This window comes from Aptenodytes patagonicus, chromosome 6 (assembly GCF_965638725.1).
Source record: "Aptenodytes patagonicus chromosome 6, bAptPat1.pri.cur, whole genome shotgun sequence".
Lineage (NCBI taxonomy): Eukaryota > Metazoa > Chordata > Aves > Sphenisciformes > Spheniscidae > Aptenodytes > Aptenodytes patagonicus.
In genome coordinates, this window is record NC_134954.1 from 47,671,587 (window position 1) to 47,798,509 (window position 126,923).

Genomic DNA, 126,923 nt, shown 5'->3' on the forward strand with positions numbered 1-126,923 from the left:
GAAGATTTTCCAGTAATTCCTGCTTTGGACAAGTGGAAAGTTTTCCTTCTCATTAGAAGCCTTTTCTCCCCTTCCCTGTCACTCTTGATAAAAGGGGTAGGGAAGTGGGTGAAGTCCTGTATGCTCAAAGTGCTTTCATGAAGGTACTGCTCTACCCCATTCCTTTTGCCCCAAAGCTATAAGAGGATCCGAGCACAGAAAGGAAGCCAATAAATTGTAGACTTCACTCTGCTGATCAGGATATATCTATATCCAAGTGTCAATGTCAGGGAGCCCCTTCTGTAGCATTAACAGAAACCTTGGGAAGGTCATACATGGCCCTATTGAGGGGTGAGACTCTACAGATCTGCTGCTGTCAGTGAGAACGTGTGCACAGTACCCGAGACAGAAAGAGTGAGAAGGCAATGCTACTTACCTGTGAGTTAAACAGTACCAAAATGTTCACGAACAAACCATGCAGGTGAGATGGATATATTGTTTTCCCAGTTTGGATTGCCAGCAGCCCCAGGTTCATGTAACTGCACAGCTAATGGGGGAGCTGGCATGAGAGCTGCCCAAGGTATTTTAAATCAGCAAATGTCTACTCTACCCAACAACCAACATTTACTTTTGCAGCAAGTAGGACAGAAGTTGCCAAGACCATCCTTTCCATTTAACGATGGAAAATATAAAACATACAGCCCTCAACTCTGTGCTGCATGCCACAGCCATCACCAGTAAGTCTTTAAACTGCTGGGAACAGAAGGATATTACTAATTTCCAATAATAGCTCTATATGAAGCCCAGGTTAATTAAAATCTAAAGGTAACACCATTCATGGATATTTTGGAGGTAGTGGGAGGCTAGCTCAATAAGCTGTCTGCTCTGCTCAAAGTTATGTTAACAACTGTCTCACCAGTTGCCACCAGTACAAGGGGTAAAAGTATAAGGTTTTGTCAGCCAGAAACAGCCACGACAATCAATTAGCGATGGCCTGACTGTTCCCAGCACCTGTGCTGGCTGCCTACTTCTGAGAGCAGCAGGTTGCATAGGCACAGAGATATATTTAGCCTCTTACCTTCCATGAGCTTGTAGCCCTCTGTAGAAGCTTGTTCTACAGTAAGAGTCTAAGGAATGAAATGGCAGCTTTTCTGTATGCTTTTCAAAACCATCCTATGGAATTTGTGAAGCAGCTTTCTGGTGCAGAGCAGGAATATGAAGCATAAAAAGCAGTAATTCCCTGTATTATAGAAGCAACCTCCCCCTCTTGGCTTTGTTCCTAGACTAAGGCATTTTTTTTCCACAGGTTGCAACGCTTGCCCACGTCCCCATGTTACAGCCAGAAGGGATCTCTGGGCCTTAGATGTGTCCTTAGTGCATGGGTCTGAGCAGGACTGACAGAACCCTATTCTCTATTGACTGGACTCCTGAGATTGGCTATCTGCTACAGTGCAGGTGCTGACTCAGGCTTTTCCCCAGGCTGGCATCTAACAACGCTTCGGCTTTGGCTGCAATCTTGTGACACATCTAGTATAGACTCCCTATGCCTAGTCATCTTTTTTTTTCACAAAATTTATAGGAACATAACAGTGTTGAGATTTCAAACGCCGATCCCTGTCAAATGCAGTTGATTTGGCCCAAGGGCTCAGAAGTTACTTCTCGTGAGAAGAGAAAGGGGAAAATGGCCAAACATAAGTGGGGAGGGAGGCACGCTCTACGAATACAAGTCTTCCTTAGGAAACCAGGCCAAACAAGAACCAGCTGATGGTGCATGCCAGACAAGGGGTGAGAGGAGAAATGGGGCAAAACCGGTATTTCAAGTTTCCAATCAAAATAGATTAAAACTTCACGAGAAAGCTCTGATCCATGAACATTCCCATACAAAAAAGGGGGTTTGCTGCACAAGAAAAGGATCCACAGCTGGGCTGATGAGTGTTGCACTAAATCTTGATAGGCTGTTTGAAATGACCAACACACATAGCGTGAGGAATGGAAACTTACAGACTTCAGCAAACAATGTGGCTGTGACCTCAGTGTCACTCCAAGCAGTGCATAACAAATGCTTGAGAGCACCTTACCCCCCTCCTTTCCCTCCATGCTCAACACATTTCCTTAACTGATGAGTCAGGGTGGTTTTTTGACAGCAGTTTCGAGCAAACACAAACTAATCATTGGCTTTCTCCAGCACTTTGGGCCACATTCTTCTCTTGTATCAGTCACAGACTCCTGTAGCATGCTCAGTTAGTGGCCTGGACTGAGAGCACAGTCTTATGGGATGCAATACCTGTGCAGGCTGACGGAAAATTTGTAACAAATTATATGGAATTACTCCCATTTTTGATTCCTGTAACTGGGGAAGGGCTGTTGCAAGGCAGTTGGTCCAGCAAGGCAGAGAAATGCTGTAACAGAGGTCCGGACAATTACACTTGGGAAGCTCTTCTGGTGTCTGAAAGCTTCACTCCTACGACACAGCTACAAGAAAGCAGATCTTCACCACTCAATTATATGACAGTCAGATATTCCTTGCCCGGTTCCTAGCACAGACAGTGCTATCCTACCATTTTTTCCCAAGAAGGCAGTAACTTAGCCTCCCTTATGCCTCCTCTGCACACCAGGGATGCTTTAAAGTAAAATCCTTTACCACGCTGATTTCTCCAGAAGGTTTAGGAAACATCTGCAACCTTCAAGAAAAACAGGCCTTTTTGCATAAGCAGTGAAGCAAAGCCCAACATGAATTGCCATCTGGGGACATGACCAACCTTCAGTTAAATGGAGGTCAGATTAGCAAGAGCTTTCTTGCAGTTCATTATAAAAATCAATGCGAGAGGCAACAAGCTGAACTGCACAACCCTCCTTTTTCTGCCCAGCAGACAAAAAACAGTAGAACAGCATCTCTGTCTCACCTCTCCCCCCAACACAAACTGCACTGGGGGGGATCTGAATCTCTACAGCCCCACTGAAAGCAGAGCTGACACATTAAACCCAAGAGCAGAATTTTCATTGGTGCCCACAGAGGCTGGCATCAGATGTTAACCCCATAAGAGCTGAAAGGACTGCATTCAGGCTGGCACTTGGCAGCAATACAAGAGCCAAAACATTTTTATAAGGGCAGCAGATTTGCTGACCTGGAAGGTGCCAGTGAAAGGAACAATGTCTATAGAAAGGGGAATTGCAGCTACCAGGTTTGTGTCCCTATGTAAAGTGTGCCCTGCCTGCAGAGGCAGTAGAAAGTAGCTCTAATGGGAGCCACACACTCCTGGACTGCTCTGTGGTGCATCGGTAGCTGTGTATAAAAGCAGCTTGGGCATACACAGCTGCAGACTGAGCAATGCCTCACCTACCACCGCACAGCTTTTGGGTGGGAAGGGGGCTAGGAACTGCAGCTAACAGAGAAGTAAGGTTTATGGGGAAAAGACTTATGAAGATCAGGTAAAGGGTGATCCTATGTAAGAGGGGGAAGGAAAAAAAAAGGGAGAAACACAACCTGAAAAGAAAGTCAGATGGCAATTACTCCAATGAGACAAGAGGGTAAGAGGTTCCTGCCCTGCAAGCCGTTCAGTGGGGCTCTGAAAAATCTTTCAGGAGCTGGCCTACAATGGCCAAAAGAGAAAGAAAGAAGCAGGGAAAAGCATGTGAACACGTGGCACGCGATGCTGCTTTGGCTGGCACCCATTTTGGAGGAGGAAAAGGATTCTTTGAATGGCTTTTAAGTTATTAATCCAGAGCCCTATAAAATCAGCACTCTCCCTTTCCAGTATTTGCATGACCAATCTCATGCTGACCCAGTGCTGAATGAATTGCAAGCATCTGTCAATTTCTGATGCTGATTAGATTAGACACTGCCCTCAGAACTGTGAGGATAGAGAATCCCTTTCTCAGGGCTTTGTTCTGTGGTTTTATTTCATTTCATTGTATTATTACTGATGCTTCTGTTTTCTCAAGGGCCAAACCAATTTTATTCCTCTTGGTTTACTAGCATTTCTCAGTCATCCTTTCTCTTGCAACCTCACAGCATGGCAAGATTACACAGCAAGAGAACTGGTGGTGCAATTCCCGCCCCACTTTATTTCTCTCTTTCTCTCTCTCTCACACACACTCACACATACTTCTCACAAGATATATCTGCTCTTCTTGACAGTTATAGCTATAGCTCAAGGGAAGGAAAGACACTTTGAATAAAAATACCTATATAGAGAGAAAGGCTTTGTCCTTGTGTCTCCAAGGTCTTATCTAGCTAGGATACATGAAGAAGCATTCCACTGGATTAAAGAGGCACTGTTATCCAGCTCTGGCTGCTGTTGGAAAGGTGCTGGATTAACTAGAGGTCTGGTCTTTGACTAGCTGGCACCCAACACTTCATACATACACCACTGCAAGGTTTTGTTGCTTCCTTTGCAATGGTTTGGCCAGAGATCCAAAAGCAAATGTAAAAAAGGCGTACAGATTAAATCTACTTTAATATGACTACTAGTTGAGTTAGAAAAAGTACCCAAGAGAGGTATGTGGTTAAGAACGTGGAAGGTAACAAAATCTGGATGTAAAATTCCTTGGCTGAGTCAGCATGGTGCCAGCATGATTCCCCCTAAGACCCTTGCTCAGAACTTCACTGCTGGCACTTTTAGCCTCTTGTTTTGCTTGCTCTTAGCTTCTCTTAGACACCATTATCCAGGCTTCCTCCTTTGGTGAGGTTACCAGCTCATATTTGGTCTCCATGACTTGTCCTTTCACTGGGTGAAGGTACAGTTTCCTTACCAGGACACTCAGCAGAACTGTAGCCACCATATAGGCAAACCTGAGGGAAGAGGCAGGAGAAAAGAATAAAAACCTTGCTATGATGAAAATCTGCCAAAGGACAACTGCCAGCGTGGACAGATTGTCTCAGCGGTAACAGGAAGAGGCTGAAAGCACCTTCTCTCCCTATGCTCACCTCACAAAGACCTCCTTCCCTATGCTCACCTCAACTCCGGGCACTCCTGGCTTCCTGAAAAACCCAACAAGGAGAGGTTTTTCATGGCCGATTCCTCACTGAATCTCTCTGGGTCAAACCTATGAAAGACAAAATACAGTGAGGCTTTCCGTGTGGGCACAGGTTCCTTTCCCCAGACACGTGTGCACACACACAAGAAACTGGCAATGAAATACAGAATCTCACTAATTTGCTCTCTCTAAATCATGCTGGGTAATTCCACATAGATATACGAAGGCAATTGTGCATCCACTCCATCTATGCTCCCAGCTGGTCAGCTGTGTCCCAGCTTGGTCAAAATGCTGATAAACTGAGTTAGTGTGACACAGGGCTGGAACTAATATACATTACCTCTCAGCAGCGGGTATTTAGCTTGAGTACACAGCTGAGCTGATGCTGCTACCTGCCCCCTATTCCCCTCCAGGGCACACACAATCTGATTTGTCTCCCTCTCTCTCTCCCCCTGTGTCCCTTCCTCTCTCACTTCCAAAAATATTTCCCTTTTCTCCTTGCCCCTCACCCTTCTCTTCAAGCAGCTGGTGTGTGTATGTGTATGTGCTGGGGGAGGGAAGCTGGTGACTCATTCAAGTGAGAAAAGTGGTTTCCAGCACTAGGATGGTAGAGGCTGTGAGAAAACTATTATCCAGGGCTGGCATGAGTTAAAACAAGATTCCCATAATCAACTAACCACAGGGAGACTAATAAAATATCATTCAATTTAAATATTAAAAAAAAAAAACAAACAGGAAATTTGATGGATGGAAGGCAGTTCTCTTTCACTTTCTGCTAAATATTTCTGCTTATACTTCAAGCTTTTGGCTCCCTGCCTAAACATCCAAGCTCCGCTTCTACCAAGGTGAAAAGGCATGTGGGTGCTGATCCTCAGTAAAAGCAGCATCAAACTTGCATTCCCCCTGAACTGAAGTGGCAAATTACAAATGTTCTAATAGGAAAGAAAATGCAGCTGCCTAGCAAAAAAATAGGGAGGGCAAACAGCCATGCACAGTGGTTTCGTACAGTAGGTAGGTGAAAGGATCACAAAGATCTGATCTCCTATCTCCGTCACAGAAGTACACATCTACATCAGGCTAAACCTCAACCTCCTTCTCCTTGGAATAAACACTGTGTTCACAGCAGTCCTCACAGCCCTTCCCACGAGGCCTCAGCAAACCCTTCCTAAACAGTGTGTGTCCTATCCTAGGTAGGCAAGCCCTGCCAACATGCTCATAGATCGGTGCATCAATGCCTGAGCCTTTCGTAAGAGCTACACTTGCAGGAGAGGACAAGTGCTGTTCTAAAGGCTCTGTTCCTTCTCCTAAATCTCAGCTGTCTGTTCTCTCTGTCTAGAATAACTGACCCACATTTTTTTCCCAGCCCAAGTGAAGCAAGTCAGATACATGTTAATATTTGCCACCTGGAGGCCACAGGAAGCTACAGCAATTTTTATTCTTTAACCTCCGAAATGCTGGCCTGGATCCAGTTTTGTTTGCACAGATAGAAGTAATGAGGTAGCATTTTCCTTCCCCCTGAAAAAACAAAACTTCAGACTGACATTTCCTCCCTTGCATCATTGTTTCATGATGACAAGCAGTGATTCCAAAGCAATTCAAATCACTGTTTCCCTCTCACAGAAAACCTTAAAAAGAATTTACCAGCATTTTCCAGGGAAGCTCTGTGTGTGTATGTGTGCGCGCATGCAAAAAAAATTGTTATTAAACTCTAACACATACACACACGCAGACTGGAGCATGGGAGGATCATGACTTGAATTGCCCCAAAATCCCATCCATGGAGACAAACAAACCAAGACCTTCATAAATGGATTTTCTTACAGGCTCCCTTTCAGCTCCAAAATCTGCTTAAGGCAGGCCCTGCAGCCAAACAGGCTGTGCTGTAAGATCTAAAGAATGTTAATTAAAAAAAGGAAAGGAATTAGTTGCAATAAAAGTCTTGCTTCTACATACTTGTATGGTGATGGCCACGATGAACTACCCTGCAGCATCACACCAAGAGCATAAAGCACAAGTGTCTGCAAAGAAAATCAGATGTATGTCAGAGCAGAAAGAAATGCACAATTAAAGACACCTCTGGATGGCCCTGCTGGATGACGATTATTCTGTAGATTACTCATATTTATTAGGTGGATTAAAAAGACAATATGCTATATTCATCTACAGATCTCCATAATCCATGCCCAGATGTTAGGATTTTAACTTCTAAGGCCCATGCTGCAACTGTTGGTGGTTAGAGAAGGTCTGATCCTGTTCCTCTACTCTTGCTGGCATATATCTATGGACTGCTTTATTCTCTGCAATGGAAGGTACCACTCTGTGTGGGAAATATGGGGGATATGATCAGGCCTGAAATTGTGCTCTTTTATGCACAACTGAGCCCATAAGCCCCTTCAAAAGATGATTCGTCCCTGGTGGACCCAGAACCGGAAGCAAATCTGCTCAGCAAGAGAACATTAATTCCCAGAGCCTCTCCCACAGAGGAACCGCAGGGCAAACTTTGAGCTAAATTGTACTTTCAGATGACAGAGCAGCTGCTCAGGTTCAACAGTGTCAGAAGAAATGGTCTTCCTGCCTCACCCCTCTGTGGGAAGAAGAGGAAACAGCAAATTCCCCTCCAGGAAAGCAGAGTGGCCTAAGTGCTCCCAGTACTGCCCTACCTCTTTGGGGATAGTATGTTGGTCAACTCTCCCCTCCAGCTCCTGCAGCTGTGCAGCAATGGGAGTAAGCTTTGCTGTTCGCACTGTCTCACACAGGACTTGACGACAGTATCTGCAACCAGTAAGACTTGGTTAGTTTAACCCTCCCAGAGAGAAGCTTGTCCATGTCCTTGTGGCAGCAAGGAGAGCTGAGTCACCTGCTGCATTTAGGGTCACAGTCTGTTCCTGGAGCTGTCTCAAGCCACACTGAGCCACTTCATTTTTTTTTCTGGCAAGGAGTCCCAGCATCTTTGCAAGAAGCATTAAATCTCATTATCAGCTTTTAGGGAAGGTTATTGAAATCTCTCTTCACCACACTTTTTTCAGATTTTAAACCAAACTAACTCTGCTAAAAAGCATAAACACACCAGACCTTTTCCTGGACCTCTCACCCACACAAGAAGCAGCAAGAAACCCACATACTCAATACTCCCTTACTGAAACTCTAACACTAGTCCAAATACAAAATGCATCCAGTTGCACCAACAGATGCACGAAAAATAAAGGCACACTGCTGACCAGTCATCATCCTAGTTCTGTGGCCCTTTGAAAAGATTATTATTCCATGCTTTCTCTCTAAATATGTCTAATGTGAATCCAACCATTAAAATGACCGATTACCTCTACTTTTGGAAAACTAGGACAGAAACCAAACAAGACAGTAAGCAAACAAATTTTGGCCTGGCAGCCAGGGCACTGATTCTGTGCTCTCCTCTGCTGATGAACCTAAAGGGTTTCCTATAGACACCCTGAAGAGAGCAGCTTGGTCCCCATGTCTGGAGCTCTACAGCAGATTCTCTCTGTGCTGCAAGTCATCCTGTGGTTCGATCACTTCCAGAAAAAAGAAGGAAGTAGCTTTTGGATGCCTTTTCCTGGCCCAGTATAGGCTGGGCATCAGGCTCCAGCACATGAAGCCCCTGTCCCCACCACGTGAGATAACCTTCCTCTGCAGTTCCTTCCATGGGACCCACCTGAGCTGCTCGATTTTCTCATGTGTAATTGGTCCCTTCCCCAGAACGCAGTCCATCTCCTTGTAGAGATTCTGCTGAACATCTTCTGAGGTTGTCAGGAAATAGACTGCCCAGGTACACACTGGGGAAGAAATCAAGACAAGAGTGGACCCAGAAAATTCAATCCTTTACAAACTGCATTCAGTTTTCTTACCTCCTGTATTTGCAACATTACTTTTTGACCCAGAAAAGGGTGACCTCTCTTAACAGCAGGTTGTACCAATTCTGTGTTCAGTGGCAGGAGTAGAGGCTGAACTCCTGTGTAACAAGAGACCCTGCAAGCTAAAATTCTCTTTCCAATGCTATGAGGAGCTCAGGGAGCTGTGCAGGAGACTGAGCCGTTTAGCCTCACAGCTCTGGGGAAGGTACCACACAGCCCAACAAACCCTGGGGAACCAGGGTTATTAGACCAACCATGCAAACGAAAGGCTGGTTTGCCCAAAGCATCAGAAAATTCCCTTATTTAGGGGGCTTCCCCAGCACATCTCAGGTGAGTGCTCCAGACAGCCAATGTCTGGGGCTCCTGACAGGGACTGACAAGAACAGTACAGCTCTCTACAGCAGGCTGGCTAGCCCTTGTCTCCCCTACATCTATTTTGTGAGTGTCCTGGTTTCGGCAGGGATAGAGTTAATTTCCTTTCTAGTAGCTGGTACAGTGCTGTGTTTTGGGATTTAGGATGAGAACAAAGTTGATAAGGCACCGATGTTTTAGTTGTTGCTAGGTAATGCTTACACTAGTCAAGGACTGTTTAGTTTCCCATGCTCTGCCTACTGAGAAGGCTGCAGGTGCACAAGAAGCTGGGAGGGGGCACAGCCAAATTGGCCAAAGAAACATTCCATACCATGTGACGTCATACTCAGTACATAAACTGGGAGAAAGCTGGCCGGGGGACCGCTGCTCGGGGACTGGCTGGGCACCGGTTGGAGGGTGGTGAGCAATTGCACTGTGCATCACTTGCTTTGTGTATTATTATTATTATTACATTATTATTATTTTATTTCAATTATTGAACTGTTTTTATCTCAACCCATGAGTTTTTCTCACTTGTGCTCTTCCAATTCTCTCCCCCATCCCACCGGGGGGCGGGGGGAGTGAGCAAGCGGCTGTGTGGTGCTTAGTTGCCAACTGAGGTTAAACCACGACAGTGAGGTACTCAACGAATATCTTCAATAACAGAGTGAAAAAGAAACCTTGCATAAGAAATAAGTGTGTAGGATGCAGTTTCCCTTAAGCTACAAGGAAATGTTTCTACCACTCCAAACTGTCTATTCATGAGAACTATCTGGAACTCCTGAGGAGTCGAGCCCCTTAAAATGACAGTCTTCCTGGATTCCTTGGAGAGGATATTCTCTGGGGAGAGTATTATCATAGTTGCCAAATTTACTCTCCACATTCTTCAACACCCAGCTGCACCTGGGAGGTTTTCTTTGGAGTCCCAGCCCTGCTGGCTAAGATACAGGGCCTGATAATCATCCTGCTATCATAAGAGATTTTACACAGCTCCGGTTTGTATTTTTATTTTGGTTTTTTTCCCCTAATCTTTGCACATATCTCAAAGTAGCTCCTTTGAAAGTCTTCCATACATGGAACACACCTATCCTCCAGAAAGCGGCCAGCCAGATTCCAGCACTCAGCTCTAATTTCCTTCCCGTGTGCCAGAACCAATTTTACAACACGATCTTTGTGGCTTACATCTTTTGGTGCTTTTTCATCAAATTTAGCATCAGTTGGCTGGGGTTAGAGTGCAAGCAAAAAGCAATGGGAAGAAATTCTGAGGTTCACCAAAAGACTGGGAAGGTTGTCAAACACAACTTAGTTTAAACTCACTAGCTGTGAGGCTGTGTCGAGAGTCTGTTGTAAAATTAGCTGCTTCTATACACCCGTAGCTCAGGAGAAACAGAATGATCAATATAATTTTTTATTAGCCTAGAATAAGTCTCATGTCATCACACGCAGTTTTAGACAGCTGAGTGTAAGGATGGAAAGTTACCTACAATCTGTACTTACAGTTAGCAGTGATTATGCATCCTGCCAAGGAGAAAATCATTGTATCTTCCAGAATCTAGGAAATAAAATCTGCTTCAGAGAATGAAGTTCATAAGACTGTAAAGATAAAAAAGAAGTGGCACATTCTCCATTCAAGTGCATGAAATCCCTTTAGTGCAGAGAGCAGGAAATACAGTTTTTAAGGTTTCTTTTGTGACAGAGGGAACAAGAGAGGAGGACAGGGCTGCCTTGTTGGGGGAAAACCTTGGTAAGAGGCAGAAGACACAGACTGAACTCTCTACAGAACTTCCACTGGAATGGCACGAGACGTGCTTAATACTAACATATTTCTGGTTTATAGAAATAGCAACGAAGCAGTGGCAAGGAAAACTACCAAAGTCTAATGCAATTAAACATTGTAGGAATGGAAGAAGAAGGAGAAACCCTGCTTTAGTAAGGAATCTGACCTAAGATGCAAAAAAATTAATCAAAGGCTACAATGTAATGAGCTTGTAATAGCAGAAGTCCATTACTATGTAATGACATAACAGCTGCACAGACCTGCTGGTCACTCAGGTTCCCCTGCAGCAAGGTGTCTATAAAGACGTGCCTGTTGAATGACCTGCCTCGGCGCTCCTTTGTAACTTTCCTTAAGGTGGATTCCATCTCTGTCAGAGCTTGGGAAGCAAAAAGAAATGTTTATTTTGAAACCTGATCATCCTGAGTGCTGCAGAGAAGCAAATCCATCTCCCCAAGCAGATTTTCAGACCAGCTTTCCCTGCTGGGCTCACTTACAGAAGCAGCCTCTGTTACGTGTTACTGTCAATTTGGAAGGCGGTATCTCCAATTTAGTCGAAAATGTAGGAACCAAATCAGACAGGTTGCCTATAAAAAGCCACCCTTACAAGTGTAACTGAGATATGTACTCTACGAATTGAAATCACGTAAGGGGAAGTCAAATAACAGTTAGTGTTGAACCATCAGAGAACATGTTTAATCAGCCCCCATAAAAACCACTGAGCCAGATAACACTAGTTGCATGGCCTGTAGAGTTATAATTACTGATGTGTTGCAGCACCTCCAGCCACTGATGGTCTCCCTTTTGCTAGGGGCTCTACAAGCATGGTGCAAGAGGATGGCTCTGTGCTAAAGAGTCCGCATAGACAGAGCGAGGAAGGTGGGGAAAACGTGTGAGGGTTTTGGCACAGAGAGTCCACAAATCTGAAGGTAATTGGGTGTCTAACTCCTGGTGGCTGTTGTGGGAACTGGGGGGAGTTAGGGACCTAGATGCCATTGGCTGTCTGATTTAAATGACCTATTCAAGACTATCCAGGAAACATGGAGCAGAAGTTGGATCCGAAACTCGATTTACTAAGGCCCAATTCAGCCCCTTCGTCTTAGAACTACACTTCCTCCCTCCTCTCCACATAGGAAGGCCAGCAACACTTAAACACCAAGCCTCACTATCTGGAGTTTGTTAAATTGTGTCCTAATGCATCATCCTACTACAACTCAGGAACAGTCCTGAACAAGTGCCCACGGGAGAAGCCCATTTTAATGGGGTGGTAGTTGTCCTCAGGTTCTGAAACCCACAGAACCAGCAACATAAAGAAGGAAACACTGGGTTTGGAGGATTTACAAGCAAATCCTTAGTTCTAGATACAAGCTACTTTTGTTTAACATCTTATCAATCAATACTGAAAAGCTTTAACTATTAACAACAAAAAAGACAGGACAACTGAAAAATAACTAACTTACTGTGAAATACATGAGAAATAAAAGCACTGCCATAACAGACCTGAAAATCATGTTACCTTGTAATAGCACATCAGAGGCTATCACGTGGAAGGTATCCATCAAAGCAGCACCTCTGTACTTGTGCCTTCTAGCCTGTCAGTGACTGGCAGCACATTCACCAAATGGTGCATCATAAGAATGACCATACAGGCCAAACCAAGTGGCTCCATCTGTCTCCACCTAGCACAATTGCCTGCCTCCAGGAGAGGCCAAAAGTGGACACTAGGGAACAGAACAGGAAGGGAGCAAGCACAAGATACTTCCCAGGATCCTCTATCAGCCTCCAGACTGGACAGACCATAGAACTAGACCTGGAACTAGAGTTCTAGTCCTACAAACTTCTTGCACAATGGTAGGCTTGTCACTCAACTCCAAAACAATGATCTTACGCGAGAGTAAGGCAGACACACCTGGTAGCTTATGGCACGATGATCAACTCTGCAGAAAAGCCAAGACAGCTGGACAAATTAAGTGCTTCCATACACTAGCTAACTCTAAGTATTAATGAGAGTGGGAAGACTGTGATTTTGGGAGGAACCTACCATCTTCGTAGAGCTTCTTCCTAGTCATGTTTTTGTCAAGGGACCCATCCAAGAAACCCTTCCCAATCTCCGACCAGATCTGAAAGAAGGACAGAGAGAAGAGCACCATCACTCACCACAGGCTGAGACTGCTGAGGCTCTTCTATTTTTCCCTATTCAGGAAAATGAAAACACCAAATAAAATGAAGACTTCCTGTGAATACGGAACTGGTCTCTTTAGGGCACCATGTCCCATTCCAGATATTACATCTATGATAGCTGAAATTGAGATGAAATGAAACAACTGTAGGAGAAAAAACATGGGAATCTTGAATGGGAGATGGAACTGTTTCTTTCCCACCCTATCACCAGCAGATTTAACATCCCCAGATGTGGACACAGCTTGCGACCTCCTCAGATTTTCCTTTCTCCACAATGTCACAGAGTCTTCAGCAGATCTTTGAAAAGGAGAAGTTCCACTGGCATTTCCAGTAGAGTTTAACTGACTTAGGTACCAAACACCTCTCAACTGCCATTGGATCTGGGTTCCCAATCCCCACAGATCCTTTAGAAACACCTTAGACTAATGACAGCAGGATCAGCAGTAGGATCTTTCTGATAGTTTCAGCGTGGGACAATTGAGGCAGAGCCCTCAAGCTCTTAAGCTTAATGTTAGCTTAATGTTGAAGTCTCAGCAGTAGCTTGTACTAAACTGCACACAGACACAAGCTGTGTGCTGTTGGCATGGAAAAATATAATAGGAGATGTCCTGGCTCTTCGTGACACTTACTGCATCATGGTGCCTGCGGAATCGGATGACTTCCCGGTCATCTTCAAAGCTGCTGCCCATAGCTGTCTGCGTGACAGACTTCATGGCAAAGCCCAGCATGTGCTGGCAGAGTGGCACATGTTGTGCCTCAGGGAGGGAGAGCCATTTGGCTAGCAACTCTTCTGACAGCTTGAGAGGGAAGGAACCATTAGTTGGCAGTAATATTAGCAGCCTATTTACCAAACATAGCGTGGAGACATTCCCACCCAGTTCCTAAGGCAGACCACACTTTCATGGCTATGGCATGAAGCTACACTCTTTCCAGGGTTTCCTTTCATTGTTAACTGAAACAGTAACATTTTAGCCTCAAATCTTCTGCCTCTTACCAAGGTTTTCCCCCAACAAGGCAGCCCTGTCCTCCTCTCTTGTTCCCTCTGTCACAAAAGAAACCTTAAAAACTTTAATACTAGTAGCTCCGGACCGGGAGATCATATTCTGGCTGCTGGGCTGAGCCAACAGAACAGTTCTTCACCTGTTTGTGGTCCCAATAGCTGGTTCCTTACTCCTCCCTCCTGTCCTGGGAAATAAATTTAGAATCCAGATGCTCCAGTATCTTTTAACTGCATCTGGTATCTTGGCATAAAAAGTCACCAAGCTCAGCCCTTCCCCCTAACTCACTGGAGCTAAGAGAAACCAAATATTCACACCGTGCTTGAGCGGGCAGAGGCTGTTCACTGTCTCAGATGCTTATAGTTCCAGCACCAATTTGAATGCAGCTCTGTTATCCTAGTGATCATTCTCACTAAAGTTTCCCCTGTGAGCCACACAGGGCTTCTCTGCTGTACAAAGGCAGTCACGCACCTTCTGGATGAGAGCAAAGTTACTTTGCAAGGACTTGGTCACACCATTTTCATACAGCTTTCTCCTCATGTGGCTCTCTCCTGTATCCCCATTCAGGCTGGACTGGTACCTCAAGAGAGACTTCAGCATTGTCTCAAAGGGATCCACTGAAAGCAAATAAAGGAAACACCATTTGAAAGTCAGGCAGTCACACCACACAGGGATGATGAAAACAGCAATCTTTTTAATCGGGCGCTGCTACTTCTGGGCAGTGACAAGGCATGGCTCCTTCCCGCAGGAACAGTCTCTTTGGGGTGTCAAGCTTCTCTTGCTCAGTGTGGGCTGGGACCTCATAAGGCCTCTTCTCTGTGGCAGGGTACCATCCTGTGATCAGCTCCCACTGCAGAGATTGCCTGCTGGCTCTACCAAGTAACTCTTTAGTAACGACACCTTGGAAGCTTGTTCCCAGCTTGCCAGTTCCCAGCTGGCTGCGCCACTGACTTGGTGACAACAGTGAGCGTGACATGTTCCTTGCCCTTCTCCGCCAGCCTGATCTGCAGCTGCTCTAGCACATTCCCCCTTGACATCTGGTGCGCCCTCCTGCCCTGACCATGGCTATGCACTCAAGACATATCAGCTCGCATGAGAGACTTAGCCAGAGGTTGCCCTCCGCACTCCTTACCTTGCTTCACAGCCCCAGCAAATCTCATTTGACACCCTACTGCTCCTGCATGACTTCTCTTGCATGCACTGAGTTTCCTGCTGATGAGCTCTTCCCAAAATAACACCTACCTCTCTCAGTCAGGGCTGCCTCCAGCAGAGAAGCTCTTACAGAAAACAGTACCCCACTAAGCTACAGAATGCCTTCTACTTCTAATCGCTTTACTTTCCTTCTTCCTTCCGCACAGACACTTGCAACAGTATACAAACTAGAAAAAACCACATATCCTCCATCTTCCATATCCATGGCTCACTTCAGTTAGATTTTTAACTCTGAATTTCACCACCAGGGGCCTCTACTTAATAAATTTGTTAAAGTATATTAGATGTCAATACAAAACTGTGCAATAAAACATGGCATATGCTTCTCCCTTTCTGTAAACTTTTCTGTGGGTCTTGCAGAACTGGCAGAATCTTTAAGGAACTATTTGGAAGCAGCAATTGGGGTTTTCAGAAGGGATATTTTCGCTGTTTATCACAGTCTGTTATTTCTCCCAGATGGAGAGTGAAACTTCTGAGGCATCAGAAAACATCAAGGCTGGGCTAGACACATATGACTCTACCAATTGTGGATGTACCTAGGATTCCCAGCAGAGATCAGGGCCTCATTACGCTACTAGACAAACACACAAGAAAAGACAATTCCCACCTGCAGAGGACTTACTACCTAATGACACAAAAGCAGCTAATGAGGCCAAAGGCATAAATATGGTAGACTTTCCTAAATGCTTTTCTCTCACATCATTTCCCTTCCAATGTTTTTAAGCTCTGCATCTCACCCTCTTTCCCACTTTGAATGACAAGGAGTGTGTGCATGTGTCTTTTGGCACAGCAGATGGTACCTGCAGCTCTCCATGTGGAGCAGGCTGTTATGTGACTCTAGCTGCTGCTGACAATTCCTCCTCCAAGGTACTTTGCCATGGAGTGGCTGCTGCTATTCATGCCACGATTCCCTGCTGACTGGCCCTGGCAGAACTAGGCACAGTACTGGGGTAGCCAGAAAGACACATGGCTGGAGGTAAAGCCCACACAGCAAATCTGGCAAGCAGAGGCATTTGGAGAGGCCAGAGGATGCTTAGCACCATCACCTGCAGAAACTGCGAAGTTCTCCTGGTGCATATGAAAGAAAACTGCTGGATCAGCCACGGGCTCCATTTTTTTATCCCATCCCTAGTGCAAAGCAGTCCCATGCCACTGATACACTCACTGTTGTGAACTCAGGACTGCAGACCCCACACTGCCCTTTGCTGAGGGCTGACCCTGCCTCGCAGTATTTGAGAAACAGCTATTTCTCCACAGCTACAGGAGGCTAGTGACTCCACAAGGCACAAACCACCTCTCAGAGACAGAGCTCTGCCCTGCCAGCACTTCCTCGGACTTCTTCCTTTGTCCTTGTCTTGAAAACATCTTAAGGGTTACATTTTCAGTCCTCTTAGTGAAGCATATCAAAATTTCAACTGTTCCTTCCACTTACAAGGAAATCTTCTCCCGCATCCCAAGAACCTCAGAGTGCTGTCCTGGACACCACTGTAAATAAATATGGAGAAAAGATCTAACTCTGGATAGTCAAGACAGATGCCAAGTAGAACTGAACATCAGAGATGGAAAGGACCTCTGAAGCTGCACAGTACAAATGCTCACAGAACAGCAATGAAGCTGTCCTGCTCAAACACGCCAAGACCCATAGCTCCATCTCCAGCATTCAATGTGCTTCAGGTTCACTGTCCCAACCCAAAAGGCAACATTGACTCATGGGAGTTTTCCAAGTGGGTCTCTGAACCCACTGCTCCTAGCAATCCTGAACTAGTCCACCCTCTTCACATCCACACCCTTTGCAGGTCTGGACTGCTTCCCCAGAGCCTCTCATGGGAACCACCAGTATCAGCAGTAAAGTTTTACTTCCTTTGAATTCTCCTTGCAAATTAATCTCAACCAAGCTTTAAGAAGCCATGAAAACGTACCAACTTCAAGCACTGCTTTAAGCATGAGGAAAAACAGCCTCCTGGCATTGGGAACCTGTTAATAACTATGAATGCAAGTAGTCCAACTTCAAGGCTCTCATGATAGATGCGCTATCAGGACCTCTCTCTCTCCAAGAAGTTTGGCCATACCTGTGACACACACATGAGACGAGAGGAACCTTTCTATGCTACTTGGAGCCAAACCCTATACCTCAAACTTGGAAACCAACAAGCAGGCATCTATGAAGAGCAGCTCTGGCCTCAGGTACCCCAGCAGACTGAGGAGGAGTCACATGGCAAGGGTTTTCAGGTGGAGCTGAAGAGTCAGGAGTTGGATATAACACAGTCCACAGTGGGCTGCCTCCTGCCCCACAGCACTGTGGGCACAGAAGAGATACAGGCAAGGCCAGGTCTCCAACAAAACTGCAAGCTGCCCAGAGCCAGTTGGTGGCTGAGACCTACCACAACACCTACTCCTACTCACCAGGAAATGATACAGGAACTGTTTTGCTACAGCCACTCAGCTGCTACGTGTTGTTTATACTCAAAGCTCCAGGAAAATCAATCATTAAGATTCCTTACTGCTAATAACGTTTGAGCACTTCTGACAAGCACCGGTGCTAAAAGGAAAGCACTGATACAACTAACATCACTGCTTTTTCAGGTCTGAGTTCAGTACAGATCACGAGAACCCTCCTTCTTAAGCCTGCTGCTGCTGCCTTTACGAGGATCCCCCCAGAAGCTCTTCCTTCTGTTGGGCTGAACACACTTTCCCTGGCTCCTCCTGCACAACAGGCTCCCCACTCCTCTGAGAGCCTTTCTTTGCACTTGCTTTATTCAAAATCATGCTTGAGTACAGAGGTCAGAGCCGTACACAGGATTCTGTCTGGCTCACGTTCATCTTGTGCAATAGCCTAGATGCTTTCCTCTCTACAGAAAATACATGACTCAGTGCACCCTTTTCTTTTTTTCCATGGCCATGTCATCCTGCAAGCAATTAATACAGCCTGCTCTTGCTCCTCCCCTTCCTGTTTCTGCTACCCCAGCCCTCAGGGGTACCCATCTCCTTGCTCGGGAGGACACTCTGCTCCACTGTGTTGACAAGGAGTCCCAGCGTGACACCATCAGGGCAGGCTGTTAACATAAGTGGGGGTATTTCACCTCCCCAACCCAGCATTTCTCTTTCCCAACACAATCCAGCCTCACTCCCTCTTTCACTTCTCATATCCCATCACCTCCAGCTTCAGTGATGACCCAAGCAGTGTCCAAGCAAATGCTGAACTGAAACCCTGACAGAAACACAGTTCTACCACTTTCCTTGTCTAGAAGTCTAATTATCAAAGAAGTATGGTGTGCGTTTCCTATTTATCCCCATCCTTAAAAAATACGTTTAGCCCTTAGCATAGCAGGACGCCAGACTAGTCTGTAACTGCCTGGGTCACATTTCTTGCACTGAAGTCCAGGCACTGTATTTGTTTTTCTCCAGTATTTGGGTACTCCCAAATTCATTCCACCTTCTGGAATGCCATTGCTATTGACTGTGTCTTGCTGATCTTCGTTAATTCCCACTCCTTTCCCAAATCATCACCAATTTTTTTGAGTCTGTCATGCAAGTGTACAAGAAGCTTACCCATCATGACCCCAGCATAAAGTGATGCTGAGATATCTGCCTGTGCCTAAAATCAGCTTACAGTATCAGGTCAGAGGTGTGCAACCAGCACCTCATTCAACCTTATAAGATGAAAACTGGAAAAACAAGAGGTTAAACCCAAACATCAACTGAGTTAACTTATTGTCTGTGATCACCTTAGGAAGCAAAACACCTACCTAAGAGACTTACACCATAAATTAAATATTCCTCCCAGGACTAAGAGGGTCAACTCAGCTACCAGCACCACTGACCACTTCCAAGTCTGGAAGATCACTAGAGGTTTTCAGCACAAAATTCTACATGCCAAAGAAAACCAAAAGTTAAATAACTTCTTCAAATAATACTCTAAAAACCTCCACACCAAACCACACAAGGAAGCTATCACAAACTAGCACAGTTCCTTTCAGCAAATTTTCCCCTCTTAAATTGTATTTCAGTTTAAGCAGCATAAGCTGCTTTTAAAATGTATGTCAAGTTGCTACAGGATCTTTGCCTTGCTGTTTCAAGTGACTAACAAGCATGATGCTTTCCATAAACATTTGCCTGTAGGGAGATGGTAAAAGACACAAGCGTACTAATTTCTTGATGGTCACTGGACAGCAGCAACTCTTGGTCACTGATATTCGAGGCCAATAAGCAGGACCAAAGACACACCTCAACCACCACCACGTCAGCTGCAAACTAAGTCTTATTTTCTTTCTACTTGGAATGAAACCCCAGCTTCCTTTGACATAGGATGCCCAGCAAGGCCAGAAGGAACAAACGGATTCAAAGACAAAGCAAAGGACACTTACACAACCGGTTGGGGTTAATATGTTGTTTCAGGAGATCAATTGAGCCAAGGCTGACAACAAGACGCCTTCCAAACCAGAAAGACACCAGTGGGCCATATTTCTCATGAAGGTTCACCAGGAACTCATGCAAACTGCTGCTGGCAATGATATCTGGCAGGTTGCCATCCCTGAGGAACACAAAGAAAGTATTTGGTCACGAACAGCATCCACTGGCAAGGCTGAACTTGACTGATGTGAAGATGGAAAGGACTTACTTTTCATCAGTTGGAGCCAGCCCAGGGATACCTGCTGCTTGCCTAGATGCCTAGAGAGTAAAAGGAAATGCATCAGCCTCCTTGAACTTAGATTTTACACAAGCCCCACAGCTTTCCAGCAAGAGAGCTGGATTTTCCACATCAATACTGCTGCACGACTTACAAACACTAAACAAGAGCTGGATAAGCCACATCTTCAGGCCTCAAACCTGTGAAAGCTTATGAAGCCAATCAACTGTAAGCGTGTGTGTGCCCAGTCCCACTGGCTAAGCCAGGATTATTCATCTGGTTAGCTGAAAGATCCCTGCGTAAAGATTTAAAGGGTCAGGTTTGCAATGTAGATCTTGTACCCAGATTTTGCCCTGGAGATCTGCACACGAGCAAAACTGCAAGGTGAGCAGATAAAGCCTTTCTAAGAGGGATTCACCGGGGCATGTAAAACGTGAGGTGTGCCACAGCGTGCAGGCAGGGCTGCCTCGCTGGCTCGGGAGGGCCGGCCGGGAACGCCCTGCACAGCAAGCGCTCCCGCAGGCATCAGCCACGTCCCCGGCAGGACCCGGGCCCCGGGGCACCCGCGTGGGGCACCGCCAGGGCGGGCCCGAAACCCCGCCCAAGCCCAGGGGACGTGGGAAGGGGCCGGGGCCGCCCGGGGCGCGGCGGCGGCTCGGCCCCGCGGCCACTCGCTCCCTGCCCGCCTGCACCGGGGGCCGTGCCGTGCCGTGCCGTGCCGTTCCCCCCCCCCGCTGCCGACGGCATTACCGGGTAGAGGTAGAGCACGGCGCCCACCAGGATGAGCAGAAAAGTGACGGCGAAGATGGCGAAGTCCAGCATGGCCGGGCCGGGGCGGCGGGAGCGGCGGCGGCTCGGCCCCACCCCGCGGCCCGCCGGCGGGGCAGGAAGGGGCGGGCCGGGCCGGGCCGGGCTGGGCTGCGCGCACCGCCCGCGGGCACAGCACGGGGCGCCATGGGGGGCCCGCGGCGCCTGCTGCTGGTCTCCAACTCTACCCTGCACGGAGGGGGGTACCTGGGCCACTGCCAGCAGCACATCAAGAGCTTCCTCGGGGAGTAAGCGCTGCGCAGGGGCTGCGGGAGCCTGCCCCGGGCCGTCCCCCGCCTCCGCGGCTCTAAGCGCTCTTTCCCTCTCTTCCAGGAAAGTGAAGCGGGTGCTGTTCGTTCCCTACGCCCTGCACGACCGAGACGCCTACGCCCGGACCGCGAGGGAGAAGTTTGAAAGCTTGGGTAAGGCTGGCCCGCCCCGGGCGCCGAGTCCCTCGGACAGCTGCTGCGGAAACGTCGCCTTTGCCGTGGGGCAGCCGCGCCGCAGGGGCTGGCCAGCACCCGGGCGGGCACTCGCAAACCGCTGCTCTAAGAGGGGATGAGGCGGTCAACGCCTCTGGGCAAGCAACTCTGCAACAGTCCGTTTTACTGGGGTCCGAACGGGGGTAGTGCTGCAGGGAGCGGTAGAGAGGGGTTTGGCTAGCTCTGCTGCACCCTGTTAAGTTACAGTCAGCAATGGGAGTGAGAGCAGCAGGGAGTTGTTTGCTAACTTCTACCTAGAAGTAGATGCTTTAGAGGCCTCCGGAAGGAATCTTGTTGCAAACACTTCTAACCACTTCAGGGAGGAACTTTTTGTTCCTGAATACTAAGTGGCATCTTTTTATCCTCCTTAATCACACCGGGGAACATTTCTTCCCATACATCTTAAACCTCTGCTCAAGCCGTGCAACTACTGGTGTTAAGTGAGGACCATTACTATAATGCATTTCAACCAGCCAGATATTTCCAGGATGGACAGCAACTGAGCTTTGCTTCAAGCAAAGGTCTTTCCAGAGCAGCCTACAGCAACACCTCCACCTAACATCTATCACCGTTCAGGATAACTTTGGACCTGTTACTGTAGTAATAATCGGTACTCACTTCCCTGGGCAGCACACTTTGCTCCTTGTCTTGCAGAAAGATTGCTGCTATGAAATGTCCATGTTCTTCTGGCTCTCCTGGCACTTCCTGTACTCAGTGAACCCCAGCAAGGCAAATCTGTCAAAGCCAGACATTTTAACCATTACAAAAAAAATACTCAGATCAGATATTTGCACTAGTAATGCTAGACCAATGATGGCACATCCTGTTCAGACTCACAGGCAAGCTGAAGACTGACAGCTTTTTCCTTCTCTTATTTTCTAGTTAGCCAGTAATGCTCAGCAGCACTTTTGTGCCTCAGCCTGCACCTGCTGAGTGAAGTGCTCTGCTCTTAGACACTAAGCACATCTATCCATAAAGCAAACATTTCCTTTGGTACAGCTGGATGCAGAAGCCCTGCACTAATGTAGGACGTATACTGCGTTTTATGTTGTAGAGTTCTCTGAAATTTCCCTGGTTGTCTGGTGAGACATTTGGCTCGGGGTCGGGGGGGGGCAGGGAGGGATTGAACATGCCACATTCTTCTGCCAAACTGAAGTGGCAAAGGTAAATACTTTTTCATTGAAGGTTATGGGCTGGACAGCATTCATGAATCTTGTGATCCAGTGGAAGCTGTAAGGAAATCTGAAGCAATATTTATCGGTAAGTTTTACTTCATGCTCCCTGACGAGGGTTTATATAGGGCACTGGATTAGTCCTGCTCAGAGCTGGCACTGTAGAGACAACAATGAAAAAGTTGGGCCTAGCAATTATTAGAAACTACAGAAAACAGTACTTTAATTGGGAACAGTAAGACCCTAAATTTAGTGGTGAGGAGGGAAGTAGGAGAGATTTATTAATGGAACTTTGTCTCCAGTAAGTTTCGAATTATTCATTTGAACAGTACTTCAGCGTTAAAAACATGATCATCACAGCTGTATCATCACTGTATTAAGTCTAAGAAGATTCAGGGGTACCGTGCTCAAACTGAGTGTAGTCCTAATACCATGCTCCTGGGTATTAGAACAGTGTCCGCTGTCAAACAGCCAGTGCCAGAGTTACAAGAAGGACTCGGGGCATAAGCCCGTGGCCTGCCCAATGACCATTCTTCTGAAGCTCCCGGTTTTCTGCTGCTCAAAGCAGGATACTACCCTGAATAGAGCATAGAAATCATTGAGCCTGCCAAGTTTGTAAAGGCTTCAATTAAAACTAGTGGTGAAAGCATGTTAAATAAGCTGGACTCTCTTTCTGCAGGAGGTGGGAACACGTTCCGTCTCCTGAAAGCTCTCTACGACAACAGTCTGATACAGGAGATCAGGAAAAGAGTTCTTGAGGTAAAAACTACAGGACTCAGGCCAAGTCTGAATGGCAGGATCTCATGCATAAGCTTTTGTTCAGACAAATCCAAGTTGATTCTACATCTTTGTTTTTAATATACTTCAAATATTGAGCCATCTCATGCAACCTGGTGAACTGAAATCTGTGGCCAAATAAGGCTGTCATTACTCACTGAAGCCTGAAAAGACTAAGGTCAGCAATCTTTCTAGGGCAGTTTCCCAGATGTGGGACTGCAAGACCTTGGGATATACCTTAGAAGTAAGCCCCTCAACTTAAAATACCAATGAAGAAGAGTGCAGGATTTAATCTATGTCCAGAAACCCTGTCTTTCAGCTTGAGATGTCCACTTTGTATCTTGTTAATAGATACCGGTATGTTCAAGCTGCAGGTTGTCTGCTAATAAACCGACAATAGAGTTGGATCCACACATGCCTTTTAGACAATGTCCTGTTGACGTTGAAAATGGTGTAATTACCTTGAGTACCTCCTTGACCTGGAATTGAGAGGTATGAGTGCCATTGAGCTCTTCCAGTCAGCAGCCCCATTGTGGCTGGTGAATCTCATAAGGCACAGCAAAGATATGCCATCCATGGAGGAGAACAGAAGCAAGGTGTTCCCCTAGCAATGTGGAACTGCAAACGACTTCAGGCAGATTTATGCAAGCAGAGTATGTTTGAAAAGGCTGACTGCCAAGAAGAAAGGTTAGCTAGGCTGTCTTAATATACAGAAATTCAATGCCTGTTGTGGGCAGAAAATCCAGAAAATGTTCGCGTCCCAGTGAAGTCTAGCTAGCTATGTGATTATATTAGCACCAGTTCTCTCAAGATAGCTTATTTTTACAAATTGTTCAGCATTATCCATATACTTGCATGTTTGTGTAGAATCCTTCCACGTACGGCATAGTACATAGTACTGTGTACATAGTAGTAATACCTAAACTAGCACTAAACTAGCTGGTCATAGTACTGGTAAGCTAATGCTGTGGCAACATCGTACTCAGCTTCAGATAGTCTACTCTCCTCAGAAGCTAGTTAAGAACTAGTTCAGATATTTCCTGTTAACTGCAATGTAGAGAAGTCCCTCTTATCTTAATAGCAAAGTCCAATATATGCACTGACAACCTTACCAGTTCTCTCTTGTGATGGGGTCACAGAGTTGTGAGTACAGGACATTCAACAGCTAGTTCTCTGACAACCATGACATATACAGACTATTGCCCACCTCAAAACCTGAATTCTTGTTCTTCTGCTTTTCACCTGTAAAGCTAGCAGTGAGATGAGCTAGAAGGACTGTCTGATCTGATTGCTGAGTCTCTTGAGATTGATAGAAGATGCTATAAAATGCAGTTCCTAGTTATGATACTGCATACTAATCATTGCTTTTGTCTTTCAGGATGGGATTCCTTACATGGGGTCCAGCGCAGGAACTAATGTTGCTACCATCAGCATCAATACTACCAATGACATGCCAATTGTTTATCCACCCTCCCTGCAGGCCCTAGGTTTAGTTCCTTTTAATATTAACCCCCACTACCTGGACCCAGATGTTAAAAGCACTCACATGGGTGTAAGTAAAGCATGCCAGAGCTAACACAGTAACCAGGATGCAGAGGTGTAACAATAGTGTGCATTTGCAAGGCCTTACAAAGCTATAGAATGTCTAACAGCTGCTCCCTAGAGCAGTTGGAAATGCCAGTGAGGCAATAACATTTTACTCCCTCCTAAAGCTTTTCTTTGAGTGGGAAGAGGAGTTGGCAACAGTACTACCGAGGTGGAACAAAGTGTTTTTCACAAACAGAAGCTGTGCAATGTCTGAAATATTGTTGCTTCATACCTGGCATGGAATTGGGGGGAGGGGGGAGAAACTTGAAATGTTACGATGCAATGCACGGTGTTTCTGGAAAGTCCTGCCATAGTCTGTCTTGCCTGCTGTTTGAGAAGACCTAACTTAAACATACGTTAAGAGGCTTAAATATCTAAAGGTCCGAAAGAACTATCAGAACAGGGAGATCTTTAGATTGCATGCAAACTTGTTGTATAAGAAAATACCTAGGCACTAGCGTCCCTGCAGAGAGCACACCCTGTAATGCCCAGTACTGAGCAAGCACATGTACTAGTGTAGCTGAAAGAAAAACACTTCAACCATCAAGCATAAAGACTGACGTCTCCACTATGGAGGAGCTGATTCTTGAATAACCTGTCAGGAGCTAACTCCTCAGGGAACAGTTCTATGGTGCATCTTTTAACAGCCCAAATACTTTCCTCCTTGTAATCAAAATTTCTTCATGGTTAGAGGAAGTGTTAAGAATTAGGGGACACCGAAGAGATGGAGGATCAGGGTGTGCTTCTAGAATTTAGATGAAGTTGTAGGTACTCATTTAATCAGCTTGTCACTAGATAAGCAGGCAGTCTTTTCCCTATAAATAACTTTTGCTGTTTCTCCAAGAGGCTGGAAGCTCTGCGCTGTATCAAGTCCCTGCTGTGTTCCTGTGTTTCCTTACCAACAAATGCTTCTGGTTTGATTTCTTTAACTACTGTTGCTCAGTTCAGCAGCAAACCCTCAGGAAACATGGCAGAGCTGTTCAGAGAATGAAATTATTCCGTGTAATACCTATTTGAGGACAAACAAGCAGATATTCAATCAGTGGAAATCCCTGATTCACTGCCCTCTTTCATGAAGGTGGCATCTAAGGCATTTGCTTCCACCACCTTCCTCGCTGCTTTTGTTCTGAGAGTGAGCACATAGAGATAGCATTTAAAAAAATTAAAAAAAGCTGGATGAATTGAGTGGAAGTAAGTTTTAAGGCTTTTCAGGGTTGGAATTGTGAGAGTTCTGTTTTATTAACCTACAGCAATTGCTGCTAGTGATGAAGGGTAAAATACATATCTATTAAAGTCAATCCTGCCACTTCCTTCAGTACATTAGTCTAATGAAAGCATTCTGCTTGAGGGGAAGTGCCTGCTTTGTTTAATGTTATGAAATTGCTCAGTGTCCTGCTACTTGGATAGCTCCAAGTTCTACCTTACTGCCTGGGCAGCTAAATCTATGCTCATTATTGCAGGAGACAAGAGAGGAAAGAATTCATCAATATCATGAAGAACCAAACACCCCTCCAGTTCTGGTGAGTAGTAGTTCCCAGTTAGGAAGCTCATGGCTGTAGCATGGTAGACATTTTAAATGCATTCTTGCTAGCTTTCAGTGTGGGTTCCCCTGCTTGACAAGCCTTACAGAACTCGCATGGAAGGCCAGTTATATTCTTGCTAAGAGCTTCAACCTTGGATTTTGCTCACTTGCAGAAAATCGTTTAGAACAAATGAAATGCATTCTGCCCATTAGATGCTTGGAGTCCTGTTACCAAACACTGTATTTCAGGCAGCTCTGATCTTTCCAGTCACTGGCCACCAGTCGTATGTTGTATGCTGGGGGTGGTGTGCATGCAGATGGTAAGATACCTCCCCTTAATCTTTTCGCAGGTGGTATTAACTTTACATTTTGTTTTAATCTCTGTAGGTTTCTGAATTTGCTCATTCAGTAGTATATTCGTAATTACAGTATGTCTATCTGGGGAAGTGGGACCTTGGGTGTCCTGTGCCTGTGCTTGAGCTTGGGAGTATGAAGTTTGTGCTCTAACAAACCCAGCTGGCTGTTGCTTGGCCCAAACCGGAGCTAAGAATGGTGATAGTGGAAGTAATTGTGGAAAAAACACATTTTCCTTTTCTCCTTAATGGTTTCTCCTTCTTTAAAAGGGAAAAATAAAATAAACAAGAACACCAGCTTCTAAAACAAGATAGCTCACCTAATTTGATCTTTGCATCTTTGTTCGAAATAGGTGAGCGAGAAAGTCTTGTTTGTAGTCATGGCGAGCTGCACTGACTGGCCTGCTTGTGACAAGCATTCTAGCCTTTCAGATAGCTGGAAAATAATGTTAAATGTTTCCACCTACATTAGGGCTTGCGGGAAGGTGCGATGCTGCTAGTGGAAGGAGACAAAGCCACTTTGCAAGGAGTGACAGGAGCACGTCTGTTTTTGAGGTAAATGCTTCATTTGAATGGCTATCCTCCTTCAGATAGAAAGGAAGGGAGACTTCTGTTAGACCCCTGACACATGCTGCCTGTCCCCCACGTCAGAAGTTATTTAATCACTTGCTTCCATTTCTCTTTGGGGAAAACATGAGTATTGCTTTACGCTCCAAAGGAGCGGGCAATATGACAGCACTCTAAAGGATGTCTAACTTACCCAGTTAAGTGCTATGGCATTATATCTGTTGATGCTTGTGTTTCTGAACTGTAGTTACCGTTCACAGAAAGAGCCCCAGTAGTCAGTCAGTTCTGTTATTGAAGGCCAGGGGAATGCCAGTTTGGCCCTAATGCATTGAACTCTAGAACAAGGATGTCTTTAGTCATATGAACATTACTAAGAAATCTAATATATATGTCCCGTGGTGCAGGTAAGGCAGGGAGTCAAAACTCTGCTTGTTATGAATAAGGATGTCTTGTTCTATACCTAGTAACAGATGGAAGCACAGTAGTCCTAGCTCCTGTTAAAGCTCACAGCATGGTTTGTCTTGTTTACAGGGGTAAGAAACCAACTGAACATGAGCCTGGAACAGATTTCAGTTTCCTCCTGATTGACAGTAATCTCCAGAATTTGTAGCCTTGCATATTCTACAGCAAAAGTCACTATATGGGAAGACAATGAGGAGGAAGGAAAGAGATGCTTCTAGTCCCAGGGTGGGTGGAGAACCTTATCTTTATAAATAAAGATAAATATGCGTTAGTGGGCTCTTTTCCCCACCCTAATTCACGTCTCGGACATCTCTCCTTCCCTGCAAAAAGACAATTTTTATTGCAATACTTGGGTAATCATAGCTATTCATAGTCTGAAAGGGTCTGTACATTCATGTTATCCACTTTGATTCCTTCCCCACCAAAAAAAAGTTACTTTAACACAATTAAGACAGGACACTGAGTCAGCTGTTCCTGCTACCTAGCTTAACCTGCTAAATGGAAGAATTGTTTTAGTGTACTCCCACACTATTAGTTTAATTTTTGCGCTAGTAATAAAGGGAGAAGTTATGCATTCAATTACTTTTATTTGCTTCAGACTCATGTTAAATATATACAATGCTAATTATGTACAAAAGTGTGCACGTTAAAAATTGTCAGGTTACAAACTTGCAAATCCTAGAAAAGTGCAAAATTTTAAAACATCTTCCACCATGCTGTACAGAAAAAAATCCACCATTAGCCAATATACACACTCTTAAGACATACTGATCAAAACAAACTAAGACATACAGTATACCTCTTAAAGCACCCAGAAGGGAAAAAGATATTGCACAGAAGACTGACAGCAAGTTCATTACAGTGCCTGAAGGCTCATTTTTGAAAGTAGGTATTCCCAACACTCCTCAGACCTAACATTTAAGTCTTAAAAAAGGCATTTTTTGGCATTTAAAAATCCATTTGTAATCACACAATTGCACAATCTGTAAGAATTATCAGAAGATATGGTTAACTCTTGCTGTAAGGCCTTTGTTTCCACTCCCTCATTAGCTTCAGTAAAAGTTCATCAAGCAAACGGAGTAGCATCACAGCTTCCATCCAAACACTGACGAAAGGGAGGTAAGTCTTACAAGCAGCATTTCTCTAATCTTATATTAAGCTGCTCCTGCATAGTGAAGGGTTGAATCAGAACACGTTATCACAAGTTTTCCTTGAATTTTTTTTTCCCTCATGGCTTTAAGCAACAGCTCACAGCTACCTATGACTAAAGCAGTACTGTCAGGTGCAAGACTAAGTTTATTTTAAAAAGTTACTTCAAGGCAAAAAATATGGCTCCCTCCAGAAGAAAATACTGACTAGATAGGAAGCTAAATAAACAAGTGGCCTCTAAGTTCAGTTAGATCTATGGCTGGATGTTTTATATTTCAATCTCAAACCACCTTAGCAGCTTTAAACCATAATCTATACTGACAATCATGCTTCTGGGACAGAAGACATGTTACGAAATTGTGTCTGTGCCGAGTATAATCACAGACCTAAGCTCTGGAAATACTTGCCAAATTTCCCAAGTCCAGTAGATGAAAACAAAGAACACACAACTAGAGGAACTCTCCTGAAGAAAAGAAGTGAAACACCTATTTTATCTGGGCCATTTGGGTAAATGGTAACTAAAAAAAGACACACTGGTTTTCTTACACAGATGCACAGCAAAAAGGTGAATTAAAACCGAACAAAGGGTACCTATGATTAAACACTACAAGCAGTTCCTCGTGTATGGAGTGTTCAAGACTGCAGTAAGATGAATAGCACTCGACTCAAATTGCAGAGCATGCTGTGCTGCCACTCAGAGGCATTTCTGCATTCAGGCATCTGATGACTATAATAGTGAAGAAGGGGACAATAGTATTTTACCAATTTTTTTTTTTTTTTTTTTTTTTTTTTAAACTGCAGTAGCTTTTCAGAAACCCCTTGCTTCCTTTAAAAGTATGTGCTAACAAGGGCAATTAGTAATAACAAGGAGAATTTGGCTCCTTGGGATGGAAGGAAAGACATCTTCCAAACACTTCAGTTGAGTCTAACATTGGTATACAATGAACCACAGGCATATGACTGCACAAAAACTGTTACTCTCCCCAAAAGGAGACTACTAACAAGTATCATGTTTACAGCTGAAACCAACATAGCTTTTAAACCAAAAAGCATGAAAAGCCCATTCTAGAAAGCACTGAAGCACATGCTTGAATTTCCACCCAATTAAATATAACCCTATGTAGTGCTTTCATCTAACGGTATTTATTAGATCAGGCCTTAGGTTCACATTAGGATATGCATTTATATGCATGTGGGTTTGTTTTTTTTTTTAATTCTTTGAAAGGAAAAAAAAAAAATATTCACAGCACCTAGCCTCAGCATCTAACCTAGCCAGCAAGGTGCCTTTAACAGTGGAAGAGAGGAGTGCCTTCAGGGGACAATACAGAGCAAGTGCCTACACAGACTCTCAATGTAGGAGTGGAAGGAGGCTGACACCTCCTCTACTCCCCTCCCTAGCTCTAAAGCTCCCTACCATACCATAATCCATATATAGATACACATTTTCAACTAAATACACATACACGGTAAAAGCTTTGTGAAGCATGTGGTTGCTGTACGTGTATTTTCTAATGATTTTTTTTAATTGAGATTGGGAAAGACTTGCAGAGGGAACAGGGAGAAGGGAGACATGGTCTAGGGAAGTGAGGTATACAGCTCCCATTGACTAAGGCAAGAGTTAAAAGACCTGCCTAATTATTGTGCATTACAAATAAAAATAAATTTATCATTCCTGCAGGACTATCTTAAAGCAGACTGATGTAGGACTGTTACCACTCCCATACAGAATCTTTACAGTGCAGAAACTTAGTTCTTTGCGCTTCATTTAAAGGACACAGAAATACAACTTCAAAGAGGGTCCTTATAAAGCAGCCAATTGACTAGACTATTTAAAGCCTGTAAAGACTTTGATAAACCTGTTTTGTGATAATATTCATAATCTAAGGTATACCAGGGGAAAAAAGCTTGTTTATATCAATGTTGCAGATTAGCAAAACAACTGTAATGTGTGTGTGGGGATGTTACTTTTTTTTTTCCCTTTTTAAATCAAACCGTCTTCCTGAAACCTAATTTCCACAATGTGTATTAACCATCAGGAGAAGTGCAGTTAGTTTAAGATTGGGATTATTATTTTGTGCTGGTGTTGGTAAGGTATATGGATGATAGAAGACATGGTTTCTAGATATCCTATGAGCAAGTATTAGACAACAAGTATGTTGATACAGAATAATTTACGTAAGTCAGATGCTAACTTGAACAGCAAACATTTCACTTTCTGAATGCTCGTATAGTACAAAAACTGCACAGACTAGGTAAGATTCTTCACTACAGACAAAAAGACAACTAAGAATACTATCAAGAATTATAAGTAAATTGATAAAGAGAAATTTAACAAACGTTTTACTTGAAATAAAGGAGAGATGTCTTCTAAATATCATCCTTTGGTATGCAAGTTCAAAACTGTGCTAGGGAGAAGTTACTCAATATTGCTAACTACTTGATCTCACTTATATACAGGTATGAAAAGAGAGTCAGTTTTCAGTTTTTTAGATATATGTATTTACACTCCTATTTACTTACTCAGCTTCAAAGGTAAGTATATGTTAAACTTTGATAAACATCATTAGGGTTGTACCAAAAATTAAATGTAAGAAGATACCACCAAGATGATCTTGACAAATGTAGTGTTATGAACCAACTGTCGCTTAAGACTTGTTTATTCCGAATTCCTAATCAGAATTCTCTCATCTCACAGCTTTACTTTTTACACTTAAATAAATCTTCGTTCAAAAACAAAGGAGAATCTTATTTCACCAATACTACATGAAAAACAAAATGTGATGCTAAGCTTTATTGACTTGAGGAAATCAAAGAATTATGAAAGTCAGTTCACTAATTCACAGTGCACTGCATAACAGACTGCAATTCAACCAATCTAAACAGCTGATCAGAAAAATTATTTTCTAAAGAGACTTATACAAATAAGTTAAAACCGAAAGAAACAACATACCAGCTAATGCTCACACTTACCACCTGTATCTTTTATTTAAAGCTGGTTTTAGATAAAGGCAAAGTGCAGACCTTCAAACCTATGCGGGTCTTTCCAGAGGACCTCTGGCAAGAACGCTAAGCGTGTGATGGTATATACCCTCCCATCCTCAAGGACCAGATAAAAGATCAAAAGGCAACGGTTGCCATTCTGCGTAGAGCATGAAGCAGCTCAGAGCTCACCTGTCCCCCTCCTCATTTTGCTGCTGCTGCTTTGTGCAGAGCACAAACTAGCCTCAAGTTTGAGAGCCCAAGAACTGTCTACATTTAAACCTGTCCCAGATATTTGTGAGGATCACCTAATGCTTGCGATGCACTGAAATGATGGTATTCAAATGTCAAAGCGCTTCACCATAAACTCTTTCATCCCCAATTATTGCAACTACATTATATTTTACTTAAACTGGCACAGTGTATTCAGTATTCTTTAATATTAAACTACTAAAAACATTAATTCAACTGTTGTATAAACATACCTAATCCACAGTAGGACATTTTCAAACCCTTATGCGAACCCCTCTGTGCAACTGACAAGAAGAAAACTATGCTCTCACCAAACACTACAAAAGACCTAGCTCCTCAATTTTTCCACTTGATTCTGCCCGAAACATAATTTCCTGCCCCCTTCCCCTGCAAGTAAACACTTAACCTCATATATGCATTTAAACAGAACATATATGCATACTTACAAAAAACATCAACTCAATGCCCCAAATGAGTTCTTTTTTTCCAACTTCCCATAACACAGAAAAATCACACATTCTGAGCTGAAATTCTTCTAAACTACTCTCAAAAGCGCTCCCCTGAAATCCTTTCTTCATGAAATCATAATGGACAAACATACTTCACATTCTCCTATACACACTTAATACTTCCAGAGTATCCTTAGTATTCTTACTGGATAGGTAATTGATTAAAAATAGTATTTTTCACTTCTCTATAGCTTATTTGAAAATACAGGATGTGTTTTCTTCACATACATGGAGTCTGAAAAAACCACACCGCTCTACTCTTGGAAATTTAATGCTTTCTTGGCAAGTGACTCAGGAAAATAATTCTTATTTTCTCCTAACTTTCCAGACGATCCAGTCTGTCACAGTGATTAGTTAGAATACTGCAGCTATGCATAGACCCACTTGTTCACTAGTCTGATTTATTATTTCATTTACAAAAGTTAAGAAAAAGCAACGCAACTTTCTTTACACAGCACGCGAATCAGTCATTAAGAGGGATTTTTTTTTTCCAGTAAAGAAATTGAGGAGGAGAAAACAGTTTTAATGAGACTAACAGAACTTGTAAAGATGATCCTTTTGCGGGGTAAGGAGGTATTACTAGTTCTACAAAGTTAATAAATATTGTGCTAAAAGTTAATGAAATGAGATTATACATTATGGAGTTCCTCAGGTAGGTCAACAGCTCCCCAGCCACAGGGAATATCTGATAACATTTATAGGAGATACAACACACATTCATTTCCATAAATAAATAAAAATAACAAGAAAAGTGATGGTAGAGGGAAGAAAGGGGTAGCCAAAAGGGAACATACTAGCTAACAATCACTTATAGCTCTGCCGCATATCTATACTCCCCTTACCCCATGGTATTTTGTCCTTTTAATAGACATACATACAGGTATATACATATATATACACACGCACAAACATACACACATATATACACATGCACACATACCTTTGCACGCTGATCCAAAAATTCATATTTTTCCCTCAGCACCAGGCTTCTCCAACAGTATGGGGTTTATCATTTAAATCGTTAACATTATAAAAATGTCAGAAAGATAGGAAAACACACACCCTTCTGTCACCATCACCTATCCCTAAACCAAAAAAATTCAGTAATGGCTTCTCCAAAATACAGCATACAATCCATAACTATTTCGTTGGATATAGCGCACATAAGGATCTGGTATTTTCTTTTCCCAGGTCTTAAACACATCTTGAAAATTGATACGTTATCTGTTTCCCTGCTTGTTTTTACAGAAAAAAAAATATGGCTAACTGGTTTGGTGAACACCAAGCCAAGAAACAAACAGGTGCTATTTAATTAAATTGTGCTGCAATGTTGTTTAAATGATTTTGCAGTGGAAATTTATCTTTTGTTTGTAGGAGTTGCCTTATTAATGAAGCAGATTGATCTTTGACCAATATAGATACTGAGTCTTCCTCTGTATTTCTTCAAGACATTAAATATATTATGGGATTTCTTGGTGTGTGTCTTAGTCTACTTAACAATATAAATAATTTTCAGCAGCAAGTATTTCCTACCTCCTTCAGCTCCTTCACCACCTTCAACTCCTTTGAAGTTATTCATGCCTGTACTTTAAACAATTTCTGATAATCAAGTAGTGCAACACAGATGTTCCTTGCAGAACAGCCTAAAACTGAAACTACACAAAAGAAGATAGCAATAGCCATTTACAGGAACAAATTGCAATAAATTGTTCATTGGCCTAAAAACCATATAGAAAAGGTCATTACTATCAGCTATCCCAATTTTGAATCTGACCATTATAACTGCCAGATTTTAATTTACTGCTGGGGAATTACAATGCTGTCAAAGCGAAGCCAAATACCTTCTTTGTGATCAAGGAGCATCTGGCCATACACAGCTTTAAATCAAATGCTACTTATCTTAAATTCAATTAGCAAGCTTGGGTTTGGAGGTTTGGGGGGGTTTGGGGTTTTTCTTTTTTGTTTTTTTTGGGTTTTTTTTCCCATCTCTTTTCTTTTTTCCTGAAGCACAGTTTTAGCAGCTAGTTAGAGAGGGATTCTGCTGTGACCAAGTCAACACAGTTAAGGAAAAATATGCAAGCAAGCTAACTTGCATGAGTACATATGCTTATTACTATACCTCTACCATAGGTTCATCTTCAACAGACTTAAGAATCAAGCCCCTGAAAGTTGAGCTATACATTTAAAGTGACCAAAAGATTAAATATGTTTCTGGAATCCATGAGAGAAGGTAGAAGCAGCAATCACTTGGAATCTTGAGTGTTATATTCAGTCTCTCCTGATGAAATCTGGCTGAGCCGTTTGCTTGATCCCCACAGCTTTCGGGAAAGCTGACCTGAGCGCATCTGTTTAAAAGTAATTCAGAGAAACAAAAGGAGGGGGAAGGGATAAGGTGGATAAATTAAAAAGGAATTCAGACACTGATTCTGGTGAAATGCAGACACTACAATGTACTGCATAAACAAAACTACACCAACAAAAATTATTTTAAAACAAACCAAAAGTTACACATAAGGGATGGTTCTTGGGACTGACAAAAAACAACAGACAAAACACTAATCACAGTCTTCTCTGATTTTGAACAGTTAAAGGGATATTGCCAAGTAATGCATATTTAATACTTAACCTATTTCAAACGGCTTAGAAACAGTGTTTAGATTGCTATTTTGATAGGAAGGAAAAAAGAGGTGAGTGTCAAGCAAAAATGAACCAAATTAGAAGAAAGGACATTTTATTTTAGATATTGCAAACAGAAATTGCTAGAAGTGAAAAGGAAAAGATAACCAAAATGCAGAGCAGTGATGGCAGAATGAAGGAAAGAGAGAAAGGTTATCTCCTGGTGTCAAATTTATACAGTCTTCTAAAGATCCTGGGTGAAGTGCTCAGAGTAAAATTTAAACCAGAAATAATTCATACTGAATATTCCATAAGTAAAGACAGATAACAAGCAACCAGAGGCCATATTAAATCCAGCATCTGGTAGGTCTGCAATCTGACAACACTTTGGAAGAAACTGTTTTAATTTACTCCTTAAGTACAAGGCTTATGATTGGCCAGTAGTGATCAGCCTAGCAGCTGATTAGTTTATGAAATCCCTTGCAGTTTAATAAACAAGATGCACACCTTAACTGCACAAGTTTGAGAACAGTTCTCAGCAGTTAGTACTACAAATTAAGCATGCTTAAGAACTGTATCATCACAGCAGCAGTGTTCTAGAAAAGGCACAGTGCTGACAGGGATTAACACTAACGGGTGATAATACCCCAGACTTCTGCAACATCCCAAACAGCTACGTAATTGTTAAAAATACAAAAACATTTATTATACTTCACTTCATACTGGATACTGTCAATGCAGAAACACTAAAGGCCAATCTTAATACCAAGCAGCATTTCACTTTACACACAATAAAGGTCGGTCTCTCCCTTTATCCTAAGGATCAGTATCACCACCAAAAGCCAGGACTACAACATTGTCTTCTGTATAAGGATAAAATTCTAGTAATGAATATATTCCTTCCAAACTACAAATAAATCAATCAACAAATAAATACCCCACATACATATGCTTTTGAAATATATTGATTGACGCCATTATAGAAAACTAGAAAATCTGGGACAATGTTGTTCCTTATACGTTTGTGGGTTTTGGGTTTTTTTTTTTTTTAAATCTCTTTACATGGATATTAAGCTTGCAGATCATCTGAATTATAAACAGAAAATATTGGAAAAAACCCCGTCATTGGAAAGCCTCTACATTCATAAAAGGAATCCAGTCTTTGAAACAACACTTTCTCCATAGTTAGAAAAATAGATGTGATTAAGAACTGAAAAAAAGAAAACAAGCCTTCAGTCTAATGAGATACATAATTTTCAGCCTACAAAAGATCTTTCCTATGGAACAGGAAGCTTAGAAGTGACAGTGACTTTAAAACTGCTGTTACAAACATATGTTTAACCACATCATAAGCAGCTCTTGGACAGCTTTTTCCTGCTGTAGAATTGACAAACTGGAAGTGGAAACCTCCCTTCCCCATCCGCTGCAAGCAAGATCAGACTAACATTGTGTGAAGCCTGTTTCAAATATTAAACTGTGTATTTCCTAGCTAAAACATTTTAAAATACTGGCAAATAAAGTCACTTTGTTTTCACAATTAAAATATAAAATTAAATTAAGACACACTTTTCTGCCATGTACTAAAGGTCATGCAGAAGTGATAATCACATTTTCAGATAAACACACTACAGCACAGCGGAGATTGGGTTATAAAGAGAAGCAGGTTTAAGCTAACTCGAGTAAGTTGAAAGTCATGACAAGAAGTACCTAAAGCAAAATCTATGTTTTGCACAAGAAAAATTGGGCATAGCTATTTGGCAGATGGATGCTCTGTATTTGATATTGCATATGCAGTACCAACAAGTTTATATTCACCGTATGGAGCAGAGAGCATATTGGGAACCTACACAAGTGCTTCTCTGTGCATTGCAATTAGAGACTCTTAACAGAAAGTAGTAGTATTTTTTTTTCCGCAATGTCAGTCAATGCATATTAAAAGATATCTGACAGAAACCATAAAAAAATAAAGTAGCTTGCTCTCTTTCATTTCCAATTTTCTTCTGGAAAATTATTTCATCAAGAAGTGGCTGACAACACTATCACGTTCAGAAAAGGTTAGCTACTATGACTTTGCTTATTCAGATGTGAGTGATAAAGTCTGGGAGTTAGTCCAGCTGAGCTTCCCATCTGCAATCCCTATATACCTTTGATTCTTAATGAGAAATTTCAGTAGAGCAGTCTCAAAAGTTATTTCTTTCCCACTGAAAACTGAAACTTGCTCTTAAATTTACCCTGCCATAGAGGAGACCTCTTGCTCAACTGGAAAGCAGAAATAAGTGAACTTCCCACTGTTCGGTAGAAAAAGTTCTTGATGGTGGGTTTTACCTCTGCTGGCTTGCCAACACCAACGATAATCAACTTGCCGTCCTCCAAGCCAACAAGGATGTGGCTATACTCTTTCGTGACAGAAATGCAGTGAATTGGCAGTCGCATGGCTAAGGGGGAGATGCTGAGACTCAGGCTGAAATGAACAAAAACCACATAGAGAAAGCACATCATCTATTTGTTTGCACATACTGCAAAGAATCACACTGCAGTTGAAATTGCTGTCTACAGGATGCACTATAAAACACAGTTTCTCAAGGATCCAGTTTGCAATTTCAACTATTGTAAACTCCTAAGGAACGATCTAATTGTACCCCAGAATAGAGGTCCAATAACAAGAAAAGGCATGGCTGGGTAAGTCAGTAAATTAAGACAAATCACAGCTTGCAGATGTCAGACACAGCTCTTCCTAAATTCTGTCAGTTCTAGGTGTAGAATTGGGATAAATGCCTAGGAAGAAAGGGGTCTGGTGCAACATCTCATTTTTCTTTTCTCCCTATCTTAGTTCCCCCCAAAAGAGTTTTTTCAGGGACACAGAAAAAGAGCAATGGCTACCACCTACAGCACCAAGCAAAGTCCATGTTACACAGCCATTTCTCAATAAGCCTTTATATTTGCACATCAATAATAAACTACTGATGGTGGTACATTACCTGTAGAGATCCCGTATGGAAAGAAATCCCTGTAAGCTGCCCATCACGATATACTCGCCAGTCACACACATATCTGACACTTCCTCCTTCAGAGTCTCAGAACCCAGATATTTTCCATTGACAGAATAGAGATGTAATGCATTCTTATCCTGAATAGATCAAAAATAAATCCGTCACAGAGGACTGACTGGATTAAGAGTGTATTATTTGTATCTTTAGCTCACTAACAGGAGCTAACTTGGGCAATAACCCACAGATAATATTACTGACAACAGTTTCCTTGTTGAATGATAGAAGAGTACCTAGCCTATACGCAATATGCATGTATACCAGGTCCTGTATGGAAATTTTTGAAGTTACTCCCGTTACCTCTTGATGTAACATGGTAACGTCTTACCTATCCATCTAATCAATTCCAAGTTTTCTGGAAACATCCAAGGATTTAATGGATAGGTCCCTATTTTATAAGCGTTTTTGTCAAGGAAGAAGAAAGGAAGAGAGCACTCTTATCTTCAGCCCTGCTGCCACGCTCCCTCTCCCCCACCCCAAATTGAAAAGCAGAAGGAAATAGGTATATTTCCACAGAGCTAGATCTAGAAGCATTTTCTGGACAAGGCGATGAATTCTTGATGGATTAAAGATGCAGCTAACGCAACTATTTTAAGTTCTTCCAGCCTGACAGTACCTTGGTCTCTTCTCTCCCCATCTTCCAGCTAGCGTGCCTACATCCAATAAATTTGTCTTCCAAGAAATCTCCCATGCTCATAGAAATCGTAACAGCTCTACCCTTATTAAAGCAACTACACAGCTACTCAATAGACAGAATAAGCTACACTGTGAACCTTATAGCTATCTCTCCAATCTAAAACTAAGAAACATCAGTGTAGTCACTGGGCATCTTGCACCCAGAACCTACTGTTCCCCTTATAAGCCTCTGTTTCTGTGCACAGTGGAACTTGCTTCTCCTAGTTTTCCATTTCAAAGCGGCTCTCCCAGGAAGATTCATTAGCATGTGCTTGGGCATCTTCCTTGCAGGTGTTTGGAGATTTTCAGGACACTTACAGGAGCACAGTATGTCAGTGATACATCTTTTAATCAAATTTCACTCAAATTGGCTAGCAAAATAAAAAATATAAGGAAACAGACATAGCATGCTCAAAAAGCCTCATTACTTTAGAAAATAAGGATAAAGTTTAGTACATTTATGATTAAAGTCTTCAGCGAAAGAAACAGAGGTATTCCATGAACCTAAGTACCTTAAGAGTAGTCTTTCCTTCTATGCTGGTGTGGACAACTATATGGCCTTCCCAGGACACAGCCAGATTGGGAATAGTCAGCAGGAGAGAACTCTCACAAGGTGGTCGCAAAGTCCTCACGTACTGACCTTTCCGAATAGTGTGGACAATAACAGTCCCATCCTACAGTGACCAAATTTAGGTAAGTTGTTACTCAGCAGGTAAGTTACCGCAACACACAGAAAGAGTATTTAAATACAGAGGGAATATTTTGAAAGCACTTAAATTCTTAACTGGAGACCAAGACTCCTGAGCATTAGGAACTCTACACAAAGAAGCCTTCCCCTCAAGGCCATGTACTATAGGCATATGAAAAAACAAATGCAAACAGGGCAAGAGAGGAAGGAGAGGCAGCAAATCGGCCATTTCATAGGTCACATTTATGAGTAGGCATTATGTGCAGTACAAAGTCAGAGTTCAGAAGCCTGCCAGTGTAGTACAGTAAGGTAGAGCATGAGTAAGCTGCACAGAACATTCAAGGTTAAGGAAGCAGGGAAGAAACTGTCACAGAATGGTTTCTATGAGAAGATTAAGCTCTCCAAATAAGTCCACACATGTTAAAGCTCATCTGTGCAGAATAACACAACATGGTGGCTGAGGCCTATGCTGTGCAGAGCAGTTTGAGACAGCCTGATTTAAGCAGGCAGCAAGGGAGATGGAACATATCTTCTTGATGCGCAAGACTGAAGAAAAAAAATCGTGAAATAGTCACATTTTTTGTATTATTCTTAATCAACTTCAAACTCTATGGTGTGAGTAGAGAAGCGGCAAAGAAGGGAAAAGTATGACAACGCTTACCCTGGATCCTGACACTGCCATATCCAGTTCAGTGCTGATGCCAACACTCGAAACTTCGTCAGTATGCCCATAAAGGATCTGTAATGGCTTAGGTGCCAGGCCTACAGGCACTCCTCCCTGAGAGTAACAAAAAGTGCAATGACACATTCTCTTGCAGCTGAAGGACAAACAAAAAATAAATTTCTGGTATCTTCAGTATCAGTTGTGAGAGATGTATATTTGACATAGGCCAAAACCAAAGGCATAACTCACCCATTCCAATTTCAATTTATTGCCTTTTATGTCAGCAGCCCTATTTACTGAAATCACAAGAATGAACGAACATAGTTACTATGTGGATGTGAAAGACAGAGTTACTTAGCTGACTTGTTTCTATCTCTTCAGATGTCCAGGTGTGCAAGGACCACAGTAAGCAGTCCTAATAGGAGTTGTTCACCCACCCATCCACCCACTTTTTCTTCACCTGTGTATCTGCGCTTGTTCAGTTCTTACAGTTTACACTAGAATTAAGCACTATCTTCACAGTCAAGCTTAAAGAAACTGAAAGCTATTTTGCTTAAAATTACAGCAAATCTGTCCCATTTTCTAAGGAAAAGTGAGGAAATAATCCTTCTCAGTGACTACCAGAAGTATGATATGCAAAGGAAACCTTGCAATAATGCTCATTAAAAATAGTCATTTTCCCACATGACTGCAGGGTGTCAAAATTATTTAGTACTTTTGTTCCAGTGAGTGTACTGTCAGCATATACAGACTTATTCTCAAACCAGTTCTAAGGCAAGACCTGTGCTTAGAGAGAAGGTACAGTAAATAGTTCTGCAGAGGACTCTTTATTCTCATTTCTGTGGTAGAAATTTGACTGCCAACCAAGCCCTGAAAGCCTGAAGCATGCAGAAATGCAGAACAAGTGTCAAAATACAGAGCTGGGAAAGAAGTTGACAATGCAGAGCAGACAAGTAGAACGGAAGTGACAGTATGCAGTCCATTGCTGCCACTTTGTAAAGACCAAGATAAAACTCTCACAAGAAGAATTTACAATACATACATCATCATTTATACATCCATTAAATAAAAAATACATTAAAAATCTTAAGAAAAAGCAATTCTAAACAAAGATAATCTCCAGAGGATGACTTATTTAACTGACACTGAAAAGATAAATAAACTAAAAAATTTCCAACATCTATCCTTGCTTGAGACAAAAAAAAAAAAACAAACCACACACCATACTGTTGTGAGCACTAAGGTCTCACCTTTTTGACCACGCACTATTGGTACAAAGTACTTCTTGAAAGAATTACAAATACTACCACCATAAAGGCAGCTTCCACAAAAACACATGTAGTTATGCACCACTGTACTGGTTTCATGCGCTGACTTTAGTTCAATAAGAACAGGGTGACCTGACCAAATGTACTGTCCATAACATGACAGCTGCCCCCTGCAGTTAATCCTACTCGTATATCTGTAACGCAGCAATGAGAAATGAACATTTAAAATGCATAACAATGGAAATGGCCTCACGTTTTGAGTGTAAGTATGCACACGCATCACACAGCTGCTTTCATTGTGTGAAAGCACAAGACCAATATTAAAGGATTCTAAAATGCTAGCATAAATCCAAGTAACAGACTAGTGTTGTTTTTCCTAACTCCTAGTATAGTCATCAGTACTTCCCACAGAGGAAACGCAATTCTAAAATGCAACTACTGGAGCGAACAGCAGCCTAGAAACGTAAAAATGCTCAACTACAAACATTGTTCTGACTAATTTCAGTAGTCTCAAGAAGTGTCTCTCTTCTTCCATTCTTCCAGCTGTACAATAGGGGATATTTGTCTACCCTGAAAATAATCTATGAAATCTTTAAGAGTGCCTCTAAAATACCATACTTCAGCTATATAATAACTAATGTGTATAGTGAATATTTCAAACATAGAAGACAACGGGAGTAGCAAAATTACCAAGCTAATCAACTTTAGTGGACTACCTTCCCTGCAAACCTGAAAGAAAGGAAATCAATAAACCATCACAGCAAAACAGAGAAGCACAAAGAACATTCAGAAACTGCTTCTCAAGAGTATGCCTAAATAACCTACCTGCTGAACTATTTGCCATATCATACAGGTAGTATCTCTGGAGCCTGAAATTAAATGAATTCCACAGTAGTCTATTGCCACGCAGGTCACAATATCTAGATAAAGGAAAGAAAACAGGAAGTTATCACATAGATATTTAAGACTAATTTCCCACAGAGTGACAACGTGCACGCAATATGTCAACAATGCATCCTGATTTGCAGTCAGCATGAAATGTTCCACTGTGAAAAGGGCTGAACTAAAACCAGCAGTCAAGCCTTATTTTGAAATTACATTAAACCATCACTACAACAACTAAAAAGCCATGCTCAAGTATTTACGTATAATCATGATTCAAGTATTTTGTTCGTTCTTACGCTGCCATTCCTTTATAACTGCTATGCTTGTCTGCTCAAGTGCACTGGCTATAATTCTTTCCCAGAAGACCAAACATCAAGGTACAATACATAAAACCTTTCATTTCACAATATAAAGAGCTACTAACCCATGTGCCTGATGTGCTGTCCAATCAGCTTGCCTTTTGTAAGAGATGTCACTCTGATGCTATTGTCCCAGTGTCCTCCACTAAAGAGCAGTTTTGCATCATGGGATACTGCAAACAACTTAGAGGTGATCTCCAGCCCCGGTGCAAAAGGACCACTCATGTTGCGTTGTGTTCTGTAGGCAAATGATGAGCAGTTAAGAGTAACCTTAGTTCGAATCAATGTATTTTGCGCTTCCTATATCCTTAAAAATTAATAAGAAATTCCATGTATAGAAGAGGCTATATATAGAAAATTTAAAAAAAAGTTAAAATCTGGCCCCCTGATATCCATGGCAAAACTCTCACTGCCATCAGCAAGTGGAAGCAAGATTTCACCTTAGATCTTTTCTGTCTTTTATACAATTTGATTCTATATGGATAACTCATGTCCCTACTAAGTATTGTAACATTAAAGAAAAAAGGAATCTTCTAAAAACCAAAGAAACAAAACCACCACATATACCTGCACTATAGCGTAAGAAAGTATGAAGACTGCCCATCTCAGATTCCAAGATTAGTTTTTACGACTGATAATTAGAAAAAAAATTAGAAGTAGCTCTAAGAATGAAGAACCTTGAAATGCCACTTACACAACTCTTTACCAGAACAGTATTACAGATTAGAGGTAATATTATTGAACATCAGAAGATGCATTCTTAGGTGAAAACTCAGACAATGAAAACAGTACGATCCACTGATTGTTGAACAATTACTGTATTTTATTACTGTAGATGCATTCATCTGCACCTCTCCTCATCATTTGCTTACTTGGGATTTGTCACTGTGGTATCTCTGATGAATGTAAAATAGTTGGAGATATTTTTATCATAGGGTAGCCAACCATGAGTTCCAATAATGCAGTTCAGACTTGCCGTTACCTAAAAATTTTGATAGAAAAATCAGTGAAACCCAGAGGCATATTTTCTGCTTGCCTTTGATGGTAATGGAGCTTGCATAAAATCCAGCATAGGCTTCTTGAGAATTTACCACAAAGAAAAAAAGCACACACACTCCTCCCCCCACAAATATTTAAAAAAAACCAAACAGCTCAGATGAGTTAATCCACATGTGGTATTATCAAGTTAGAATAGTGTATGTTCTAGACAGGTCAGAGAAGTTGAAGAGGAGGGGCAGGGTGGGGAGGAGACAAAAAACAAAAAACCAAGCCAACCAACCCCTCTCAAACATTTCATTACAAATTCAGTCATTTAGTTTAAACCTCTTCTTTGAAATAGTAATAATTAATAGTTAACATATTAACACAGGAAGTTTTAAAAAAATTGTACTACAGTTCTATTTCTGAGAAAGTAAGAAAGGAATCTAAATATTCAAGGTTATTTTCATCAGATATTTAGAGAAAACACAATGAGAATTTTAGATGTGTCCAAATTCCAAATTACATATGCACATACCACATTAAGCCAGGACAGTAAGTTTGACCTACAAAATAGGAATATTGGAAAAGAATATTCTTTCCTGCAAAACACAGGTATTACGGCACAGGGGCCAGTACGCAGACCATACATACAGATGTAAATACACAAACACTTTCCTCCTATCATCATTTGGCCATCTGCCATAGTACCAGCACCTGTATTAGTGCAAAAGTTAATTTTACAAACAGTGCAGGCCTTTGGAGTGTGTATATGCCACATACGGTATAGTTCCATTTATATGCGTTGGAAAGTAACGACAAACATAACGATGCCATTAATTACTCAATCCTGTCATTTTAAAGCTGGGCTGCATTGCATTAGGAAATTGATTGCTACCATAGAAGTGGATCAAGTGGGCAACTTACAATACACCTCACTACAACTTACACTCATGTCTCATCAGCTCTTAAATAACATTCAACAAATCAGCCTGGCTTCTCTTCAGAAGGCAAATATTTAACTTATAGCTGACATTCATTATAGATTAAAGGAACACATTTGAACAGGAACAGTTAAGAAGTGTTTCTCTACAAGCTGTATGAAAAAAATACACCTATTTGACTGTCTGCAGTCTAAGAATAGTATTGACACATGCAACTCACCAAGATCTCTGGGCTTCCCTGAGAAATAAAGGAACGTGACTGATTTCTGGGGACAACAGCTTTGACAATGGGCACACCGTCACTGATTCCCTAAGAGAAAGGACATGGTTTTGGTCTTATTATATCCAAGAGCTAAAGGACAAATCTAGAACCTGTAAAGAGTAAGACCCAAGGCCTCTGGAATCAATGTCAGACCTCTACAGTTCTCTAAGGCACTGGTACACACATATTCAGTTCACACAGGTATGCTTTGTCGCGAACACCAGAAATGAAACCCTGGCTCTGTCCTGAATCAGTGAGTTTAGCTACCAAGTTCAGTGAGTCCTCAGATACCACCAGCGATGTTCTTAGCTTTCTTTGTGTGGTGGCTAACTTAATACTCAAACACCACCACACAAGTGGCCAGCAGATACAACTTTATGGGATTCAACCTAAGCTAACTAAAAAGACAGAGCTCATTTTATATACATTGCATTTTAAAATATTTTCTTTAAATAGGAAGCAAGTTTATTTTCATCTAGGTTGTGACCTTTTGTTTCAAGTACATCAGAAGTTTCAGATTAGACTTTAAACAATTTCAAGTAACACATCTACCTCTATGAAGAATGACTTCAGTTCAGTGAGGTGCTGGAAGAGATTCAGAGTAGAGGTATCACTTTTAGTTAGTCTTTGCACCACCTCTTCTGCTGACAGCCTTTGCGGATGGGGCTCCTAGGAGACGATATTCAAAGGAATATCAAATTAGACAAATTTGTCATTTTGTTCAAGTCAAATAAGATACTTGGAATCTTATTGGCAATTTCCATTCTTAAAGTAAATCAATTTCTTTTGAAAACGATATGCTAAATTTCCATCAAAGTGACCTTTACAAATGTAATGTGGCAAAGACTTAACATTCCTAAAATTATAAACCATTATCTTCTCATTTTGTCAGAAGTCCTTTGTAAATCCAACTTTGTAAGTTGGATTTAACCACAAAGGTCTAATTGAGAGGCAACAAAGAGCATTACCTTTAACAGCTGACAGGGAGTTTGCCCAAAATTGTTTATCATCCCTTCTAAAGCTTTCCTTTCTTTCTCATCTGTTAAAGCATCCAAATCCACAGCTCCTGGATCGCAACCAGAACGATGAAGGGTAGAAAAAAGAAAAAACATAATCCAAACAACTTATTGAGAACCGATATGGTCAACAAATGTTGCAAAACAAATTAATTGCAGTATTATCACCCTTTACCCCAGAAAAGCTCTGCTCTGCACGTGGAATTTTAAGTGTATCTGTAAGTGCAAGAATTGCAGGGGTTTGTCTTATCAAATGAATTTAATATACTTCATGCATGCAGTAAGTTGCACACAAAAGCCATCCAAAATTCACCTTTGGAATTAACAGACTAACATTTGTCTTCAATATCTGTTGTTTTTAAAGCAACTTGCTTTGACGCTTAAACCACAAGAAACCTCTTCCCACAAATGCTTTTAAACAAGCAAATGAGAAACTAAAAAAAAAACCCAAGCACTGTTAGAAACAAAATACAAGCAACTGGAACAGCCCTCCTTTAAAAAAAACTTTATTAACATTTCAGGTTCACAACTTCTGATCAAAGCATCAAATAGTCTGGTTATTTGATGATAAATTATAAGTTATGCTGCCATATTTCATCTATAATTCTGTTGCCTTACTATATGCTACTGTATGGCATGCTCACAAATCAAGTGTTTTCTGTCTAATACTGAAAACCCACAAGTCTGATGACAATGACAAGAGAGCATACTGCTTTGTACCTTCATAAGTACAATAATAGAACACATTGAGTGCCTCCACTGCAGCTGGTCCCCTCTGCTTGTAGCCAAAAATCAAATCTATCCATTCATGAAGATGAGCAGAAACATACTCAGATTCCTAGAAAGAAAAAAATGCTCTTGTAAGAGTAAGAGAAGTACTGCTCCCTTCTTGAAGTATTTACTATTTTCTGTGAAAGAGATTTAATTCCTAAACTATCCACAAACTAGGTATATACCAATGTATAGAGCAGAACCATAAGAATATTCGTGTGTGTTAAGGGCAGTAACTGCCAGGTAAGAGGGAAAATTAATACAGTGAAGCAGCACATCTAGAATATTGAAATGCAACTGTGCAAGGGAAGGTAAGCTGCTAGTTCCCTAGTACCATACAGAATAATCTTTAAAAAGCAAGAGAAGCCTTATTACCTAAAACCACCTAATTCTGCATTTTATTTCCTAGAGCAGCAAACTCCCAAATGATTATTATCTTCAGGCTCTTTCCTTTTTTCTTTTGAGCATTTTATCAGCACGCACAGTGCTTTTAACTGAAAGTTCTAATGGTACTTGGAATGTCAAATACAACCACAACTCTAGTTTGAATGTAGTCCCAGTATTTTACACTTAAGCCACAGGGACAATGTGTGGGTGTACTTTCTTTATCAAATATCTTACCAGAGCCTTCCTGTGTTTATAGATGAAGTCTTCTGGGGAGTGGGCCCATTTGGGGAGAACAACATCATTTACCACCTCTTTGGATATTTGAAGCTGACCTAAGTTAAAACCTAGTGAATAATGTGGAGAATTTTAAGAGTTACGATAAGATATTTCAAATATCTTGGTTTCTTAATAAAGATTAAAAAGCATTCTTTTCTCAATGCAAGGGAAGGATATTGAAAAATTCTTAATGTAAATCTCCAATAACCCTACCACTGACATAGGAGGCTAAGTCCTGCACTAAATGTTTAAAATGTTAAATGATACAGGATAACAATTGTCCAAAGCACCTAAATGATTTCGAAGCTGAAGTCCCAACCTTAAAAGTAGCATTAATCATTTACACACCTATCTGTAAACATATCTGCATTTGCTTTGTTTTACCAGGATTAAGAGTCAAAAATATTTCAATGAGGTTATTCCTAAGAATGAAGCTACTTACAGGCTTAAATGGTTGTAGAATCAAGGCTTTCAAGAAGTCTTAAATCCCACCAGCTTTCATTAGAACAACTCTAAATACTTAAATGACTTTTGAAAGTGTGACTTTTGAAAGTGTGTCTCTTTTGAAAGAGATGAAATTGGTGTTTCCAATTTTTGTAACTTAGAAGTCTAGTAGATTGTAGCTAGCAGACTAAAATAGCAGCAGCACAAACATACAAATCCATTTTTAAATTGTCTAACAGGTAGAGAAACAATTCCCTATGCAATAAATGTGAATTAAAAAGTGGCTAGGAGTCTCATATCAGAATGTAGGATGCTGTCTTTTCAATCAGCATTATGTGAGTAAAACAGCTTTTTTTTTTCCCTTCTTCTGATGGGTACTGAAACCTTACATGGCTCTAGAATCAGGTGACTTAACATTGCATTGGAAGGTAACAGTAACAAGCAGAAAATATGCTGGTTGCCCAGAACAAATAAAAGACCTCACATGCTTGATGTCCAAACTCTATCACCCAATGAACCCAGTAAAAAGAATACTAATTAATCTGCATTAACTTTTGCTAACTACTTAATCAGTATTAACTATTGCTAACTTTTTCAAATATCCAAACGAGCATCTCTGATATTTTACATCAGGTAAACAACACTAGTTTTAGCAATCCTTAAGCCCCCAGTCTGAATTTTAAACAACGTTTAGGCTGCTGCTTAACACAACTGGTGTCTTCATTAAACAGTCTGAAGCTAGCATAATGATTAAAATAATTTCTACAAGCACACTATAAAGCTTAAAAAAGAAGTGGTCCACAGCATTCACAAATGGTTGTAACAATTCTGTTCTGAAGAATGCAAGAACAGTTTTCTGTGAGAATATTCTGAGCAGTCAGTTTACCATTTTGATTCTCCAGGAACTCTGGGAAGTAGAAGAACTCTGGGATAAGTTCCTTGACATCATTGGGGTTGTCCATGAGAGCCTGCCAGGTAGCAGGAATAGAGTGGAACTGCCTGTCAGCACAGTCAAATCTGTGGATCAGAAAACTCAGGTTAGACTTTGATCATTCCCTCAGTAAATGATAAAGAAGAAAAATAAAGGTGCTGCTTATTTGCTCACAGCATACCTGCCACTTTGAAGTTGGATATGAAGTGTTGTGAAAGGTTCTACCCGAATGAGATAATGCATGACACCCGCAGCATTTGAGTAATGTGTCCCATAGTGAAATTTGTCAATTATTCCAAGAGGATCCTCGAAATTCTCATATCTAAAAAAATAAATCTTTATAATTACAACTGAGCACTACAGTGGTTAAGCACTATGTGGCTTATACTTATTGGAGGCAAGGATTCAAAAGAAGCAATCACAGCAGAGAAAAATACATTGAGTTCTATTAAACATGAGGAAATCCTGACTTACAAAGTCCCTAAGCAAAAGACTGCTGAAAGATAGAAATGTACCCCGGATGAAGCCTTTGCATGCCTGTTCTTATACTCTTCCCTGGGCATCTGCTATCACCTGTCAGAAACTGGGCAAGACAGGCCTGATTTAGCATGACTTTATACAACAAAAAAAACCCCATATCACTAAGCTGAATATTTATTACTGAAGAGACTTGTGACAGTTTCCTGCAAGATTTAAAAAAAAAAAAAAAAACAAAAAAAGAGTGTGTGTGTGTGTGACTGTGTCAGGATGCAGAAAAGAGATTTAACACTCATGTCCATTTCCTTTTCTACTAGCAAACTCACTCTACAGTACTATGCCATCATCTGGCTGATATATTCCTCAGTGCCACAAGGCTAGTAAGAGAAATTACAGATAAACATACTGCTAGAGAACCAATTTCATTACAGTCAGGGATAGAGCCTAATCGTTCAGAGAAAATTCTCCATGTTCCAAGTTTTCAGAAGAAAGCTGGTTTTGGAAGCAGCCTGGCAAGTGCCATCTGGTATGATAGCACACTCACTCCCCACACTAGCAAAAAAGGAAGGATCGCTACACTGATGTGTGGGTGTAAGTACTTGCCATTCCTACCTACAGAGGAGCTGCTGTAAGTCACTGAGTTATATTTTATTTCAAAAATAATAATCTATGCTTGAAAAAAAGGGCAGGAAGCACAGATTTAGGATCAATGCTACCTCTCAGCACAGGCAGCTCAACTCATCAGTATGATTTCACATTCCTTATCTTGAAGCAGACATGGGACACCGTATGTCTCTTAAAGCTGCTGGGCCATTAAATTAAGTGTTTCTACAGCCTTTCAGTTTTTCATCTCCACATGAGAAACAATTGAAAATTTACAACAGTAAGTTTTGTCATTTCAGTGCCATATAAACTAATCTGAATGCAGCAGGAACAACAAATCAACAACCTTTGCCAAATGCATCTGTGATGTTATAAAACTAGCTTTTAAAAATTTCACTGTCACCACTTCATTTTTAAAATGTGTTATTAGCCTGGAGGCTCAGAAAAGAGAGAGAAATATAGCTGAGTGTTCAAATACATACTTCTCTTTCACAGCCTTAGCATTCTTTTCATTTACCACCCCTATGGGTTTGGACAGATCCCTAAAGACTGCAGGATTATTCAGGTCCAGTTCTTCTGAAGTATAATCTCGTAAAATCCAGGGGAACTAAGAAAAGAGTCAAAGATCAAATTGAGATTAAAAATCCATCTTTCAAAACAGAAAAAACACATACCTTTGGCAAAAATTTAAAAATTATTTTAATTACCACAGGATATTGAGCAAGGTCATTGTAAGTTCGTCCTGCCATTGTGTTCAGCTGAATAAGGTAGTCAAAGTTGGATATTTCTCTATTCACCCATTTCTGAAGGACAAAAAAAGAGACAATGGAAGTCACTATATCAAAGATACCACTATTGCAAATTACATGTCTTGCCAGTATTTATCTGCCAGAGGATAGTAGTGGCACAAGACTTTAAGAATGGTATGAAAGTCCAAATTTAATTTCTCCTAATAAAGTTTATTTTCCCTTTGAGTCAATGACTGTGCTACCTATATTTCATTGAAATCATGCCCCTGATTGATGCCAGTACTGTTTTAAATACAGGGCAGCAGACAACTAGCAGCCTCAGAATAAAAAAAGAAGAAAAACAGAAATGAAAGAAACAAAAAGAAGGCAGGTAAACAGGTACTGAGAAAAAGGGGAACAGAACTCTCAAATCCATTAGAGTTCTAAGGTCCAAACTTATTTATAAATTGTTCTCCCATTGGTTAATGGTACAGGAATTTTTAAACTAACATTGCCCTTGCGCCTTTGCTCCACTATTGTATTTTAAACCAAAGAACAGAGCTGGTTCAGAAGGGCTCAATATCTGTCTGTAGTGCGATGGAGACATTTCATTACGGATCATATTTTCTCTACTTAAATATACAACATGGTAGCTTTTATCATTAGGGAAACAAAGAAAAAACAAAGTATTTCCAGTATTTTAAAAGTCATTTGTAAAGCTTCCTCCCTCAGAGAAAACAATAATTGTGGCATAAAGAGATGGAAGATAAAAATACATTTACTACATTTAATAAATTTATCCATGTTTAGCGTAATACAGACATTTTGACATTTTCCTTTTATACCAATATTACTAATTCCCTTAATACCGTATTTCCTGCTTAATCTTCACGTGGGTTTTGTTGAAAGCCCCATCATGAAAAGGTAGCAGGGAAAGTTATTCACACATGCAGTGAAAGAAGTTCCAAAAGGTGCACTCAAGATCATGGAATAAAAACAGAAGCAAGTCTGCTACATGTTTTCCATTCTTATTGGAACACTTGTCATAATCACATCAGCAGAGCCTGGCTCTATCCATTTACCTCACTGACTGTAAAAACAAAACACAGGAATTCTAAAAATATGCATGTGAAAGTTCAGGGACCAGACTGAGGGTACAGCAGTTGGCAGTTGCCAACTAAACACTGGGGCAAAAAAAAGTAAAATCAGTAGTCCAGGACCTTCCAGGACTCCTTCAAGCAGCAGAGGAATGCTCTAGACCATTTATGCTGAAGTCTCGTACCTGCATCAAACCTGAAGCTTTAAAAAGTTCCTGCAGAGATCTGGTCCCAGAAATATTTGGAGAACGCAGTGACAATATTCGACTATATACTTTGTTTCGTACCTGTTAGAAAACAGCATTAATAAAAAAAATTATCCTGGAGATTGAAGCTGACAAGTAAACAACTTCTCTGCTAATTAAAATGTGAAATAAATGGAACACAGTTACACTTTTAAACACTTCTATCTCTTGCTGCATAAAACGTTTGGACATGGATGGACGTGACATCCTTCAGTTACAACATATGTTGCCTTTATATCTTATGAAGTGATTTTTTTGTGTGTGTGTGTAGATGCTACACAGGAAATCATTATTCCCACAGAATTTTTCTAGGAAATACTGCTGCTGTTCAAATAAAATTACACCAATGTTTTCCCTACAAAACTATTGCAAAGATTTATTTACTAAAAAAAAAAAAAACAACAAAAAACCCAAAACAAAATTTATAGGAACTATTCATAAACTGACCTACTAGTATGTAACTCACCCTAAGTTCTGATATTTATCTTAGTCCCACATACAAAGGATCACTTACATTATTGGGGGGGGGGGGGGGGGGGGGGGGAGTTCACTAATCCTAAACCATGGAATATGGAAATATTAATGATTTCCAATGTTGTGGTAAAATAGAAAGTCTCCTTTGCTTTGTAATTAATTTGCTTGGAATATTTAAAAAGATGTGTGGGCTTCAAGATATTTAGATCACTACCGATGTAATTTTAGTTGAATAATTGTTCTGTATCATAACAGAGAGAGAGAGAAGGAGGGAGGGAAGGAGAGAGGAAAGAGTCATCTTGTTTTATCCATCTTTTCACAATTAATCAGTTTCTAGATGCAAGACTCAGGTTTTCACAGACTGCAGTCTAGTTTCCCATAATAGCTGTATCTAGCAAACCTTTTGCTACTAGTGTTGCAGTATTATGAAAGACACCAGACTCTAATTAGACACAATCAGTGAACTTAAACTTGACACTTGTGCTAATTATATAAATGAAGGAAATTTGGGAAACCCATACCTCCTTACTGAAGTTGAGGAAATAGTTGGTTTGATCTGTAAGGAAGATCTCCAAAGCTGACCTCCTCAGGTTGTACCGACGCAAATGTATCTCTCGAATTTGAGAAAGGTGCCATTTGAAATCAAAACCTACCCCTAGGAAGAGCACTTTGATTACTGATTTGGAAAATATCAAAAACTTTTCATACAGACATAATGCAGTATCATTCCCAATCACCCCAGAGTTATTCCTAGAAAAGGCAAAATTTATGTGGCTTGATTAACCATTTTGCTAGGAAAATATTATTAACTTCAGCTATTGTTCTGCTGAAAGAAAGAGGCAGCAGGAAATATCTGATGGAGTGCAGAATTTGTTTTTGCTTTCTGATCAAAAATACATTCTAAATGTATTCTGCTGAAAAAAAATATGAACCAAACCCCTTTGCTTTCTTAAACAGGCTCAAATAGAAACTTTTATGTTTAGAATTCCCAAAAGGCCAACTTCTTGATATACTGTTTTTGAAAATTTTACCATTATTGGTCAAACATTTCAGTTCACTGTTTTCATACTCAACTGTGTATATTCTATTAAAGTTCACTGAAGTAATATAGATGATTAACGTTTACTACTACTACTTTTTAATCATTACTTACTACTAGTTTTTAATCAATGTATGAGTGAAACATCATTTGTCAGTGAGAACAGGGAGGTGCCATTTAAGCAGCAAATTAGAGGTAATGACATTTTTTTAGTCAGCAAACTTAATTTTTTTTTTTTTTTTTTTAGTTAAGTTAATTTTTTTAAGAAATACTAAGACTAATGAATCAATTTAAGAGCTCAGCAAGTACGGTTCCAGATTCTTGATTCTGAAGGGATCAGCCAGCCACTGGCCACCAAGTACAATATTAATTTTAAGTACAGATCCACAACTTGCCTCTTCACAATTAGTTTGACACTCATTCTCAAAAAAATTAAACTCAGCCTACTAAAAACAGAATGTTGAACTGCACTGAAAAGAAAGAGATACTGATCATGCTCACCTTCCTCTTTTTCAATGCTACCATCGAAGAAATAGATGTGCTGGGTAGTGATCTCCAGCCTGCCAGGTATCACATCAATTACTGTAATGAGTTCACAGTCTTCAGACAATATTAGCTTTTCTTTCTGACTTTGCTCGTCCTTCTCATCCCTACAAAAATACCACTGTTACTGGGTTGGGTAGATTACACAGTTGTTTCGGTACTTGGTAAGAGTACAGTTCAGAAAAGAATCAAATCTGAATACAGACTCTCTAGCAGATTAATGGCAACCAAGCAAATATTCATGCTATGCAGCTGATGGTATAGGGAATGGCCCTGGCACCTATGGCCAAGAGCCAGTTCCAGTCTGATCTATGCCCTTATAGGGCAGACCACCTCTTGAGAATTATAGCCAATGTACATAGTAGAAAAGCCTCAACAATTCTGTAGCTTCAGACTAACTGTGAGCAGTGAATCACTAACGGATCCTCACAAACATCTGCTCTGGCTTCTTTTCCCTGGGGCTCTTTATGTCTCATTGTTGACAATGATATATCCAACAGCAACTTTTCTGCTGTTCAAAACTACTACAAAGTCCTGGACTGGACTGTTAAGGCCAGACGAAGAAAGAGGGAAGCTTTGTATGCTAATCAACTCCCGAAGTTGTTTCTCACTCCTTATCCCTAGCACAGAAACAAATTTCAACTGTTCTATTCTGCTGTACTTACAAATTGGAACTAGCTGCTGTGTCTTCTTCTGGTAGTTCAAGAACATCATCTTCCAAGTCACTCACTTTCACCTGCTTCACCACCTCCAGAAGCAGAGACTCACTAGAGGGCTGTGTCTGGTGCACACCTATCATAAATAGACATTTCAGCTCAGAAAATTTTTTGCTACAACACTTTTGGAAAGCTAAACTACTGAGTGTATCTTCTACTGTTGAACATTGGTTTTAACTGAGTAAGAAGCAACCAGACTTCTTAAATACTTTTGGGGGCAAGCAGAACACTAAAAACACTGCCTGAACTATGCTGAAATATATGTCAAATCGTAACAGTATAAAGGCAAAGACATAAACACATTAGAAAATTTTAAACTGAATTCTGATGTGGACATTTCCAATAAAATATTTTGCAGTGTTCTGCCAGACACTGTTAAAGCATGCAGATTTCATGGAAACACACTGCATTTCTTTTTTGCTTAATTGGGTTTACAAGAGTGTTATTTTTTTTGTTTGAGTTGATACCCAATAAACCTAACTTAAAGAACAGTTTACACCACTAACTCAGCTGTTTGGCACACTTCTAAAACAAAGCGCTTCATATCTACACGTTTTAATCATAAGCTCTAAAAGGTTTTAAACAAATACTGCCTGCTTACTCTGATCTCATTGTTTCCTTTTCTCGAAAAAATAATCTTATGCAAGAAAGCTATGTGACTGCTTATTTTAAAACAAAGGAGTTCTTTAACTTTTTTGTGGGGGCAACAAAAATATGCATTTCAGTGAACAAGTAGAAATGAATTCTACTCAGCAGGAAGATGCTGTTTCAGGTCAAAGCACCACTCTTATGTTACACATTTTACTATAGAGGAAATAAAGAAAAATCAAGATTTAAGTATCTACCATACGCTGATTCTTAAGCACAACGAGTAAAGTGTGTATCTTTCTTCAGTAAAGACTGAAGAATCAAGTGAAATAGCAAATACAATACAACTTTACCTAAATTATCTCTCAGGTCACTAGCATCCTGATGAGAGCTGAAGTTGTAATTCTGCACTAGTTTTAGTCTCATACGTGAAAAATTTTCCACATTTGAAAGTTTCCAGTGAATACAATGCTGTTTCCTAGGAAAACAAGAATATTCATAAAAACAACTAAAAGAAGGTAAAGACCTATATGAATGAACTGATTACAAAAGAGTACATATTTAGAAAAAATACTGGTCATCCACTTGTACGTTGTAAAACATAAAAGCAATAAACTGCATTTTAATTTTATATTTCATACTGCAGCTCTGATCATCCTGAAGCACTTTGTAAACAGTATTTATTTTCTACTGAAATACATCGTTGTTTACACTTTCAGTTAATGACAATTAAAAGACTAAAAAAGAAAATCTTTATCCAGAACTTCCCCAAAAGCTAAGGCAGGCAAAATGTATTCTTTTAAATTGAAATTAGCTTCATGCATAAAAACTCAAAGTCTTTATTAACAAGTCTATTCTCTCTTTTCCAACAGAACCACCAATCCGTAGGATCTCTCAAAAAGTTTTTGCAATTGCTTCATTGATAACTAATTTTTATTTGCCACTTGGCAAGAAAATCTAGTATCCAGGTAACCAGCTCAGCATTACACTTCAAACTTGGCATTTTGATAGTTAAATGCAGAAAACATTATTAAAGATGCATTCAATATTTACTTCACATCTCAATAATGATTATCAGAGTCAATTTGACAAGGTTCTAACCATGTGAAACAGTAAGTTAGCCATGTGAGCAAATTCCTTTTAAGCTTCATACACGGTTTGATTTAAGAACGTCACTCTTACATTTCAGACCAAGGACCACGTTCAGAGAGCAAGTAAAGCTGGGCTGCTCTCCACTGTCTCAGAGTAGCTGTGTGTTGACTATTAAGTTGCTTTAGCATACTGTTGTACCGCAGATTTTCCTGTCGAGCCTTTCTGCTGAATGGTTCCACAAAATGCTCCTGAAAGACCATTAAAAATAAATCTAGAACTGAAATAACTCTGATCTTTGAAAACACAGTTTTGTGGCTTGCAAGAATTCTCATAAATGAAGAAGGAACAAAAAAAGTTTAGCAGTTAAAACGTCTGAGAATTTAAGGTAACGCTTACAAGAGAAATTTTAAAAAGCTTAGTACTGGGAGAAATGGCACCAAACTTCGACTTAAAGATATGAAGAAAGCATTACCAATGCTGAATCCACATGAAAGCAATTTTTCATCATCAGAAAAGTGGTCAGTATTGGAAATCCTATTATAACAGGTAGGATTTTATTTTAAATTCTAAAATGTGATTCATACTGTATTCTTCCTTTAGCTACTTGAATAAAAAAAGACATACTACAAGGATCCTTATTAAGAAGGCAAAGGGAAAACAAGAGAAATGTAACTTAGCTATGATATTTGCTGTAGTTACCAGTTAATTCTAACGCTTAAACTGGGTCTAGACCTTATACAGAGAGATCAGTTCAGAAACAATTTTTCCCCACACATGAAATAGGAACTGTTCACTGTTTTAAGTGTTTTCATTCTATTGAAGTAGGGTTAAAAAAAAATTCACACTGACTCATCTCATAATGGAGAAGAGGTTTTAATAATTCAAAACATAAATCAGAGTAAAAGAAGATGCAGCTTATAGCTGAGCATAATTCTAGGTTGCTGTACTATGAGAAAGGCCTACTGTCCTGAAATAACTCTGCTTACAGGTAAGACTCTTAAATAGAAAGAACAGAATTAAAAAGCATATCCTACAAGTGTATATAGTCACACTGCCCATAAAATCTTAAAGCAATCAACCTGCCTGCAATCACTTGAATTGGATCATCCTGGAATTCAGTTTCTCCACCTTTTAGAAGGCAACTCCTGAGATAGTTCTTTTAAGAGAAACTTGCACTCACTCAAAACCTTACCTCAAATTTAAGCTTACTTTCTCCTCTCTCCCGGTCTCGCTTGTGCATGTTCACCATAAATGCTTCATAACAATCTTTCCAATAAAGTGCCATCTGCTCCTGATCACGTCTGAATGAATTCTCTTCATACTGCTTCATATTTGGAATAATCTGGTTCCACCAAAACAAAACGCACAACGTGATTTCTGAATGAGTTCCTCTGCTTTCATGGTTAAAAAGAGGGGGGAAACGATACAAAAATCTACTACTTACATATTTGTCAATATAAACTTGCCACTCATCAGAGCTACAGTATTCTTGAAAGTCCTCAAAGAAAGATGGGCTGCCATTGGTAGGAGGCAATGAAGGGAGATGCAGGTTCATGAAGAGAAGTTCATAAATCTTAGATACCAATGTCCGAACAAGGGGAATCAAAAATGAGTAAGTTTCTGTCTTCTCTTCAATTGATCTACTCAGGATGCCTTCCAGTTTCCCCAAGAGGTAGCATGCTTCAGGCTGGCTCTCAATTACTTTGGTCTGAAGGAGGGTGTTTAGTTTGGCTGCTGCCATAGCACAGACCTACACAGACAAACAACAAAAAATGAATGCAATCCTCAAAATAGTAATTTTGAGCACCTATCTTTTAGCACAGGAATACATACAAATTCTAGCTGCATCCCAGGTAGCCTGAATGCACACATGCATCAAATAGGGGCACTGATCACTTATTCATCCTGTGATGTCTAAACCTGAGTCAGCTGCAACCCGAAGTCACACAGCTGAATTAAGACAATCACATACCTAAACTAACAATCCTGGCTTTACTGAAGGGCTCATATTCCAGGCATAGCTCTGCTAACTTTGTTCCAAATGTTGATTTAGCAGAACAGTCCAGGTTCATGTGCACTTAACGTAAGTAAACCTGAAACCGCTAATAAATGTATTTTACTGTAGAAACAAGAAGTCACAATCAGAATCACTATCTTACTGCTACTAATGCCTACAGAGTCCCATCTTCAAACAGCTTGCCCTCTACCTCTTTCTCATGCTCAGGAGGTGCACAATGACAGGACTGTAGAGTAAATTTGCAAATGGTAAGAACCAATAAAACATCTTCCCTATAGAAGGATGAAGGACTACCATCAGTCTGCTCACTGGTATGAGCAGCTCCCCCATAAACCACAAAAGTTACATCAAACATGCACTTAAAACACAGTACCACTTGCAGGAATTTGCAACAAACCTGTAAGTTATCTTGTGCAATGAATCCAAGGAGCAACTGGACTTGCACCTGTGAAAGTCTCATTGCTTCTAGGCCAGCAGAGTACCAGACTGACAGGCTATCCATGAGAGTCACTAGTTCTTCCAAGAGCTATTGTAAAAACAGAAGATTTGCATGAAATAAAATTAACAACAGCTACTCCAGCTGGAGACAGTAATTTCAAAGAGCTGAACAAGAGGCTGTGTTCACATTTCTAACTTACCCAAACCCAGAAAATTATCCCAGAACACTGCAGTTAAACCAGTAATTTGAAACAATTCCTGACTATAAAAATCTATCTAGCCCAGTATGTTAAGTATCTCCCCTGCATAAAGCCAAAACCAGCATAGAGTATATATGCTTATGTTTTTCCTATAATTTAACTCCAGTAAATGCCATTTCCTTAGAACAGTTAGAGACTCCACGAGCAGGATTACTATGATTGAAAAGACACTGTAATTAATAGCACAGACACCATACCAACTTGCAATTTCTGGGTTCAGTATATATAGGATTTTATTTCATTCTTTTGCTTTATATTTTAAATTATTTGAGTGTAATGCTAGTATAATTTACCAGCAATAGCAATATGCACAGTGCCCTGAGAAGGAAAACAAAGCGTCTTTCATGAATATCTGATTTAGTGAAATGCTTGAAACTTCATAACAATTATTAATGTCCTTTAAAAAATAAAAAATAAAAAAATTAGGAGCCACTCCTTTCTGTCAGTATTTCGATACTAGAAGTGATACCTTGTGAGAGGTAGGTATTCACAAGACAAATGGCACATTTCACTATCCAGACGCGTTTGCTTAAAACTAATAGACCTTGATACATTCCCTAATAAATTACTCAAATGTAAAATCATTCTTTTGTTAAGCCCCAGAATCACATGAATGCTTCTGTGGCAGACTGAAAGCTGTCCTGCTTAGAATATTGCGGTGCTTTAAATTCTCCCCAGGCACAGTGGAAAATAATTTATGAAAGTACTGTTATTTGCAATTCAGAGTTGGCAATAAGCACAACTCTCATTGCTCCAAAGTTCAGATGTCATTTCTAATTAGATTTCACAAAGCTAGATCACAACAGAAGGCAAAGCTTTTATCAAGAGGAGACTTTTTAAAAACAAACAATTAAAAGCTTTAAGATTAAGCTATGTTTACTTATAACCAGGCATTTTGGAGAACAGCTTAGGAATTACTGGGTTGACGACTTAACATTACACTTTTTTTTTTTTCCAAAAAAAAGTAGCCTTAAAAAAACTGATTTTTAAGTATTTATCATGATATAATGATGGTTTCCATATAATACCTCTCCCCTTTAGCCTTGAAAAATGGAAAAGCAATGGCAACTCAGACAGTGAAGGAAGCAAGACCACTGCCAGAAATTACATAAACGTTGAGGTAAATGATGGGTGTCTACAACATATATGTCAAGAAGGCAGGAGAAACAGCCAGATGACAGAAAGCTTCTTCACCTTACTACTTACTGTGTTTCCTAGTAATTTTCTTCCTCAGACCTCACATTTCTGACTCTGATATATAAAATTGAGCTATTTGCATATATATGCACAAAATCATGTTGAAACTCCAATATGGGTCAAAGCCCAGAAGTGACATTTCTCAGCTTGCAACTGAGAGCAGAGTTTTGGCTGGTCTTTTATTCAGGACACACACAATGAGTCATACATGCTGATAAACAGTGCAAAATCTGCTTAGGCTACAACTGACATTGTTTCATTAGCTCCTACATTTTCTAAATATTTCTCCACTCTGATGAGACCTGGATTTTCAATAAAGAGTACCACTTACGGGCCTATTTAATTTGCAAAATTAACTATATTCCCTGTAGTAAGTATTCACACTTTTTTTACTCATTAAGTGGCAATCTAATCCATTCCACTATGAACCCTTACTCTGTAATATCTACAGTTTAAAAACATGCCTAGAAGGGATGACAGTATACAAGCTGACAACTTTTTCATTACAATTTCAGCCTATATACAGTACTTCCATTATGCAGTTACTGTACCTTTTCTGTCCATAAATTTGAATTAACTAGTCCTTCTGCCTGCAGGAAATCTTGTACAATTAACAAGAGCTTGAAGGCATTTTCAGCATGTGTAGGGAGAGCTTTTGAATCTCTGTTGTCAGTGACTGACCATTCTAACATCTTCTCCAGCAAGCTGCGTGGAAAACAAAATCCCAAAGTAATTATTACATGTTCTAAGTTTAAGTGGCTTTAAAGAAATCCAATTAAGTATTTAATTGAATCTCTTAGTCTGCAGTGACATAACTGCCCTCTTCTTGATAAGCCAATGAGTTAAAAGAGATTTTGAGAAGCTCATGAAACCACTGATACAGTTTCAAAACCTTATAGCCACATGACACTACTAAATAGGTAGCGGAATATACTTCTGACAGCATATGAAGAGAGAGCAAAAAAAAGTACGTCTTGTTGGGAAACACCCACCCCTTCCCAGCTTCACTAATGCCCCTTACTTTTTCTGTTTTTCCTCAAAAGGGATGAAAGAACCCATCCTTGAACTGTACACTCACTTGAGTTTTATTTCATCAGAAGGTCGCAGCAACTCATTAGATATCCCCAGTTTAGTCAGTGCAGAAAACACCTGTCCTCTCTCAATCCAAGCAGCATCATCAGATTTTTCAATGCCTTTCCACATTATACACAGTAGGATGTCTGTAAGTAACTGTATGAGTTCATTATCACCCCCCTACAAAAGAAGAGAAATATTTACAGCCCTTCTAGCCTAGAAAAACTTTAAAATGTTTCTTGTTCATTACAGTCCCTATGCTTGTGTATGTCAGCATTTTTGAAAACTCTGCAGTCTAAAGTCCAATTGCTAAACACATGAAAATGCAAATATAAGAGACTGTGGCTTGCTTGTATGTTGTAATACATACTGACTTGACTTCCACATCATTATTTCAATCTGACCTTTAGCTACCCTTGATTTTTTCCACAGCAAGTCTGCTCCATGCCTCCTCTGGAAGATAAAGGATGTTGAAATATAGAAGAGGGAGGGCAGGGGGGAGTTTGTAGTTTTTTCTTTGGGGTTTTTTTGGTTTTGTTTTTTGTTTTTGGTTGTTTTGTTTTTTTTTTTAACATCAAAGCTATTCCAACTAGACAACCAAAAAAGAAGACACATTACAAAAGCAAGTACCCCTACTCACTATAAAAGACCTATATTGTTTGCTTTTCTGTTGGAAGATAGCAGGGGGGGTGCAGGGAAGGACAATAATTATCCATCAGGGAGATGATTAAAAAAATAAAAAGGAATTGCAGACATTTGAAGAAATTAACCACATAGGGAGTGAATTACTTACTCCTTGGTCTTCAAATAAAGAAAGATCAGCGAAGCCCACATCATTTATAACGCCCAGCTCTTTGTCAGGCTGCCCAGAGAATGGTTTTGTGTTCTCTATAGGTGACGGTGTGCTGGGCTGGCTATCTGTCATCTGATTCACAATGTCAGCCAATTCATAAGAGTCAATACTGGAGAGATCTAAACTCAAATGTGAAGGATTACTGTGCCACAATTCTTCTCGGTCCTCCGACCTAAAAGACATCTCTGCTGTGGATGCATCTTCCAGTGGCATAACAGAGAAATGAGCAGGGACATCCAGGGATTTGTTGTCTTCTAAACTCCACTGATCAAACAGACCATTAACAGACACAAAGCTGCCAGTTTTGCCTCCCTCTGTCTTATCAGGTTGATGTTTCTGAAGCTCTTCAGCAGGAGGCTTTTTTTCCTCTTCCCTTGAGGAATCAGCCCTGTTCTCTTTAAAGCCAATCTGGACCTCTGAGTTTTCTTTCAGGAATAGTCTAATCAAAGTGTCCTGCCACCCCAGCTGCTGAGAAATCTGTTGTGCTGCATCCAATTGGGAATGCAAAAGGTGGAAAACCTAAGGATAGGAGAAGATATCCCATACCTACATGTTAATTTTAGCTTGTAACTGCATTCATTCTAGCTTTTCAATCAGACATTTTACGATATTACAAATTTTTTGCCCTTTTTTTTTTTAGAACCTTGTAAAAGAGCCACAATCCGTTAATAATAAGCAAACAAGCCACAAAATCATTTTTTCTCATTAGAAATATATATTTGAGAAAAAAAGAAAAAAAAAGAAAAACTCAGGAGTAGGGGAGAAAAGAAGCTATCAAAGCATATTGGTAAGTCCTCATATTTCAGCCACTCTTCTGCAACAATTCCCGCAAAACCCAGTTACCACAACAAGTAATCCTATTCAGCCACTAGTCTACAAAAAAAGAAAATCCAGAACAGAAAATATGCTTGATTAGGAACTATTAAATAGATAAAATTAAGAAAGCTGCAGTATTAATAGCTTACTGATAATGCACGTTATTGTTTCACTTTTTTCACTTAGAGAAACCTTAATAGACAATATAGTGCCTCACAGCTACATTCAGTACTACTAATTCCAGTGATATAAGCCAGAGAGCTCAGTTTAGGAAAAAGTCACTGATAGGGAAAAGTCTTCCCTATCTCTTCCCTGCATGCACAACCACTCTTTTGAACCATAATATGTTCTAGCAAAATAACATACAAAGAATACAAACAAAACTTTGATCATGGTCTTAAGCATCCTTTGAGAAAACTCAGTAATTTAAGGAGTCTGCTATCTCTAACCTGTAGAAAATACAAGCTATTTGAGAATCATGATAGAGGCTTTGCTTTTTGTTTTGGTTTTTAAAAGGACTTGAATACACAAAATTCAACATTAAGTGACAGATGGGCTTAATTTTTAACATAAATAATTACTAAAGAAAGCAGTAGCAACAAATACCACCACTGTGTCTCAAATACATAATTAAGATATCACACTGTACAGCTTATGGGCTTAAAGGACAGTATTCCAGTTTTAAAGACAACAACTAACCTTTCTACAGATAACAACTCTCATGTTTATATCTGATCTATGAGCCAGATGCACTACAGCTACGAGATCTTTATAATTCACAGCAGGATCTGTAGGGGAGAAAGAAAAAACAACAAACACAATTTCATGCAAGAGAATATAACAGCTAAATATTAAAAATTGCCTTGGAGTTCACCTCTACGTCCAGGGGTAGTAAAGGAAACAAACTTCAGGGAACTAAGAAAACATTAGCTGAGACTAATGGGAACTTCGAATAGAACAGCTCTGTAAGGTAACAGCTCTGGTTTTCCTGAACAAAAAACCAAGTATGTTTGCCTCTGAGCAGCACGAGTTTACTAATGGTATACACAACACTTGCCAATTACCTGCATACAGAACTTGGTTAAGAAGGTTTTTAATAAGAGAAACAGTAACTGGCGATTCATTCAGAAGGAGCCCCAGTCCAGAGTATCCCACTTCTCTGAGTCTCATACGATGCTTACTACGTTCATAAACTTTAGTACATTTCAGCATCTCTTCCACAATCTGCAAGAAAAAGTACACACAAATGCAAAATAAACACAAGGGAGCATCCAGACCTCTTAAACTTAATTTTGTATGATACAACATGCTGATCCACTGTTTTTAAAGTTCACTTTGTAAGCTAACTCAAACAACATGGACTCTTTTTTTTTTTAAAAAAAAAGTTCCCAATACTTTACTTCAAGAGAACACTAATTCCATTGTGACTATGGCAGTAAACAATAACCTCTAGCTAGCATAACAGAAGTGAGGAAAAAATTAAAACTTGGATGATTAGCATCTTCGCAGTTGCATACAATTCTGCAGTCAGACCATGGAAAAACACAAATTTATGTTCAATTGATTAATTTAAGAACATGTAATTCAATTCATTACCTTGAACACAAGTTCTCTAAGCCTGTCAGAGTATCTTTGATGCAATAACAGAGCGTAAAGAATATCAGCATTCCCTGGTTCAAAAAGCAATAAAAAAAGCTGGTCTGGGCTTGGGCTGGAATGAAGTAGGCTGAAGAGAACATCCAGAATTCCACAGAGCTACAAAATTAAGACAACTAAATTAACCCACAGTTCATTCAGACTTCATGCTCTGTTTGCGGAAAATTTTCTTGGCTTTTAAATTTTACCCTTTGCTTGTTATAAAATAGACATTTGGTCTGCTCAGTATTAGTGCATTTAAAATTAGATTTTTTTGGATACATTTTTTCTATATATAGAACACCTTATCAAACTGTAATTAGAGCTACAAAACAAGTTCAAGTTCTGTTGATGTCTACAAAATAGAAACCACATCATTACTACTTCTGACCAGTTGAAGTCCAATTCATTTGGTTTTGTAAACTAAGAGAACTTTTCTAATGGCAGTATTACAAATCATGTGCTTTCTGCCCTCTTCAGGGGAAAAAAAAAAACCCACAGTAAAAATATGGCCACCTGCAGAGCAATTTGTCAAGTTTCCAGTGTGCTTCTATAACCTGCCTCAGCTACATCTAAGCAGAACCATGCATCAAGTAAGACTTTGCTTGTGGTCTTTTTCCTTTTTGTTCCCCCCTCTTTTAAGCACACAAGACACAGGATTTCTAAACACCAAGAAGCAAAACCAAAACACGTATAGTTTAAACTATTAATTTATGCCATATTGGATACCTGCTCCTCTTCAGTGGTGGCAGCTATGTATCCTACGATGCTCTGTATTTCTTCATGTGTTCCACCTTTGCTCAGGAAATATTTGATCAGTCCATAGAGGGATGTCCGTATTGTTCTCAGGTCATCAGGAGCCAAATCACTGTCTTTACAGCCACTCCTATACACCAACAGACAGGAAAAGCAATTTAAGGAAGTTCTTCATGGCTCATTAATAGCAATTTGATTGTGCTAGTTTTGTAATTTTTCATCTACCCAGATATCATGGCACAAGCTACCAATTTTTACTGAAGTAAGGCAACTGAATAGTAATAAGCACTAGTAGGTCAGACTTACCAAGTCTATACAAGCCCTGAAGTGTAGACTTGTACTAATCTGGACACAGGTCAGGATTTCAGGTTCCACCCTCCCACCCTCTAAAGGAAAGAGCAAGGTCTCTAGCCAATCTTCCTCAATGACGTAACTATATTCATAAGCAGATATAAATCACCAAGACTGAAAGCTAAAATCTTAAATTCCTAAGAGAGTCCTACTTCAAATTCTACAAGGATGTAAAAGAACAAAATAGTTTTTCATAATGGTAACGATCTATGACTTAATTTGCACTGTTGATAACGAGTCCTTCAATTCTGTAATTTTAATGACTTCTCCAAGCATTTCTAGTACCATTGACATAAATTTTATAGAATCCTATCATAAAAATTAAAGGAAAAGCAGCAAGCCAAATGGAAAAAAAAAAAAAAAAAATCTTAATGCCATTTTGAAAATTAAATCAGCCACCAAAAGCCAACCTGCAGTTGGCTGCAGGTCAAAAAACAGCCACATACAATAAACGAGGAGGAGTTAGAAGAGCTAAAACTCATACCCATAATAAATTCTGAGTGTGTCTAGAAGAAACTGCACACCATATTTCTTTCTGAAGAGTCTTCTGCTGTCTTTGATGATTGTAGAAAGATATTGTATATGCCCTACAATATAAAGTTTTCTATTAGAACCTAGATAAAGATGTCGAGTGAATAGTTCTGTGTCTGCGCAGTTGCCCAAGTCCAAGAGCTCACCGATTCTGAAGGGGAAGTCCCCACTGTTCCAGATACTGAAGTCAAAAAGTAAGTGTTGATACATCTGTTGCAAAAGGTGCATGTTCTTTTCTACTGAGACTTGCTCTATCAACAACTGTACAGCCATCAGTACATTCACATCCATTAAGTTGCTTGGCACCTTTCAAAATAACAACAGGTGTTAGCACTCAAAATACTGAGTATCCTAATAAACTTCATTTTTTTAAAATCAAATTCTGAGATTCTTTTATCTTCTACAGCAATGTCTGTTTCCATTAAAGCAATATGAGAAACACAAAACCAGTTTAGTTTGAAGAATCATACAACACAGTATCTATAACAAAAAAAGCAGAACATGAAAAAAGACAAAACACCGTGTTTCACTTTGCAGATCAAGACCAACTCCTCACACCTTTTTGTTTTCAGAAACATGAGAAAGAAAAGCATGTACTAAGGAGACCTTTGAAGACCCTCCCATCGTGGCCAAAGTAAGAATGTTTCAAAGTAATTGGGACCTCATCCATAACATTCATTACTAAAGGATGTTTCTCAAATTTGCTCACCTTCTGTAACAAGGCTCCTAGGGTGGCAACTCCATGGGAGTGAATGAGATTTTCTTGATTAACATGGTGTCTCTGAATAAAGTGTTTTATCATCAAGATGAAAGTTGCAACGATGTTCTTCTCCAGGCGTGCTTCTGCAAAACAGAACAACAGTAGAAAAAGCCTCATGGTTTATTGCTGGACCACTGCATAAAAGTAGAGGGGGAGAAGTAAAATCAAGTGTTCATATTCCTCGCTATTTCCTGAACTTCTCAACTCCTTTTCTGTTTGTTCCCTAGCTGTAGGCTGTCTTTAGATTTTTCCAGCGCAGAGTCACAGCCATTCCATGCCTCTCCAGAACAAAGTGACCCCAGTCCTGACTTCAGTTGCTTCATGCATCTGGCTGTAGGTTACAGACAAACTTCTCTTTCAGTTACAATCTTTCACATACGCTGCAGTTATTCTCCCTATGTAGTTGCAAACTGACACTTTCTAGCCATGATATGCAAAAAAATAAGAGACAGAGAGAAAAAGATATATTTTTTTACTTTACTCCACCATTTCAAATTTGAAACAAAAAAAATGCTGTTTTCCCTTGCAAGGTCTGATTTCCCAGTGGTTTCTGTTAAGATCAAAGTTCATTCTCAATATTAGCACAGTTTTTAAAAATCTATTCATAAAACTTCCTTTCCTTTGTTTTTTTAATTTTAATACTAAAATCTGACTGTGTGTGGAAGAAGGAGTCTGAACATTTTCCTAAGAAAATAAAAGTTTGGCTAAAGGCAAAACAGTACTGTTCTGATGCTGCAAAGTCTTCGTGTGGTCGTCTTACCCAGCACTCAAGTTGTAGGAAAGCTCCTCCTATTGATATTAGTAGGCTTCGCATCAAACAATTTCTCAAAATAATCAGAACAAACTTTTCAGAATAGAAATTAAAAAACTGCATACTTTTACACTAATGTAATAGTAAATCATGAAAAGAAAAATAATGCTATTAAATATAGCTATATTTGAAATATGTTACTCAGTTAATTTTATGTAGTGCTGAACTCCTGATATTCAGTATCCACATCAGATATCTAGGAACAGAAAGAGCCTTTCAGCTTTACATACGTACTCCGGAAAAGCCAGCACATAATAAAACAGCTTTCTGTCATTCATAGGAAGACTTTTAAAAATCAAGCTTAAAAATTATTTCAGTTCAACTGTAGTTTCCTACCTGATGCCTTTGTGGATGACAATACCACCCAGTCTCCCTCTACAGGAGTAACTAGTTCTGGAGGTAGATTTTCCCCTTCAGACTTCTCAGGCATCTGTCCACCAAGAAAACTGATCTGCTCCAGCAATGGAAACAGCACATTTACTCCACCAATACAGTTGATCATATCCTAAATCAAGAGAAAAAGGAGGAGAAACATCACCATAAATAAAATCCCCTAAACTATGTAACAGAAATTTACTACAAACACAAGGAACCTTATGTACTCACAAATTAATCAGGATGTTTCACATGCCACTTTGAAACTAGTTTAAAACACTGTGTTTAACAACAGAGCTGCCCAAGTTTTAGACACTGCAATTACACACATGCCTTCCTGTCAGCTCTTGTTTTGAAAATGCATTTTTACATTTCCTTCCTCCTCCCCCCACATAAACACAGGAAACTGAAGGATACAAATCTTGGAAAGAATCTTCTGTTAAATATATTTGAAAAACAGGAAAATATTTTTCTGATTTCTAAGTTACTTGCAGCAAGCAGTAAGAAAAGATTATACACACCTGTGCTGTAATCATATTCCTGCAAGATTTCAACTTCGGGCAGTTAAAAAATAATAAAATTTGATTTTTTTTTTAAAGTAGCTTTACACATACCTCAATTCTAAGCCTCTTTTTAAAATTCAAGTCTCCTAAGCTCCCTTCCCCCCCCCGCCACTAGCAGGGATAGCATGAGACTTCAAACTGCTTCTTGTAGTAAGGTATAATATACTCAAATCACAAGATTTCTAGAAGTGATTCACAATGCCACTTAGAAAATCAGGGTCTCGACAAGCTAGCCAGACACCTATTCAATTGCCCATCTTAGTCTAATGAAAACTATTGTGTAGTAAAATTTTAACAGCCAAAAAAACCCAACATCCTGTAAGCCAGTGTATTACCACTTTCCCTTTCCAGTCAGAAATGTTGGGGAGAAGTAGAGAAAAATCACCCTTTTCTTCTCCACTGTTTTCTACTTTTTCAATTGCTCCATGTGTCTTTACAACGCCCCCTCTCCAGCCCACATTTATTAAGGCTAATTTAACAAAACTGAACAGTTAAAGTTTTTTAAATCTACAAAATTTATCTCATGGATGAAGATTTCTATGTTTGTTCAGCAAAACAAGAGGCACCACAGACCTGCAGCTTTTGGAAACAGAAATCAACTTGAAAAAACAGAATTTGTCTGAACCACAAGACAGCAGTAACTGTAGCTCCTTCTAGGCTGTACCTATCTCCTAATGAGCTCCTGATCAGCTCGTGTTTCTTCCTCATTCTAGTCCTCCTCAAGAGGGTGCTAAACCCCACCATGTTTGTTAATGCATGATTCTCCTAAAACTTGTACTCACAATATGCTTTCCCATAAAGCTAGAAATATAAACACCTCACCCACCCCTCTTCCCGCCACTGGGTGAAGAGAACAAATTGCAGTATTTTCAAACTATTCATATCATAGCAAAATTAACTAGGAAGTGTCTGCGTATTCTTAACGTTAATCTCCACAAGTCAGCATATGCACAGTGTAGCTCCAACAATATTTCCTTATTAATTAGTTTGCTACTACAGTTGATTGTTCATTGTTCTTTAAAAAAAAAAAAGCAGCTCATATTTATTTGTTCGTACATTTTTCCTCAGGACAAAAAAAGATTTGGTATTCTACTGACAAGTTTTCTACACTCAGACTTTGGATTTTATTTTTTCCTCAAAGCTAAGAGCCCTTAATCAAAGATTCTACCTATAAAACTGATTTGGATGTATTCTATCTAAATTTAAAAGAAATAAATCCTTATTTATATCACTGTTTCTGGATCAAACTCTGACGCTGCAAATAACTTGATTTCCTCACGCACAGAGTTAAGCCTGACTTTGGTTTCTGATATTAATATGTGTTAGTGATCAGGGAACAAATAAGCAAACAGGTACACAAAGGTATTTATTAAGCTGGTGTGCATTTCATGGTTTCCTCCTCCTCTCCATAAACTAGCAAGTAGAAAACCATTTGCTATTTTACACGGAAGACATCTAATGGACATGTAACTTGCCTAAATGGTATTCTGTTTGTGGAGCACCAAGGAAGTCTAAACCACTAATACTAAATCTTGTTGGCGGTGTTGAGTTGACGAAATTGTGAGTTTTAATTCTACGGTATAAAGTCAGATCTGAACTGTCAGTGGCATGAGACTAAGAAATTAACTGATTAACCAGAAGGACATAAGGACCCTATGTGTTAGTTAAGAAAACAAAACAAAAAACAAAAACCAAAATATAGGACAGTTTTGCTATAATAGAATGTTTGAGCAGGAAACTAGAAGCAGGTTTAGCCAGAAAATGTTAAATTTTAAGCTCCAATACTAATATAGCAGTAGTGCTGTGATTACAACTGCTAGCGAAGAGTTAAACAAAGATGATTTGCATAGCCTATAAGAATCAGATATCCCAGTGTATCCAACAATAAGGAAAAAATATTGGACAATTAGTGTATAGCAGAGACAGAATAAGGTATAACACTTTAGTGAATATTTAGTGTTTTCTCTGAAGTGAGGCTTTTGCACTGTGAGATCATCTAGTCCTGCCAACCCCAAACCAAAAGTAAGTAAGATAACTAGATTCTCTCTTAAAAAAAATGCTAGATTCTTGTAATATTTTAACTCCACACCTTGTTTTCTTCTGAAGTTAGTCTGCAACTCAATTTTTTTTTATATGACTAACACAGCAAAAGTCACAAGTGTTATCTTAACCCTACTAATCTTAATCTAATTCAGAGTTTAAGACTGCAAGAAAACCATGACAGAACCTCCTAGAGATGATAAAATGCTTTCAATACACAACATGCACTGAACAGGTTATGAAGAGTAGTCAGCTACCACAAAGTATCTTAATGCATTATCTATGACATTAAGACCAGTAGCCCTTGTAAGTTCTCAATAAATGTAATGTAATACTACTCCAGCTACAGCATTAACCCATTAATTGTCATTACAAAAACATGCTGTACCTGCTAAATGTCATTTGCATTATGATAACACTACCGGCATTCCAAAAGTTAGGTGAACGTATACAACCACTGTCATATTTACATCAGGTTCTGCTTCTTCAGCATGCATTTACCTTGATGTCCCAGTTCACTACTTTGTTTCCAGTTAGTCTTCCATGTAAAAGATTTGTAGACAGGTCAAGACAAATTGGGTTTCTGCAGGCCTGTTAAACAAATGAAGAGGCTACAATATCATTTAGGAAACAAGTTACAGATCCTTGAACACGTAAGATTTCTGAATGATGCACAATATGTTTCAGAAAGTTAGTGCCGTTGTGTTGATACTGAAGTATTTAAACAATTTGGAACCCCTGGAACATCATATATGTTATCTTAGATTTAACATTCACAACTGTACAAGATAATTCTGCCCTTTTGCCAAACAAGAACAAAACCTATTATCTCTGCACAAGACTACAGTTTAAGAAAGCTCTCACTGCTCCTTATCTTCCCATAATAACCACAGTGTAAAGATAGCATGCTCACCTGTTCTATGAAACAGCAATAGCAAAGCAAAAAAAAAAGACCATCTAAAACATATTCTGAAATTACTGCATACTGTGTAATCAAAGAGAAATTATGTATTGTTTCATACCTTTGGTGTATAATGAAGCAGCACCTTACTGGGGAGATCTGCTACTTCAGCATCTTGAGACTTCCATGGAGTTAAACAGTTTGGACCTATTAAAAATACATATATATAAAATATATAAAATTATATATTTATAACATATATATTTAAGAGTCCACTGAATATTAATGTTGACCTTCACAGATTTTATACTACTATACTTTGTTGCAACAACAAATAGGACACTCTGAACCATACCTATTTGAGACATGCTTTGAAGTAATCTCTATGACTCAAATCATTCATTCCATAGGGTCTGCTTAAAAAGAAATACTTCTTGATAAAAAGCTAAACTATACAAAGAAGGGGTTTTTTATACATTCAAGCAGCTCTAATGTTTCTGTCTTTACAAATACCTATCTCATATTTGTCACCAATCTTCCCGTCATCAAGCTCAAACGTCCAGAAAATGAGTTACCTTCAAGATAGTTTTGTTTAGTAATACAAAATATTTCCTTTAAATGATGGAAGTGTTTTTATGCTAATCTCTAACAACCTCAAGTCATTATGGAACTTAATACCTTAACACCTTGAACTGTAAGACATAGCTTATCGGAGTATTTTTTTTTAAATGACCCCTTAATTATTAATTGATTCTTGTAGAAAAATCCTCAAGCATAAATCACCTTTAAGTGGCCTACCAAAACAAATGCAATACTTTAAAGAGTCTCAACTGTAAACTCATATGTAGGCAAACAGTAGCAAAAATTTAAGAGCTTACAAGTGAAAATACTATCTAACATTTTGATTTTGACAGGTCTGTACATATGATGAGTAGATGATCTTATGCAAACATAACATTTTAAATAAAACTTCACAAAATACTTATCATTCCATTTTAACCTTATTTGTTATAAGGCCCTCTCACTTAGGTCAGCTCTGCAACTCTTCTGGATTGTAACTTCTTCATTATGTGTCTGCATAGAGCAAAGCTCAGTGGAGTCTTGTCCATAACTCATCCCTTTTATTCCACTAAAATTAGTACAATCACCACTTACCTGCTAAATATAATGCTTTCACCTGAGGAGGTTGCAGTGCTTCATGAAAGATGATAACTGATCCAAGTTGGCCCTCCAAAGATGTTGGACATCCCCATTCACTGTCCTGAGTCCCTGCTGAGATCATCTTGGTGATGAGCTCTGGTTTTCCAAGCATTCCACCCCAACTTCCTGTAGAGAGAATGCCCCCAAGTGATGTCCGATGGGGCATAATAGGGGAGGAAAAAGGCGGATCTGGTATCTGAGATGGAGGAGGAGTTGTTGTTCTTTGACCAGCTGAACCAATGCAGCAAGAAGTAAAAGACTGGAGAGTCACGCATGGAAGGAAGAAAACAAAACACATACTGTAAATCTAGCCTCCTTTTTTTCACAGTTTACAAAGTAAATCTGAACACTATCTCTGGCAAACCTGAACTAAATAAATTAAACCAAGAGCAGAAGGTTCTGGCGTGCCCTGGAAAAGAAGCAATCCAGAACAGTAGGCCAAAAAAAAGAGCATATACTTTCCACAACAGCAGAGAGTGCCCCTTCTCCAATTAAGAGCAATTTGGTCACCTCAACTGTTGCGTGACCTCTGGCAGGAGCAAAGCCAGGAAGGACGGTGCTCCAGATACCCTGGTAAACGTTCCTCTTCTGGATTGTATTCCAAAATACTAGCCCAGCATATCTGCTACTGTACACTTCTCATATCAGCTATTCCATTCAAATAGATGCTCTCATGGGAAGCTTACCTGCCCTACTTTTAGCTACCTTGATGCTTATAGTGCTTATTCAGTTTTATCTCACAATGGAAATTACATTTACTCTTATTTTTTAAGTGTTATATTGATTTTACTGTGACTATGTCCAATTTAAGTGTTTGCTCAACATATTTAACAAATATCAAATTAGGACTTACAAAAGAGGGAAGAATGTTCAGTGTTGTAGCCCAGTTTAAATTGGATTTGTTCCATAAAAAGAATGGACAATGCTTACAAAGAAAACTATAATATATACTCATTTTGATGGCTAGTGTGTTTTTTCAGGCTAAATGTGCACACATTCAAAATGGTTAGAATAAATGCACATAAACTGCTTATCCAGCTAACAAAGTAGGTATAAGATCAGCATATTAAGGGAACATACAGAAAATACAAGTAAAAAAAGTTACTGCTGAATATTCATAGAATCATTAAGGTTGGAAAAGACCTCTAAGATCATCGAGTCCAACCATCAACACAACTCCACCATGTCCACTAAACCATGTCCCTAAGCGCTTCATCTACATGTCTTTTAAATACTTCCAGGGATGGTGACTCAACCACTTCCCTGGGCAGCCTGTTCCAATGTTTAACCACTCTTTCAGTAAAGACATTTCTCCTAATATCCAATCTAAACCTCCCCTGGCGCAACTTGAGGCCATTTCCTCTCGTCCTATCACTAGTTACTTGGGAGAAGAGACCGACACCCACCTCGCTACAACCTCCTTTCAGGTAGATGTAGAGAGCAATGAGGTCTCCTCTGAGCCTCCTTTTCTCCAGGCTAAACAACCCCAGTTCCCTCAGCCGCTCCTCATAAGACTTGTTCTTCACCAGCCTCGTTGCCCTTCTCTGGACACGCTCTGATACAGGGAATATTCCTCATTGAGTACTGTCACACCAATTCTACTAGCAGGGGTGTGATTTATTGATTTACTCATCATAAATTATGTCAGTATGTTCAAGTAATTATGTTGGGGAAAACCCCACAATCTAATCAAGGTAATCTGTTTTTTGTTTTGTTTTTAAACTGAGATGGCTAAACAAGCACTAATTAATTGTTAGTTATACTCCAAATTGACACTCTGGACACTGTCCAAAGTTGAACAGAAGCTTATTAGCAATAGGCTAAGCTATCTTAAACTCTTACATAATTTCCAAATCAAAAAAGCCAACCATGTTCTCATTGTTCTATGAGAGCTCATCAGGACAGGGGTATGACTCAGAAGGTTAACTTACTTCATTCATGGCAGGGAATCGAAGTGGGGCAGAGACCTTCTGCTGTCCATTGACGTAGATGTACACAAGACTCTGACCAAAGGGCCTCTTTCCAGGCATGTGAACAATAGTTATGTTGTGCTGGTTAAGCAATATAAAATAATTAAGTCATTATTAAAAAGCAGTGAAATAACTGTACAGAAGTATTTAACTTCATCTCTACTAATCTGGTGAGAAAACCACTTAAGAAAATAAACCCAAAGCATCAACAAGAAGGTAAGACCACCTATCAGCTGCTTCCATTTTAAGTAGTTTGCATGTAAACAGGTTTTTGAAGGGAAAGAGATACAGTTCTTTCATGATAATGCACATCAGTCCTTAAGTATGGGAATAGAAAAGGGCAAGGTAGAAACACAGTAGCACATTTTATTCATTCACATAGTACTACAGCCACCTATGCTTGTTATAATTTAATATAAAAAAATCTGCATGTTAAAAAAATCTAAGCACAAAACTGTAACCAGCTTATCAGTAACAAATGACTAATAACATAGGCATAATTTAGCTCAGTCAACCACTAATCTACACGGAAACTGCTTGCACTATTTGAGATTAGATCTGTTCTTATGCAATGAGTTATTTAAATATGATAAAATAGACCATTTGTAAAACAACAACAAAAAAAAAGAACTTTGGCTCTGAGCTAACAGTACCATCCTAAACAAAGTGGTTTTCAGTATCAAATCTTACCCAGAGAGAGTCAAAAAAACAATGGTCAGGCAGCATCACTGTGGCATATTCCCTCTTCGTGCAAACAGCAACCACCAATGCCCCAGAGTATGTAATAAATGCTTCAAAACCCATACCACTTCCTGTAAAAAAGCTACAGAAAAAGACAACAGAACACACAATCAAGGACTTACTTCATCAAAACTATTGGAAATCACTTAACAGTACATTCATTAAGGAGAGAACCAACTTAAGCCGTTTGTCGCTGGTCCAATATTTACTATTTGACTAGCTATTACTCTTGTTCCACAAAAACCAAGACAAAGAACTGCCTCAAGGAAGGGACCCCAAGGCACAGGACACACAGGCCAAAAGGTGATCCAGAAAGAATCATAGAATCATTTAGGTTGGAAAGGACCTTTAAGATCGAGTCCAACCATTAACCTAGCACTGCCAAGTCTACCACTAACCCATGTCCCTAAGCACCACATCTACACGTCTTTTAAATACTTCCAGGGATGGTGACTCAACCACTTCCCTGGGCAGCCTGGTCCAATACTTGACAAGCCTTTCGGTGAAGAAATTTCTCCTAATATCCAATCTAAACCTCCCCTGGCGCAACTTGAGGCCATTTCCTCTCATCCTATCGCTTGTTACTTGGGAGAAGAGACCAACACCCACCTCGCTACAACCTCCCTTCAGGTAGTTGTAGAGAGCGATGAGGTCTCCCCTCAGCCTCCTTTTCTCCAGGCTAAACAACCCCAGTTCCCTCAGCCGCTCCTCATAAGACTTGTTCTCCAGACCCCTCACCAGCCTCGTTGCCCTTCTCTGGACACGCTCCAGCACCTCGATGTCTTTCGGCGGGGGGGGGGGGGGGGGGGGGGGAGCAAAACTGAACACAGTATTTGAGGTGCGGCCTCACCAGTGCCGAGTACAGGGGCACGATCACTTCCCTGCTCCTGCCGGCCACACTATTTCTGATACAGGCCAGGATGCCATTGGCCTTCTTGGCCGCCTGGGCACACTGCCGGCTCATGTTCAGCCGGCTGTCGACCAGCACCCCCAGGTCCTTTTCCGCCGGGCAGCTTTCCAGCCACTCTTCCCCAAGCCTGTAGCGCTGCATGGGGTTGTTGTGACCCAAGTGCAGGACCCGGCACTTGGCCTTGTTGAATCTCATACAGTTGGCCTCAGCCCATTGATCCAGCCTGTCCAGATCCCTCTGTCGAGCCTTCCTACCCAAGCTCTCAAAGCAGGTTGTAGCCATCCATCTTTTACATGAAAACATAACCTCGGTCCCAACAACTAATGCTTCAGTTTGACCCACACAGCTTAAACTGGTTCTGTTACAAAGTCCTGCTCACTGTAGTCTCTGGAAGCTACAATATTGTAATAAAGAAAAGACTGGCCCACAACTTGTGTTGTTTTCTATCAATTAAATTGTGTCCATCAGCCCCTGGTAGAGCTGCCAATATTGCATGCAGATTTGTGACATTACCGTTACAGTTAGTAGATATGTTTTCTCCATTTCCCTTATTTCACACCATAGCGTTGTATACAGAGATTTTATTTATTTTAAAGACCAAAACAGCACATGGAATAACTCTTCTAGAAAATGCAGAAAGTTCAATCTTTAATTTTATAGACAAATCTGCATTAAAACTGTTTGATGAGACAATAAGTGTCATCCATGATTTTTTTTTATCCGTGATTATCTATCAGCAAGAACTTTATCTTAGTGCAAAATGTAAATGTAGTCATTGTTACATATCTTATTTCACTCATGTAATGAAGAAAATCAGCTGTAAGCAGCTATCTATAAATAAGCCCTGCAAGCTCAGGTTTGCCTTGAGAAACCTTTCATTTTTTAAGCACTTGAATACAAAAAATTATATATAAATTGTGAACTGCTATCAAAACCTGCTACGCACCCTTAGGCACCATTATTCCAAGTGGATGCATTAACTACTATACTATCAAATATCTGCATCTATCAATATAGAAACAAATACACACACAGAAAGCATGAATATTATAGACAATCTCAATAGATGTAAGCTGTCTTACAATTAAACACTGTAACATAGCCACTAGATCAATTTTTAATGATTTTAATTCAGTTGTGTGCTTAACATTTCAAGCTGAAACTGGAATTTTAAACATTTCCTCTTTTTTGTATTGATTTCAATAAACTACTGTTTTAGCTTCCCAAAACTAGAATAATGTCTTCAAAATTGTACGTAAAATGATAGCAAACCAGTCAGTTATTGGTAAAATAGCATCACATTGAAATCCAGTTGCAGCTTTTTCACTTTGTAGTGCAATTCCACCCCAGTTTTCTAGAACTACAGTATACTTAAGATCTTTAGTGGGACACACTAACAAACGCTAGTAATAGTGTTGTGGCAGTTCATCAGGTGGCACCCTTAATCAGGGCTGTGCTATACACAGGGCAGCCACAGAAATCCAAGGGGTCTCCACCTGCCACTATGGTTATTAATAACAGAAGTAACACTCTGAGACACAGGGGTTTGGAAAATACTAATTCTGTTACAACTAGAATTGCATTCTTCAACATTTTCCCCAAAACTGCAGTGCAGTAAAATGGACTGAAGGGAGCGAGAGATTCTTCAGCTAGTATTCCCCCATTCTGCATTTTGTTTGCTGCTGAATGTTAGTACCCAGAAAGTTAAATTATACCAAGAACCATCCATGTCAATGTCTACTATTTAAGGAAATAAAGGTGTCCTTTTCTTTATGCTCTCCTATAAAAAACAGATTTCATTACCTTTACAGGAAACAGTGGGAAGGCTGTTCTGTTTTGGGGTTGGGTTTTTTTTTGGTGTTGTTTTGTTTGTTTGTGTAAGCTATGAACCGTAACAGAATTTGGAGTTATGGATATTGAAACTGTAGACAAGAAAGCATTATAACTGAGAAACTACATGCTTATTTCTGTAACACAGCCTGGCTCTGGTGACAGATGAAACTGCTCCCTTTCACAAACTAAGCACTATATATTGCATTCTATGAAGATAAGCAGAAGTACCACATGTCATAGGGTACCATATGCCGCAGGGAACAGATGACCTAGATTTGTGCTGTTGAAGTAGTTATAGTAACTATACCTATAGAGTTGCTTCCTCTTGCCACTTTTGGTAGTCATGCTAGGGTCCACCTGGTCCTGGTCAAGGCAGAGCCAAGCGTTGAAAGAAAACGCAGAGCCTGGCCACTTATGAATTGATGGAACAGCAATTCCGGCCATGCTGTGGTACAAGTTGAAATACTGCAAGGCACTAGCCATGCCCTGCTTCCGGGCCATTGCTAGAATGGCTCGCATCACTGGAACAACATAAGGGTGAGCTCGTTTTGGTTCCTCAGTCCTCAGGAGCCGTATTAGTTGAAGCAGTTCTTCTGAGCCCATTGACTGGCTCCCCAAAGAGCCCAGAAGGGCAATCAGGTTCTCTGCACAAGCACAATGGAGCGCGGAGTGGGAATTTAGTGTCTCAATGATACGGATGACCATGTTGGCATTGACACACGTGGCACGACTCTGTCTGTTAATACAGCAGATTCGCCTCAACCAATTTGAGATGAAAATCTGCAGGTCATGTGATTCTAGTTCTGGAAGCCACTGGATAAGCAGCAATAAGGGCTGGACATTACTAATGCCTAGTATCCCAACAGCCATGTGGTCACCTTCAACAGCCTGAAAAACAGCAGAGAACTCAGATGTGAAATACAATAAAATAGGGCTAGAAGTACTGTTGAAAAGATGTAAGCATTTTAGCATTCAAACCAAGCACATCTCACCATATTCATGAGTTCTTCCAGCAATTCCCGTGAAGGTTGACCCAGTGATTTTAGTACCTCATATATGTGTGCATAACCAATCCTCTCCTTGAAGACCTCCTGAGGATAAAAATCCCAGTCTCACTAACAAATACAATGGACAAAAATTGCCCGTCTACTGCAGTAGGTTCTAATTTAACACAGTATTAGACAAAATAATTAGAATGCAAGAATAATGTTTTACAGGCTAAAAATCTCTTTTTGATATGTCCATTGTGCTATCTCTAGCATGCTGCAGATAAGAAGGATCTCATTGCAGCATGCAGATAAACAAATAAAAGATCAAAGTTAATTTTAGTAATTACCTATACAAGAATACAATTGCTTTGGTATAATCAAAATGTTAATTCTATCACAAAATACTAATAGCTTCATTTTTTAATGCAAACTATAGCATGAAATGAAGTTACTACATCGAGAATTAGAAGTATTCAGATATTAATTTTTGAGTGAAAGATTTTCCTAGACCAGCTTGATTAAAAACCACCCATCCTAAACACTTCAAAAATTAGAAAAGTGTTCCAAGGAAGTTTTTCTGAAAACTAATTGATTTTACATGAAGAAAAAAAAAATAATCAAGCAGCAAAATCCAGACTGTAGCATCCATTTATGGTATAGTTATTAAACAGTCAACACATCTGTGCTAGTATAGGGCTAGTTTTGGATTTGTGCTGACCAAAGGGATATTCCATACCATATGACATCATGCTCAGCATATAAAACTGGAGGAAGAAGGGAGGGGGGGACATTCGGAGTGATGGCGTTTGTCTTCCCAAGTAACCATTACGCATGATGGAGCCCTGCTTTCCTGGAGATGGCTGAACACCTGCCTGCTGAGGGGAAGTAGTAAATGAATTCCTTGTTTTGCTTTGCTTGCGTGCGCGGCTTCTGCTTTACTTAAACTGTCTTTATCTCAACCCATGGCTTTTCTCATTTTTACTCTTCCAATTCTCTCCCCCATCCCACCGAGGGGCAGTGAGCAAGCAGCTGTGTGGTGCTTAGTTGCCAGCTGGGGTTAAACCACAACAGTCCTTTTTGGCGCCCAACATGGGGCTCGAACCCATGACCCTGAGATTAAGAGTCTCATGCTCTACCGACTTGGCATCTCCCCCCAGCTTCTTGTGCACCCCCAGCCTACTCGCTGGTGGGGTGGGGTGAGAAGCAGAAAAGGCCTTGACTCTGTAAGCACTGCTCAGCAGTAACGAAAACATCCCTATATTATCAACACTGTTTTCAGCACAAATCCAAAACACAGCCCCATGCCAGCTACTATGAATAAAATTAACTCTGTCCCAGCCAAAACCAGCACAACATCATACAGAATGGATACTCTTCTCCCAGTTGTATTCTGCACTGAAATTAAGACTTTTTTTTTTTTAAGGATGAATCTGTCAGCAAAACTGAGATGACTGCTTAAGTAAATACGGAAAAAAAAAATACATATGTTGCAGTGAAAGTATAATTGAAAATTTTACTAACCCTTTGTGAATCATAGCCAGTCCCCAACTCTTAACATACAACTCTTCCCAGGCTTTCCAGAGTCAGTGGAGAAATAAGCACTCTGAGTAATGCTCTGGAGGAGCATAACTGACCCTGTCGTTTCTCACTCAGACTGCAAGTAGCAACCAACTCCCACTCTTCCTTTAGCCTCCACTGTGCAGCCACATCCCTTTCCTTGTGCCAAGACTAGGGAATCATTCAACCACAGGGTTGAACTCGGCAACCTAAGAATAAATACACTATTTTTCTGTGGGCTTAGCTTCCAGTCAGATTCACAAACTAACCGCAACCTATCCATTTATCAAACCACAAGAATAACTACAAAGGAAGGGCAGAGGAATGGCAAGACCACCATTTGAACAGCAATACTGTCCTGGATTAGTTTAAAGCCATGATAAAACTACAACACAAACTCCTGCCTGAAAATTCCTGCAAATACCCATTAATTCTACCCCACATATTCACGGGACAAGTAACGATGTACTTCCTTTACAAAGGTTCCAACTGCCATTAACACTCTGATCTTCCAGTTTTGATAGAAAGATGGCTCAGTGTCCAGCCATTAGACACATATAAAGGGATATGGGATGCTAATCAGCTATTCCTATCTGGCAGGAATGCATGACCACAATTTGCTCATCTTCATTAGCAAGATTCGTCAAGATACTGTGATAAAAACACTAACTGGAAACAAAATTAAGAAGCCTACTGCAAACAGACCTCTGCATATATACTGTTACCTTGGCAGCTGGAGACTTGTGCATTACTGCTGTGAGGGCTTGAATGGTTGATACTGCCAAGCAGTCTAGGTGTCCCTGAAACACCTGAAAGTAGCAGGTACAGAAGTTATATACAAATGCACAAAAACAGTTCAGCTCCAGAATCCATACTGTGCCCTCCTGCCAGGAGGGAAACCAAGAGTTTGCTAACATGCTTCAAAAATCATCTCCCCACCAGTCAAGATTTCATAACCCCACGGCCTACAAGGAATTACATAACAGTAGACAACTAGCCACATACTTCAAGAGGAGAGAAGCATTCACCACACACACTGCACTTCAAATATTTTGATGGGCAAACAGGTTTTCCTCATGCGGCTAATGGACAACCTCAAGAGGGAGGGAGGAAAACAAATTAGGAAACCTCTTGCAGTATGTGTGTGTGCGCTGCTGGACAATCAGGCGCCTGCAGTTCATACAAAGTGTTTTCTTTTCCATCCAAGTCCCTACACGCCAATGCAACACACACACACACACAAATAATAAGAGATAAGTCACACCAGCACAGTAAAATGGCTGCCTCACCCATAGCCTCGTCACATTGATCAACATATCTTTTTCCAATTTAAGTCATGTTTTGAGGGTTTTTTTCTATAATTCTTGTTTATATTGATATTTCTATAGTGGTTTTAAGGACAAAAACATTGGAGCACTATTTCGCATCCATCAGTAAACCTAATTAGCAAAACTGTGCAAACAAATATACTGTTTCATCATCTCTGAAATATTATATGCATATCAGGCATATTTTGAAAATGAAATGTCAAGAATCAGAAGACGGTGTTAGATGTGAAGAAACATTTATATGCGGTTAGTGTTGCACTGAGTTTCTAAAGAAGCCAAAGCTATTAGTTAGAATCACAATTTGTAGATTACCATACCTTGTATTTAGCATTTCTTCACATTTTTAATCAGAACAAATCATTCTACTATAAAATTAATACAACAACAATTTGCATTTGAAACTTTCCACAATATTTTGGGAAAATTAAAGCAACAGTCTATTCCTACCTCCCTGATTCAGCCTGTCCATTGTTTTGTGAACATCTGTTCTTGATGACAAGCAAAGAATCAGGACATCAAATACAACCATTGAGATTCACAAACAAGGCCCCAGAATCCAAAACACCACAGTGCTGAGACAAAGAAGCCAAAAAGAGGAAAGGGAGGGGAAAAAAAAATCACCACCAGGTTGATAGAATTTATTTGGATTCCATTCATGTACTTCACCTTTTCCTTAAAAGAAGCATAACTGAGGCTCAATCTATAGCAAATATCTGCAATTTGAAGCAGATGAATAAAACGGAGGTTGAATTCAATCTATTCAGAAAAATTATTTTCCAGAGACAGGAAATACTGACGTGTGCAGCAACACAAGTTCATCTTGCTGCAGAAGGCTTAAAGAGGATGGTTAAGGTGAAGCACAGGAATCAATTTTCCTGTGATTGTGTCTTGACTTCAACTGAAGCAAAATACAGGTTAGGTAGGTACCTGGTCCTCATTCATTTCTGTCAGTAATTTGTTGGCAAGGTCTTTCTCACTCTTGTCTGCCACTTTATTGTTAGCATTTAAAAACAGCTGTTAGAAACAGAGACAAGAATAATGGAAATAATTGCATTAAACAGTTACCTGCAGCCAAACCTGTGGAGGCTGCCTTGGATTTGTATTTCACATACAAAAAAACAACAAAAAAAAAGTTCTCATATCGGTGAGACACAATCCTCCCTTAACATTAGTCTTCTGTTATTTCTTACACTACTGAAGATTACATTGTATTTTTGCTAAATAGTAATCGTTCCCTCCCCAGTTAAATGAAAATATGTAATCGCTGAGACAAGGAAACAGATCTATCTGGAATTTATACTGGTCACTGGCTTAGCAACTCTGATTTCATTTACAATATGCAACATGACAGGAGGTTCTCAAAAATTTACTTGCAAGAAATAAAGACAATGGTGGGGCATTAGCAAAGAAATGGATACAGATGTTTCACTATTTTCCACTTATGTTTCATCCTAAGTGAAGGCTGAATATACCTAGACAGAATATTTTAATCTTCAAACAGCAACAGCAGCAGAATTTCTGGGGCACATAGTCTTTAAGACACGAAGAAGCGTAAAATATGTCTGCCATCATCCTAAGAATCAGACAGATTGTAAATAGCTTTAAATCAAACATACACCTATACTACATCTTCAGCTAAGAAACTGCTCTGTGTATAGTAGCTAGATTCCTAGTCAGTTCCTGAATTTGCAAGTTTAAAGCTCACCCAAGTATCTTCGTAATCGATTGCAGTCACTTTGTGTGCCAAGTTTAGCTGTAACCTAATCAGGACTAAAATTTATCTTCTGTTTTCAGACTCTATTGAGGTGTTAAAAAAATCCCTCATCAAAATGTTTTAAAAATCGCTTCAAAAAAAAAAAAAAAGAAGGAACAACACTTTCCGTTAGTGGATAAAAACTAAGCATTTGTGGGTTTTTTTTCCTCATACATTTTGTTCCATTATCTGCTAGGTAGTCTCTCTGAAGAGGAACAGCCTGAGAAATCAAATTCCATAAATTAGGGCAAACAGAAGGACAACTGTCAAGATATTACTTTGACTTACATAGGTCTGAAAGCACACAGTTAGAAACACAAGTCATTTTGAAAGGTACATCACGGTCAAGAGCACTTAACACTGCAGAATAACTAATATGCCTCAGAGGGTTATAACATTAACAGGTGGAAATAAGAACATTGAACAGAAGCAAATGCAGACATGCAAAAAAAAAAAAGGGTTTTCATATGAGTTACTTCAATTCTGATAATACATGTAAAATGGAAAAATAGATTTTTATTACAATGTCCATATGGTTTTAATTCTTCTATTTAAAAGCTGTTCAGAAAACAATATTTTTTTTTAACCAGGCGTACTGCTAGAGGTCATTGTGCTTTGCTCGAAGTCTGACCTCTAAGAGAGTTTAATAGATGAGAAAAGATTCAGGACCAACAAAGCAGCTGTTAAACGACTCTCAGTATAGGATAAGCACCTCCTGATATCTCTAAAGTCCCTCTTTTCGGATGTCACAGGCAAAAAGCAACATTCAGATCATCAAAACTTAACCGAGCAGTTTGGAAAAGCTTTTGTGCAGATCTCTAACCCTAGAGCATAGTTAAGGGAAGACAGTTTGCCCATAAGCCTTAAAACCAGCAAATATGAAAAAAGATTTAAATTTTAGAAGATTGTTGAACTGCAAATGACTAGGAAGTATGACTAGAAGTACAGCCTTGAATACCCCAAGTTCTTTGGGATATCTATAGCAGAAATAGTGGTATGGATTTTCTTTACCCCTCCTTTCCATGGAAATTTCTTGCACTTCAAATTTGCTGAAGATCTAATAGCTTCCTGAGTTTCAGATATGTGTATGGACTCTCCCACAATCTGCAGAGCTGCAGAACTGTGCTTTACACAGCTTGCTGGTGAATCCAGTAGCAAGATTTTCATAGGTAAAGAAAAAAGACCTAGAAATAGGGTATCCACCCCCAGCTAATAAGGAGAAATCCTAATTCCACAGCTAAATTCATCTTTGCTATTTGGCTTTCAAAAAGAACAGAGATACAGTATATTGGAAAATACAAATATACACCACCTTCCCAGCCTCCACCCTCTCCCCACTTTTCATCCTTGGGGGTATTTTGACTGTGAAAGGTTAAAAAAAACCCACTAAGTAGCAAACTGGCAGCATTGATATCCAATCAATCACAGTAATATGTGAGACTATCACAGGAAAAAACCCTCAAAAGAGCGTATCTTATGACATACATTCAGGCAGAATAAAAATAAAAGGAGCAAGCTGCAAAAAGAGTAGCTGTTCCTGCTTTCTTAAATTCCACAACTTGTTTCTATGAGAGCAGGAACATAGCTAGAGTCTCCATGAACAGGTAACATCACACTGCTTGATGATTTAAGAAGAAACTAAAAAAGAAATTTATATAGAGTACAAGGTCAGTACAAAAATAGGTACAGATTCCTAAACAGAGGAGGAGGATGGAAAGGTCAAGCAATGTATTTTCAGGAGATAAACTACAAACGCTATTCAAAACACTTCAAGTCAGTTGGCATTCTGCCACTGACTATAACTACAGTTAAGACACAATCCACATTTATTTTTAATATATCACTACACTAAAATATGTTCTAATCCAAAATCTAAATGGATTTGAATCAAATTGCATACTGTAGCTAGCATTAAATTATCTAGCCTTAGAAGTGCTCAAAATAGCTATGCCACCAACATATCACAAAAAGAGAAATAAAATATTCCAGAGTTACATCATATCTATGTTCTTTTGCACAGGGAAAAATGAAATCTACAAAGAAATCAGTGGAAGACACTAGCTTGCAAATTATGACCATATGGGATTAAGATTAAAACAACATCTATGTAAACACTAAATCCTATGTAGAAGGAGAACAATTGAAGATTTGTAACAGCTTGAGCTCATGTTTTATGTCAGCTACACAAGACTCAAATATTTTGAAACACTTACAAAGGCACACCAGCAAGTTTTTTTTAAATGCAAAAATATGCCCCTGAAATTAGAATTCAGACCTCCATCTGGCAGCAGATGTAAGAGACCTCCAAGCAATCCAGTGACAGAATATAAAAAAAAAAAAAAGGGGGAGGGGGGCGCAATTGATTCCAGTAACAACCTTAACAGATTTTAGAGACTGAGTGAGGTCTGTAAAGGTATTTTGCTCACAACTCAAAATAAGCATTCATTGCTTTAACCACAAGACAGACAAGAAACACCTCTACTTCATTAGGAATAAAAAAAGATTTTAGAGCAACTCAGATCTTTCATTATTAGCCTTAGTGGCTCTAACCAATCCAAAGTTTTACTTCCAGTATGTAGACACTATAAAATTGCATCTAATTCAGATGGAAGATATAAAGGTAATTAGTATACCTGCAATATTACAAGACAGGTTTTGTTAAAAATATGCTGATAAGGGAAAATTTACCTTGCAGTTCTGCAACAGTCGAATGAGATGCTCAAAGCAGTTACTGTTAAGGAAAATTGCCTGCAGAACAGGCCTATCTGTGCAGTCTAACATGGCTGTGATGGTATCTATAAAATTAAAACAGAACTGGCATCAAAGACAAAACACTTCTCAAATCCGTCAAGCATTTTTTCTGCACATTACATAATAAACATGGGGAAAAAAAATACACAACAAACTATATGCTGTGAATTCTTTGATCAAGAATGATGTGCATTTTAAGCACAGAGCACTAGGCCTAAAGCTAAACATTTTGATACTGTAAAAATTATCACGTAACCTACTATATCTGGAGAAAAATTCAGCTACCGAATATCTTTGATTGCTCTGGGGCTCTGTTAAAGCCATTGCCATTTGTGAGTACATAAGCAGCATGCCTTTTACTTAAAGCACGCAAACACTTGCTTCCTCATCAAGCAATTACTCTGCATTCTACAGCAGCCTTATACTGTAAGCATTCTTCATTGCCTCAGTACTATTCCTCAGTTTTCTCTGAAACTTGGGAAAAGAAATACCTTTATTTTTATTTCCCATTCTGAACATCAGAGTGGAAAAAACTCCAGATCCTGAATTCTTAACCAACAACCTAAATGCAACTGTTTCAGACCATCACCTTTGGCCAATGTTTTCAATAATGCCATATGAAAAGCAAACTATCACAAAACAGCCACCACACAGGTATTTAATTCTGCAATTATTAAGGTGCTGATGAGTGTCAGCTGTTGCCTAGCAAAAATTTTTTTTTTTTTAATGGAGACTGGCAGTCTGTGAACCTTGACTCCCTGGTTAAACGGTAGCAATCCAATATGGTTTCTTCTGGGTTTTTTCTAGTGAATGATTAAACAAGAATACATCTAAAGTAATGTCAATGAAGAATTGTTTCAAATTTTTCAATTGCTTAGCCAAGTGAACATTTTTTGGTAGAACATTCAGTTATATTACTATCATGGTTCAATCATTACTTGCTTCGGAGTTATTATCAAGAGATACTTAAAGGAACTGCACAATTGGGTACTCACTCAGCATTTGGATCTGTAGTGCTATGAACCTGCTCTCCCACTGCCTGCATCGCCTTGGATTAGGTAAAGCTGAATGGTCCGAATTAAGCAACTTGAAATAGTTCTCCAATATTGTACTTGTCTCCACCTGCCGCTGGTCAGAACTGCTGGTTAGAAGGATATGGACAACTTCTGTCAGGCACTTCAGAGTCAGCTCTGCCTTCCTGCTCACTTCCTCAGGGTTCCTGTCATCCCAGTTGTCACAGTCTGCTAAAACACGCATCAAGACTTCCATGGTGGCAGGAGATACTGCTTGAAGAGCATTCCTCTGGAACACACGGGGGAAAAAAGTGATTAAGGAAAAAAACAGTAATAAATAAATAAATAAATAAATAAATAAATCAAACCGCTTCAAACCAGCAGTTTCTATCTGAGTTATCTGAATCATGCAGCATGCATTATGTCTGTTAATGCCCTGTAATTGTTAAATAAATATGAAACATTCTACTTGGATTATATTGATGGCTACAGATGAAATGCATCCCATCTCGTTCACTTAACTAGGCTTTCTTTTTCAAAGAGAATGCTTATAGGGAAAAGGAAATATAATTTAAATGCATGTTATAAAATTCTTATAAGATAGCCTTGATAAACTGCTAATTCTAGGTAAATCTTCACTTGAAGTTTCATTTTAGATCATGAGATTCATGATACTTCAAGTTTTTGAAAAGAACATAATAAATAGCAAACGTTTGTCTGGGCCCTGAGCGCATTTCCCTCACCTCTCTTCCTGGGGGTCTGACTGCATAGGCTCAGGGCCACCTTAAATCTGGGGCAGGAGCCCAGCCTTGTAGAGAGCTTTGAGAAGCCTTGTCAGGGACTCCCTGCCTTCTCTAGGGAGCTGCATTCAAGCTGCGGCTCTCAACCTTTTACCTGCCTGAGCTACACTGCAGCCATGCTCATGCCTGGCCATGTACTGTCTTGAACCTGACCCCACAGACTTGACTGACTGGCTTGACCTTAGACCTGCCTCATCACTATGGATGGGCCTGGCAACCACTGGACTCTTGACTGACCCCAGTTACCATCACTAGACCAAATCCCCACCCTGATGTGCTGACCAGACTTCCTGGCTTGATCTCAGGCTTCATCACTACAGACTTGTCTAGTGATCTGAGCTGGTTGATCCTGGTTACTACCACCAGACCTGCTCTGTTCACCTTGTTCAGGTATAGTGAGACTGCACCTTTTGCCAGCGAGGTCAGCTGCCTCTGCCTGCCTGGTCATCATGCTCAGTCTCAGCTTGCCTTCCCTGGTGGAGCAGTGCCTGGCTTTGCTGCTCCCTGACGACATTTAAAAATGCTCTCTCTTCTGGATCATCAGAAGTAATATTTGCTTGCGACCAGACTAAGTAGCACATTACAGAAGTCAGCTAAGAGAGTGGATGTTGGCTTTGCTGATGATGAACATCCTCTTTTCTTCACATTCTTTCGAAGATTTTAAACAGCTTCCAAGCTATAAAGGCCCTGTGCCTCTTACTGAAACAGCTTACTTCCAACATTGGGAAGTAAGCTAGATTAATTTCATGTGTTGATACAAACCTTACATCTTTGCAGGTGGAAACTCCTAATGTAGTTACCCACATTTTTTCTTTATGATATGAAAATATTACAGCAAGTTCATATGAAAGTGCAGTTATTGTAGACAGCAAATTTCTACTGTTATTTGAAAGCAGGACCTAGCTTTTAGCATTTAGATACTATTGCACAGAACGACCCCAAACTTTATAAGACAAACAAACAATTCACAGTCAGTAACAAATTCTTCTCATTATGGGTTATGGGGTATTTATAAGACTTAAACAATGAATAGGCATTTGGAGGCTTCAGCAGCTGAAAAGAGTTGAGAACATCCTTACCTGACCACCAGCCACAATAGCTCCAAAGAGATGTAGCAGGCAACATTTTAGGCTTTCCTTGAGATGTTCACTTTCTTGAAAGCATTCTGATTGGAGTAAATAAAAAGGAGAAGGATTCCTTACTTTGGCCATATAAATTATACAAAGTTTTTCCTCTCAAAAAAACCCACCAACAAATGAAATAATAAAAAAAGCTCCTCTACTCCCTGTCATCACGCAAATTTAAAAAGATTTTCAACTCTAATCTCCACTTTCTTTTACATAAATCAGACACAAACACATCAATTCCAACATTATCAAAGTAGCACAACAAGACCACATTTATCAGGAATTTACAGGGCCAGACCTTCAGCTTGCATAAAACTTTTCATGCAGGCGGACAAAACTATAGACATACAACAACTGTTGATCTGATCCATAATGTAAAATGAGCCCATTTTGTCCATATTAATGAGAAACAGAAGGACATGCTAACATGCAAGCAGTTAGCAAGCATGACAAAGGTTAGAGCAATTTTGGCACGGAAAGTCTAATGCCGTATGCAGTGCAGGTAGCTCAGAAAAACAGTCCCTGAGCTTGCTCCCTTTAAGCCAAACTTCCCAGGGAAGCCTGTGCAGGTCTGTAACCTTTCTAGCAGTAGTCTCTTTAAAGACAATTATCCTGCATCTCTTCTCATGCCATATCTGATGTAAATTAATCATAAACAGCCTCAGGAACTCTTCTTAGCAATAGAAATAACCTGGATTTTGTTGCTATAGCAATAACACTAGACTCGAAGTAGCTGCAACAAACAGCAAAGAATTATTTTATTTGGAATTAACAATCGTAAGACTTCCAATAACTTTGAGATAGAACTGACAATCACTTGAGTTTGTAAAAACTGAGATTTTTAAACAAACAACAGAAACTGTTGTTATATAAAATGCAAGAATTTTATATTCATTAAAATAATAACCTTTAAGACCATTACCAATTATTGGCATGTAAGATTTCTGACTACATACTGAATGTATAAGCCTGTTTTAGAAGAAAATTGCACAGCTATTTTTTAAATCTAGTCTTCAAAGGAAACAAAGACTTAGATGATCACACTGTTAGTCTGCTAGTCCCACTACTCCCTTGACTTATAGCCTCTGAATCTTTTGGGGAACCTCAGAAAAATTCAAAAGAGCAGTACCTAGCAGATTGAGAATAAATCATTAGGCTGGGTAGACCAAAAAAGCCTGAAATTAGTGCTGCCATGGCAGAATGTCTAAAGCACACGCTCAGCAATTTCTTGTTCTGTCTTTCCTGCCACTTGGCCAACCAGCAGATGAGTATCTGCCAGCTAATTAGTACACTTGTAGCTCAGTCACAGTATATAATATTTAAGGGATTTAGGAGGAACCAGAGTGCAATGCACTGAATGGGGAGGAGAGAACCTGCAGATGACATTCCTCAGTAGCAGCCTTTAGAGTGGGTTTCCAGTGCTCTGGCACAAAGATAATGGCATTTTACTGGCATCAGCTCTTTGGTCCTTTTGGCAACTAGCCTATTTTATGTACACAGAGAGGAGAGGGAATCTCAAGGAACAGGAGGAGCATGTGACTCAAATCTAGAGAAACCAAAAACTCATAAATGCTACCACTCTAGGAATAGAACCTTCCTTTTTTATTGCCAATTACAGCTGAGTTAACAGATAGCTGCAAAAAGGGCTGATTCCACTCATACCCCCACCCCTCCAGCATGTTCCTGCTGCTTCAATTCTGTTGGCACTAGCGCTTTGGTGCACTAAACTGGCAAACTAGCTGGGCATCCCACCTTCCCAAGATTTAAGTGCAGAACATGGCCACATAAGTCCTCCTTTTCCACACAGCCAATCTGTAATGGTAACACATGAATTCCAAACTAGCCGTCATGATATTTAATGACTTAACCAGAGACAAAACAGAGCAGTTTCCCAAACTGCAGTCCAAGGAGCATTTGCTAGTTGGATGGCACAGTTTCCTTCTTTCTAGATGTTGAATCATATTAAGATACAAAAATGCATGAACACTTTCCTAAGATTATTTTTCCATGCGAGTTATCATTACAGTTGCCACAGGGACCTTACGTGCAATCACTATATGTACCCTAATAAATGGGAAAGTTGGCAATTCACAGAAGCAACCCTATTAAACCACGTTAGGCACTGAAAGAAAGTCTGAGAAAACCCAGGCTTTCAAAGATGAGTAAGAATGGCAAGATTGTGATGCTCAGAGCAAAAAACAAGCAAACAAAGCAACCCACTTCATTCAGCCTCAGAAAGCAAGTAAGGGGCTTTTACATTTATCAGGCATTCTTAGGGGAAAGGAACTTGAAATCACTAAGCTCACTCCTCCAAAGATGACTATTTTTAAACATGCTGTTGATAATACTTACGGTAAAAGAAAGGGACAAACTCAACAGTGAGGGAGGCTGGTTTATACTTCTGTCTGCTCTTTTCAACTGTACTAAGGAAACGTCTGCAATTACATTAAAAAAGATACACCAAAGAAATTAGATACGATACCTTTGTTTATGACTTACTTATTAATTTATGACTTCATAATAGAAAACACTGCCAAAAATTGGGAGTTATCTTTTGCCTACAGGATCAAAAAAAAAAGTAAAGTAATATTTCATCCTGAAAAAATTAATCACAGCTAATCCCGTATTTACTGTTCTGCTCCTAGAAATACCTTAACTTTTCACAATATGGTTTAGTTAAAAAAAAAAAAAGCCAGCAATCTGTTATTTAGTCCTTGCTTATCATAACTAAGCCACCAGCTAGACTGCCAAATTTCTTAACCATGCAATTTAAAATGGGCACAAAACATTATTATGGGTTCATTAGGGGGGATGACCATCAAATTAAAGGGATATAATTTTACTGATACACTTATAAACTTCTTTTCAAAGATGCAACATATCTGTACTGTGATCTTCAATAACTTCTTTTGCCCTAATTCAACCAGGTCTGCCTACCCCATTCCTTTTGGCTTCCTTGTTCCACCAGTTTAGAAAAATGGGCCAGTTTTTGAAAGGAGAAAGCAATGGAAGGACCTTCACATTGGTCAGTTACAACCAAACACCTCTTAGTATATCCTCAAATTTAATTCTGTTTTAACTTCTAGACTGCCTGTAAATATATTATAATTTTAGAAAGGTACTTAAATCATATTCAGTTTCAGAAAGCATAACATGCTACTGTGGTGTGATTATATTGATTCATTGCCAAATTCTGCACCTTCATTGGTTGTAAATTCACTGATTTTGAGTACTTATACTCCACCTAAGATACCATGAGATGTGCTGGCATTACCCACACTAAATCTGAAAACAGCTTAGCACTACACTGGCAGGCCATATGTAAGAACTGGTGTCAATTCATGCTCTGTCCTAGAAAAGGGGAATTCTCATGTTGCACAAAAATACCGGAAGTTGTGATCCTTACATGCTCCTTGAAACTTTCTGCACAATGATTCAAGCTGTTATTGAGAATACAACCTTTTGTTTCCATAACAGCCTCATGAAACCTGCAGTCCATGCAGTATTATGGCATACTGCAGGTTTCGAGCTACAAAGAAACCCCAGCAGCCAAGGTACACAGCTCACATGATCCCCACTCTGTTTGCACAGAGTCGGACGAGTGACTTGCTGCACAAATGCAAGTCTCAGAGCTAGCACAAGTGCTGTGCTAGCTCTACAGAATGTATGCTGTGAGAATAGACCTGAGGTTTTACAAGACTAGGTAACATGAGATACGATCTCTCTATGCCTTTAGATATTTGTATGCATAGGTCCAACATTTGATGCATGTCAAAATGTTCCTGACGGAAATAAAATTGAGGACCTAAAGGAGAAGCAGCTCTGAATGATAGCAGCAAGGAGCAAACAACAACTTCAGCCCTTGTATACACATTAACTATACAAGACTATGTACATTTAACATTATTGTAATTAATTTGGGGCTAATAGGGAGAACTGTACATGAAAAATCTCACAGAAATTTATAAGAGGTCTCTGAAGAGCCAGTTATAGCAGATAAAGTGAATCACTAGCAGTTTCAAAGAACAGGGCCTGTGCCTAGAATGACAGAAATTAAGCATCTTGGAAAGCCCATTTCCTGGCTCTCTACACTTCCCACCTTTCAAAAAGCTTCACAACTCAGCTTTCCACTAAATGGAACAGGATATATTAGTACTCTGACAACTTTGGTGGCAATGAAGTTCAGTTTCAACTGCTTCATGATGTTAATTTTGGTAGAAAAGCTATTTCATTAATGCTATTCTAAAGAGTGTATCTTTGGGAAAAAAAAAACCTAAAACACAGTATCAAGTGCTCAAAGCTACCAATTCTCACAGTTGTAAAATACAACAACAGAAGAATATACATATAACTATTTTTTATTTCAGTTTGACACCAGGCAGCAATAGTTCTGTCAGAAACTTTATGTATTGTTTATCTAAACATCATAAACCACAGTATTTATAATCTTGTCCTAGTCCACACGTACCCCGCAATTCGGTGCCTCCAGTTTCGGTATGGGTCGTAGAGACTTTCACAAAAAGCCAATGCATGCCTCACAAATTCTTCTATGGGGGTCTGATCTGCCACTTCTTTTTCTTTTGTTTTGCTTTTTAACTGAGGACAAAAAGAAAGCTGTAGTCAGATAATTTCTAGAAGCTGAAAATTAATCTTGATCTCCTCCAGAACAGTTCTGAGCCCACAAATTGTTCCCCACACAACATTATTATTGAAAAAGCGTATCACATAAGCAGGAGCAGGAAGTATCGGATGGCAAAAATAACAAGTGAGAATTGTTAACCACATACCTGTTGAATGTATAACGTAGTCATGGTGATAACATGGTTAATGTATGAACACATCCCAATCTCCTCCACATTAGCCAAATTTCTATGAAGACAACATAAAAACCAAAGAAATGTACACAGTGTACCATTTGAGGCTAGTTCAAACAATGTTTGTTTTAGCATTCTGTCTATAATCACACAAAAGTATATCAGCATTTCAAAAACACTCTCCAAAAGACTGCATGTACTCAAATGTTTATTTCTGTCCCAATAACAGAGCTCACAAGTTTTCTTCTAACAGGAGGGAAAAGAAAGGCCTGAGTCACTCTGCTGTAGGCCAATTCTATCTGGAATTTGGGGTTTCAGAGGTTAAGCAGATTCCCAGGACACTAAATAGAAAGCTCAGAAATGGCAGCTGATAACAAAGACAGTAACTTCCACTTCTCCCACATTATTAGCACATACACTTTCTACAACTTTAGCAAACATATTACCTAGAAGCATTTATTCACTTTAAATTCTCCCAAGGAAAACAAACATCTAAAATTATTTTAGAACATAAATAAATCAACAGCAACAAAGAAATAGCATACACATGTTATTTCTCAGTCTTGAGGACAAGTCACAAAGATCAGATACTGAAGTGATGACATAAGGAGAACTTTTCAGCAATTAAGTAAGACTGACAACAGTTTGTAATTCAGAAACACATTAGCTCCATCTACTCAGCTTATATTTAATATTCCAGGATACTTAAACACTGCCCTACAGCCCTTTGTATTGTTTCAGGGATAAGGAGAGCCAAAGGACTCAAAAAAAGCTGCTTCAAACACTCCTCAGAAAAGGAGATTCCCTATTATATTTTATCCCCTTCCTCTCTTAATGCAGGTTACAATAGAAGACTGAAGAAATAGTGAGGAATAGATCCCTAACAACAGTTTGTTTGCCTGCTTCAACAGAATTACAAAATAAGGCGTAAGTTTCAGAAGGAAGCCAGTTGCATTAATAGTGTAATAAGTCAGTTTCCTAAGCTGTTTATGGAATTATAAGCATGTTAAGAATGTGAAACAGTTCTTCCTGTACAATTCTCCCTCAAGTTATTTCATATCCAACGCTTGTTAGAGTGTGCCTTTTCTTTTAAAAGTATTTCTTATACCAGGTACACCATATCTTGCATTCCCATAGATATCTCTTATTTAATTACAAGGAATTTAGTGTTTAATCCCCTTCTATTCCTTTTCTCATGGCAAACACTATTGCTAAGATGACTGCGTTGCTCCCCTCTCTCTCTTTTATTCCCTCTTCCTTTATTTTGAAGATTGTGAAAGTGGCATTTCTCTGTTTCTACTGGAAAGTGTCAAATCACGTCGTATGTGTCATTAGAATCTGTATTTATAGGCTGCATCAAGATTTCTTAAACAAAACAATAGCCTTGCTGAGGTAACAATCAGAACAAATACCTGCAAAGGATGATAAAGAATTTCACAAGTAAAAGTGACAGAGCCTGCTGCTGCTCTTCTAGTCCATCTGACATTTTCTGGACACACTGTAGCAGCTGGAGCCTGAGGACCTGAAGAATGTTATCAGGAAGCAGTGATATTCCTGGAGGAACATCATCCACCCTAAAGAGAAAAACCACCCACAAAATTGTTAATCGTGCAAATGACACGTTACCAATCAATTTCAATGTGATCATGTAGTGTTCCAATAAACCTCTATAAGAAAGATTACTGAACTGAAGAAAGATGGCTCACAAACATTTTCTAATAAACCACAAGGAAATGTCTGGTGACAATATGCCAGCTTGAGCTTCCTTTTCCCCAGCAATGAACTGCACTGAAAAAAAGTGTTAAAAATTCATTAAGTGGATTCCTAAATGTTCCTCCATGCGACGATCTGCCTTAATTGCCACAGAGAAATTGCATGATCTTCAGCAGGTAAACGGGTGGCCTGGGAAATCCCTAAATAAGGAAAGGGATGGCCACTATGGAATGAAACATGAAAACTAAACACAAGGTGAACACTTTCAACTTTCTACTAAAGATTAAGAGTGTCCAAATAAATGAGATGCCAATTATTAAATAGTTACTGAAACCCAGTTGGTATTCATCCATAGTGAACCTCATGTCTGTCTTACATGAATTACAAAAAGCCATACAAAATAAGATTAAATACAAAAAAAAAAGCTGTTCACAATAAGATTAAACAAAGGAAGACTTGAAAATCAGGGTCTGAACGTGCAGGAGAGGGAGCTCTCAAAAAATCCATCTGACTCTTGGCACACTGATTTTGCATGAAAAACTGACCCATCCTTATCAGTTTCTGGATATGATCAACCCAGCAAATAGTTTTTTTCCTGCTATCTAATTATTTTTAGGAGACCAAAAAAAAAAAAAAAAAAAAAGAGACTTGTGTTGGTGTTAAAGGCAACAACTCTACCAAGGCCAAACGTGGCCCTGAAGAACATTAGGTACTCTTGCCTATTGTTTTTGCTAAACTGAAACGTTTTTAGAAATACACCAGTGAGAACCAAAAGAAAAAAATTAAAAAAATTATCACAAATAAAACTAGTAGCTAAACCAATGCTCCAGGAACAGCCATATAGAAACCCATTTCAGCAACAGTATAGAAATATAGATGTGTTAGAAGATTCTCTGGGATAAAGACTGTTTATCCACTGTTGCACATGCTAAAAAGAGTTTGCCTTTGGCATCAGCTGTTCACCCTGACACACTCTCTATGAACTCTACACAGGAAAAGGAAGACACAAGCAAGAGCCTCACAGCTTACAAAAGCCTTCACAATGGCCAAAGCCAGGGCGAAAATTACAACAAACAAAAAACTCAGCTAGCTCAAAAACTCACTAATATGACACTTGCATGCATACATCTGTATAAGAATAAGCATCAAAAAGTGTGGAGAAATGCAACGACTGACACTAAAGACTGTGATACCAATTATTTGAGGGAAATGTGGAACCATACATTGTTTAGCTTCTAAAGTTGAAAAGGAAGCCTATATAGAAGGGAAAAACTGAGACCCAATTTAGTAAAACAACTAGACAGGTATAAGTGACAGCAACCCATGACCTAGAAAACAAGTATTACCTATACATATACAGAGAACCAAATACTGGTTATTCCCTTGCCTCTTCACAGAGTTGTGCAATTTGCTTTTCAGCTCCTGGGATTCAGAATCTCAAAGGCTTCAGAAAGTTTTAACACATATTTTATAGGACCTAAGCTCTAAACTGATAGAGACACTAACCACAAAACTGAGAGCAACTGCTTTTTTCCAATACAACTGCCAAGAAAGAAATTTTAATTGCTGCGATAGCAGCTTCACCCCTGAAGATGCCAGCAGATCCATACCCTCAGGGACTATAAGCATGGCTCCTCATAATCTGATAATTCACCATCTCTGTATTAGGAAGATCATAATTTTTGACAGCTGAAATCATATACACAGAAGTAATTTCCCTAAAAGGGCCAACAAGTCTTTTTCAGTAAGATCATAAAATGCTTTACAAGAGAGCAAACAGCATACCCTTCATTCTTCATGTCCCAAAGAATGTTTTCTCTGCAGTAGCTGCCTGCCTGTGCTATTGCACAACCCATGAGAATTTACTGCCTTATGCGAGACTGGCACAAGAAATACTAATCAGGATTACTCAAACTGAATATACTATAGAGTATATAAATAAACATAAATATTTAAGTTAATCAAACTTCTTTTCACCCCAGAGCAAATTATTACCATATCACCACAAAAATCTAAAAGTTAAATTTGTGGACGTGTAGTATCAATGTTTCCTGACAAGATGAGCTCTGTAAACTAAGTATTCCAAAAGGAAGAAAAAAATAAAATCTCAAAAATCACACCTTAACTGACATTCTGATTTGGCTGCTGGTACCCTACCTCAAAAATGTGAGAAAGGCCTTGACACATCTGGGTTCTTTTTATTTATAATTTCCTTGCATTACATTAACATGGTTATGCAGCAATATAAACTGCCATCTCAGGTGTTTGAAAGGAAGTTAAATTAGTCTCTAAATTGTATTCACCTATTACAGCTCAAACTCACACCCTGGGACTTTCAGCCTCTCCTCTGCCACTGGCAAGCACTGTGGAACAAAGTGCTGTAGAAAACCAGGCTTTACTTTTCAACAACCACGAAACCATGTAATCAGCATTCCTATCATGATTCCTGCATCATTTTTATGTGGGTTTGAAGTCAATAAGTTAACAAAGTATGGTTTCTATGGTACTTTGAATGAGCTTACTTTAAGCTCCTTTGCTCAAGATCATGCAAACCAAAAGCAGAAAAAGAGCATGACAACACTCTGGAGGCCTTTGTTGTTTCTAAAAGCATTAAACCAAATGACAATTTCTCTCCTTCAATAAGGGGAAAAAACGTCCCACCAGCTGGTAAAGGTTTTATCCTTTTCACGGTAAATACATATGAGATGAATAAATGTTTTTAGGGAAAGAACAGACAGGTGCACTAATCTTCTGTGCTCAATGCACAAAGCCATCAGCATAGCTATTTTCACCTTTTCAGTAAATTCACCTCACCTTTTCAGTAAAATCATTGAAAACACCATTAATGAACCATTTCACCTAAAAATATAGGGTAGATGCACAAAGATGGAGGTAGAACTGAAGCTGTGTAAGCCTATAAACTGCATAAGCTCTACTTATACAGTCAAATCATACCACTGGATACACTCATCCTCTATATTTAGAGATTTCCTAATTCTGCACTATGTACCATCTTTTGGATTTCCAAAGCCGATTTCAAGAAATTATATATTTTAATTTATAGAAGAAATACTCTTATCAGTTACATCAGTAAGTGACAGTGCCAAGAGTCCTCCTTTCAGGAAAAAAAACCCCTAATAGTTTCATTACATTTCTTAAGTGTTGTTTTCTTGAATGCTAAAACACACACATATGTTTTACATTGACACAAGACTTCATGCCTGTCTTCCAAAAGGTTAGTTTTGTCCAGCAATCTGTACAAGCTTTCTTCTCCCTACATAGTTTCTCATTATTTCCTGGCATTTGCCCTTCAGTACACAAGATCTTTCAGGCATATAGCTGTAAAGCATACCAAGATTTATATAAGGAGAAAAAAAAAAAGTATTAGTCCACTCAGTTTCTCATTTTAGCTAGCATCACATATTATTTCCAAGACCAAAAGACAGAGTAAGTTATTTAATAAGCAACTCCAGTAAAAAAAGTTGAGTCCACAGGGTCCTATGGCCCCAAGAGAAGCCACTGGAAATCAGCATTTGGTGGTTCCGCACTTACCTACTTGTTCTTTTTTGCAGGCTCAGTAATATCAGTTCCACAATGTAAATGCCTGCAATATGAATCAACAAACCCCAGAAAGATGCCACTTTTCACATGCCTGATTATCTCACAAAGGCAAATAAGGGCAGAAACTGCAATTCTTTGTTAATTCTAATATCTGCTCTCAAATAGTGTAATTTTTAAACCAGTCAAAGCACAGGAATGATCTGCCTTCATCCCTATGTTGTCTTGATACGTTTTCTCTACATCTGTTACACAAATGAGTCTAAATCCACATGGGCCTACTCTTCCAGACTAAATCACTAATCCTGTCATTAACCTCAGAAAAATACACTATTTTTATGCTCACAAAACCATCATTTAGCACAATGAAGATGCTGCTATTGTTCTGCACATTTGTTGTGCACATGCTGCACAAAGCTTCATGTTTGTTTTTTACCTTTTATGTTACTGTAAAAAAATAAACAAACCCAGAAACCATGAACCCACATAAACCAAAAAACACTTAAAGAACCCAAAGTACCAAGAATATTCTTCTCTTCCACTGTTCGAATTTCAATATTAAACAGTATGTTAAAGATAACCTGTGTCAAAGGATAAACTTTTTTCCTTAACTAAACACAGTAAAAGATGTATTTTTGACACTGCAAAGAAAACAGATCTTCTGAAAGAGCACAGAATTAATCTGAAGGTCTTGCTTATTGGTAATTGCACTACATATTTTGCATTCTTATAGGCATAAGAAAAATTTTAATACAGAGAGCCGAGAAGCCCCGTTTTTATCCACTGAGATCCAATTGCAGCATTCTTCATTTCCTTGTAACAGTAGAGGCTATCACACTTCAAACAGGATTCTGATCCAAAGCCCATTAAAGAATTTCCATTGATTTCAACAGGGCTTGGACTGCAGCCATCATGCAGGTAGAGCCATTCTTTGCATTCAAACACCAGTAGTGATATCACCTATAATACTGACACCAGTTCTCATGATTTCTGAATCCTATAACATCTCTTTTTTCTTAAAAACTTTAGTTCACGCAAGCATCTCAAAAGCAAGAGAAAACATCCAGTGCCCAAGTTTCTATTCCTCATTTGCAAAGCTAGTCTTGAAAACACAATCCTCAGAACACAGCAGACAAATTCAAAACACTAAATATGGAACTCTGAAATTAGACTTCAATATGACCTCATGATTATATCCGAGAACTTGTGGTCGGCAACATGAGTGAAGTCAGCAATACTCTTGCCCTGAACCAAAGCCTTCATGGATGCAAACAAAGAAATCACTTTAAAGTCTATCATTTGTGCATATTTTAATTTTTAAAAGGTTTTCAGCTAAGATATCAAAATCTTTCATTAAGCATTTAATCTCATCCTTAATCTTAAAGCAATCCCTGAAATAAAATTACAAAACTCTACCTATATCTTACTTCTCTTCAGTCACTGCTGATACAGATACCAAGCACTAATACTGACTAATACTATTTCATATGCAACATTTAATGAATACTTACTCAAAAAATGCACAAGGAATAATGATTATATTTCTATGAGCAAGAACAAGTGAATACTCATGCCACCTCCTGATATAATGCAAATACCAGTATTTGCCTAGTTTCATCATTCCCAACCCAACTTGACCTTCAAAAGAATGGGAGTGCCACTCAACAACAACTAAAAAAAAAAAAAAAAAAAATCTGTCTTTTGTTTAAAAGCAGTATTGCCATTGAACAAGACTGGGCTCTCAGCCAGGTCTGTTTCAGATATCAAACAAAGATGAACAGGTCTGTAATTCTACATACCTAGTTGGCAGCTTCTCAAAGTCCACATCCAGAAACTGTTCATAGCTAGAAACAAAACTGTCCAACCAGAGCTTCAGGTAATCTGGATCTTTCTGTAAAAAAAAGAAGAGAACATCAGGCAATATTGCACTCAAGGTCATCCATCAACAATTCTGTAGTACTAACTTGAATGGAGAGCTTTTCTTTAATGCATTTCAACTGGGAGAAAGGAGGGAATACACAGATTTTTAGAACCAAAAAAAACCCCCACAAAAAAACCCCGTGTCCTTCGAAATTCTCAGCCATGTTGTGCTGATGTGACATTCTTGCTCTATTCATTAGTTCATGTGCTTCCACTGCCTGGTACCAATGCTAACCAAAGCATTTTAGCTTCTCCCCCGACCAACAATCTTTACTTACTCTCCAGAGTAATACATACCAGCTTTACAAAGTTACTAGTATATTCTAGTCTTGATAGCATAGACATTAGTACACAACACTCTTTATGGATTATAAAATTAAATAAGAACTCCAATGACAATCCTAATCACAAAATAATTTGCTTTTTGCTTCATTCATTGATTGATATGGCAGCTAGCAGCAGATTAGAGTCAGATAAATGTTCCAAGAGACAATGCAGAGCCTGTGAGTTGTATACCAGATAGCTATAAACAGACAGGAATTTAAATTTAGGCTTCCTAGTTGTTCTTAGTAGAGCAGACAGACTCTGTTCGTGACCAGCAGTTTCCTCAGGGCTGGGTACTGTGCCAGCAGGGAGAACAGATACTAGAACCTGTAGGATTGCCAAACAGACAAGACTTGCAAAAGCAACAGGTAAATTGTATGCCAGAAGCATTTAGCTGATTAGATGTTGGTAACTTAGGGCTAAGATAACACTAGAAAAAAAAGTATTTCTTCTAGCTTCTACTAATCCATCTACTGTAACAACAAGGCTTCTCTTATGCCACATTGTTATAATGTTATCAAGTTCAGGGTCATACCCTGGCAAACCCAAGATAGTCAGATAAGTCATGTCTGAGTTTGGTAGCTCTAAACCTCAAATCATATCCAAGCTTTGTATTTCCAAAAACACCTGTGTTTGTCATTTATCCCAGACCATTATGAGAAAAGCACAACAGAATATTCTAACATAGAAGAAATTCAAGGGACATTAAGAATATGCTCTGAAGAAGCTGCCTTGCAATATAAACTTGCATAGGAAAAAGGTCTGCCCCTGGGGAGCTGAGGAAAGATGCTAAGGAGTTTTCAACTTTTTTTTTTTTTTTTTCTCCTTATTCTTACAGAAAATTCCACTCCATCCACTTTGGAACTGGATCATTACAGTGTGGGAGTACCACACCTGGGATTATCAAGGAAAACAAGTTCAATTTTAGTGAAAGCACTGTAAAACTCAGCTTCTCTGCAGTATATTAGTTTACTGTCTTTTGATTGAAGATGAAATGTCATTATCAACGCAACCTAAAAAGCCTGAGGCAGTAGTTGCTGCCATTTTAATGTCTAATGAAACTGAACAACCTCTTATACATTCTTCTGTCACTTTCACTGTTTCCCATCTGAAAGCTGAAAGCAAGTAGCTTGCAGATGGAGGAAAGGAGGATACTTTAATGTGACATGTATACTAGATATCTATAAAACAGATAGGAATTTAAATTTAGGCTTCCTACTTGTTCTTAGTAGAGCAGACAGACTCTGTTCATGACCAGCAGTTCCTCAGGGCTGGGTACTGTGCCAGCAGGGAGAACAGATACTAGACCACCACAAACCACCACAGGAAAATTCTGTCAAAATATGCTCTTTGAGATAGTCTCACTTTAGAAGTCAAGCTGCTTAATTTTCAAAAGCAAGCTGCCAGACCATAGCTAACATTTTCCTCCACAAGGACTGTACAGTCATGTCCATTAATACACATCCATGCAGTCCTACATTCCATGTTATAAATAATTTTATAGTGATTTCTAAATCTACTCCATAATTTATAAAATTTTGTAAAAGTCTAAAACAACTTTTTTGTTCATTCGTCTCTTTCCCCTTTTCTGTATCTCCTCCCTTTTGCTTGTTGCCTTTATATTACCATAGATGTTCTCAAATAACAGATTATTTCCCTGCAGCGTTAAGACCAAGGAGCAATCTGTGAATAACTTAACACACACAGTATTCTCGGGCAATGTCAAAGTAAAAGAAATAGTTATCAAGAAAGACTGACACACAGGGTCCTGTCAGTGCAAAATAGCTACCTACGAAAGAGCCTCCCGGGGGAGGGGAGGGAACAGAATAAAATAAAAATGGAAATCCAGAATCTGAAGTGCTGCAAAACTCTTCTCAGAGCATCTTTCCACACCAAGTACAGGAGTTATAAAGCATGGGAATCCCCTTCTCATTCTAGACTTTACCCTTACCCATACCCCCAAAGACCCCTCTAACTCAAGCAAGAAGCCTCAGAAACACCCAGACGCAGTTTACTTCACTATCACTATTAATTATATATGAAATGTGTTCAGATACTGTGACAACAGGTGCCAGATAAAACCCTCAGCGAGATTCACATCTTGTCTGGTTATTTGCTTCCATTGCCCTTACTGCATTTTCTTTTTTCCCAATTGTCTTATTTCCCCTTCTTCCACTTCATTCCTAATCTCTCCCTCCTTCATAATCTTTCTTCTCCTCATCTCTGTTTTTATTCCCCTTTCAATGATTTTCTTTTTTTAAGTCATCACTCCCTTTCTTTTTCTATTAAAAATTTGTCAAAAAAGTATTATGTCCTGTAAGTGTAATGTAGCCTTGTCCTCATGTTTAATATGCACTGAACTACCAAACGGTTAAGATATCTTAAACACACACCTATTAATTGTCCTCAAGATGAAATTGCAACATACAGAATGAAGGAAGCTGTTGAGATAAAGAATAAATTTAAGGTTTCCAAGCTACTGGTTTAAGCTACAGAGGTTGACAGATTATCTCAACCAGGTGAGTACAGAATACACATTTCTCAGGTTCAGAGATCAAACACCTTGAAACTCAAACCAAAAGATGGGCAAGAAGTAAGACTTGCTAATATCCTAAAAGAATGAGCTAGAAGTAGCAGAAGATGCTGTCTTCAGACATTATGGCTTTTTAAAAATGTTCACATATTTAAAGCTTTAACTTTCTTGTAATTCACAGCCAGTTATTTTAGCCACACGCAAGCTATTTCACAGGATCATAAAGATGAGGAAAACCAGGATACAATTTTAGCAATTACAATATAGCTCAGGCTACAAAGGACAAAGCAATAGCATCCATGGTGAAGTAACCAACACAAACTTCGCCATACGCATGCGTCCATTCCTCTAAAGATAATGCACATGCATGTGCAAAAACTGAACCTATTTCACTTTTTGTCCTGTTGAACAAACTGCTTTGTTTTTTCCTGGCATGAGCAAGTTCTCCTTGAAATATGACGTGAATTACTACATTGATTCTATTCATATTCCAAAATTAAAATCATTTGTTGACACAGCTGAGGCTCATTGCTAATTGTTGACAGTAAACTTTGTAAAAAAACCTAAGTTTTTCTTGGTCATGTACCATGAAGGAAGCTGTGCAAATATCGTCATTATCTGACTTAAAACTGCTTTAACAAAAGGTTATGGATGAGAGAAGGGGAAGGGGAGGACAAAAGACAAATTAGATTAAATGTCTGCTTGCTCCTTTTTAATGATATAGCCTAAATCAGCTTCAAGCTTAAGGTTAAATTAAACCTCCTTATCCTTAAACTATAATGCCTTTGCAAGGCTATCAGTGCAGACTAGCAGTAAGAGAGAACATTGGCAGACAAAATATGCAAGAAAAAGCAATTATGTAGATGACAAGATTAGGCCACGGATGTTGTAAAAGGCCAAAAGTTTTTGCTTACCTGTAGTGCACATACTGCTCAATTCACTTTGCCGCTAGAAGTCCTCCCAATTCTGGCAAAAACCAAGAACTGCAGTACTGTTTGATCATTACCTGCAGCACACTATTTAACCGAACTCCATTCTAACTCAATCCCCTGCCAGCTAATTAATTAAATATTATTCCAAGTTATTAAAATAATCAGCATTCCTATCAAAATACCAGGTAACACTACTGGTATGTGCCAGTAGAAAATACCTTACACAATAGTTGACTCATTCTGAGTCAAATCTAGAGATTTCCATCCAGGCAATAGCACTAACTCAACACCACTTGGGGGGGCGGGGGGGCGAATCATCAAGGCAAAAAAGTAAACAAGATCACTGAGCAACATGAGAAACACTAAGAGAAAAATCTCCATTATAAACCACCTAATAGAAGTATGCCACCTTTCCAGAAATGAACAGAAATGAAGACATACAAACTAGAAGTACATCATTCCAGGAAAAAGTGACCCAGTATTTAACAGTTTTGCTACAAATTAAGACATCTAAGTTATTTCAAAGACATTAGAAGTTAAAAACAGCTTTCAAACTTTGAATCTGGCCCAGGTTTTCCTTTTTCTTTATTAGCAGCAACCAGCCCAGACCCCATGCACCATTCACCTGTTGGAAGCTGCAAGAAATCTAAATTTTACTGAAGCAGGTTTAAGAAAGGAAACTTACAATGGTAAATGTTACCCATAGCAAAGTACACAAAAATGTCCCTTCCTAAAACATAGCTAAATACATACCTTTTGGAAGACTAGCCTACATGTTTCAAAGGCATCTTATATTTTCCCAAACCAGAAGCGTGATGCTTTAGGAGAAAAACTGTCTTTTTACATTGGCTTAAAATTCTAATTTCGTAATAAAAACAGACAGTAGTAATGAGTATCAGCTGCTTCCTGTGCACCATGTACACTGCAATTACCCTACCCAGCATCTTTATTTTGAACTGAACTTTTTTTTTTTTTTTGAGGTCAGATGCTGCCATTTAATCTGAAGTTTAAATTCAGTGGATTTTAGAATTTATTTCTGTTGAGTTCTCTTCCCACCCACCTTTTCAACCATCCTCTATTTTCTCATCACAGAAGTGGTAAACCACATTAACAGCAGAACACAAATTGACCTCAATGTAACATGAATACATTTGTGTTCTTCAATGCCAGATCAACTTTCCAAGCCAGTACCTGTTGCAATCTGACAAATATCTGTGTAACCATGTAGCAGAAGATAGCATCCCATGGGTATGGCAATACTTCAGATCTGTGTTGCTACTGCGAGCAACAAACCACTGAACTGCAACCCTGGCTCCGACTGATTCACTATAAATTGTTAGCTACTCTATTGTATCTGCAGTCCTCCTAAGGAAGCAGTGTAACTTAGCCAGACCATAATAAAGCATCTTAAATACTCAGAAGCCTTATTACCAGTAAAAGCAGGGAAACCTATGGAATATACTCCCTTATTCCCCACTTCCATAATTACCCTTTTGTTGTCATTCTGCAGACAAGTAGCTGGAGGCTGTATGTCAGAAAACAGCTCCAAATTGTTTTCCGTTGTGCTGGCTGAAGATGCACCATGCTTTTAAAGTATAGCATACAAAGCAGCATATGTTTTGATAATACTCGGCAAGGACAAACTGTGATAAAGCACTTTTAGATTGGTATTCTTTCCCAGCCCTGCCACACACACTCTACAGACATGCCCTACGAGATCAGCAAGAAATACGGAAGGTATTTTTTGATTTGTACACCAGCAGTAAAAGCAGAAAGAAGCTGTATGTGGTAATAAAACACCTTTCACCAGTTACAGCTTTCCAATCACTAGAAGATAAGAAAATGTTGATTTTCAAAACCTTGCAGCTTTCTAAGTCACAAGCCTAAGCATTTCATTTATTTACCTGAAACTTGCCTAGCTTTTGTGCAAGACAAATTTCTGTATCTTATTTGAATAATAATTTATATATAGAAACTGCATGCCTTAAAACTTCTAGAAGATAATTCCTCCACAGCTTGAAATTCCAAGAAGCTAAAATCCAACTTAAGTTAGCCATTCCTCTTCACAGTGATAAACTGAAACAACGAGAGTTTTAACAAGGCTATCTTAAGGATGTCATTGTAAGGATATGTGCGAATCTAACAACAACAACAAAAAAAAGTCCTGTAGTTGATAGCCACAAGTCTGCAGAGCCTAAGCTTAGGCTTCTGAGCTCAACATATTGTAATGAAGGCCTGTGAAACTGCTACAGCAACAATCAATCATTCACCTGCAGTAATGAAAAAAAAGTATTTTAAGCCTATTAAATCAAATGTAGCTCAGAGCACCTGGAAGTGAAAATACTTCCTTGTTCCTTCCCTTCCTTAAAGACTTCTAGCCTTCTTTAAAAAAAAAAAAAAAACAACAAAAAACCACCAGCAAAACAACACACCACCCTTTAGGCCTCCATTTTCATAAGATCCTCTCAGCACAATAATAGTTGTCATAGCTCTTTACACTTTAAAAAGAAAGACTGCCAGGCCTGAGCAGTATAGTGTTTCTAACAGGTACCTGGAAAAAAAAAAACACAAAACAAAACACAAAAACAGCCAACAAACAAACAACAAAAAAAACCCACACAAAAAACACACCATAAAACATCCAGAAGAGGGTTGTGGGTTTTTTTTTTTTTCCGCTTTACCAACACAGTTAGTACAATGCTAGAAAGAAAAAAAGTTGCTAAATAAAACCAGCTTACTGGTCTACAGTATGCACAGCAATACTGTGGCTAAACACTGCCAAACAATTAGCAAGTTTCCCATGAAGTCTAACATTTTAACAGTTGCATATATATATATATATATATATATATAAAAACTCTAGCAAGGCCTCCTTACGACTTGGCAGAACTCGGAAACAAGCTCTCAATGCTTACACCAACTTTAGCGTTTAACACCACTGAAACAAAGCCAATAGCAGAGAGGAGGTCTAGTCTAATGCTTTTCTGACAGATAGGACATTCTCTAAGGCAATGAAGTGAAAAGAAACTATAACCAAAATCTACACTAACTTGGGACAGGCTCTTGTCTTTGATATACTAAGTTACCTAGAAATTACAATAGCTTTCTCTACTCTTTATGAAGACTGATGAAATGAATGACGAAGAAATGTTATAATCCCATCATTTTTTTTTTTCAGTAACTCGTTTGCCTATGCAAGAAGGTCAACGAGAGTTTTTTGCACCAGTAATAACATTTTTAAAATTCATAACAAGCCAAGTAGTATTGAATTCTTACAGCTTACTCTAAGTTAAATAAAAACATTTTGCCCAAAACTGACACTGAAGTCCTCCCACTGAAAGTCTTTAGACCTGCGCCTGTGGAATACAGGCACATTTACCCGAGGTTTCAAATTGACACTATTTATGTATTTCTAATGTGTTGCTTTTAGATTTAACAGTAACTTCCATTTCTACTAAGGCTTCAAGCAAACAGACACAACTAGAAGGGCAAAGCTCAGTACAGTTTTTATAGCTATGTTCAGGAAGCATTAGTTGCTAAAAACAAAAGCTGGATCCACCCGAGGCTATTTGCAGTGTCACATTCCATGCTCTAAAAGCAAAAATTCCCTGCAGGGCAGTTCAGAGTCCGACTGTCAGACAAGCCCGACTTGTTTGACAAGACAGTTGTTTGAAGTCGTTAAATTTAACATGCAGTCATAAAATAGCCAGCCTGGTCTGACTACTGTATGTAGCAGTCAGTCAACCTTCAAAGTGGTTTTCAGCTTAGAAGCACTACCATAAAATCTCACTGGCACTGGTATTATGGTAACTAATCCCCCATCCCCAAGCATTGTATTTAAAATAAGAACAAACCCTTGGTGTTAAGGCTGAATTAGACCTACAAAAAGTAATGTTAGGAAATTAAACATGAAATACTGCCTTTAGATCACTGGTGAGTTTAATAGTCTTAAAACTAACGGAAGTAGTCGGCATAATGCAGAATTGTAGAACATTTCTCAACACTGTTTGAAATAAACTATTCATTGGGGGATTAGAAGGTTTATTTAAGGGAGCTTTTTCCTCTCCATGTTTTCAGACATAAAAGGCAACATTCTGAGCACGAGATCTCCTAGCAGCCTTTATTCTGAAATATGTCAAAGTGCTTATGCTTTTTGTGAACCTTTCAAATCTGTAAAATGCCAAAATAAAACCTGAAAAGCTTTGTTATAGCAGCAATACTACAGCTAGAATTAATAAAAGACTTCATGATAAACCCTTCTAAACTGGCTAAATTGCCTTGATAAATTCAATCAATCAGTTCTAATTATCAAGGGAATCGCCTTTGGGCACAACTTTTCATTTTAATCACAATACTAATTTTTGAATCAGCTGTCGATCCAAAAGAAGAAAGGCTCCTGGCAAGTAATTATAAACCTCATTTTTCAAAATTCAAACAAGCATTCTGTTCCATTTATGGAATTAAAAGAAAACGGGGGGGGCGGTTTATAAATGGGAGTTGCAGTGAATCATGGTAGAAACAACTATTTTGGGACAAGTTAAAATACTGTTTAGCATAGAGATTTATACCAAAATAAACCTATAGCCGTCAATCGTGATAAAATTTAGCTCACAAACATAGAAGTCAAAGTTAATATATTTCTTCTCTTTTCAAAACAAGAAAAATAATTATAAGCTTCCACTAATGCCTTAGGTTAAAGAAAAAGACCATTATCTGAGAGCTGTTATTCAATTTCCTTTCTACTTCAGATCCCCAACAAAACTGGAAAAACAAAATGAGTTTTCTTACTAAAATGGAAGTAAAGCCTCTATTTTCCTTTCTCTTGCTCTTTTTGTTGTTGTTGTTTTTGAATGACAATACAATTACAGCCTTGTAGCTTGGAACTGGCATGTGACTGATGCCATCCATGGGATGAATCTAGTTAATGTGTACTCAGATTTTAATGTCTTCACATTTGATAGAAAGTACCACTAGGCAAGTTCCATGTACCAGCTGGCATACAGCATTTCAGCCTTCTAGAGTCCACTGCACAGTACACTTACCAGAAGTTTACCATACCATGACATATTACATTCTATTAACATTCACTCTTCCCGTCAAAGTCGACATAATGACCCAACAGTAGTAAAAGCTGGAAGCTGTATTTTAAGCCTAAGGGAACAAGAAGCATCCTAAATAATTCAAAGGCAACTAAAATAACATGATGTCAAAAGTCAACAGTGTCAAGATAAGCCTAAATTTAATAAAAATTCAAACTATAGCTTAGGAAAGGTTTCGAGTTTAACATTCAGTTGCTCTGAAACTCGAAGTTATGCCATCATTTTACATGAGAAAAGGGCTGAGTTTTAGTAACAACACACAAAGCCGGCTTTTGCCCCATCAAGTTTCTAACTTTCAGTGTGATGCAAGAGACAATAAAAGTTCAACACAGAGACTGAAAGGAAGCAGGATGGTGCTACAACAGTAAAAACATCAGCTTATTATTTCACCATATCAACAGGTAAATATTGTCAAGTCTTTCAGCAGATAAAGAAAAAGGCTGAGAACTTGTGCACAGCTTATCAAAAAGAAGTCTGTATTTGTTTCAAAGTGTCACGTGATTACTTTACACCAAATTTAACTAAAATAAATGTTTATTTCTTTAGCTATGGATTTAACTTTGTTTTTGTCTTCTCAACCTCACCAGGCCTTACATTAACATTGTACTGCAGCTGAACTATACAGTGAAGGTATAAAAACCCCAAATCCACTTTTCAAAAGCACCCTTAAAAAAAAAAAAATCAAAGACTCGAAAACTGGGACATAGCAGAATTTGTGTTACTTGTGCAACTGCTGTTTGGCATCCACTGCACTTCTGCTGGTACAGTTTCTAAATAATTAGCCCAGGTAAATAATGAGGTCAGATTTCTGCAAGTAACACCCTTGTTCTCTATACCCTGCTTTATTCCCAAGAACTTTACCCATCCACTATAGTGAATGATGCAGGGTCCTGTGGAGAAAAAACTGTATGCAGTCATACCTGAGCCACTGTACTTGTTGCCATTTTCGAGACTCTTTTTGTATTTTAGGTTATTGTACACAATATTAAAGGACCATCCTTCTCATCACGGTATTTTCTCTCCCAAATTCCAAGTTTACCCTTGAAAGCATGTGAACACCACAGATCTAATCAAAATTGTTATTTAAAAAAAAATAATAATTCAGGAACATCAAATAAAGCCTTTGCCCTCCTTGCTTCTCAGAACATGTTAAACCATTTAACCTACAGTTCCCATGAAGCTTCAGTCATTTATCAAGAAAACTGTTCATTCCAGCTAGTCCTCAGTTCAGCAAAAGCACAGGTGAATGAATACCAAGTTTTATATAATTGAAAGCATTAGCCAAACATTTATTGACAGAGTTGGTAAGGCAACTTACAAGCAGCCTGCATCTACCTCAACCACTTTCTACAAAACTTATGAGGATTACGTCACTGGAAACTCTGAGCTGATGCCCCACATACATTGTTGGTTAACATTTCCAATCACCCATCCACAGAAGCCAAGCATTTAGTCTTTTTGCATGATGCTTTTAGAATACGAAGTTTCAATAACTTTTAAAACCTTTTTTTCAGTTCCTAAATTCTCCTTCCACATTCCAAGTGAAAACTGGCAGTAAACTATATGAAGGTATGATATTTTCCTAAAGTTATTACTAATATTAAAAGAATAATCTTGCTATCTTATTAAAGGAGTCAAACTCAAACCGCTTCATTTTCACTTTGCTTTTTATAGACGTTTCTGGCATTAATGCTAAATTCTTCTTTCCAGTGCAAGTGCTACCTTTTCAACCTCTGCCTTCGCTTCCTTGTTAGTTTTTTAATATCTTATGGGATACTCCTACAGTTCTTAGGCAGATTCCAGTGAATGATAATTGACAATAAAAAGAGTACCAATTCTGCCTACATTAGTAATTAAAAGCAAACTCACTCACTGTTTTCATTCAGACTTCAGGAATATGTCCTCAAAGATTTGTCTTCATCCCTATCCCCCCCCCAACTTCAGTCTAAAAGCTAGAATTACTAGGATTGGTTATTTAAATAAAAGTGTATTTTCTATGTTAAATTGCTATCTATCAGATAATTAAAGGTTTAGCATCTGCTTTGATTTATGCTCTCTTTGTGCTATGTAAGAGTAGTATTTAACAATGAATTTATTTTGAGGCTTGCTTTGCGTCTCCCTCAAACGTCCTTTAGATGAAGCATTCAAAAGCTTTTAAAGCCTTTGGAATTTAACCTCTTAAATTTCCTCACTGTTTTAAAATATGCTCTGCTTTCAGATACTAGTATAATTAGCCATTCTTACAGTTAAATTTAATTCCTAATTTTACACAGCCATAGTTAGCAGTGTTACTCAATGGTCAAAAATTATTTAATGCCACTTATTCCTATTGCTTACTATAGGTACATGCAATCCTCAATCATAAATCAGACAAACAGATTATCATAAATGCTTTAAATATCAGAGAAAGCATCACCACACACAAATATTTTATCAGCACAGAAACCTAACAGCTAATGTTTAGATTTGCAAATGCACAGAGGAGCCTTAGTGAGATGTCAAACTTAAAACAGCGTTCATGATGAGAATAATCAAATATAGTTTTCATTTCTTGGTGTTTCCTGTTGTATCTCCCATCCTCCTCTACTGCAGCCTCCCATTTACTAGAAGGTAAAATGGAAAAGTTATCTGAACAAATGACTTTTTTAAAAAAACCAAGATGCTTATCTGTACTGTCGAGACGCATGCATGTTTTCGTGGGTTTTTTCCTTCTTATATATATTTCTTTCATCAAGAAAAGCTCAGTAATTAAAGAAGCTTTTCTCTCTTCTATGGCAGCTGTTTAACCTTTCTGAAGCCTGTAAATATTTTAACAGTATCTATTGACAACATTTGGATTCAGGCATTAAGCTACAATGCTGTTCAATGGGCAGCTGGCAAGCCTTTCACCCATTTCCGTATTACAGCACAAACATACTACATATTTGAGTTGATTCTGCAATATTCTTTTATCAGGACACATGCTATCCCTGGATCTGAACCAGATGACAAAGTTAAAAGTGCCATAACTCAGATACCACACAACAGCCCAGCGTTTGTTAAATTTGCTCTTATATCAACACACAGAACCAGAAGCCTGTGTTTCTAGCCTTGTGATAAATCGTTCCATTTAAGAGACACTCAATTCTTTCATTTCAGTAACAGCTTGATCTTAAATAATTTGTTGTAATGTTCAGAACTGGATGTTTCTCATTAATTTTGTAAAGCGCTAATCCACAAACCCGTGGACATGTAGGAATTTCAGCCTCATGCTGGACACCAGTAAAACCCTGAATCTTACAGCAAAAGCATGGACAAACCTAGACACTTTATCTAAAAGTAGCAGCTACATACATGTATTGACAAATATATTATAGAATCATAAGAAACAAAAATAATTTATCCATAGCTCGCAAAATGTTATGGTTTTCTTACATCTCTGTCTGTTTAGATTTATCTGCTGTCTCGTTTCAACCTGAAGTGTGCATTCTCTGTGGCAGAGTCCCTGTTCTGTGTCTGAACAACCATCAGCACAAGGTCACCCTGGTCCATAATTACGGAAGGTAGCTGCTACTATAAGCTAAGATACTAATGTCTCATATATACACACCAGTTATTTATATGAAAAGTTCTATATTTGTAAATATCAGAATTATGTTAGTTCTTGGACTATAAGACATCTCTTTAAATAGCAGACAGTAAATTCAGAATTGAAGACCAACTGTTCTTGTTTATCTATATTCATTCTTAGTTCAGCATCTCAAAGACAGAACAAAGATATTTTCACCAACACATGGCCACAAGTGACTTGTGACATGCTCTTCTACAAGTTACACTCTCTCAGAATGCAGAGATTTATTTAAAACAATCTGCAGAAGAAAGTATTTTAGACAGCAATTGTTTAATAAATCTTCACTCACTAGTTTTAGCAGAGGCATGAATTTACATGACAGTGACTTACGAAAAACTACTTTTACTGAACGTTTGGTTTGCTCAAGCATTCATCTAGCTGTAAGCTGAATACTTCTTTAATATAACAAAGGCGATACATAGTGATGTGATATGAATCACTTGACAAATCAGCAACTGCACAAGAAGGAAGACAAGTGCAAGCTAAGTCAGGATGAGATCGTATTTGGGATGCAAAGGTCAGTGTTTCACACAGGGCTTACAGTTTAACGTCAAAGATTATATTATTATTGAATTACATGCATCTCACCACAACTAAGCATAATTTTGCTAAAACCACATTTCTTTGAGAAACACAACTACAACATCATCTAGGTGAACAAATTCAGTTCAATCATACTGCTTTATGCAGCCCTACAATAGTCATGTCCAAAAGCTGATCTGACCATAAACTACTTTAGTTTATTTACAAATACTCTCCAGTTTTATATGGGGACAGAGGTTAAAAACCTCTTACAAGCAAAAACTCTCGTTATTTAATATAAACTGATGAACCATCCCTTGTAATTTCATAATATTCCGGAAGGTATACATTTGCTGTCACTTGCTGAACATCACATTAAATGCCCCAATCTTTTGATGCACATGACTGAGGGATTCAATTGAACTATAAAATATTGTCTGGGAGGCAGTGTTTTTACTTTGTAAAACAGTAGTGAAGGGATGCTGACAATATGTCAGGACCCCTTTGTCAGTGACAGCCAGTTAGTAGGTCAGCTTAGCAAGACTGTAACACCACATACTGAGAAAACTGGTATGTTCTCACTCCAAGCCAACCTTTTTGACTATCAAGATCGCCCTCTTTTTATGTTGGTTTTGGCCCAACACAAGGTAGCTGATGCTAACAGAATTCCCCCAAGGAGCACATCCTTGAAAGGATCCAAAGGCACACAAATTTATTCTCAGAATTCAAGGTCAAATTTATCTCAGTTCTATATAGTATGTTAGGATTAAGACACAGGAATAGGAAATGAATAGAAATTATTTTCTTTCACAGACTCTTCTCACTTACAGCACAGAATACACATTAATTTAAATGACCTGTTTAGTCCTCGTAATGCGAATGTAAGTTTAACTCAAGCCAATTAAATGCACATGTTTATATGTTAAAGCTTCAGCTTCTAAGCATTGCAGAATTGCACTGCATTGCAATGCTCTTCACAGCCATGTAATTACAGAAAAGCTAGCACTGCTAGCACACCACAGATTGCAGCACTTCGCTCATCACAGTGGTCTGCTCCTGACTAACATAGAAATCATGATTTCTCCCAAGACCACTTATTTTCTCATTCAAGCCTTCTTCTGATTCCTGTAAGGACCTCAGATGAGGAAAAAATAACTCAAAGTAACAGGACCTTAGCCACTTTAGGACATTTTTAGGACAATGCATATAGTCACATTTAATGTTTTTTTCTGTCCAACTTTTGATCTAGTACTAGAAAATGCTCTCCTATAAAAAAGTACCACATCTCTTTCTATGCTACAATATTAAACTAGAAGATATTTATAATATACAGATACCCCTCATCATCCCAGAGAGAAAACTACAACATATTTATCTCAATACAATCAGATTTCGTAAAAACAAACGAGAAATACAGCACAACATAAGAAAGCGCATTTAAGATGACAGCTTATATACGTCTGCTGCTCTTAACACAGCAAGGGATGTGATTGTCTCAGCTCTCTGCATTAGTAAAGACCAGAACGTTATGATTAGCTTTACAACTGCTACACAGAGAGTCCCTACTGTATTAATGACACTAAGACTGAATGTTCCCTCTTTGAAATGTCAAGCACAGGCTAGAAGCTGGTTGAAGAACAGACTCAGAGCTTTCCCTTCAAACTACAATATCACCTACAAGATAAGGCAGCATTTAAATGAAATCAGGGCTTTACTGAAGACGAGAATGTAAGAAAAAGCTCAGAACCATTGTTGTAATACAATGAAAACTGAAGATTTTCTGCAGTGCATATGGCAGCTAAGTGCCTGCATTTATGCCTTTGAAACCCCTCCTGAAGGCAATTGGGGATTTTTTTTTTTTTTTAAAGAGAAGAAAAATCTCTTTCTGTATAAAAGGGTATCTGATCACTTTCTGAGTAAAATAAAAAAATATCAGAAATCCTGACATGCTGTATGTCTAAGAGTCTGAAATACCTACCAGAACAACTGAAGGAGGTGAAATACACATAGTTAAAATCTTGCAGATAAGATAAAGGATGAATCTCTTTAATTTGAATCTGCATTAACAGTCACTTCAGCGGATTATAAAACACAAATTAATTTTGTATACTGATACATAATTAACATCTAAGAAAAGGTTAATCAACTAATATTACAATAGTAATATTACTACAGCCATGCTGGTCTAAGGCTACAAGGCAAAACTGGTAGAGATTACCTCCATCACATGAACAAGAAAAGGTCACAGACACACATGAAAGCATGTCCTTTTCCCAGACTACTTCAGTTCACCTAATAGAGCTCTTCTCCTGCTGTACACTTACCTGAAAATGCTTTACTGACGTATCTGCTGCATATGCACTTATATAAGAAGTGTTTCACGCTCCCGTGTACGTTATTGAAGGCTTTGAACTGACAATCAATATGCTTGATACTACCATTGCCTACCTAGCCTACTGGAGAAAATTTTTCCCAGTGACTTCTATAGAAAGGACCTGTGTTACCTATTCTACACATAATTCAATTATCTTAAAATGCACACATTCCTACATTTGGATGAGAGGACAGCAGCTTACATCCATATCAATATTCAAGTGAATAACAGCATTGTACATTAACAGAGAATTGAACAGAAAAAACCCACAAACCATTTGAAACTGAAAATCATCAAAAAAAACATGCCAGCAAATTGCATCCTTAACAATGCTTTCTTTGCAGAAAGTTTGACATCATCATTTTAAAAAAAAGAAAAAAAACCCAACAACAAAAAACTCAAGGCAGGAACAGCTCAGACTATTAACAATACAATGCTGTGATACCACCCCAGTGACTCAAATCAAAACTTCACTGAATTTAATGAATTTTTAAACTGCTTCCATGCAACATCAGAAGCATCATAAATCATGTGTGGCTACTACTTTCATTGGGTATCTTAAACAGCAGAGTGTAATCTGCAGCTTTGTAGCTACTGCCCTACAGGATAGCTTTTAGGGGAACAGAAGCAGAAAAAAAAATCCAAAACCAAACCCCAACCTTAGATTAGAAATTGCCAGATGAAAAACAACTGAATACCAACTAAAATGAACTTTTGCAGCCACTCAAACGTAATCTCAAAAGAAAGAAAAAAACAAAAAGAAACCACCTCATACCTGGTGTCATCCAAAGACCACTTCTGCAGAGATCCTAGTTACACACTGCTGTCTTCCCAAATCTCCAATTGCTAAACTGCGCAAGAGGCAATGAAAATAGAGAAATGCCCTCCTAATGTTACTTTGCACAAAAGTAATTGTTGCAACTGACACCTGATGCTGCCAGAGATGTCAAGTGATCACAAAGAACAAGAGTCATGACCCAGGATAGATGGTAAGATGGTAACACAGCATTATCCATCACTTTAAAGCCGTGAAAAGCCTTGCTGCTGTAGCACAGGGTGCTATATTTAACATACTATCATGAAGGACCTGACTATCTGAGAAAGGCAAGACAAACAAAGCTACTTATTAGCAACAATCTGAAGCATCACACAAAAAAGGAGCTTGGATTTCACTGTTTCTTTAGCTAACAAGGCTGCAAAAGCTAAAGCTACATATCTGGGATTTGTGGCACAACAATTCCCACCCTACTCAACTGTGACTCTTCAGCAGTTTTTGTAGTTTGGAGAAATTGGCTAGCTTTCCTTCCCAGGATGTCAGCCACAACAAAGTCATGACAGTGCAACATACAGGATATGATACTACACTTCACTGGGCAGTCCCAGGTGTAAAGAGACTTCTTCCTAAACCACTATATCCTGTCAGTGATGACTATTTATTGCTACACCTTCCCATTGTGCTAGATGCTCCGAGGAGAACAAAGTACAGCACGCAGATGTTTTCAACACATGAATGAACAATCTAATTTACATTAAGGCTTCACAACATTTTAAATCCTAAGACCTAGCTTCTTCAGTTGCTCTCAACTTTACCAAACTTAATCTAAGATGAAACACTGTTACGCTGGATGCCTTCCTCAAGCAGAACGAGATATCTTTTTAACCTGAACCAGTTGAGAGAGAGAGAGAAGGAAAAAAGTTGTGTCTAGCACTTTTTGAAAAAGTGAAGACTCCTTTTTTGGAGTCACTCTAGTTGCCTTCAAATTTTGAAGACAAGCTATTTTATTTTTTAAAAAATATATTTTCCTACTTAAGAACAAGTCCTTAACAACATATGAATCCACCTAACCGTGCCTTTAATAGATGGGTCTGGAAGAAAAAAGGCCAAAAAAGTCACCAACAGTTCATGGAGGCTGAGTATATGAAAAGATTTTTTTTTTAATAGTCCATCCTCCACCACCTGAGAGCTGAGTAGACTGCGTACACATCATTCCCATAAAGAAACTGAACATCCTCTAAGTGATCTAAAGCACACATTTTAACTAGCACTCCTTTATTTATGCAAACTTCCTGCTAGCATGCGGACAACATGGAGATGGAAAGCATACAATCTGAATGAAAGGTTGAAGCAAAGGGGGAGAAGGTACAAGACAGACAAAAGAATTTTATAAAGAACTAGGGAGGAAGGACACAAAGACTGTCTGGGCAAAGAAATTCAGAGCTTGGCTCATTTCTGCAGCCCTGTGTCTCCCAAAGCTGAGGAAAGCCTGGATTCTGGGAGTCTGTTCCAAGTGTCTTTGTTGTTCTCACATCGATGAACTCACTGGCAAAACATCCATCTCCTCCAGTGCTAGTCCATTTCCTACTGCCATTGGCATTACTACATTAGTTTAAAAGGCAAAGGTCTATGCAAGTATGTTTCAACCCAACAGATCACGCACGCGGGTAGCAGTAAGAAGTCACACCATGCTGTTACGTTTGCACCAGTTTTATTTTTAACTACATATAGGGCATTAGGGTTGCAAACTCACACACACAAAAACTAAGAAAAGCTACAATTAAGACTGCTTTGTGCAACCTTCATCCACTGCTTTGTGCACTTGTGTTGTTAAGACGGTCTGTACTTAAAATCTCACATTCTATGCTCTTGTGACAGGCCTTATCTAGAAATGAACTGGGAAGAACAAGAGAATGTTTGTTCTACCCCTACTGTCCTACTGGTTTGAAAAGTTAAAGAAACTGTGATACATACAAAGCATGAGACTGCAAAGAGAAAAGGCAAAACAAAACCAGAAAATAAGGCCACCAAAAGCTATCCTTACCACTGCCACTGAGTTCCTATATGACAGTAGGCCAGTCCCTTCCCCGCCTTTACAGTTATTTTTTGTATGTTCTTTATTTTACAGATATCTATTTAAATAATCTGCAATCCAATTTGTGTACATACTCAGCATGCCTGGCGGCAATTAGGACCTGTGCTTTAAACATATGAATTGCTTTACACTGTAAAATGCAAATGGAGACAGACAGAACAGTATTTTAATAACATTCCTGCCAAGTGAAGGAAATTCATTATTATTAATGGTGTACTTAGATGTTATGGTGATAACCAGCAAAGGAAGACTCAGGAGTAACTTAATAAATCTGCTCTTTGCAAAGGCTTTAGCTAATACAGTTGAAATGAAACTGGAGCTGCACAGAAAAAAGTATAAAGCTAAATACTAGACAGCAGTGAATTAAATGAATACAATATATCTTAATGCCATGGCCCTACAAAACAAAGAATTATGTGAACATATGCATTCACATCGTTAAAAGATATAGCTACAGTAACTGCTTAAGCTGAGCCACGAACTCTGTGCAATTCACACCTCACACACAAAAAAGCCCAACCTGAACAGCAAATCAGGAAATGAGGTTGTGAATAGTCTAAGTGCAGTTATATCCTTACAGAAGCTAGACAAGTCTATGCAACTGCTAAGAAAAAAAATGTGTTAAAAGATGTTACAGATACATTTTAAACACCTGACTTCCCAACAAAAGAGGAAAAAGACACACAAACAACTCTCCCCCCCCAAATATTTACCTTACTGCAGTAAAGCATCCAAAGCTCATACAGCCTCTCTCGGGATGCCATTCCTTCCCTTCCTCTTTTCGTCGATACCAGCTATTTTTGTTCAAGATCCTACCATGCTCAGTTCCCAGGTGCTCTTTCCGCAGTTTTTGCTTTATTATTACAGTTATATCATAACCCGAGAAGAAGTCAAGGATGAAAATAACAGGGTGTCAGTCTCTCCTTTTCGGGTAAACAACGTAGCACAACACAAGCAACTGCAGACAAGTGTCAGGCATGTCCGTTCTTCGCCACCGCTGCTTCGGTTTTAACCTCTGAAAGCGAAAACATACCCTTCAGGCCTTTGGTGGAGGAAGGAAAAAACAAATCCGTACTTAAAGCCCACAGACGACGGCAAGCCGCATTGCTTTCGTCTCTGACGTTATTACCCCTAAGAGGAGAAATCTGGCTTCTCATTTTCGTGGCGCTTTCTCTTTTTTTTGCTGGGAGTCAGCGGGGGCAGGGAAGCAGCAGGGCTGCTGAGACGGGACGCCGGAGCCCTGAGGGCGCGGGGAGAGGCGGCGGTGGTAACGCGGCTTACCCTCCCGCCGGCGGGGAACGGCCGCCTCCCGCACGCCGGGGCCCCGGCCCGGCAGTGACAGCCGCCGCCGCCCTACTCCCCCCACCCCCGGGCTTCACAGCCGGCCCCGGAGCCCGGCGGGCCCAGGCAGCGGCGTCTCCCGCAGATTAGCGGCTGCCCAGGCAGAGACGCCGGCCGCGGCCTTTCCCGTCCCCCGCGGGGCGCGGGAGAAGCCCTGCGCTGCCCCGCCGCCCGCTCCCGGGCGAGAGCAGCTGCCCCGCGCCGCCACCTACCGCGCCCTCGGACTCCCCCAGCTCCCCCCGCGCCACCGCAGCCTCTCCCCCCTGCCTACCCGGGCCACGGAGGGTGGCGGCCGGGCAACGCCGCGCGGCAGCCGGACGGCGGAGGGGGCCGGACCTCGCCACATCGCCCGCCCCGCCCGCATTCCGGCACACGCCCCGGGCCGCCGCCGAGGGGCGGGGAGGCCGCGGGCGCCATCTTGGCTGCGGGCAGGCGAAGAGGCAGGACCTCCCCCGCAGGTGGAGCGGCCGGGCCCGTTCTCCACCGCCCGCCCGGCGGCCGTGGCGCAGCGGCCCGCAGAGCAGCGCGGGGCCGCTGGCTGGGCCGGGGGGAGCCCCGCGGGGCGGGCCGGGGTCGCGGCGGACAGCCCGAGCGGCAGAGCCGTGCCGCAGCCCACGGCGCGTCACCTGAGGAGCAGCCGGTCCCTGTCAGGCGGCGCGGCCTTCTGCCGCACGAGGAGTCTGTTTGCCCGTAAAAGGATCGGCATTCCCGATCCTTGTGGGACAGAGCACCTCAGGAAACCTCTATACTGTTTTACAAGTGATAAAGGTTATCAAGCACATACATGTATTTTACACATGCTCCAGAGAGGCCTGCCTGCATTGCCTGAGGAGCATGGATATATACATACATACAGTCTGCTACCGCTTTAAAGCAGCCCACACCTCGTATGCAGAGCTTGCGTAGGACTAAAAATGCTCCTAAAATAAGTTAGATTTCTAAAGGAGAAATGTGAAAAGACATTCCTCAGCTTACTGGTGTGGCTCTTTCCAAGCATACCAGTAGCTCACGCTGACCCTCCCGAAGCAGAGCACTCCAGCAAAGGACTTTCCTCCTGCTCATTCAATGACATGATCCTTTTAGCGTGATTCGCAGGGCACTCCCCGGAGCACGGGCTTCCCTCCGTGTTCGTCTGCTCCCTTGGAAAGCGGGGCTGGAAATTAATGTTGTGTCAGGCTCCAAAGTGGGGAGAAGGAGATTTAAGGAGACCTGGGCCTTCTCCCCAGGGTGCTGGGAGAATCACAGCCCTGCAACCTCCAGCTGCAGCCCTAGTCCTTCTGCTGCTGGGTTGTCTCCTCACCTGGGTAAATCTCATACAAATTCACATGATAAAGCATTCATCGCCATTCATTGCACAGTCAATTCCTTTGCAGGGGATTTCCACACCGCTGCAATGGTTTCATGCGAGGTTTGGAAATCCTTTGCAAAGGAATTGACTGTGCAATATCATTATATTGTCTGCTGTATAAAAAATTGCTAGGGATGGATGTGTCACCAAGGGCCCAGAGACAGTCCGAGATCAGTCCCTGCAACATGCCTTTGCATATTTGTCTTGCTTTTAAAAGATCAGTGAAGTTTCTCTGGAGAAATTTAAGGGCTAATCTGTGCTCGGTGTTGTATCATGTGGATCAGCAGTGCGGGAATGGGAGAAGTATCTTTTACTGCAATATCTAAACATAGTTCCTAGCACGGATGGAGGGACACTGACAAAAATGAGTCTGTAAAATTATTTTTAGTCATGTCATACACGTGCTCTGGTACTTGCTGCTAGCCACGATAGTCTCCCGCCTTGAGGTTGCAACATAATTTTTTCCGTTAAGAAAAAAACAAGAGCTCAGAGTCAAGCTTTGTCCCCAGGGCAGGATCTGCTATGCTTAAATCGCCCCAGATCCCTTTCTGTGAACAGCCTCCAGGAACGGAAGAGATTCTGCCTCTTCCCTGAGGGACTTATCTCAGGGCTTGAGTTGCTGCTAGGAGCTCCTCCCTAACAGCCAACCTGCATCACCTTTGAAGTAAATGCAAACAATTGCTATTTGTCCCTCCCACACATATGGGAAAAGGAAGCTTTTTGTAGCATGCTTTTTGAGTTACAAGTTTTTATTGCATCTTCTTACAGCCTTTTCTAGGCTAAACAACAGCCTATTTCCAACTTTTCTTAACAACTTGCTCCCTTCAAAGAAGTCAGGCCCAAGCAAAGCCATGTACAAACCCCAATCCTCCCTTGAGATACTGCTCTGCTTTCTTGCATTACTGACTTCTGCAGGTGACAGGAGCTGCTCCCACATACAGAAGTCCTGCAACAGGCTCCAGTGAAGCAACAAAAAAACCCCATCCTCTGATAGAAATGGGAGACTCCTCCCTTGTTAAGTGCTGCCGCCCACGTAATTAGGACGCTGGCAGACTATAAAGCAGCCATTCTCCACTCTGTTGGAGTTGTAGTGATGTAGTTATCCTAGTGGGCCTAGGTGATCACTGCTGCTTGTGTAGGCTGTTCTTGCCTTATATAGGCCCTCTGAAGGGAAAGTAAAGCATTTGTGTTTTGCAACAGGACAGTCTGTTCCAGTGGCATACAGGGTGAGTGGTCTCCTGGTCTGACCTTCTAGGGGTTTTTCTAAGCCAGCTAGCTCACTGTAAAGTTGTTAAGGTGGCTTTTTAGAGGTCTGCATCACTGGGTGTGAGTCAAGTTTAGTCTCTCCCTGTTGGTACAGACAGACATTCAGTATTCACTATAAGTTCTTTTTCACGTGGAAATATGAGCAATAATGAGAGAGGTCAGTGGAGAAAGGTGGGCTACAGCTTTGTCATCACAGGTGTCATATAATTCTAGGTGAATTTATATTTTAGTGTGCTTACCTTCATAAAGACTCAGCTAAGGATATGGAAGTCAAAGAATGGAGGAAGATGTAAAAAGAAGCATTACTAGCTATGTATGGGTACTTTAAAATATGTTTATGGATTGGTCCAACTGTGAAAGCTAATTGTTATACTTTTCATTACCTTCTCTTCCATAATTATGTATCAATTGTTTCATGGACCTTAAATAGCCAGGTAGGCAGTGTTTGTTTGTAGTTCATTGTCCCTTAGCTTCTGTCTTGTGGTAACTGTCTGTTTACAACAGTGGTTGTTTCTCATACTTTGTTCATTACTTGTGGTTTTGTACTTTATCTCTCTTCGGTAGCTGTATATTAATAATTCAGTTATCTTACCATGGACTGAACTTGTCAGTCAGCAAGTTCAAGTAACAGAATGGGTAGAGAGAAGGGTGTGGATAGGGAGAAGGCATGAATTTGAGGTTAAGGAAAGATTTGACAAAGGAATGGGCTGCATTGGATTGCAGCTTTGAGTCCAGGGACCTCTGAAGTGGCAGGAAAAACCACACACCTCATAGTAATGCTTTTGTTAAGCTATACTTATTTTCTGTAGAAGCAAATGAAAAAGACAAAAATCTGTATCTGACTTTCAGATATTCTCAAACCTGTTGTTTGGCTCTAAGGCTTCTACTAAGATCATGCCCCAGGCCAGCAAAAATCATGCTGAGATAGATCTATGGCAAAGCTTTTATCTGAGGTTTTGCTTGATGTCTTAGGGCTAATGCTTTGTTTACTAACAATGAAGACCTGAAATATGCTTAAAATGCACCCGCCTCTCAACTCTTCCGTTGTCCTTTACAAACAGACCCTTGCACAGAAGCAAGGAGTAATCCTTACATTCTAAGTAAGCAAGTGGCCTTGACAGCTGGGTGTAAAACTCCCACTATCAAAATAACTTTTGCTGTATGTGAATAAATAGGACTTTGTGGATGCTAGTTTCTAGGCATTCAAGACAGATTAACCTGAGACTGCATTTGGTGTGGCTATTGGAAAGGAGCAAGCTGGCCCTTGCAAGATGCCAAGGCCTCTGAGATGGTCTTTTGCTGCGGGTAGCATAGGATCAGCTTGCCTTGAGTTTCTCTGGTGATGATTGCACAAAATGAGCATGCAATTGTTCTATTAGGTAACCCAGCAAACTTAATTGGTGTTTAATCTTCCTTCTGTCACCATATTCACATTGTACCCCAGGTAGTTCAGGGCTTGTTAGTTGTTTGCAAAATTTGGAAATGGGAAGGATTTGTTTGCCCCTTGACACATAAGCTACTATCTAGGGATTTTAGTTGCTTTCTTTCAAAGTGCTGGAGACTGGCCACAGCTAAAGCTGGGGGGTGATGGTCTGGCTAATAGTATTAAGTCCCTCTGGTCCCTGGCTGCTCTGCTTTTGTATATTCAGGGTTAAACCATTCACCAGACTTAAATTCAGGAAGAAATTTACCCCAGGGTAGCCTGGCACCATGGTGAGTGTTTTTACCCTTCTCTGTCCTTTCAGCTTGTTTCCACAGGGGGCCTTCAATGTAATGAATCCCCTGCTGTAAAAGGCCCAGGCAGTGACTTGCTCTCTTGTGCTCCTTTTCTGTAGCATAGGCTCCCTTAATGGGGCCTTAAGTTTGCAGCTGTGCTAGAAGTGTTCTTCTGTCGGGTACATCTTAAAGACTCTTCCAGACTAAATATGTATTTATATGCTTTGGTCTGCCTAGGTTCTTACCAGCTCTAGTAGCCAATGAAGATTCATGGATGGGTGTTCAGGCTTAGAACTGCCAGTCTCCTCTGCTGTCATGTAGGTTAGCTATGCTAGAGCTAGCATGTGTAGACTCATGCTACATGTGTCTTTATTTTGCAGATGCTCTAAGACACCAGTTGTTACTGCACAGGATTGCAGTGTAGAAGTGTTCTCCTTCCTCCATCAAAACTGTCTTTTCACTCAAAGTAAACCATCCCTTACTGTCCACCATCTTATTGCCAGTGATAAGTGAAGTTACCATACTTGCACTTCAAATAATTCTGCTTTAGTTAAGTTGTTTAATGAATTATGTCATTATGTTGCAGTGCTTAGCAGATCTGGATCTGCAGCATGGCTCCTGAAAGCAATCAGTGTGTCAGGAAAAAACAACATGGCAGCAGCCAAGGTTTAAGGATGTGTAGGTGTTGGTACGGGGATCTAGCTGAACTTAATTCTCTCTCAGCTGACAGGGTAAGGTTGTCCCAAGAATGCCTGCTATAGCAACTTGGGGACTGTGAGCACTCTGTCAGTTTTGGCAGGTTAACTCCTCTTGGTTTGGGGAAGGGTGCAAATGAAGGAAAGTAACTAAAGGGAAATGGGCTTAGGAAAGCTCCAACTGCTGCTAGAGGTGGGATTCTTGAAAAGTGTTAGCACTGTAGCCTCCCAGAAGTTAGATGTTGGTTGCAGCACAGTGCCTGCTTCTGAGTGGGATGTGAAACCAAGGCTGTGCCCTTCCCTGTTACCTTGTGAATCCTCCAGGGACTCTGCTAGCCTAATTCCTGACACAGAAAGGGCATAGAGACCTGAATGATGGTTAGTGTTGTAAAACTAGAAAGCAGAGTTTTAAAGATCCTGCAGTGTTGTGTAAACAGTGCGCTGTTACAGTAGGTGTGAGACTTGTGGGGCCCCGCTTGCACACTGAATGGGTTGTAGACTCCTTAACATAGTGTCTCTCTTCTGGTTTTTACTCCCAG

At 39.6% G+C, this 126,923-nt stretch overlaps 3 protein-coding genes across 9 annotated transcripts; 1 reads left to right on the forward strand and 2 right to left on the reverse strand.

Annotated features, from left to right (window-relative positions):
* Positions 1-4,417: 4,417 nt before the first annotated feature.
* On the reverse strand, positions 4,418-21,937 carry CYP20A1 (cytochrome P450 family 20 subfamily A member 1). Of its 2 annotated transcripts, none has more exons than XM_076342461.1 (13): positions 21,876-21,937; positions 19,960-20,009; positions 19,706-19,872; positions 14,601-14,746; positions 13,761-13,928; positions 12,992-13,070; positions 11,214-11,329; positions 10,674-10,728; positions 8,627-8,747; positions 7,617-7,728; positions 6,910-6,974; positions 4,936-5,025; positions 4,418-4,771 (listed from the first exon to the last, which is right to left on the reverse strand). In XM_076342461.1, the coding sequence occupies exons 4-13, from the start codon at positions 14,727-14,729 to the stop codon at positions 4,621-4,623; spliced, it is 1,086 nt and encodes a 361-aa protein (XP_076198576.1). In that variant the 5' UTR covers positions 14,730-14,746; positions 19,706-19,872; positions 19,960-20,009; positions 21,876-21,937; the 3' UTR covers positions 4,418-4,620. The 2 variants fall into 2 exon arrangements, with proteins under 2 accessions (XP_076198576.1, XP_076198575.1); XM_076342460.1 differs by lacking the exon at positions 21,876-21,937 and adding an exon at positions 20,719-20,819.
* LOC143162301 (alpha-aspartyl dipeptidase-like) lies at positions 20,750-27,991 on the forward strand. Its single transcript, XM_076342462.1, is given in 10 exon segments — positions 20,750-20,793; positions 20,795-20,908; positions 20,910-21,023; positions 21,109-21,197; positions 22,443-22,517; positions 23,109-23,188; positions 24,585-24,758; positions 26,254-26,313; positions 27,141-27,223; positions 27,767-27,991. Coding segments are annotated over 10 exon segments (912 nt in total). The 3' UTR covers positions 27,846-27,991.
* A 273-nt stretch (positions 27,992-28,264) lies between these two features.
* NBEAL1 (neurobeachin like 1) lies at positions 28,265-121,690 on the reverse strand. Of its 6 annotated transcripts, XM_076342456.1 has the most exons (56): positions 121,631-121,690; positions 120,732-121,033; positions 101,634-101,725; positions 95,976-96,137; positions 94,537-94,618; positions 94,218-94,345; positions 92,102-92,184; positions 89,702-89,787; positions 87,805-88,111; positions 86,747-86,853; positions 83,233-83,319; positions 81,703-81,786; positions 79,424-79,522; positions 78,739-79,319; positions 75,638-75,770; positions 74,909-75,028; positions 72,933-73,236; positions 71,899-71,984; positions 71,378-71,467; positions 68,235-68,403; positions 67,037-67,170; positions 66,474-66,633; positions 66,281-66,383; positions 65,419-65,575; positions 64,651-64,809; positions 64,119-64,278; positions 63,754-63,842; positions 62,179-62,757; positions 61,390-61,565; positions 60,863-61,016; positions 58,814-58,942; positions 57,844-58,149; positions 57,592-57,741; positions 56,490-56,647; positions 55,661-55,785; positions 54,669-54,795; positions 53,962-54,110; positions 52,943-53,076; positions 51,888-51,989; positions 50,585-50,680; positions 50,360-50,484; positions 48,979-49,119; positions 48,753-48,883; positions 47,381-47,490; positions 46,709-46,826; positions 45,941-46,038; positions 45,525-45,641; positions 44,931-45,020; positions 43,661-43,770; positions 42,854-43,026; positions 42,370-42,464; positions 40,274-40,390; positions 39,437-39,598; positions 38,181-38,329; positions 37,528-37,663; positions 28,265-34,931 (listed from the first exon to the last, which is right to left on the reverse strand). In XM_076342456.1, the coding sequence occupies exons 2-56, from the start codon at positions 120,780-120,782 to the stop codon at positions 34,830-34,832; spliced, it is 8,172 nt and encodes a 2,723-aa protein (XP_076198571.1). In that variant the 5' UTR covers positions 120,783-121,033; positions 121,631-121,690; the 3' UTR covers positions 28,265-34,829. The 6 variants fall into 6 exon arrangements, with proteins under 6 accessions (XP_076198571.1, XP_076198573.1, XP_076198569.1 ...); XM_076342458.1 differs by lacking the exon at positions 83,233-83,319; XM_076342454.1 differs by lacking the exon at positions 28,265-34,931 and having other exon boundaries at positions 34,941-37,663.
* Positions 121,691-126,923: the final 5,233 nt, after the last annotated feature.

Bases quoted from the DNA above. Each gene is read 5' to 3' on its own strand.
- CYP20A1 (XM_076342460.1), bottom strand. From the start codon at position 20,790: ATGCTGGACTTCGCCATCTTCGCCGTCACTTTTCTGCTCATCCTGGTG. The intron at 19,873-19,959 runs GTAAGTCCTTTC...TGTGTTCCTCAG, and splicing joins CTGGCTCCAACTGATGAAAA to GGATGGCAACCTGCCAGATA. The intron at 8,748-10,673 runs GTAAGTACAGAT...TTTCTTCCCCAG, and splicing joins ATGCATAATCACTGCTAACT to TGTGTACCTGGGCAGTCTAT.
- NBEAL1 (XM_076342454.1), bottom strand. From the start codon at position 120,782: ATGGCATCCCGAGAGAGGCTGTATGAGCTTTGGATGCTTTACTGCAGT. The intron at 101,726-120,731 runs GTAAATATTTGG...TTTTTTTTACAG, and splicing joins GGATGCTTTACTGCAGTAAG to AAAGATCCAGATTACCTGAA. The intron at 38,330-39,436 runs GTACTTAGGTTC...TGATCTATTCAG, and splicing joins AAGGAAAGACTACTCTTAAG to GATAAGAATGCATTACATCT.